The sequence below is a fragment of the Myiozetetes cayanensis genome, unplaced genomic scaffold (genome assembly GCF_022539395.1).
Source record: "Myiozetetes cayanensis isolate MyiCay16 unplaced genomic scaffold, myiCay2020 scf4, whole genome shotgun sequence".
NCBI classification, from domain to species: Eukaryota; Metazoa; Chordata; class Aves; order Passeriformes; family Tyrannidae; genus Myiozetetes; species Myiozetetes cayanensis.
In genome coordinates this window covers 11,291,567-11,435,745 of record NW_026087631.1, presented here as the reverse complement: position 1 = coordinate 11,435,745, position 144,179 = coordinate 11,291,567, and the positions used below count along the sequence as shown (strand labels likewise).

At 40.5% G+C, this 144,179-nt stretch overlaps 1 protein-coding gene and 1 long non-coding RNA gene across 14 annotated transcripts; both read right to left on the bottom strand.

Annotated features, from left to right (window-relative positions):
• Positions 1-2,053: 2,053 nt before the first annotated feature.
• On the bottom strand, positions 2,054-21,973 carry LOC126647299 (uncharacterized). The gene is made up of 3 exons (XR_007630553.1): positions 21,828-21,973; positions 2,879-2,947; positions 2,054-2,178 (listed from the first exon to the last, which is right to left on the bottom strand). It is a non-coding gene; the product is annotated as an uncharacterized LOC126647299 (long non-coding RNA).
• Positions 21,974-30,016: 8,043 nt separating this feature from the next.
• Positions 30,017-139,005, bottom strand: ELAVL2 (ELAV like RNA binding protein 2). 13 transcript variants are annotated; one of them, XM_050329390.1, is made up of 9 exons: positions 138,894-139,005; positions 138,351-138,390; positions 74,663-74,753; positions 70,682-70,922; positions 50,115-50,218; positions 39,201-39,354; positions 37,333-37,558; positions 33,232-33,270; positions 30,017-32,761 (listed from the first exon to the last, which is right to left on the bottom strand). In XM_050329390.1, exons 3-9 carry the CDS (start codon positions 74,732-74,734, stop codon positions 32,431-32,433), a joined length of 1,167 nt encoding a protein of 388 aa, XP_050185347.1. In that variant the 5' UTR covers positions 74,735-74,753; positions 138,351-138,390; positions 138,894-139,005; the 3' UTR covers positions 30,017-32,430. The 13 variants fall into 13 exon arrangements, with proteins under 13 accessions (XP_050185347.1, XP_050185345.1, XP_050185349.1 ...); XM_050329388.1 differs by lacking the exons at positions 138,351-138,390; positions 138,894-139,005 and adding exons at positions 88,825-88,974; positions 116,191-116,329; XM_050329392.1 differs by lacking the exons at positions 138,351-138,390; positions 138,894-139,005 and adding exons at positions 88,825-88,974; positions 116,191-116,329 and having other exon boundaries at positions 70,682-70,919.
• Between the last annotated feature and the right edge of the window lie 5,174 nt (positions 139,006-144,179).

Here is a 144,179-nt window from a genome sequence, read left to right as displayed (position 1 = left end):
GCTAGGCTGTCTTCTCTATCAGCTGGTATATTCCTCCTGTGAATGTGCTGATCCTTTCTATTCTGCATCCATAAATGAAGCATTTGAAAATATAAAGGCTAGTCAAACTTCTCTTCTAACTATACCTTGTGTATTTCTGGAGTACGGTATAAAAAAGTTGCAGCTGATAATTTCTGTAACCAGAACTGACTTATTTTCTACAACTTTTTTAAGATGAGAAGTACATATCACCATCTCTTAACAATATCCTACTAGTTTGGCAGCAGTGTAAATGTCTTTTATTCTGTGCCAGAAGCAGTCCCATGGAGATTAGATTGGTTACAGTAACATTGAACTCACTCAGTATAACAACAGGCCTTGACCATACAAAAATTACTAGAAGTAATCTAGTCTTTCAGTGGCATCTGATTTTATTTTAGTCTTTTTTAAGTCCAGTTCCATCTATAATGAAGAAATTAAATGTAATTTTCTCTGTTGCTTTCATAACAGGAATTTCTATCCTTTCCAGTTCTTTTCAGTTGCTTGAAATATTTTACCATCTGAAACTAGAGTGCTTTGGCAATAAGGAAGCCTCACAGCTAGAGTTGGAGGAAATAAGCAAGGTGTTCCTTATGAAAGAAATCTTTTAACAGCTTCCTTTGAATCCAGACCTTTCAAAAGCCTGCTCGGTGGCTTATAAGGAAGGTGGAATCTGAACACCAGTAAATTACTTTCCTTATAGAATATCAGTTCTCCCTTCTCTATCTCCCCTTACCCTAGCCCTAAAGAAACAAGAAACATGCTACTACTTTCCTCTACAGTGACTCATCTGCTGAAACTCTACTGTAACCTGATGTGTCCATTACTGACTGTGCACCAACCTCTTCCATAAAAGTTTTATGGAGGTATGGGAGAATGATGACATCAAGTAAAGGATTAGTTGTGTGGAGGATACCTGAGGTGCTGCAGAAGGGACTGCTGGAACACAAGTTAGGGCAAAGTTCAGAGCAAAACATCGTTTTGGGACTCATTTCCTACGAGGGCAGAACTACCAGGAAAAGTGTATCGAAACCTAGACTGGCATTAGCAAAACAACTAGGGTAAAACTGATTTAAATTAAATTATTGAAAGAGGTTTTTTAGTTGTTTGTAGAAGATGAATTAAGACGTTAAAATTATAATTCTGTAATTGACACGTGCATATTTTTAAAAATCTGACATTGATGTCAGATACACAGACTTGTGCTAAAAGAGTAGAGCTTAAAGAGCTTAAAATTAGCTCTTTTCCCACAATATTTTAATGGTAAGATTATATATACATGTTAAATTATCAGCAGCTTTCTGCAAGACAAAAGCCCTTTTTGCACAACTGTCCTTCTTCTCATGTAGTACCTAGACCTTTTCTCCATAACACATGATGAGAGCAGCGCAATACCCTTTCTGAGTGTGAAGATCACTTTCCTGTGCAAACCTAACAATATAGTGCACCACAGACCCTTTTTGAACACCTCACAGAGGAGATGGCACACTCACTAGGCTCACAGCTGATTTACTGCAGATCTTAAAGCACAAGACACATGAAAATCAGATGTCTGTAGGGAACACCAAATTTACTAAAATGATGCAAGGACAGTATGCATTCAGCAACACACAAGCACATACCTGAAAAAGGCACATGAGGGTCAAAGGAAAGACTACTGGAAGAAAACTATGAGTAGTTTCCTTGTCCAAATATAGTCCCTGTTACAAAGCATTCAAAAGTAAATGACACAATGGTCAGCAAAAGACTTTCGAGCAGCTGGTCTCATGTTTCCAGCTACAATCCATTGCTGTGGAAGTTACTGTAAGTCTAGAAGCAGTAGCATGTGGCATCAGAAACTGCATGGACACACCACTCATGTGTGTACAAGATGACAGTGAAGTGCTCAGCTTATCCAGGCAGACCAAAGCCAGTCTTGGGTGCTTCCAAACACCTTTGGCTTTGAAGTGAGGTCAAGGTAAAAAAGAGACACTTTTACTGGTACTTCATGGAAATCACCTGGTTCAACACCCCATTCAAAACAGATTCATCCAGATCAGGTTCACCTGGAACTCGTCTAGCTGAGGCTTCAGTATCTCCAACATGGCCTTCTCAATGGTGCAGAGGTGCTGACCAGCCTCTCATGACCTGGTATTCTCTCCCCTGATTCTGGAACCTAAGCTGGAAAAAGATGATTTAAACATCTCAAACAATATAAAAGATCATCCCATATTTTCCTCAATAACATGGTACAATTAACCTCAAGAGCACCAAAAGGACTGGGCGATTTCATAAATGTCAGTAACGGGAAATGATAAAATGACTAAATGTTACACTACTACAAGATCCACAATGATCTCCTTCCTATTCAGGAGAAAATCCACATCATCTACACTTGAATCCTCATAGTCTTTTAACCAATACTGAGTTGAGGTGTCCTCTCAGTATATTCAATTCAAATAAAGAATAAATATATCTTAGGCAAGAAGATGACATCTGTCTTCAAAGTCAGTTATTCTTCTCAAGCTGGGTAAAAATAACTTCAAGGAATTTTAAGGAATTAAACAAATTGGAATGCTATTTACTTATTCCGGAGTAAAGTAAATCCACACACATCCTTTTTAAAGGTGAATATTTTTATTTATCCCCAGGTACAGGAAAAAAGAGCATTAAATGTCTTGATGTATAAATAATTATAGTTATGGATAACACTAGAACTGCCTCTGCTATTATGAAGAACTTAAATGGAACCTGTGGGCTTCATGATTTATGACTAAAAAGCACCAAGCATTTAAAATCCATTTGGAAACAGAACTGGAATGGAGCTTTCAGACTCCCTGCATCTAATCCTACATCACTGTTAATGAAAAGCATTACTCACTCCCGAATCTGTATTTCCAGTATAGCTTCTTCATCAGCCTATGAATGTAGATACAAAGTTGTCCATCATCTGTATGGAAATGTTATACAGCAGCATCTTATTAAAAAAAAACAAACCCCAACACAAACAAACATACATATTTAAAGCAGGAGCTGAGACTTGATAAGCATTTAAGGAAAGAAATCGCAGACAAAAAAGCACAAACATTACCACTTTCCTGGAGATTAAAAGCAAAAATACCCTGAATTGTAATTTATCAGTTTACCTCACATATTTGCAGGGAACGTTTACAGATAAAATTATAAGGATGATCTTACATCAACAGAGCAATTCTCATGCCTCTGTGAAGAAATTTTCATCTGCAAACTTCCTTCCAATTTAGTTTCTTAGAGTGAAGAAATAATAATTAATCTGTAAACCAGATGGAAATGGTTTTAAAATGCCACCTTTAGCACCATTTCTCTTCTTGGAAGGTGCTCAAACCATTCCAGTGACTAAAGCATGGGAATTCTATATTTTCAGATGGGTTGATTCCCCGCATGACCTTGAAAAACTGTTTTCAACTCATCTATGCCTCAGTTTCCCAACACATAGAGAAGACAGAGTGAACAAAAAGTTAATCATGGGAGCTGAGTTGAGGCATTGAATGGAAAGTATTCCTTGAACAAAAATGACAGCAGTCACTCTGGTCTATGCATTTCCTCAGCGTAGTCCCTGCCACTTTTAATGTTTAAAAAAATTAATGGTGCAATATTCTGATTTTATTGATAAAATGAAGCCCCTTGCAAACACTGTTATACAAAGACATTTCTTATTTTCATCCTAAACCTGCTTCAGCAGTAACATCGATTTCCTCCTCAAAACCTCCCAAGCTTAAAGACAGATCTCAGCACAGAAGAGAGTCAGAGTTAATTCCTTCCTACATCTCCAATAGCACCTACTGCTGGTGATTCATTACATATTAACAACTGCAATATGCAATCTTTTCTGAAATAGCTTCTCTGGTCACCCAGATATATCATTTATTTGTTCTTGAGAGAGGCTTTAAGTCAGCACAAAATGAGCATTCACATGACCGGTGTCAGCATATGTCAGTAGCTACTGTAAACTGTATATACTATAATGCTTTAAAACATCTATTTGAGTTATTAACTTTGATCTTTAGCCCCTTAACCCCCTAAAGAGCGAGCTGGCTTGCACAAACAGCATAAGGGGAAAAAAATAAAAATAAAATCAGCAAAAGTTGGTCACATATGTTGTTTTAATTTTGTACTTAGGCTGAACAGATGCTTTTTATTTCCAGATACCATTAAGAGTCCAACACTGCTCAAACTTAGCTTTATATATACACCACATCTATATAATTTCAGTGAATTTTTATATACATTTTAGTTTAAAGAGCTTTAAATACTATATATGATTTTAGCTCATTTTAATTACTTTCTACTAATATAAAACGAAGTTTCTAACTTCACAAGAAGTTCTAATCCTATAGCTTGTGTATATATTCTTTAAGGAACCTTTCAATTTGCTTCGATATGGTTAGCTCATGTTGACAACAGGAAAAAGAACACAGAAACTATGCTAATCTCCTTATTTCATTTACCTTAAAGGCTGCAACACAGGAGCACACATGCAAACAAATCAGAGAATTCCACCTCAGACAAAAATAAGACCTTTTGATAGTTCTGTGCCCGAAATTCTACTTTAACATGAAGTGATCAAAAGGACCAAAAGTCATTTCACAAAATCCTGAAAAAAGACCTGATGCATCGCCTGTTCTCTTCCCTTTCCAATCTAAACATAAATACAATTTATCTTTTGTGTCACACATCCTCCTTGCTATACAGTGGAAATTAGCCTCCCTTGGAATTCATATTTGAGAGTCATCAGAAACCCAAATAGTTCAGAGACATCAGAGATTACATCTCAAAATGTACAGAGATTGACATGGGATGTAGGAAGACAAAACGGCTCAAGTTTCTTGACTAAGTTGCAAACTGATCATGACATTTCAAAAGGCATATTTCCCTAATGTGAGAAGTAATTTGTAGTAATGGTTTAATTCAGAAAAGTCAGCAACTGTTTCTGGCCTAAAACACTTTTCTCTCCTTCCCAACTCCAGGAATATTTTTGTGACTAAACTAAATGCTAAGAAGAGATGTGTGAAGCCCCTGAACTGTCAGCAGCTCCCCATGGATGGAGGTGCTCCCCACAAAGTCCTCAGGGGCCCTATCACACCTATCCTAGACCCTCAAAGAATGTCTTAAGACATCAATTATGGCACACCACAAAAATTTAACTTTTCCAGCTGACGGTTGACAAAAACACTCTGCCATTAACACTGGCATGTTTTCTTTGTTCACAAACAACCTGTCCAAAGAAGGAGTAAGAGCCATGCTACATCACCGCCTCTGGAGCAGAGCAGCTCCTGAAATAGCAGTCAACAATTCCCATCTTAATGTTAACAAGTTTTATTTACACAGGACTACTAGAGTAACAGCAAAAAGCCAATGCAGACAACTATTTAAGAGACACAGATCATAATCAGGGTTACAAGTCTCTAAATGGGTCATGGATTGCATCTCTAGGGTTCCAGCACTTCAGGTGGAAAATCTAAAAAAGTCAGATTCAGGGGTTTTTTTGGTGTTGGTTTCTTTTTCTCTCATCATCTTTTAAAGTCACTGTTTTTCAGAGGATTCCTACATTAACATGAACTTTAAACGGAGAAAGTCAGTAGGAGTATGAACTTGTCAAAGACATGAATTTGTACATTTTCTTCCCTCTGTTGCTCACTTTTTGCAGGTGAGTCTTTAATAAATGCTAGAAAAGTTTCTTGTTTTAACTACACAAGGGAAAACAAAGTCACTAGCAACAGAACACGAAACAGTCTGCAAATACTGTAGTAAGAAAACTGAAACATACCCCTATCTCACGACTTTCTAAACTCCTTGTATCTGGAGGGAACTGATCTTCAAAAGATAGTCCATTTTAAAAGATTCACGCACTTCCTACATAAAACCCCTAATGTATATTCAATTTCAGCCTCTTTATGGCTGAAACAAACCACAGCTTCAAAAAAGGTATTGTGTACAACAGTACGATATTCACCTATATTGAGTCTGGCTGAAATGGAGGTCATTACCCCCATAGCAGCCTTTTTACTGGCAGCTAGGAAGGTGTTGATAACAGAGCAGTGTTTTGGATACTGCTGAGCAGTCTGGCACAGCATCAAGGTTGTTCCTCAAACATTCCACTCCCACCAGTAGGATGGGATGGGCAAAATCTTGTGAGGCAAAACAACCAGGACAGCTGTCCCAAATTGACCAAAGAAATATTCCATACCATGTGACACCTGCTCAGATGTAAAACCTGAGGACGCAGGAGGAAGTGAAGGCATTTACTCTTTACAAGGTATGTCTTCCAGAGCAAACATTATCCATGTTGAAGCCCTGTTTCCAGGTGCAAGTGGTCAGACACCACCTGCTGATGGTAAGTAGGGAATAAAATATTCTTGGGGACTTTTTTTTCCTTTTTTTTTTGCTTGCATGCACAGGACTGTCCCTGGTGCTCTAATAAACTGTGTTTATAATGTTCTAAAAGAGTTTTTTCATCTTGTTTTGTCACCCATACTCCTGCTGAGGAGCTTGGTGGGCACCTGGTATGTAGCCAAGGTCAACCCACAACAGTTCTTCTTGGTGTCCAACTTGGAGCATGAGGAATCTGAGAAAGGGACAATAACTGGGAGGGGTAACTGGTAAAACAAAGGCTGAAAAAATGTTGGAGTGGAATGATCAAGGAGAATTTATGTTTTAAGTGTCGTGAAGGGACCCAATTTGACCCTGTGCAAATTGTCCACTTTTGTTTAGTGTTGTGATGATGTTATTTTGATTATGGTGCAGAGAATTCTTTTTGTGTTGATGTGAGTGAAGATTGTGTGATAAATGTGAATTTTAATGACATTTTTAAAATATGTGATTCACAGAGGCAAGGGACGGAATACATTGGTTTTGTGTGGCAAGGTTCTGTAGCGAGGGGGATACAGAGGCAGCTTCTGTGAGAAGCTGCCAGAAGCTTCCCCCATGTCTGATGAGGCCAATGTCCAATGTCTGCAAGATGGACATACCACCAGTCAAGTCTGAACCTACCAGTGATGGTACCAGCACCTCTGGGATAACACAGTTAAGATGAAAAAAAAAGGTTACTGCACAGAGGCCATTGCAGATAGAGAAGTGAGGTGTGAGAACACATGAGAGAAACAGCCCTGCAGACACCAAGGCCAGTGAAGAAGGACAGGGAGGAGCCCTGCAGGCTGTGGTGAAGACCATGGTGAAGCAGACTGTCCCCTCTGCAGCCCACGGAGGTCCACAGTGGAACAGATATCAACCTGCAGGCCATGGAAAATCTCACATGTAAAGGAGAGTGTGACCCTGGAGGAAGCCTGTGCTACAGCAGGCTCTTGGCAGGGACCTGTGGGCTCATGGAGAGAGAAGCCCACACTGGAACAGGTTTGGTGGCAGGACTTGTGACACTGTGGGGGACATATGCTCGAGCAGCCCTTTCCTGAAGGACTGTACCCTATGGAAGAGATTCACACTGCAGCAGTTCATGAAAAGCTGCAGCCCTTGGGAAGGACTCACAATGGAGAAGTTCATGGAGGACTGTATCCCACAGTAGGGACCCCACACTGAGCAGAATAATGTGAGGAGTCCTCCTGCTGTGGAGGACAGAGACAGAGACAATGTGATGAACTGACCACAAACCCCATAACTACCTCCCTGCACTGCTGAGAGAAGAAGGCAACAAACTGGGAATAAAGTTAAGCCTAGAAGGAAGGGAGGGATCAGGCAAAGGTGTTTTTGAGTTTATTTCTCATCATTTTACTCTGATGTGATTGATAATAAATTCAAATAATTCCCCGACTCCAGTCTGTCTTGCCTGTGATGGTAACTGATGAGTGATCTCTCCCTGTCCTTATCTCAGCCCATGAGCCTTTCATTATATTTTCTCTTCTTTGTTTAGCTGAGGAGGAGAGGGATGGTGTCAGTGGTGGGCACCTGACACCCAGCTAGGGTCAACCCACCATGTCACAAAAATGTCTTTTTTCTTTCAGCAGTAAGTGCAAAAACCAATTTGTTTTATTTCTAGCTGAATTGCTTTAAATGTATCGAAATTGCTTGGTTATGGAATTATTTCTTAATTTTAAGACACAGGTGCCAAATTTGCTCTTTTCATAAAATACTCAAAATAATTTCTCAAACCAAAAAAAGCTCTTGCTTTTGCATTATTTTTATATGCAATTCTTCAAACAGTATATCTTCAAATATTGAAATAAAGCAACATTTAATGTTTGAAAACATATTTCAATGAATCTAAGGGTTTGGGCATTGGCCTGTACAATCTAATCTACACAGACAACCATGGAAAATGCAGGAAGAGCATATACATGAAACCTCCAAAGTATTCCTATGGAAAGTAGCAAAAATATTTGGAGAACCCACACCAGAATACATAGGCATGTAAGATTCCCTTCAGCCTCATTTCTGTATAGAAAAACCTCTTCCTAGTGAATTTATGACTTCAGTTTAAAGGACTATTTCAGACACGATTTACTGGTCTCATTTACATGTAACTATAGGTGTAAGTACTCCTTTTCCCACTTCTCCACTCTCAACCATGCATTTTAACTAATTATGTGAGGAGTAGGTGCTCTCTTAGCAGCACACAAAGAAAGCACTTGCATTTCAACACAGTAGAAGAAAGCTATATTGGTAGATGATACCATGTTCCTGCATAAAAGTGGTCAGGTATGATCCCATATCAATAAAATTTCTCATCATTTACTCATAAAATTTTGCACAATGAATTATTCTGATGTTCATTTAAAAAACCCTTCGGTGTTACAGATTTAAAGAAGTATTCAGTACTATTACAAAAATTACTTTCAAATGATCATGCTAAGAAAAACTAGGATTCACCATCAGCCTAGATACATTGAAGAAGATCAGTTAGAGTTTGATTGTCCTTAAGAAAAGTGTGTGCTTGTGATCTGAGAAATGCAAGAGGTGCTCCAAATTTGCAAGTGTCAGTTGGTTACTTAGCTTTAACACAAGGTCAAAACACTCTGTGGCATTAAACTTCACAAACACACTTGTGCAGACATCAGCAAAGATATTTTGGTTAGCATGATTTCTACAAAAGCATGTGTGTGACATATTGGTTGTATTAAGAAACAGGCTTTTTTCCCCACTCCAGGAGTGAATCTGAATAATTTACATACTTTGCGCAGCTAGAAAAGTGTGTGGAAAGCCAGCACTTTGTAGAGCTTACGTGCATGACAATGAGCACACAGGCTGCTAGAGAAGTAAGTAGCTACAGGTTCTAGGATAACTGTTAAACAGAGATCATTACTTTACCAGATTACTTCCTTCAGGACTTCTCCCATTATATAGTGCCAGCTGGAAAAAATTGTAACAATCCATACCAGAGTAACTTTGAATTAAGTAAAAGATTGGAAATTCCTTTTAAGAAACAAACCAGAATCCTCCTTCCTCAAACTGAGCCACTGATAAAGCCGGGCTGCTCTGCTCCAGCTCACAGCCTGACCAGGGACACACCGAGAGGTGATGTCCTATGGGAGCTGCCTCCCCTCAGCCTCCTTCCCTGGTCAATCACCTGCATGGCAACCTCACAAGCCAGGGGAATTGCCCCAGCTTGTGTACAGCTGGAAAGTCTGAGACAATATCCATACAAGCATGGATGTTTTTAAGTATGTAAAGTGCCAGAACACCCAGATTATAAGGCATCCTAATAACACCTATCACTAAAGAGTACCCAGAATAACCCTCTCTGCATCTGCTCCATCGTAGCAGAATAAAGCCAGTCAGGGCCACAGATCTGTCCCTTAAAACATTCACAGTTTGTTCTCCTTGTTCAAAATGTGATTTTCTTTATGTGAGCAAAATTGACAGTCGCAGTAATGAATAATGACTGCTCCTGCTTAAATCTCTCCATTAAACATAGGCCCTCATAGGGAAAGAGGCTATAATATCAGTTTAACAAAAACTGACTGATGTATTAATGAGAGACACTTAATAGCAAAATTAGATCTGCTGTTCAGCAAGGGTTGGTGGTATTTCCCTATTTGTGTTAGACGTGCACTGACTGGAAACAAGGATGTTTGGCAGAAGACTACCGAGAATAAATGCTGACCCTTCCCTCCTTAACTCAGCAGTTCTGATTTAAAAGTGTTACAAAAAGTGAAACAACTCAGCCTTTGGCTGACAATTAGCAAATATTTTCGGCTGGTTGCCTCCTGCAATGCATATGTTTAAGAGGAAAGCTTTATGCATTAATGATAGAGTCTGTCTGACTGCGTGCCACTGCTACATCTGTTAACAGCACATTTGGCTGGTGTCCCCTTGTCACTTTTCTGAAATACCAACAAAGAAAATACAGATCCTTTGGGCAAATGAAGTAAAGGGGCAAGTTACAGTCACACCTCCCTGTCTCACTGCTGCATCACTTCTTGTCTCCAAAACCAACAGAGATTTGCTTGCGTACTCCTGGCAGGTAGCCACAGTTCAAACTTGAAATCAGGATCAGTCACAACATATTATCATTGTCACGCTATACTGCAAGAGACAAGATTCTACACAGGAAGAAAAAAAGGAAGGACCTCAGCTTTCTTACGGATCCCCTCCTCACTGTAGGGCCTGTGTGCAGGGAGGGAAGAGAGATTGTATTGCTACATGTGGTAGTCAAGTATCTTTGACAGCTTATTTGTAGGTTTTGCTCTAATCCAAGGACTGAAGCTGCTGTTTGCAGTTTACTGTTTATGAGGTGCAACTTCTGATTAACTGACTCTCCTGAGCACAGAAAATAAGAAAAATCACAGGAAAAAAATTGAGCACTTGGACATTAGAGATCAAGTCAAATTAACCTCTAGGTTCTCCCTGAAGGGTTCACAAAGCACTCAAAATATCTTTCCATACAGGATATACAGCTTAAGCAAAATATGGGAACAGGTATCCTGAAAGTCCAGGGACAGTTCCTGGAAAACCCTAATGGAAAATGAGATCAGCACCTTCAAGTGAGAGTTCACTTGCCAGCAGCAAAGACTACTACTAAACCAAATCTTTAACTTATGCCACTGTCTTGTCCAAAGTATGCTCACTAACAAAAAGATGAAGAAACTTCTTGGATTTTGGTTCTTAAAAGCAAATTTTTCTGCAATGTTAAACAACTCAGATGTTTACTTACTAGTCACCACTGAGTGCAGCTGTATAGAAGATGTCTTGAGTAACTAATTGTGCATGAAATAGGAAGCAGAACCCATACCCATGACTCATCAGGAGAGGACTTCCAGGCATTTAGTCTCCTGTGCTCATTAATTCCTACACACACTCTAGTCAAGTGATTGGGAAGGTAAACTGCTGTGATCAGAAGTGGAATGCAAACTCTAGAACCATGATCTTTCAGTGTTACTGATCATCAGCTTGTCTGATCAGTATGTATCTTGAAAAAAAAAGCCGCCAAAATTAAGATGCAATAATTTTGAAGTAATTAGCTATAGCACCTTTCTCTTGTGAACTGTGAAATACTTGCACAGACCTCAAACAAGTGACATTGTTTTTCTCATCTTGGTGAGAAAAAGTAACTCCCTCCAAAACCTGGAACTATATAAAATGCTCTATTTTACAGCACAGTAAACTTTGCTTTGTATTTTACAGATTTTACTCACATATGGTAATAACACCTTCAGGAATAATCCATATTTTAATTTACACTGTGCTCTCTGTAGATATATTTTTCATATAAAGCAAGCAGATACATATAAAGAAGTATATACTGAGTGAGTAGTTTCTATTTTTTATAAATCATATTCTAAATGTTTCATTAATGAAGATAAACTACTACTTGCTGAGACTTCAATCCTTTTTAAAGTATAAATAAATATTTTCAGAGCTTATTAAAACTACACCCTCTACATTTTTAAATGCTTAGCTATTACAACTGTTACAATGTCAATGCAAAAAGGAGGGATGAATTAGAACACTTTATTGGGCATGCAATGATTGAGCATACACATGGGTTTGTAACCAAGGCACCTTTAAAAAGTCACAAGAAAATCAGACACAAACCTCCAGTTTTTATATAAATTATTTTGAATTTTAATCCAGACATCAGAAGTTATTAGTTTTGAGAACTCCTCTGTATTTTCTCAGTGCTTTTCAGCCTCAAACAACCAGAGATATTTTCTCCAAGGTCATTCCACATACATTGCCTGTCTTTCCTTTTGAAATTATTTTAAGTGTTATATCAGTAGAAACACAAATGAAAGCTTAACTGGGAAAACACATCTCTCACAAAATTTAAAATGCTATGCTTTAAAGAACTTTCATGCTTAAAAGACAAATTTTCTGTCAAGAAAAGTACTGTAGAATTTTAAGTTCTTTGACCAGATGTCAGATTAGGAAGGCTACAGTAACTGCTCTATTAAAAAACAACAACAACAAACCAACAATAAAAACAAACAAACCCACTCCTCCCCCCCCTCAACTATCTATGTGTCAAACAAATGCTTGGATTTTGCAGAAGTGACTCAATGAATTAGAGTAATAGGAGTGGTAGGCACTGTGTGTCCCAGGTGTTGGCCAGGTAATTTCAAAGGGTTTAGAGTTGTGGTGTCTTACTACAGTTTAGTGGCTTGGGGGAAGGTGAGGGAAGAAATACACAGAGAAAGCTTACAGTCTGACGTGTCTGTGTATATTCTAAAAACACTTCATCCTGGAAAATCAGTCACAGAATATCCCGAGTTGGAAGGGACCCACAAGGATCACCGCATCCAACTTGTGGCCTTGCACAGGACAACCCCAAGAATCGCACCATGTGCCTGAGAGCATTGCCCAAATGCTTCTTGAACTCAGACAGTCTTGGTGCTGTGACCACTTCCCCAGAGAGCCTGTTGCAGTGCCCAACCACCCTCTGGGTGAAGAACCTCTTTCTAACATCCAACCCAAACCTCCCCTGATGCAGTTTCATGCCGTTTCCTCACGTCCTGTCACTAGACAGAAGAGATCAGTGTCTGCCCTTCCTCTTCCCTTCATAAGGAAGTTGTAGATTAATGTATACACGTCTGCCTATATATGCATTTGTCTGTACGTGTGTGTCTGTATGTATTCATGTGTCTGTCTGTATATGTATCGGTGTGTATCTGCAACGATGTCTGCCCTCAGTCTCCTCTTCTCCAGGTTGAACAGACCAAGTGCTCTCAGCTGCTCTTCATAAGGCTTCCCCTCAAGGTCCTTCACCATCTTCATTGCCCTCCTTTGGACACTCTCCAATAGCTTAATATCTTTCTTATATTGTGGTGCCCAAAACTGCCACAATATTCAAGGTGAGGCCGTCCCAGTGCAGAGCAGAGCAGGACAATCCCCTCCCTCGACCGGCTGGTGATGCTTTGCCTGATGCCCCCCAGGACAGCGTTGGCCCTCCTGGCTGCCAGGGCACTGCTGACTCCGATTAAACTTGCCATTGACCAGGACCCCCAGGTCCCTTTCCATAGTGCTGCTCTCATTCCCCAGTCTATATGTACATCCAGGGTTGCCCCATCCCAGGTACAGAATCTGGCACTTCCCCTTGTTGAATTTCATACAGCTGGTGATTGCCCAGTCCTCTATTTTTTTAAGGTCTCTCTACAGGGCTTCTTGGTCTTCAAGGGAGTCAACAGTTGCCCGCAATTTCGTGTCAGTGGCAAATTTACTTAGCATTCCTTTGGGTCCTGCATCTAAGTAATTCATAAAGATGTTGAAGAGAAACGGGCTTAAAATGGAGTCCTGCAGAACCCTGCTACTGACTGGTTGGCAGCCTGATGGCCTGAGGTTCCTTCCCACACAGGTATAAAAACGAAAGCAATAAAAGAACCAAAGGTGCAATGCTACCAGCACACTTGAGGAGCATGAGGACTTCTTGACTTGGGTGCTCTTTCACTTTTTGAAAGAAGCTGGCAGCTAAACTAAACCTGAATAGCTAAAGAAGTTATCATGGATTCACACAATGTATTTCTTCAGAGATAACTCAATACGAAACAAACTATAGAACTTCAAGGTAGAACTTGTACGTTGCTTGTGTGAATAACATCCAAGGGAAACCCAGTTTCATACGTGTATCTTGCTGCAGTTAGTTACCTGCATAGGTTCATGAACAGAAAATAAGTTCGCCTGTTTTCTGAATGCATATTAAAACCAGAGGTCATGAGACTAAAACTAAACAATGGCTTTCTATTAGCTCTGTTTTCAAACTCTGCAGGAAGCTAAGAAAACCATCAACTGCTGCTTATGTTTGCCTCTTTACAGGTGAGAAATAGCCATATCTATCACTCCAGAAAACATTTTCATATGCAAATGTCTTTCTGTACACCCAAGGGAAAAAGGAGATGTTACAAAAAAGCTGTTTACCTGGCCTGGTGGGTATTTACTTATTTATTTATTTATTTTTGTCAAAACTGGGCGTACTCCAGATGTTCAGATGATAAAACCTGGGAAATTCACACAAGTCAACCTGGTTGCCGTTTTTGTTTTCACACCAAATTAGATTGTGCAGTAAGACCCCATCTGCTCAACTAAAAATTAAAAGCATAAGTTTATCTCATTTCTTGGACCATCCAATTGCCAGAAGTACTCTCTCATGTAGGCTACTCTTGAGACTCAGTGGTTTCCAAACACAACCGTAATGCACACAAAGCCTTGATGATCTCTGCTGGAACTCAGAGTATCTAACAGCTGCAAGTGACTACCCTAGCCAATTACTCCCAGCAACAAAAAAAGGTAAACAATCACTACAGGAAGAAGACACTCTGCCAGTGAAATATTAATGCATTTTTAGGCAGCTGTTTGCCCTGAATCTTGGTTCAGGTTTTCTCAAAGGTAAAATTTGTTCTGTTAGTTGCTGTTCTACATGTTTCTAGAGATTAATAAAAAGGGTACCCTGGTCTGGAACAGATTTCAGAAAATCTTCTGCACTTATTTTACCAGTCAAAGTTAATTACAGAAAAGACCTTTATGGTTTTCCTGTTTCCGGACTATTGCTTACCTAAGAGTTTCTCCTCTTTTATAACACTGCCTCTCCTTGGAAATATTTTACAGCATACCATAAGTATGGTTAAAGTTTATATTCCCTTCTTTCCTATAGAGGTGTGATCACTACTGTAACTTCTTAGGAACTGCTCTTCACTGAGTTTGTGAGCACATTTTCCATAACACCCTAGTGTGCCGCATCCCAGATGAATGCAGCTGCTTTAGTGATTCTTCAGCACTCATCTCCTCTTTAGCAGTCATTGATTAGGCATTTCAAATCAGAGGCATCCAGCATCACACAAACTGGTACAGCAATCTGAAGGCACTAGCAAAGATGTTCCCTATTTCAGCAGCATAAGCCATAAAAAAATAGCACACAATAATGCACAAAATCATACAATATTGTGTGTCTCCAGCTAAGTGAGTACAGGGGTGTAGAGCAGTAGCAAAGCAAATATGAAATCACCATACACCTTGCTATAGGTCCTTGCTCATAGACTGGACAGAGTAACTGGAGCAAATTTAAAGTCTTATTTTTATATTTTTCATGACAGCTCAATTAATCAATTCTAGCACCAAAAGCTTTTAAAGTAGGAATTATTCTCATCCACGGAAAAAAGATCTTCAAAAGCATTTTCCTTTTGGTCAGTATTTCACAGAATCATAGAATGGCTTGGGTGTGATGGGACCTTAGAGATCATATAGCTCTAACCCCCCTGCCTTGGACAGGGACACCTTTCACTAGACCAGGTTGGTAAGAGCTCCATCCAAATTGACCTTGAATACTTCCAGGGATGGGGCATTCACGATTTCTCTGGAGAACATGTTCCAGTGCCTCACCATGCTCACAGTAAAGATTTTCTTCCTAATATCTAATCTATACCTATTAATGGGTAGGCCTCTAATTGCTTTTACCAATCTGTCTGTTTCATGTGATACACCAATTTTCCACTGAATCTCATGAAGAACAAATCTGTTTGGAATTGCATAAACCTGGATAAAAAATTAATTTTCTTAACCTCTTTGTCTCTTTTCCTCTACCTCCTATTGGTTTTACACGGAACATTTGCCTCAGTGTTCCCAGATGACAGAATGTAACATCAAACTCAACTGATTGCCTCAGCTGATTACCCAGTTTATCATATAACATCTCTGGATATGCACAAACACACTGTTTTGACAGCACAGAAGTGAAAGGCTCATTTTGTCTTTGATCTTGCAATTCCAACAAAACTGCATATAGATTCACTTGCCAGTGGTACAGCAGAAATCAGTGTGAAGTCTGGTTTCCTCTCCACAGTGACAATGTGCAATAAGGAAATTATTAGCAGTGGGATTTACATAACAGAGATCAAAATAAACAGTGGTTTATTTCTGCACAGTTTATTTTTCTGAAGTAGACAGGATCAAAATGTTTTCTCCGTTGACTGTGCTGGGAAATGGGGAATCTTCTTAGTGCTATTGAACAGAACAATTGATAACCATTCTTACTGAAAGGCAATGAATTATTAGTATTTCCAAATACCTAGTCTTAAATAGATGCATCTCCCCTTGATCCAACATCTCAGGGAAGGAGAAAGCAGCTTCATAGATACAGGCCTTTAATGACTAGTTTAACTGCAAGGATTTCGCTATATACCTTTTCTTTCATGAAAATCGGCTTCTTGATTTCACAATCGTCTCTGTGTTTCATTACCCTCTTAGAAAAATGTTGAACATCAAGAAGCTAGACCACCACACAGATTAGTAGTTCCATTAATCAAAGATTTAACCTTAACCCTTCAGATACAACTTGACCTTTAATGAAACACATTTAAGTGTCTTACCTTCAGGTAAAATAATAACCTAGCAGCTTTCAAAAATTTTAATATATTTACAAACTCAGTTTGAAGTGTAGAATGTATAAATAGCTACAGAAAAAAAGGGCTAATATCACATGGGAAAAAATTACCATTATTAGAATTATTTCAGTTCTAGAAAAAATGATACAATTCTAACTCAATGCCATTTTTCGCTTTTGAAGTTACAATTATCACTCAATTTTCTATTTTTTACAGTGAATTTCTGAATCTTCCTAGGGTAAAGGCTCCTAAAAAAAAAAAAAAGCCAGCTAAACAAAAAGACTATTCCAGTAAGTTGTATCAACTTTTATCATCTATTTAAACACTAGATTCCCAAAAAAACTTTAACAAATTTCTGACAGAGTAGTTGTCCATTACTATTTAAGGCTAGGCCTGCCTTACTGCCAGGATATGCACCAGTTAGTGAACTACATGTGCAATGGCTCTGTGGTTAAAGGGAAGCTGCACCAGGACTCACTATATCCTCCAACACCAGCTTGACCTTGTACAGAGAGTCCTTATACTGAAGAGACCAAGCAAACTCTGGACCATCAACCAGAGATGTCTGTGGTCCCATGCTACCTCTGGAGTTGGGTTTTGTCTTGTTTCCACTTTTTCTCCAAGGAAAGACAGGGACAAGGAGTGACAGGCTCCTTAAACCTGCCAGACCTGACACAGGAGATACCCAGCACAACATCCTAACTCTCACACAAAAAGCCCAAGAGCACTGTTTCACCCTTCCCATGTAGCTATTCTTGTATATCTTTAGCACTGTACAACAGTTTATCATTTTCTGATGTGTGCTTTTAGGGAGCTGTTGTAGATGTGAACAATTTAGAATGTTTGTAACCTACTGCTATTAAAAATCCACTATGTTATTTACAAAAGCACCCATACTAGAAATATACCATAAGGGAAGAGGGGCATGAAAAATGCCATGCTTAAGTGGGAATATAAGTACTGTTCACACACACAAAAGCACATGATGGATTTTCCTACCTCATGAGGGATCTCTGCCTTTGTAAGACAAACATGCAGCAGTATTAAGCATCAGAGCTTAAAGAGGAAGTGGAGAGGCTGAGGACTATCAGGGAATGTGAAAGACAAATTGAGTCCGAGAAAAATGCTGCGGATGGAACCTGGACAAGAATCAAAGCAGCTCTGACTGTCTTGCCATCAGGCAGGAGGGGATCTAAAAGACGGTGGGAACAGAAACAGATCCCTGCTCAGGGTGGCAGAAGAATCCCCTCCCTGCCTTCCTGGCCTTCCCACATGCCCTTCATGGAACAGATAGGAGGCTCTGGAACTCAAGGGTCAGGCAAGTGGTAGTGGTCTACCTGGGGAGTTGCCCACAGGAAGTCAGTCAACAGGACACATCACAACTACAGGTGTTAAGAAAGAAAGAGCAGTAATTGTAGCAGGCGACTCCCTCCTCAGGGGAATTGAGGGCACTGTATTGCTGACTGGACCAATCCCACAGGGAAATCTGCTGCCTCCCAGGGGCCTGTATAACAGATATTACTAGAAGACTCCCCGGATTAATTTGGCACTCTGATTATTACCCGCTTCTGGTTGTCCAGATGAGCAGCAACAAGGTTGATGAGAGAAGTCCTAGAGCAATAAGAAGGGACTTCAGGACAATGGAACGACTGGATGAATGGACAGGAGCACAGGTGGTGTTTTCCTCAATCAGAGAATCACAGAATCAGCCAGGTTGGAAAGGACCCCTGACATCATCAAGTCCAACCCTTGATCCACTACCACTGTGGTTACTAGACTATGGCACTAAGTGCCACATCCTGTCTCATCTTAAAAACCTCCAGGGATAGAGAATTCACCACTTCCCTGGGCAGCCCATTCAAATGCCTTATTACCCTCTCTGTAAAATCCCTACAGCAGAAGGGAAGAATGCTGAAAGAAGCAGGAGAACCTACTTGATCAACAGAAGACTGGTGCCATTGGTGAATTTTGGCTTTTTTGATCATGGGGTGGTTTATACAACACCAGGCCTGCTGGAGACAGCTGGAGTTTGCCTGTCTAAAAGCAGGGAAAGGATTCTAGCCTGTGAGTTGGCTGTGGGCTGATTGAGAGGGCTTTAAACTGTGTTTGAAGGAGGAAGGGGATAAGATCAGGCTCTCTAGAGATGAGCCTGGGGGCAGCATGCCTGAGTTAGGAGTTCAATTGACAGCCCAGCTGAAGTGCATCTACATCAATGGAAACTTTAAGGGTAACAAGAAGAAGGAGCTGTAAAGCACCGTGCAGTAGGAAAGCTATGAGGTATTTGTTGTTACAGAAATGAGATGGGATGACTCCCATGATTGGATGCTGAAATAATGGTTTATAAGCTCCTCAGAAGGAGAGGGAGGTGGCATAGCTCTGTACATTAGGGAATGTTTTGACTGTAGAGCTCAAGGACAATGATGGTAAGGTTTTGTGCCTATGGTTCCAATATCCTAGTTGGAATTGGCTATAGACCAACCAACCAGGATGAAGAGGCAGACGAGTTATTCTATAAGCAGCTGAGTGGCATTTCATGATCACTAGCCCTTGTTCTTGTGGGAGACTTTAACTTGCTGGATCTCTGCTGGAAACAACACAGTGTTGAGGAGGCAGCCTAGGAGGTTCCTGGATTGTGTGGAAGATGATAACTTCCTGGTAACTGAGCCTTCAGGACAGACCTATCAGGTCCTGCTGGACCTGCTGTTTACAAACAGAAAAGAGCTAGGGGGAGATGTGGTGGTCAGAGACTGTCTTGGGCACAGCGCCCATGGAGTGGTAGAGTTTTTGTTCTTGGAGAAGCCAGGAAGAGGGTCAGTCAAGAAAACCTCTACCCAAGGGTAGACTTAGGCCTGTTCAGGATACTGGTTCTGAGTTCCCTTAGGAAATAGTCCTTAATAACAAAGGGTCCAGGAAGGCTGGACACCCTCTAAGAAGGAAATTTTAAAGGCGCAGAAGTGGGCCATCCCTGTGTCAAAAGACAAGCCAGTGTGGAAGAATGGCCTGGCTGAACTTTCACTGGAATGCAGGGTCAAAAAGAGCGCTTATGAACTTTGGAAGAAGGGACAGGCAGCTAAGGAAGAGTACAAGGATATTGTTAGGTCATGTAGACAAAAAATTAAAAAGACAAAAGTTCAGCTAGAACTCAATATGATAAGTGCTGTGAAAGATCATAACAACAAAAGGAGGGCCAAGGAAAATCTCCATCCTTTATTGGACATAGGAGGGAACACTGTCACCAAGGATGAGGAAAAGGCTGAGGTGCTTAATGCCTTCTTTGCCTCAGCCTTTAACAGTAAGAATAGGAATTCCCAGGGCAACTAGACCCTGAGTTGGTAGACAGGGATGGTGAGCAGAAGAGACCCCCTGCAATCCAGGAGGAAGCAAGTCCTGCTGAGTCACTTAGATGACCACAAGTCTATGGGACCACATGGGACCATACTAGGGTGATGAAGGAGCTGGTGGAAGAGCTTGCCAAGCCACCCTCCATTATTTATAATCAGTCCTGGCTAACCACAGAGGTCCCAGATGACTGAAGATTGGCTAATGTGATGCCCATCCACAGGAAGGGCTGGAAGAAAGATCTGGAGACCTACAGGCCTGTCAGCTTGATCTCAGTGCTGGGAAAGGTTATGGAAAAGACCATCTTGAGTACCATTATGCAGCACATACAGGACAACCAAGGGATCAGGCCCAGCTAGTAAGGGTTTAGGAAAGGTGAATCCTTCCTGACTAACCGGATTTCCTCCTATGACCAGGTGAGACCAGGTGACCTGCCTAGAGGATGAGGAAAAGGCCGTGGAGGTAGTCTATCTGGACTTCAGGAAAGACTTTGATACTGTTTTCCACAGCATTCTCCTAGATAAACTGACTGCTCATGGCTTGGACAGGGGCACTCCATGCTGGGTCAGGAACCGGTTGGAGGGCCGGGCCCGGAGAGTGCTGGTGAACGGGGCTGCCTCCAGCTGGCGGCCGGTCACCAGTGGTGTCCCCCAGGGGTCAGTGCTGGGCCCAGTCCTGTTAGTACCTTTACTGATGGTATGGACAAGGGGATCAAATGCACCTACAGTGACTTTGCAGATGACACCAACTTAGTTGATCTGCTGGAGGGCAGAAAGGCTCTGGAGAGTAATCTGGGCCAAGAGAGGCCAGCTGTTTGAGGTTCAATAAGGAGAAGTGCTGGGTCCTGCCCTTGGGTCACAACAACCCCAAGCAGTACTACAGGCTGGGGAAGGGTGTCTGGAAATCTGCCCATCAGAAAATGACCTGGGGGGTGCTGGTCAACATCTGCTTCAGTATGAGCCAGCAGTGTGCCCAGGTGGCCAAGAAGGCCAATGGCACTGTGGCCTGTATCAGAAATAATGTGGCCAGCAGGACCAGGGCAGTGACTCCTCCCCACACTCAGCACTGGTGAGGCCACACCTGAAGCACTGTGTTGAGTTTTGGACCCCTCACAACAAAGACGACATTGAGGTGCTGGAGCACATCCAGAGAAGAGCACTGAAGGTGGTGAAGGGTCTGGAGTGCAAGTCTTATGAGAAGTGGCTGAAGGAGCTGGGGTTGTTTAGTCTGGAGGAGGCTCAAGGGAGACCTTATTGTTGAAAGGAGGTTGTAGTGAAGTGGGAGTTGGTTTCTTCTTCAAGGCAACCAGAGACAGGACAAGTGGAAACAATATCAAGTTGTGCCAGGGGAATTTCAGGTTGAGCAGCAGGATGAGTTTCTTCACTGAAAGGGTTGTCAAGCATTGGAAAGGTCTGCCCAGGGAGATGGTGGAGTCAACATCTATAGAAGTGCTCAAGAAATGACTGGACTAGTTGACAAGGTGGCATTCAATCAAAGGCTGTGACTTGATTATCTTGGAGGTCTTTTCCAATGTTAATGATTCTATGTTTGATATTTAAAACTGCTTAGTTTATTGGTGCTACACTCCCCCCAGATCTTCCATTCAACTCTGGAATAGTGAAAAGATTGTGACTAAATGCACAGAAGGAAAAAGATTACATTGAAGATGTGAACAGTGCAATCTTTTCTTACCTGTAAAGACCTCTGCTGGCAGCGAGTCCAGATGAGCTTCCAATTGCTTAAGAAGAGTCTTTCCACCCTCTTCAGTCAACGAAGTGGTTGGATATTCTTTCTTGGGGTCTTCTCCCTACTGGCACCTTCAACACATGCATCTTGTCAACTGCATCCATATATCTTGCAGCAATGGAAAAAGCATGTGCAACTTAAATTGAAGATTAAAAAGTTAGTATTTACACAACAAAGTAACTCTCATTCCCTCCTAAATCTTACCTCATTAACTGTTCCCTCATGTTTAGAGTTATCGTTTTATTCTGCAAATCTACAGAAGCTGCAGTAGTATCAGAGCACCTGATTTCTTTCATATCTTGAACTTACAGTCTTCCAATTGCATCAGTAATACATGCAGTAGGGCTCTTCTGTAACTTTAGGACAGAAACAAATTAAGAATACAGCCTTGTTGGAGCTGAACGCTGCATTTCAGTCCATACAGTACAAAAGAGCACAGCCTTGGTGAAACACTTGGCTTGCAAATTCATGTTAGTAGCTGAAAAGAGAGAGAAATATATACCAGTGTTCAAAGTGAAATGACACTCTCATATCCTTCTGCTCCCTTCTTCTCCAGGAAATGAAAACATTACACTGGTTCTACTGATAGTATACTAATATTTATATATCTCAACATGAGGTAATGCTCTTTTCCTCAAGCATAATGCACAAAATGCGAGGTCAAAGGGTGGAAGCAACAATACATAGGCAGCTGAGAGATAAACAAAAAATACCTGCCAAAAAATCTGATTCTTAAGAGGGCTGATAGAGCCCAGCTGAACAGCTGTCTAGATTAACAAAGAACAGTCCAGAATCTGTAGGGTCTGCCAATATTCAAAGACAAGTATCAACATGAAGAAAAATGTAGTATTCCCAAAACTCTGGTGAGCAAATAGGTCCATTTAGGTCAAGAAGAGCATATCAGCATGTCTGATGGAAGATTCACACTAAATGCCTCCAACACTCTGTCTCCTCTCCTCCACCACCAGGCTCAGCTGTTTAAGAAGCTGAAGTGCATGTCCTCTGGATCCTATACCAAGCACAGAGTTTCTCACTTCATTCCATTTTTTACTGCCAGTTTGGTGACTTCCACTATATTGTATATGAATTCTTGGACAAACACTAAAGAAGTTCAAAGCAACTTTCACCTCTCTTGGAGGCTAATAGAAACAAGATTCTATTAGGAATGAGGTCTGTCCCAGAGCCTGACACTTCTTACTGCCAGAGTGTGGACACTTGGAGAAGACTACTTTGCCCAAAATCATCCAATCTCAAATAAGCTTCCAGTCCAAAAACTTCCTGGTACCTGTTACTATGACTACTGCTGGATTCCATTTCTTCAAATAACTTTGATTTTGCAAGTTTATTCAACTCTTCAAAATCCCTTCTGCTGAGGGATCACTTGACAGAGGGCAGACTCACCCGATTCATGCAATTTCTAAACAGGGCATGTGGAAAAACTAACGATCAGAATTTGAGGAGGAATATTTTTGTGACATCTGCCACAACACTGCCATACTATTGAAAGACCTTTCATGGTCAGGAACCATCTACAGAGAAAATTCTGTCAAACAGCAGCAAACATGGTCATAATGCTTTGATAAGACTCTCTGAAATCATACCACATATTACCCAGTTAGACCTTTTAAGGCTTGTCTACTCTTCAAAGTTTATAGAAGCAAAAGAACCAGACAATGCTGTAAGATGTTCACAATTTCAGCACACTGAAGTAAAACAAAAACATTCCCAGGTGGCATATTTCACAAAATAGATCTTTATCAATGAAAGAAAGTACCTGTTAGTTCGGAGACAGGAGGTGAAAGAAATGGCTTACAGCAGCATCTTCAGGAATTTTACAAAGATTTTTTTTCACTTTCCAAGAAAACCAAGTTTGCCTTTAAGTACCAGGCATGGTCCAATTGTTTCACTGCACTATAAAAATTCTCATCTAGAGCCACTGCTAAGGCAAAATGTTTGTGTGGAGCAGAGTATAAAGTAAATTATTTCGATCCATTTAATAATTACTTCAAATTCCATCATGAGTAAGGAAATTTGATCATCACTTTCTTGCACCTCTTCATTTCCTTTTCTAGGTGAAAGCTACAGAATTTTACTCTGAATAGAAGCTTAGAACAGAGGCTCTCAAAATCTTCTCTAAGACTTAGGATGAAGTTCTCATAACATTTACAACACTTCACTGTGTTGACTGTGGAAACTCAGCCAACCCAAGGCAAAGATCACTTTTAATTAATTAGAATTTTTTAGTTCCAGGTTTTTTCCTGCTGTCCACGTTTTGCGTAAGTTTTAAAGAAGCACATCATCCACTAACAGAACTGCTGGAATTTTGGCATCACAATTTGAAAGCTCTTTTCCATGCTTCTGGCTGCCTCTGCTTAGAGTTTTTTCACATCCTTTTTAGCTTTGCTTCTGCTTTTCTGGAGAACCTATCTTGGATCAAGGAATTAAATACCCATTTTCCCACAGTAAGCTGGAACAAGCCCAAGGACCAAAGAGAGTAGTCTTTGAAACAAGGGAAATCTTGATGAGCTTCAGACATAACCTGAATTTTCAACAACTTTGCTAACTATCTTTTTTGGTCCAGAACTGACCCTTTTGGGATTCCGTCCTCTCTTTCCCTTGTTGTTCTGAGGGATGGCCACATAAGATCCTAAGGCATTAACTTAAGGGTTATGGTAAATATTGTTAAGCTATTTAGAATATGGAAGACCCTTTTCTCAATAAGGAAAGCATCCAGTAGCATCCCAGAATGAGTACACTTGAAAGTAAGTTGTTAATTAGCTGTGGATCAGTTTGTTTCAAGTCCTGGAAAGGCAACCTAATGGAACTAACTGAAGATTAGCTTTGACCTTTCTGGTCTTCCCCGAAGTCTGCAAAACACATAGACATTTACATTCCTTCTCCTCTGTCACTTGCACAAATCTATTTGCACGGCTTGGATGTGCATTGTATGGGTTGGTTAATAATAGACCAGAGAGGTGAGGCACAACATATAGCATTTGTGACTGTTGACTGTAAGCACAACAAACAGGAATCTGAGGAAGCCTAAATTCACTTTACTAAATGTTTTTCCTATTTACAAAAAAAAAAAAAGCCCATTAACAACAGACATAATTTATGGTAGGCATTACATTCACTTTAAAAATTCAGATTTATAACATATCTGAGTCTGTGGCAATAAAATTGGGTACTTCATCTATTGCCATGAATATGCAACAGCATACTTCAAGAAAAGAGTTATTCAACTAGAAAGTCTCTGGTGTCTTAACTCCTCAGAGAACACGAACTGTTGAACAGGGAAGACAGCTTGAAGTGAAGGTTACAACTGAACTGGTTTGGATCCATCAGATATATTCTAATATTAATCAAGGACAAAAAAATAAAGTCGGCACTCTTTAGCTTGTATTTTGAATGCTGGCAGAAAGCACAGTGGCAGGAAATAAGTGTTTCACTCTGACCCATCTTCCAGTTCCTCTTGACAGAACAGGTTGCTACAGAGTATCCTGTATTTCTAAAAGCTAACACCAAACTTTTGAGGCAGGTAGATATCCAGATGGGGTGGACTAGGTTTCAGGGCTATTTAATTTTTTTAGAGAATATTGCCCTTCATAAGTGCTGGCAATTAGACCTGTTGTACTAGGGCTTTTAACAGAAGCAGCTTTTAAGAGAAGTAGAAGCTGTTAAAATTCAAGTAAACACTTGCAACTAAGAACATTCTTGCTCTTACAGCAACAGAAAAACATGTTCTGTACTAGTGAAGTGTCGTATTGCATAAATGAGAATAATTTAGTAAGAACTGCTTCAAATTTAAGTTCAGCTCTTATGTTTTTGTAAAGTATGAAGTGCTTATAATCAATACTCTTACAGCACTCTTAGTGACTTTACTTGCAGCATTACAGGGTAACTAAAAAGGTCACACTGATACAAATTCACTTTAGAGGAATGACATGATTTAGTACACACAGTAAGAAATCACAATAACTTTCTGCACTTATGTTTGGTTTTTAGACTGATGTTACAAATACAAAAAAAAGGTAAAGTTTTCCTTTTTCCCATTTATGTCTCAGAGTAGAAAGTTCATTGAAAATAGGAGACTAATTACAATATAAGACAGTAATCCATCACACTTCACAGCATGAAGTTACAAAACCTCTTAATCCACAGAAGTTGTTCATGTTGTTTTAAAAGTACCTAGAAGTTTACATTGCCTCCTCAATTTTTGTTATGGTTACTAAAGGTGTGGGGAACAATTCAAGCTTTTCAGGTTAAAACTGCTCTTTGCCCTAAAAGCAGACTTTCCAAGACTATCACAGATTATCACCACATCCCACCAAAGAGACCATCTCTCCTCCAGCTTTAATTTGTTGACCTCCCATGTGCTAGCACATCTGCTGTCCCAAACCATTAGCAATCACAGGAGCAGCTTTGCAAACAGGTGCCTCTACAGTGAATTTTAATTAGGGAAATGTCAGTGTAAAAAAAAAAAAAAGGTACATTTTGAGATGTACACATTGAAATGTTGAAGTCTAAATGTCACAACAGGACAAAGCCCAACGCCTAAGAATGTGCAAGCACAGTTCGATCAACCATGTTGACACGGCTGAAATTGCACAATCCCAGGCTATTATTTTAACTATGATGGAGCACAGCCAAAATCGTGTTCATTTCTCAAACTGTTAAAAAATCAGAGATATAATCTCTAGTAATAAAATTAATCTATAACTCTTTTAATAGTCCTAATTAACTGCTGTTTTTCCAGACTTAACTGAAGTCCCCATTCCTATAGTCACCTTAATGTAGTGTCTGAAGTGATATACCAAAGGTTTTTTAACATTGGTCAGGCCTGCTCAGCAGTGCAGGTAGAGTATCGCAGACTTCTTAGTACCTGATGCCTCTGGGTGTTATGCAAAGAACACATGCCACGTACAAAACCAATGCACAGCCAGCCACTTCAAAAATGCAACTTTTTCATTCATGATGGGAAAATACTCTCTTGCCAAAGCAAAGTTCTTCGAGGTGCAGGTGGGAAGGTCTCCTGTCATGACCAATCTTGTTGCATACATCTTTTGCAGAAGTCTATACAAGCCTTGAGCATGTTTTGCAGTAAAAAAAACCTTGCACAAATGCCCCAGCAAACACTCATGATCCTCCGATTACAGCTCATCCTCTGTCATGATTGTGTTTCCAAGCTTATCTACCGCTATTGGTCCCTCACAGGCATTTACAGACTTTCCCAGAACTCTTTACTGTTTACATACAAAAGGAACCAGTCCTCCACCAAACTGCACAAGGTAGCTTCACATTTTCTTCTTTAGCTTTATCATGAAACTTTACTATAGTAAAAAAAGTACTATCTTTGTATAAATTTGTATCAGGTTTCCCTACTCGTGGTCAGCTACACATCATTAAACTGTATTTTTCAGTAATGACATTTCCTCTGGGTAACTCCATTTATAAATGATATGTTAGTGTTGCTCCTTGACTGCCAGCTTCTCTGCAGCTAAAGCAGTTATAATTTTAAACTGAAGAAATTTACATAAACATATTTTGTCCTCATTTCCATGTAACAAAATAATTCAACTGTGGCTAGTTATGCTGTACTCAAATTGGCGTAAGCTGAGAACTAAAAGCTATTTCTGTGAAAGTGTGCAAGCTGAACACACAGATGTCCCTCCTGGAATATGAATTCCAAATATAGCTCCTCATTTGCTGCCAAGTACAGTGTCTTGCATCCTCTCATTACTCCAGCCACCAAAGAACATAACCATATAAAAAGCCATCAGAACACACTGTTTCTGTAAGTAGACAGTTTATCAACACTGGCTATGACTGACCTCTTGAGGTGCTATTATCTATGTGTGCTGTTCACAGATCCCATCATCCAAGTAAACTCAGTTCCATCACACTGCAGTGTGATGCTCAACAACACACGCTACAAGGTTCTGATTGAAAAATCTCACAGCAGAGATATAAAAGGGAGGGTGAAAGAAAACAGTTAAAAATAAAAGCCATATTTCATAAGCCACTTTTGGAATCGTGTTTTCACTGGTGGAAGTTCACTCTCATTCAACTGAGCAAAGCATATGAATTAAAGCATGTATGTACTTTAAAAAGGCAACAGACAGCTGAAGTAAATCTTTTAAAGCTAGTCAACTCAAGTGTTGGGAAGGGAAAAAACCAGCAAGCTATAGTTAACTCAATGCAACTCAACTAATGCAGCAATTAAACAACACACAGACATCAAAATAAAGAGAAAATCCTCTCTCTCTGTCCTTCATAAAGTCACAGAAAGGTTAGTGTTGGAACCCTAAGATTATTAACTGTCATTCACCAAGGCAAACAGCCCTGGTATAGGCACATCTGCGGCAGTGCAGGTGACTGAAGCAAGCAGGGCACATTTCTAGAGTTGGGGGAACCACGTGTGGTGGAGCCAACAGTGATGGTGGCTGACCTAAATATGATCTACCTGACATGAATCACCACTCACCAAGGTGAAACAGCTCCCTGACTGTTCCAATCATCTCTCTGTATTCCTCCCAGGCTACCTGTCTCTGCTTCCACCCTCTGCAAGCTGTGTTTTAAGTTTGTCCAGGAGCTACTTGTTCATACATGCAGGCCCCCTGCCATTCTTGCCGAATTTCCTCTTCATAATTTCGTGCAGCTCTCTTGGGCCTCTTCCTTCCAGAGCTCTATCCCCTGACTCTACCAAGAAGAGACCAAAGTCCACTCTCCAGAAGTCCAGGGTAGTAAGCTTGCTCTTTGCTCTCCTCTGTGCCTCAAGGATCCCAAACTCCCCCATTTGATGGTCACTACAGCCCAGGCTGTCCTTGTGCTTCATGTTCCCCACTAGGCCCTCTCGGTTGGTGAGAACAAGATCCAGCATAGCACCTCTCCTTGTTGGCTCCTCCATCACTTGTAGAGGAAGTTATCCATCAGTGAATTAAAGGAAGCTCCTAATCCAAGAGCTTTGTGGCCTGCTGTGTTGTCCCTCCACAGATACTGGAGTAACTGAAGTCCCCCATGAGGACCAGGGTTTGTGAACGCTAGGCCACTCCTATCTGTGTGTGAAGAGCCTTGTCTGCTCAGTCTTCTTCCTTAGACAGCCTTTAGCTGACTCCCAGTGTAATGTCCACCTATCCCTGTCCTGCCTCTAATCCTGACCCACAGGTTCTCACTCAGCTCCTCATCCATCCCCTGGCAGAGCTCTAAGTATCAAAGCTGGTCATTGACATAGAGGGCAACACCACCTCCATGGTTCTGGGTCCCTCTCGCTGACTCTGGCATCTAGCTGATATGATTGGGATGGTGTGCCATTACACACCTTATCACCATTAAAACTGATTAAAAAATATTTCCCTCCCCCATCATATCCAGTTTAAAGCCTTATCAATAAGCCCCACTAGTCCTCTTTTGCTTTTGAGGCAAATCCCACCTGAATTCATCATGCCCTGGCTATGTGGACCATCCCATTATCAAAGAAAACACAAATCTGGCAGTGATATCAGCCACAGACTTGTGTTTTAATGGACTGGGTCAGTCTGTTTCTTTCAGTGTCACTACCTGTACCTGGAAAAGTAAGAGAAAAAAAAAAAAACCCAAAACAAAAAACCTTCATACCTGATTCCCTTACTAACTATACCAAGGCCTTGAATACTTTGGATGGCTTTTGGACTATGTGTTGTCACTTTGTCACCACTCACATAGAGGACCAGTAACAGGTAGAAGTCTCAAGGCTGAACTAGGCTAGGAAGTTTCATGGTGACATTGTTAACCCAGGCCCCAGGAATGCAGACTGCTCTGAGGTGAGGGTCCTTCCAGCATATCGGAATCTTTGTTCCCCTTAGAAGGGAATCATGTACCACTACAATCCCTCTTTTTTTTCCTCATGAAACTGGACTTGGCAGGATGTGTAGTCCTTTCTTGACTTGGCAACACCTCTGCTGGAGAAGGACCTTTGTCCTAATCATCAAGATTGCCTTACCACATCCAAAGCACCATACCTATTTACCTTGTTGGTAACTACAATCCTAAGCTAATTTACAAGTAGCTCAAGAGCTTTGCAAAAAGAAACATTTCACTCAGACTGCCTATTCCTCAAAGCAGTGGACAGTATTGTAAAAGACCTGCTCATGACACTGTTATCCCTTCAACTTTGTTTATTGATGTACTGAACATGAAAAAGTACAAAGAATTCAAACACAAAAGAAAACATGTACAACCTCTTAAATACTCAACAGAATATATTCTCTATTCCAACAAATGTGAATTAAGTCATACTATACAACTTCAAATAAATACCAGCCTTATATTTTACTAAGTGCTCTGATAAACACTGTAAAGTGAAGCCCAATTTACATGCCTTCTCATCAATGCCATTAGTTGCTACATTAGTATAGGAAAGAAGCATGTAGCTACTGTTTTTCCCCACATTGGAAAGTCTGTCATTTATATACTATATACAACTTTTAATGCAGAGGATTAGCTTTAACAATCTAAATGCACCTAAGAATGAGGAAGTGCTCAGGAAGCCAATTGATTTTTGAATAGCATTAAGTGGGTCAGCATGAAAACTCGCTTATTCACTTTAGCACGCGCTTCACAGTATATGTACTGTACTATACTGAAAATTTTATAACTACAATTTAAATGAATAAGAACCAAAACCAACTGCAAAGATAGTGTACAACTATGTTATGCATAGAACATTGCTTTTTCTAAGGGGAAGCGTATGAGCATCTCAGTTTATACAAAAGCAGGACGTAACTACATAGTTGTCAGTGCATCCTGGTGAAGGCATCAAAGCCTCAGCTTTCTTTTTTAAAAATTTTATTATAAGCTAGATGCTAATCAGAAAATATTCTGTATTTGTTTTCCTTAAATTTCTTCGATACATGGTAAAGATTTTTTTATATTTCCCCAAATAGTGATTTAAGCATCATACAAAGTTAAACTTCAACAGCATACAGGTATTTATGGTTTTCATATGAAAAATGTAAGGAAATTTGTTCAAAACATATGTTTATACTTGTTTTTTTCTTTTTACCACAAACATATTTATAAACAAAAATGTTGCATCACCATAAACAGCTGAAGCTAGACTATCTACAGACAAAAAGAGCAACAGATCTGATGCACTGTAAATTCAAGTCCTCAGGACAAAAAAAAAAAAAGGCAAAAAAAAAAAGCAGACCTCAAGTAACAATGTTAATGCCATTTACAAAGAAAAAACTCATACAAAAACATTCAAAATTGAACATCACTTGGCATGTAACTTAAAAAATAAACCAAAATCAAAATTGGCTGAAAGGTTCATAACTAAGGTCTTATTTACATTACACAAAGCTCAGGTGTTAGCCTTGAACTTAACCTTCAAAACACCTCCTAACATACCCAACTCAAGCCACTTCTGCTGATTTGCTACTGAGCAAACCATGCTCAATGTCTTTTAAGACAAAACAATTCTTCAAACAATAGCAAGTACATCACTAAACACCATGAGCTCTGTCTGAAGGGAATTCTTTAGGAAGAACAGATTTTTTTTTCCCCCATCTCTCAGTATTTTAAGTTTTCTGCTTGCTCTTATATTCTTTAAATTTTCACTTGTTTCAAAATCACAAATTAATGTGAGCCAGCTATCACTTAATAACCAGGATGATCAATGACTCCACTGATGATTACAAAAAATGAAACCAACAGTGCATCCCATTGACTTTACTTCTTAAAACAAAGGTCTCCAAAGTATTTCTACATCATAAATCTTTCTAAATTTTTCCCAACAACTGCAAATTTCCTGGTAAGTTTTAAAAGCTCACTAGGTGTCATATGAAGAGATTTCTCAAAGTATTCAAGTCAAAATATTTGTTCCAGGACCAGTAAAAAGTTTCTCCAAATTTTTTTTTTTTTTTTACAAAAATAGATGCTTTTTTTTCTAAACCCACATCAAAGAGGTTCTTATCTCTTTGGCAAGGTACTGCTTTACGAAAAGTTCTCCAGTATTCTTACAATAAGCTTTTATAATGTGTTCCCATTCCCCAACCCAAATGATAATTATAAAATAAATACTGCTTACAACTTTATAAATAAAATGTAAACTTCAGATACTTTTCTTGAACAACAAACCAAAACAACAAAGCATTACAATGTAAACTAAACAAAGCAAATCAAGAAATAAAAACAAAACCAACTTGAACTACTACACAAAGCCTCAGTATTTACTCATAGGTTCAAGGCAGTCATGTATAAAGAAAAAACTTTTTCCCTTAGCTGAAACATTTTAAAAGGTCCACCTTCTTCAAAGAAGGCAATAGAATATGCATTGTAACAGGTAAAAACCCTGTACCTCTTCTCAATATTCAAACACAAAAGATAGTTAAGAAGTTCTAATTCAAATATTAGCATTAAAAAAATCACATATATTCTTAGGATGCTAAGTAGTCATTTTATCCCCATTTCCACACTGACATACAACAAAGGCATTTACTAACGCCTAAAGCTTCCTGTAAATTGCCTTTGTTGTATAGTTTTCATGTATTAATGCACTGAGAATAACTTGTTAGGCTTTGTGCGTTTTGTTTGTTTTGAAGGAGACCTGCAACACTCTGTCACCAAGGCGGTATCCATTCAGGCTGGCTATTGCCATAGCTGCCTCGTCGTAGTTTGTCATAGTCACAAATCCAAAACCTTTGCACTTGTTGGTGTTAAAGTCACGGATGACCTTCACATTGGTTACTGCTCCGAAGGGTCCAAACATTTGCCAGAGGATACTCTCATCAGCATCAGGGGCCAAGTTGTACACAAAAATGCACCACCCAGTTCCTGCATGCCCAGGGATATTAATTCCAGCCAAACTGGTCATTCCATCAATGGTCATTGGAGGAAACCTACTGATGAATGAGGGAAAGCAAAACAGAATCATAAGGTGGCTGTTCACACAAAATCCCAGCAAAGAAATGTCAAAATAAAAAAGAAAATGATACAGAGCTTTTTCCACAAGGAATGTGTTGCTCAGGCTAATAAGGTAACATTACATACATTTTCTACCCCCCAACTGCACAAATACCAGGTAAAAAAAATATACTCAAGTAGGGAGAACAGTGCTAGGTATGTCTGAGATGATGTAATGTAGAAAATCAAAAGGAAAGCATGCTATAAACCCAGTAAGGATTAGTAATTTGAAACAGGAATTCCGTGAAACTGCTACAAAAGGTTTATTTATTTCATGCACAATGCAACAAAATGAACAATCTCAGCTGAAGTCTCAACATGCAAAAATCCAACGTAAGTCTTACTGAAAAGAATTTGCAAAATACTTCAAAATAATTTGGTTATTATGAACCAAATAGTTCTTTTTTACCTCTTTACTCCATAAGCTATGTTGAGCAGATTGTCCAACCTGCAAAACATTTAGCAACATGTTCAGTCTTCAGACTTTTCTATCCTTTAAGATTAAGGAAACTTAGTATATTATGGTCACATCCATTATACTCTACAGAACCTCTAGCAATGTTAATGTATCACCACTGAAAGAGCTGTCCCACCTTACTACACCTGATACAGTTAATGAATACAAAATAGTTCTTGGGTAGTAACCACAACCACAAAAAGTTCATTTCATAAAGTGTACCACCACCACAAGTGTAGCCTAAGTCAAACAGTGTTAGCATTAAGATACAGTCAGTGAGCACATTAGTTAAGTTTTCCACATTACTAACTTGGTTTAGATGAAGAGTTTTACTGAGGCTTCCGACTGCACGTATGACTACTGTGACAGACGCAGTACTCTGGAGCAGTAGCAAACGTCATAACGTAAGCTGCAAAAACGATTTTTTATTTTCTTACTCTTTTTGATAATTCCAAAAAGTCAAGCAGGTGAGTCAGAAGGCTAGCTAGGCTCAACAGGGTTTTTGGAGCTTACCTTTTTGCCAAAAAGCAAGCATATGGACAGTGGAAGCAAAGTTGGGTAATAATATCTGGGAGGAATACAAAGACACTACTTGCCAGTGAAGGGAGAAAATTTGTGCAGACAAAGCTTAATTGGAGTTGACACTGGCCAGAAATGTGGGGGACAATAAAAAGTGCTTTTCTAAATATGTCAGTCACAAAGACCAGACCAAAAATAACATCGGACCATTACAGGATGAAGATGTTCACCTCACTAACAGAGACAAAGAAAAGGCAGAGATGTTCAATGATTTCTTTGCCTGTCTTCAACAATGATAATGGGGCTAAAAAGGTCTCAGTGTCCTGAGCTGGAGGAACATGGTTGTGAGAATTATGAACTCTGAACTTGTGTGCGATGTGTTGCTCCAACTTGATCCCTGTAAGTCTATGGGGCCTGATGGGATTCATTCCAGAATACTCATTAAAAGAGCTGGCTGATGTCATTGTGAGGCCTCTCTCTCAATTTCTGAATGCTCTTGGGAATATGGAAAGGTCCCAGTTGACCTTTCTGGCTAACAGTGTCCCAGTTTTCAAGAAGGTTGACCCTGGAAATTACAGGCCTGTCAGTCTCGCTTCAGCGCCTTGTAATATTACAGAGAGGAATTATTCTGGAATGTATTGAAAAACACCTAAAAGATAACACATTGGTCACAGCTAGCACAACTTCATGAGAGGAAAGTCCTGCTTATCAAACTCACTTTTTGTTTGTAGTAAGGTAACCCACCCAGGTGGATTATATATACACACTCACACAGAGGTCAGACTGTAAGCTTTCTCCATGTATTTGTTACCTCACCTTACCCCAAGCTGCTAAACTGCTAAACCCTTTGAAATTAGCTGGCCACACAGTGCCTACCACTCCTATTACTCTTTTTCATGGAGTCCCTCAAAATGCTTCTTTAGGAAAATGTCTACCCTGAAGAAGCTCTTGTTTCTTGTTGGCAAATTTCCAGACACGGAAAGAGAAAGTCTTATTATAGATTTTCTTCAGGACTCCACAAAATATGAGCCTGGGTTAAAAAAAAAAGTACAGTTGACTCAGTTTTCTCAGACTATAGATTTGCATTAAGCCAGGTTTGTGTAATACACTGTCAAGAAAATAAGCCACCAAACCCCTGAAAGAGTAGAAAAGAGGAAATTAAAAAAATGCACGACTACCATCAGTACACTCAGTGTGGATGACAGAGATCTACTGTCATTGACATCCTACGGTGGAAGAGGAAGGTGAAGAGTTCTATAAACACCATCACTTACAGGTCCCTGGTATAGACCACTCAGCTGAGGACTTCATACAGTAATAGAATCACTTGTATGATTTTCTATCGGTTACCCTGAAGATTTGAAAATATTTTAAAAAAACTCTCAGAGACTTTTTAATGGAAACTTTTAAAGATGCTTTAAGCTATACACCCTATAGAACAATTACATAGAGCAGCTTCTGAAAGTCCCCAGGTAAGGTTTTCTCTCAATAAGAAAAAAAAGAAGCATTGATCCTGTTGGTTTTACTACTTAAGTTTATGCTGATTGTTTGCAGGCCTCTGTCAACTGTTAACAGAGAAGGGGCGACTCCTTCTGAAGTTGCCTGTCTGAAATATCAAGAATTAAGATTTCTCTCACATGTAACATATCTGAAGCACTGGTGCCAACTATCTAGTCAGCACCTGATCTGGAATGCTGCAGCAATGCAAAGCAAAGACCCAAAAACCAAGAAAAGATGATTTCCCTTTACAGTTAAAATAATTAAAAACTTGAAAAGAGTTTTAGTGAAGAAGGATAAGGCTTAAGGTTTTCACAAAAAAAGAAAAAAAATTTTGTCTGCAACTTCAGCTTACGTTTGGACCAGTCAGTTAAACCCTTTCCTTCCTTTGACACTGATAAAAGATTTTATTCTTTCTCTCCTATTTACTACAGACTTGGTACTTATTCAGTGTTTTTTGTTACCATTATACTTGTAATGTGGACCATATCACAGTATCTCTTAAGATGGTTTAAAGCATTACTTTACACTGAATATCTCAGAAGAAAAACCAACTTGCCAGTGACATTCATAAAAATACACTTCCTTTTAAACAAAAATAAGCCTCCACCAATCAACAAAAGCCTAAAGCTTAGGGGCAGAGGGAGTCTGTGGAAATTACTTAAAAAAAACCCCACAAAACTTCTGGAAGTTGGAGCACTTCTACTAACGGTGATAGATCCACTTGGAGTATCAGTTAAATACAGATGCTACCCCAGTCAGCACCCAAGTAAAACTGAACAAAGATGAGCATCCGTGAACACATGTGTTCAGCTGAACTCAAGGAGTCAGCAGGGCAAGACTTCCCAGAATATGATGTAACACACAGGCTGTACAACAGCTCCCCCACAATCCTACTTGACACAGTGCACTCGAGTCCATCCTGCAACTTCTGTCCCTATACTCTGCCTATGGAACAATGGCAAGATTACTTTTATGTAGTCTTCAGCACACTGTTCTAAAGTAACCCTTTTATTCCCTAAGAAATGGTATGGAAATACATCAAGTAGTAAAACTGGTTACTCCCTCCCTTACGATAGACAGCCTGCTCTTCACATCTGTGAGATGCAGCACATAAGGTTGAAAAACTGAAAAAGAGAATTCAGAAATTCTGACCGAAGTGCAGTCCATGAACTCTAAATATTCAGCCTATAAGTGAGGGAAGCCAACGCAGAGCTTTCAAAATTTGGTACATTCTCTTTGAAGAAAACTGCCAGTTGATTTTATTTCTTGAAAAAATAAAATATAAACTGCTTGAATGTATTATTGTTTAACACATTCCAGTCACATCCTTTAGGAGCAGAGGGAGGAAAGAAACAATCAAAATCACTGAAACAAAATCCAAGGTACTCATGAATGTAGATAATACAGTATTTGTTTTGCTTTTTTTTCTCACCATCTATCCTTCCTTTTCAACACAATAAGTATCACAGGGAACTATGTGGCTGTAGCTTCAATGTGATGGGAACACATATCTCCAAAAAACACAAGCAAAAAATATTTAAATAATCTTCATTATGAAAATTTGTAATAAGATAAAGTGTGGCATGGAGGGCTTAGACAACTGACAAGGAAAAAAACCAAAGCCTGAACGGGGAAGAAAAATAGAGGGTGGGGGAAAAAAGGCTAGCTGCAGTATGCTGTATGGCTTAGAAGAAAACTAAACTACCTAGGTCAATGTTAACTGAATCAACTTGTGCATTAGTCGAGAATGATCTAGAAAACGAAAAGTCATCTTTGAAAAAATTTTTAGTGTTCGAGTAGAAGAAAAAGATGTCACTTTAGCTAAGTAGGTTTATTAGACAGTGAAATGCTATCAGTAGAATGGCATGCATTTTTGGTTTTAGCTGTACTGTAGGAGCAGAGCTAAACTTCAGCATTCATGTGTTTCCCTCACACACAAGTCAGACAAGCGGGAAAGCGCCAAAGTGGAGGCAAACAAGCACGTCTGTGGGAACATGCGAGTTTCAGCACACTTGTACACATTATCTGACTTACCTAAAACGCTGAGCCTGCTGAGCCAGAGGTGCTGGATACCTTCTGTTTGGAGAATGGTACAGCTGGGAAAGAACAGCCTGATTGGTTTTTTGGCTTGGATTGTTAGCAAACTTTACAGTGATGGGCTCTGTGGCACCTGGAGGTTTCTGGCCATTCATGCCCTTGATAGCTTCTTCTGCTTCAATTCGCTTGTCAAACCGGATAAAACCCACGCCCCTTGATACCCCTGCACAATGTGAAGGAAGCATATTGTGGTTAATTCAGAGACACCAGAATATTAGTTGTTAACATTTTATATTCAAGGCCAATTGCTATGTTAATGGTCAATTGCTGTGAACACATGACAAATTTTGAGCTTAAAAGAACTAACTTTTGGCTCAGAATAAGAATTTTCTACTGTAATTTTTATTTTTGTTTTTAATTTAACCCATGCAAGACTCATTTGTGCAAAAAGCTTGGAGGGTTGAGGGAAAACAGGGGAAACAAACATAGTGAACCAAAGAGGAATGCTGAAACAAAGCAATTTTGGTGAGGATGGAGATGAACCCAGAACCAGCTGCACTGTAACCTCCGGTCAGTTTACACTACTCTGCCATACCTAAATTCACAGAAATAGCTTAGTTATCTGCCCGATGCAAGAATATACAGGAACATACTGTAAATGACTATTGCACAAAGACTGGAAATCTGACCCACAAATCTTCTACTTCTACTCATCAGTATTTCATCTTTAGTTTTCCTTTCCACGCCTCTCTACAATCTCAGTAATTCACAGTATTAAAACACTCTGTATAATGTGTCAATATCGAGGTTTCTTTTAACTTAGTGGAACTGCAAAGGAGTACATAGAAGTTCCTCTACAAGTCAGTCAAAAGTCAAACACCAGCATCTACAATCCTTTCAAAGTAAGACAGTTTGAAAAGTTTGACTTCCCAGAGCTGAAAGCTGTTTTTCACACACAAGGACATCTGACTTTGAAAAGGTACAACTATAGGAAAAAAAAAAAAAAGTCAAACCTAGCTTATTCAGGGAATAATGATGTGATTAAATGAATTTTTCCATCCCACATCCTTAATGTTCTGGAAAGAGAGAATTTGGACAGCCCTGTTTCTTTGCATGTTGCTTTGTACTCTGAATACTTCTGTCATGTACTTGGTATCGCACTTAGTTGTTTATTTCTGGAAAAGACCTCACAGCAGGTGACGCAGCAAATTATAAAGCTCCTAGGGAACAGCCATTTGAGACAGCAAAAACACATGCATTACTGTCCAGTAATTACTGAAGAGCAATGACAGTGTCACTGATAACCAGTCACTGATTGAGACACATACTGTAACAATGCAGATAAATTTGCTACATCTCAGTACTTTAAGGCCCAGCTAATCACAGAATTTATCTGCTCCTGAGGAACTCAAAGTTCACGCATATGCCCAAAGTTAATGAGTCAACCCTGAAAACAGTCTTAGCAGCAATTACAAGTGTGGGTCTTCCATAATCCTAGCCTCAGAGAACCAGCTGTGCATTTCTGCATAAAGTTTTCTTTTCAGAAAAATAAAGTTTAATAGCATTTTGTAAGGCGCTGAGAGACTATTTTCATGCAGCAGCTTGGAAAGGAAGATTATAGCAGCTGTAAATTTAGTACAAGTCATCGAACAGTCTTCAAACCTGCACCTTCAGGGTGGAAATGACTCAAGCTGGCTCAGTACACTTCACAGTCTATTTTTGCCCATGCATATTTATGAACAATTCCAGGAGAAAAACGCATTTTCTGGTCTACATTATAAAGACAAGACCATTGTACTGATAGATGAAATATTTTTTAAACTGCCAGTCCAAAAAGGAGAGGCCATGCAAAACTGCATACTTACCAGTGACTTGGTCAACCAGGATACGCGAAGTAATAATGCGTCCATACTGGGAAAAGATCTGTTCCAGTTCTTTCTGGGTCATTGTTTTTGGAAGTCCACTAACATACAAATTTGCATCTCTGATAGAGGCTGAACTTGGTCGCGCATAGGAAACCTTAGAGAAAAAACAAACAAAAAAACCCCTAGAAAACCAACACTTTAAAACCAGATGAAATAGGACAGTCATCTGTTCTGAACCTGGGACATTGGGCTTTTAGATTTATTTTTCTAGAGCTGGCTTCTGAAAATTCAGAAGGAATGCAACATAGACCATGTAGGAGAAGCTGACTACAATGGACTCCCTGTAATTGAAGAAGTACTTTTAAATAAATGAGAAAAACCTAGGTACATGCTCCAGCAAGACCTGGTGAAGAAAATGTTCTCATTTAGCTTACTGTAAGATTAAAAAGACAAATTTAAGAAGTTCCAAGAATGTCTTCTTTTTAATTTTCATTAAAAAGCATAAAACATACAAAAAATTTAAGATTTCAGTGTGGTATCTAGACCAAAAGCACAGAAAGGCAGTCCAAAGCACTCAAAGGTTTCCAAATGGTTTTCAAGTGCTGTGCCCTTTGTACGTGTGTTGAGCATCCTGTCAAATGACACAATCACTCATGAGGTCAAGATAAACTCTGCTATATCACTTTCACAGGTCTCAGAATGAATGGTAGAAGTAGGAATCCAACCTCTATTTTGACTGTTCATCAGCAGCTTGCCAGTTGCAGCAACATAGAAGTCTTATAACCAAATGTCAACAGTGAAATTCTCAGACCCTTTTGGTCAGAAATTTTATACTTGCTGCCTCCAAGTGTCAGTCAGAAATATTTTAAGATGATCAAGTATATCCTTCAACCTTTAGACACATGTTACAAAACGAGCATGTTCATTACTTTCTGCTGAAGTCTGTACAAGTGGTGCTATGCTTACTGCAGGAATGATTAAAAGAACATCTGTTCTTCTTGAACATAACAGAATAATTTTATCTGGGGTTCTCACTGTGCAAAACAAAAATAAAAAAGGACTAGTCAGATTTATCTCCTTTCCTTCCCTCCCCTGCAATTAGCCTGCACTATTACCTAACACTGGGCAGCTGAAATTTGATTCTGTCAATCTGTCTTTTGCCTGACTCTTTTTGACATTTCTTTGCAAATCCTTCCTGTCTCATTTTCATGCAGATCAGTAGACTCCTAAGACTCCTATGGAAGCAAAACAAAAGAGAGCACACTGGAGACTAAACAAGCACTACCCTGAACACTGCTGTGATCCTTTAAGTTTTACCCAGAGGCTTTATGCAAGGTACCTTTGTGCTGGCTCAACAGGGCTGACCTAAAAAACTTTTAGCTGTCCAACACAGAGCCTTGTGAGCCACGCTGCCTTGTTCTTTCCACATGACAGCCATGCAAGAGCTGAAGACCTGTGTTCAGAGTTAGAGCAAAACAGACAGTAAAGCTTGCCTGCATTCAGCCAAAGAAACAGCAGGGACAGTGATGGCTACCCATTTCTACCAGCTAGAGAAATATAACAGCTTAAGAATGAACAAACTTGCCCAACTTGCCCATTTGGCTTTGAGCTTCTTTAAGAAACAAAGTTCCATGCCTCAGAACTTGTCAGGATAACTTTCAGGAGACTGAAGGCCAAAGAATGCAGACAGACTGCCCTGGGAATGGGACTAGACACAGCAAATTCGTGTATTAGCAAAACCAAGGAGTTCTGAACAGCTAATTCTATGTTTGCTTTCAAAAGGAACCCTTCCACCAGCACCCCAGAATTTAACTGTATGTAGTAGGCAGGGATAGCAATAAAGTCCATTTATAACTGAATACAATGAACTGGTTTATGGTTTTAAATTATCTTTGGAATTGCGATACACTGAATAGTGTCCTAGCCAATCCTTTTTAAAGTCGTCAAGACATTTTTCTTCCCATATACATTTTGTCTGGTCCTCTGGAGAAAATTTCAAATTCCTGGGAGTAACCTTCAGCTAAGGAAGGAAGAAAAACATTAACAAAACAGCTCTGCAACTGCTGGTCAAACAACATTTCACTACTGAGAAACTAAACCCCTCAGGGTTTGCTGTAGATTAAGACAGTATTATGGACTTTACAATAGCTCTGAACTTAAATAAATACCTGTTACAAAGCCACTTTTCTACACATTCACTCTTGCAGGTACTCGCAACTGAGGTTATAGAGTATAAGCCTCACAGACTCTTTTCAAACAGGACAAAATAAGTCTGTATGAATATAATATACCAAAGGCATGCCAAAACCCTTAAGTCATACACAGCTTAGGGTGCCACTGTTTTCCCAGTATCCAAAGTATCTAAATTTCACTCTAGAAGTAGTTCCTACAGATGCTGATAGATCAAACAGCTCCACTTTCTAAGTAGTCCAATGCAGTAACTGGAAGTTTCCAAGCAGTTGCCCAATCCTAACTGTCAAAAATCATTCTAATTTGACACACGAGATAGAATAAAACTGAGGAAGTAAAAATAAGTAGAAAAAAACCAGCTGTGATCTGTACTAAGAGAGAGGCACATAAAAAGCAAAGAAAAGTAAAAGTAAATTGATCTGTGAGGTAATATGACTGCTTTGGTGAACAACGGTAGAACAGTGGATGTTGTTTATATCACCTGTACAGAGACCTGACACTCTCCTGAAATATGCTCACCAAGTGCACATTAAGTACATACCCAATGTCTGCATGGACAATTCTGTGATACTGTAAATACATACAAAGTTGAGCGGGGCAGTGATGAGACTGAAAAACAGCTGAGCTACCAGGCTCAATGGGCTGCAATCAGTGGCATGAAGTTCAGCTGGAGGCTCGTCACTGGCCTCCATCGATACTGGATACAGCACCGGATAACATCCTCTCTAGATGATGGGGCAGTGCACACTCAGAAACTTCTACAGATGTTACAAAACCTGGACAAGTGGCTGACAGACCAGACATCCTGAGGGACTTCAAGAGACTGGAGAATTGGGCAAGCAGGATACTCAAAGAAGTTCAAGAAAATCAGAGTCCTCCCACTGTAGAGAATAATCCCATGTACCACTATGTGCTGGGAGCTGACTGGCTGAAAAGCAGCTTGTCAGAGAACCCTGGAGAGCTGGCAGACATCAAACTGATCATAAGCCTTGTGTACCTTTGTGACCCAGATGGTCAACAGTCACATGGGCTGAATTAGCAAAAGCATTACAAGCAAGTCAAGGGAGGTCATTCTTCCTGTCTGCTCAGCATTGGTGAGACACTTGCAGGGGACTGTCTAGAGCTCCGGGCTCCCCACTGCAAGAGATATTTTTTACACCTAAGAATGTAACACTGATCACAGGTTACCCTTCATGGAAAGTACCCCAGTGACTATTCATGTATCCTAACTGACATATACTTGAATCTGGGCAGATTAGCCACAGGAATATCACACATTAAATCAACACCAGTGGTTCATCACCAATGTCCAAACACTGTACCTAGCCATCTTGCTAAGCACCAGAAGTTCTGGCCAGGCAAATCAAAGAAATCAAAGAAACATAACTTCAGAAACCCCATGTAATTTATGTTTGATTTTTTTTTTTTTTGGCAAACCATTACATGCCATCTTTGATTCTTGCAAGTCAGTACCACTAGAGAAAAACAAGGACACCATAAAATGTTACTGGAATAAGGGAATTAATTCCTATGCAGGAGAATGTTGCCTGGAGTATGGGATATACAGTTCCTTTTCACTATTGATGTAAGAGTCCAGTGATTTCATTTGTGATATAAACTTAAAGCAGAGACTCCCTAGATTCATATCTCTACGTGCATCCTGTCAGCTTGCTGATTCGGTAATTACTTGCTGATAGTTCTAGATTTAGTCTCTTCAAACAATTTACATATGGACTGAATTAACAGCTGTGCTAAGATTTTAATTCCACAGCTACTTCAACAAGTGAACAATTACAGTTATGCAATGTCAAAACCACTGAACAGAAAGCAAGTCAAGAAACAGACTGAAAGCCTACAGTTTTAAATATTTAATGATGATCACACTGTACAACACTGAACAGCACTACTCTGGAGATACCAATTTAAAAACAGTTTTACTGAAATTTTCCACTGCAGTTACTAGGAAAGACACTTGTTTCTAGAAATGCAAACATTACACCACCAAATTCAAGCATTTTCACCACTGCTTTAATATTTCATTTCTTAACATCACGATGAACTGATTTACAATTTTCAAGTGATAACTGTGAGAGCTGGTAGGTTAAGCAAAAAAGTTGCCAAAAATAAGAGACACAGTCCCTAAAAATGAATTTTTTAGTTTCTTACTAACTGCTACTATCTACACACTTCAGTACAATGCCTGGAGCTCTTTATCTTATAATTTATTATTAGTATAAAGGGCAAATAGTATTTGTATTCTCTCAAAGAACTTCAGAATTTACTATCACTTTCTCCTAAGCACCTCTACTTCACATATTCTCAAAAGTTTTAAAATCTGAAATCTTTAAATATTAAAATCAGGATTTCAGTCAATGTTTACATTCATTAGCTATCTGTGTAATCTTTCAGTTTAGAACACTGCTTTCCCTTCAGGATAGTATCCATTTCTCTTAAAATTCATGCTTCAGTGGAAAAAAAACAAATCCAGTAAAAAATTACCATCCAGTCTGTGCAGATGAAAATGGGTTAAACCTATCTGCAAAGCAGAGAAATTTATACTGAGAAGAGGAATACATTAGGAATATGTAAGCCCTCTTGGCAAGTACAATAAAAACGCAGACATTATTTTTGTTACAGCAATGTTCTCAGAGGCCTTTGTGCCAGGCACCGTGCACTTAAATTTGTATGAGACGCCATGACTCAAGACATCATAATTCGATTTCTAGTAGGAAGATGCTGCAGCACACCTCAGAGATGAGGTCTGAGCTGTCACTGGCCAGTAATACATTGTTGCCTGAAATAGGAGAGTACACTGCTGTATATTCATCAAGTTTACTTCCTGTATCCCCTCAAATGAAACATACAGACTTCCCTCTGCAAAGGTGACTTACACTCAACTCTGCAGAACTACAAATGGATCCTGCTCAACACAGCTTCACTTAGGTGTGTAGATTAATAAACATAACCATAACTGATAAAGCTGCTGCTTTCACAGTCTGTTGTGCAATGGGATACGCATTCAAAAAACAGACACTGAAGTAACAGCCCTTCAGCATTATTATCAGAAGAGGTTTCACTGCTTTAGTCCACATCTCAAAGTGCTACAGCTCTGACCACTACAACCCGTGCAAGCGCCACCGATCTGAGGTCGGTCCTGGGATCCACATCTGCTCTGTTCCCAGAGGGAACAGCTGAGGGCATGGATGGACCAACACAACAGGCTGCTCCTATAAAACCAGACTATCAGAATCAGCTTTGGCCAAGGAGTAGTAGCAGGCTTAGAATATGTTCAAAGTGATTACTGATGGGCATAGCAGTTCACATGAACATGACTAGACAACACAGAAGTACCTGTATTTTACAAAGCTCTTTCTTGGAACTAATTTTACCTAAATAACATGGTTTTGCCAAAGAGCTGTATCCTAACTATGTCATAACTATTAAGACTCACAAATATAAACCCAACACCAATTTTTGAGTAAGGGGAAAAAATAACCAAGGATGTATTTTACAAAACTGAGGAATGCGCAGTCTGAAGGTAACTTGCATTGAAATAAAGTCTCCTTACAGATAGTCCTTCGCAGCTTTTAGTAACTGTTTACAGCAAAGTCTTCTGATTTTACACATTTAGAACCTTTACTCTAAGCATGTTAGCACACAGTATAGACACTGGCTAAAAGGTCTCCAGCATCTGAGCTCTCCATCAAATTTCAGATTAGTTACTGGACAGAGAATAGCCCGCTGATACAATAATGAGTACTGAGCTCAGAAAGACTTTTTACTTTCATTCCTCTTTGACCATGTTCTGTATTTGACTCTCATCAGTCAGCAAACAACCACCACAGCCCCTCATGCTACTTGCCTGCAGCGTACCTGCACTGACCCCACTCTCCAGCACGCAGCAAGCTGAAAGCCCCATCACCACAACAAAGCCAAGAAACTGAGCCAGCTGCTCAAGTTCAGTTTCTACACTAAAATATGAGATGAGAATTATGCGCTACAACTACAGAATAGCAGTTCTGCTGTTTTGCCTTTAAAGGGACCAATGCAGAAGAATAGTTTAAAATCTGCAGTCTTTTTATAAATAAGCATTTTAAACTGGAATTTAAGTACTAATAAAAGATATGAAACCAAAGGAGATCCAGTCTCCAAACATTTTTATTTTCCTACTTCTCACATTCTTTTACTGTCAAAAGACTTTCCTCCATACTTTACATTCATGGTTCTGATCTGGTAACACCCCGTTTTCCCACTCATGCCCAAACAGTGAGAACAAGAATTTCAGAAACTTAGAAAGGAAGAAGCAGTCAGACTTCATAGAGAACAAGGGTATGCAGCATAATATTAAGCCCTCCACACAATACAACAGAACAAAGTCTCTGAACAACAGCCCCCAATTATCCTTACGCTTTTGGAGTTGAGGTAGATTTGTTCACACATTTTCCCTTCTTCTGAAGGAAATAATTAAACTTCAGTTTCTGTGCGTTTTGTTGAGGGAACTGCTACTACTGACAGAAACTGTGGCAAGCTCATCCCCTGGGTCTCTCGCCCTATTCTGTGGGCACATCTTCTAGGAAGGCACAGAACACATGTATTGCCACAGTTATCACTTCACTGGAGTACCTCACAACCTTTCAGGAGAAACTATTACCGCATAGATAGAAGTCACCTAGAGTCAATATTTAATATGTCAAAAAAAAAAAACCCCAACAAACAAAACACACCACAAAAAACCAACGAAAACAGAACACCAACTGGGAAGCTTCTAGCTTAACAGAGATCTGTTTATCTCAAGACTTGCATAATTTCAAAGGTAAGCAAAACTGTATTTTACAATATTAAAAGCATTCTTTCAGAGAGAACATCTGGACTCAAAAAAAACACCCCATACCTCGGAAAGTCATAGCCTACCTAAAGGATTTTGCCTAATTAGAAGACTTAGCGTAGCATGGGGAAAGTAGAGTTGCACAAAGATGCACCGTCAATCTCAGTAGGAACAAGCAGTTTCACTGGTATTTTTTTGCTTGCTTAAAGCTTGGCTTTTGAGCAAACTTGCTTAGCAACCTTAGGGTGAACTGCACTGGTCCAAGGATTCTCTCTGCCTCAGAGAAAGCAGGGATGGACTCTTTTAAGAAATCTGAATCTGCCGCAAAATAGTCCTTGGGGTTCAAACAGAAAACTATGTCATTGGTGAAGGTGAGATTAGCACATTTTATGGTTTGGCCTGACATGCTGCATTACTTTCCTCAGAGTAGTGAGACAAACAACTCTGTGGCCATAATGTAGTTTACAGGAAGTGACAGCAATATGCTTTTAGAAGTGAATCCTCCTCTCAATATTATTCAGCTATAGGAAAAACAAGCAGCTAGTTGAAGCTGGCTAAGTAACATTCAAAGTCAGAGGAGATTTGAATTTCAGTGAAGAACATATTTTACCTGGAGGTGAAAAGGTGTGCGTGTATATCTGCAGTATTAAAATGAAAATGCTGTCAAAGCTTTAATTGTTAACATAGCTAAAAAATTGCATAATTACAATTTACAGAACTCCTGCAGAAATATAAGAAAAAAACCCATCACCTTTGTTTCCAGACAAATTATTCTTCTGCCTCAGATCTCCTAGAACTGTTAATATTTTACCTCAAGAATACAGTCCTGAGTACATAATTACCCTGTCAAGACCACTGCACATTCTGGTACACTAGCCCCTCTCTCAATCTTTGCTGATTGATAACATCAGTAAAACTCACTGGCTTTAATTAACCTCCACAGAGGATTTCCTTTTTCCCCTCTCACTAGAATGTTCTTTAATGCTGGGGAAGTGGGGGTGAGAAATAAGGTAAGGAGGGTTTCTCTCACCTTCACAGCTCACTTGCCTCTGGCATTTTAATAGATTTTTTACACAACTCATTGTATTTCATTGCTACCCAGGGACATAATGAAAAAATTACTACAAAGTGACACTATCATATTTTTTCTCTACCAGTATCAGTGGCAAAGACATGAACACTCTCAATCTTTGACATGCTGCACTAAACTCAGAAATCAAACCATCATGTTTATTTTTAGTATTTTGTTATTTTCCATTAAGTGTAAAAAGCATTTTCAAGAGTAGTACCATAGATTAAATTTAAAGGTGGAGTTGTTGACCAGTTAAATTGGAGCATAATTCCTTTAAAACGGATCTTCTTGTAAATCTAAGTAATGGTTCAGGGCACCAAGTGAAACTGCATTGCATTATGCCAAGTTTTAAGGACACTCTGACTCAAAGGACACTAATGAAGTTGCAGCACATCCTGCGTTTCAAAAGTCTTCCTGTGCTGTACTGCACTTCTCTGGGCATTCAAAAAGCTGACATTTTAGTATTCACTCTTGTACTCAAGTTCTAACTAGCTCTTCTCATTACTGAGTTTTCTACAGGAGGGCAGTCAGTTAGGTGATGATGGTAAAGTAGGACATCTTGAGCTTATAGCCAAAGAATTTGTCAAACCATTCCAGCACAAAGTTGGCAGAATGGTAACATGTTAAGCCTGTTTTTATTTTAAATATATGCAAAGTTATAAAGGAGTGGGAAGAAAACCTACAGATTTAATACTTTAGATAATTTTTTTCTTAAAACTCTATTCCCCTGACAGGTAATAATTACCCCTGTAAATATCCCAATAATCCAAAGAGCTTCAGAGGCAGAAAACTTTATTCAATCTGACTTCTAATCAGCACTAGGCTAGGTAAAATACAGCTAGATAATCAATGCTATTTTATAATAAAAGGACCACTCCCCAGGCCTCTAGTTGGACAGACTATTTTTTACTGCTTTCGAACACGTATTTGCATACATGTCTAAACATCTCACTGGCATTCTCGATTAACACAACTGCCAGTTCTCACACACAGGGGCTCTGCCATGTCAGGCCCTCTCACACCAGTGAGCTGGGGATAGAACAGTGGAAACTCCTCAGCTCTAGTTCACCTCAAAAGGGAGGAACGAGCACCACATTACCATCATCTTCAGTGTTCCCTTGGTAGTTACAGTCCACAAAGGACTGTGCCCAGCTTTAAAGCAGCCTAGCATTCATGAAGAGAAGCCAGATATTTTCCTGTGTCTTTCTGCTACCCCTAACAGTGCAGGTAAAAAGCTGCCTCCTATTCACCATCTTGCACAGCCCTAAGCCAGTTTAAAGACAGGCCACATGTTTGCCCACTCCTTTTCAGATCAAGGACCTGACTACACTTGTTAATGCAGGAGTCTTTTACTCCACACTGAAAGATATTCCTATGGATATAATCTCACAATAAATTCACTTTTTTTTTTAAGAGTTTTTCGAAGAACATGGTGAGTGGAAGCCACCAAGGATTTCTCCTCTCCCAAGCAAAAGCCAAGCCAAGCCAAAAACGTGCACTGAATTTTCTTATCACTATGTGTAAATCAGTGACTCTCATAACCTTCTTGCTTCTCTGGTTCTCCACATTTGGGAAGAACTGATCTTTCCAGGACAACCCAAATGAAAAAAGGAGTCATGGAAAAACAAGCAGGTAACCAGAAAAATCACCCCAGGCACAGAAATAAGCATTTTCACTGTCTCAAACGGAGCAAAGAGCCTGTCAGCAGCATCATCTTCCAAACGAGAAAAATCCACAGAAAACACTTCACCTTTTATAAGATACAACTCATTTTCACACTGAAGTCGCACAATTAAATGAAGCCCAAACTTCACAGCATACATGACATAAGCATGTTTACATTGCAAAAAACCACGAATCATGCCACAGAGGGTACCATATAGTATGAGGATGCATACTTGTCTAGCAGAGCAGGGTTCAGGTATCTAACATACCTGTAAAGTGCCTTCAACATTAATGTATACTTACTCTGATGTTTTAATATTCAGGTGAAATCAGAAGACAACACAACTGGTACCAGGTACAAGACTAAGACTGCTATGACTTGTTTTGGAGGTATGGATCTGAAGGTTTAAGATACTTTAAGAATTATTCAATGGAAGTGTTCCATAGCATGTTCTTTTTAAAAGAGGTAACAAATAATAGGTTTTTGTGTCACTACCCTTACAAAAAAGTTTAACCCAGAATTTTGCAAATTCACCTTTTCAATGTATTTTATTTCAAGAAAATAGTAAGTGACATCCTCTTTTACGGATCATAAAATGAGTATCCTCAATCTTCTGTTAATGGATTAAAACAGTATTAAGAAAAGCAACTGTCAAGATGTCTGTTTCTAGAAATAAGAGACACTGAATTTAAGCGCAGGAAGAGTTACAACACAACAGAAAAAGAGAGGAATATCAAACATTAGAGATCTAGAAACTAGGGCCCTAGAAATCCAGTAATTCATAGATAAATGAAATAGTTATTTCAGCATTTTATTTTAAGTGTTTGCAAGAGAAACAAGACAACTAGCAACCTTAAGAAAGGAAATATTAATAAGGAATTTATACCATCTGTGAGAAGGTAAGGAAGACATTTCTTCACCTAAAGCATGAAATACAATTTGCCAGTTAAAAAACCTCAAACATACATCTAGAATGCCAAGAAAAAGAAATTGTAATTTAACTCTCTAAACCTAAGCAGACTAGAAAGGACTAACATTTGCTTCATGAGGTTCTAACCTATTCTACTGACATTAGCAGAATTCTTATTACATTTGGAAAAGTAAATCAAATCAGGAATTCAAAACAATTCCGTTTTTTTAAATCATATTAACACTACATACTTTTATTGTTTTAGTTTGAAGTCTCAATCCATTCAGAGTGTTGATAGCTTTTTCGGCATCCTTGGTGTCAACGTAGTTCACAAAACCATAACCCAAGCTTTGTCCTGATTAAAAAGAAGGAATAAAAGTGATCATTAGTACTGCAGTGTCACACAATAGATAGCTAACTGTTTTAAAGCTACAGAGACACACCAGGCAAACATTGCTTATACTGAAGAATAGTATCTGCTCCAGATAAAATATGAAATGGTCATGACATTTCCAGGAAGGTTAGTAGATTTTAAGTAGCTTCCTCTGTTCCTGTGTACTGCAGAACTTTTGTTCAACACAGAAATGGTTATATTCAGTTTAATGAAAGGCTTAAAGATGAGTGAGTTTAAAATGTTCCTCACCGTCAGAATCTGAGCCAAATCTGAAGCCAAACATTTTTACAGGTGTCATTCATATACCACACACAGCCTCTCAGTAAAGAGTTTAAAGGCTTCTTTTATTCTGATATTCAAAACAACTGGTAAAAGTAACTGACCATGAGCTAAATATCAGTCGAAGATGCTTTATTTTCAGGTTGTTTTAGTGATGGAAATTCAGATGATAGATGTACATAAAGCATTTTAAATTAGCTCTTAATCTCTCAACAACAGCCCATTTCTAACCGTGCATTCTGTCTAAGCACTTATTAAACACTTCAGTTCAGCCGTAAGAGTCCTTTCAACAACCTCAAAACCTACAGTATGCCACCCCTAACTAGCACTCCCCTTCAGAAGTACTTTTAGTGAATAAGAATGCGATTAGGTGTAAAATTTTAACACAGTGATAGTATACCATTCAGTAAGGACATTATCTTTTATTAGCACAAACCTTTTCAGAAACACTCCCATACTCTTGACCATTAAAAAAAAAAAAAAAAAAGCTATAGGGAAGCATCCAACATATCTAATTCACAAAATTCTAGTTAAAAATATTAATTTGGATATAGGAGAATATAAAAGAATACACAACATTATATAAACCAAAAATGGCAATTTCATTTATTGCCAAAAAAAGATAAAAAGAACTTATGCTGTATCAAGTTCTTGTATCTACACAGTATGTATTATACAGTACATAATGTAAAAACATGGGAAGTTTGCCCTTGATTCAATATGACAAGAGAGGGTTTAATAACATGCCCATCACCACTGGCATCCACAGTTTTGTACCAATTATGCCTACCATGACACCAAAGGAACAAGGACACCATGACCACTCCACTCCCCAAAGCTTCCTCCATCCTCTTCTGTCTCCTCCTCAAAACACCACACACAAGCACTGTTTGTCTAGATGGAGCCAGGAACAGGTTAACATAGGCATCAACAGAGAACCTAAACCCCAAGTGGATACAGTAGTGAGCAACTCACTCTAGAGAACCCTGTTCTCAGCAGGAGGTTAGACTACAGCATCTTCAGAAGTGCCTTCAACCTCAACAGTTTCAGGCTCCTGTAACAAACCATATGGAAATACACAGAAGCATTTCTGTATTCATTTACAGCTCTAACTAGATATATCTAAGCTTCTTGTCTTGGAAGTGCCTTTTTCCTTATTACACTGATGACAGTAGAGCACTTTCTATACCTGTCACCTCCATCACTCCCACCGTCTGCAGAAACTCTTCCCAACAGTGTCTCCAAAAAAGAGGAATGACTTATTTCAGTCTTATTCCTAATATAGAAATGCTGATTTTAGGTGTTGTTATTAATCTCCTAAGGAAGCCATTTAAACCACAACCTTAAAATATGTTAAATTCCAAGAGAGAAAGCTATTTCAGATAAGATGTTCTAACTACTCATTAATTCCAGACTGAAGTGAAAGTTGTGCACAAGTTATTTTTACTACCCCTCTGTTGATGTGATCTACTTTTCACATTAAAAACACCCAGACCACTGCAGACAAAGAGTATGCCCTGCTGTTATAAAGGATTTAATTAATGACCATTTTTCTGGAGACACTCCACAATTAAGCTGAACAGTGACAGAAAATAGCTCTGGACTCTTCCATCTGTGCCTCTTCTGCACCGAATCCACTCACCAAGACAGAAATCCCCTGCACAGCACACACTTGTTTCCAAGTGCTATTACGAGTTTAGGTGTTCTAAATATCCAGTTTAGCCTTTTGTAGATCTTCAAAATTACAGCCTATTCAACCTTAACACAGACAAGAGACTAACTATCTGAGCACATCAGCTCTTTATTATGAACTCAGATCTATAAGCAGTATTAAATGTAGTATCCTAAACTAAGGAGTGGCAAGAGTTTCTTGGTTTTTTTGTGAATTTGTACTTGTGCTGTTAAGAAAACACATTCACCATCTTCAAGGCAAATGCTCTGTTCATTTGCAGATAAGCAACATTTCAGAAGTTATACTCAAACTGAGTTGAGCTTATTCTTCTTGACAATTCTTGTGGCTACTTCACAGACCTGTTTAAAGCCCTTTCCGTAGACTTTCTACTACGTTTTAGGCTTGGAACACTATAAATATTAGACAATATGGTGCAGAAAAGTGTAACAATTAACTAAATGATTGTTAAAACAGTCACCTAAAGTAGGAAAAAGAAAAATGAAAAAATGCACAGGGTAATTCACAATACTTATCAGAGAAGAATCACAAATAAATTCATTTTATTCTGCCCAAGTTGTTTCACATTTACTGTAAATAATGTACACAGCTGTAAAAGCTCAAAGGAAATTGCTATACAATATCCAGAGAAAGTCACAAATAAGTGCTGTCTACAGAAAAAGAAGTCAAGCCAAGTAGTCGTGATAGAAGTGACACTTGTCCATTTTCAAAGTTTTGCTTTTTAAAGTAGCAGCAATTTCCTTAAAGCAGGATACAGCCCTTTCAGTGGAATTTCTAAACCAGTATTCTCCTTCTGACAAAACAAAAATTCAACTTCCTGAATGGGAAAAATTTCACTCTAGAACTCAACTTATGTGAAAGGACTCCTTGGTTATTTCCAGCAACTGCTTCAACATTTTTAGCACAAGTTCATAGCGCATTCCTGCTGCAAGAATAGAATTTTAGAAATAAAAATCATGATGAAGACTTAGGTTGGATTACTGTAGATGCAACTCAAATGAATAAATCACAAAGAGATCAAGAAACTTAACTGATTGTTTAGCAAAATCCAAGCCAAGTCCAGTTTTACTTTAAGGTCACTCAGAAGAATGCGGGATTAAAAAAAAAAAAAAGGCATCAAACTGTCCTGTACATTTCCATGAGGCACAGCTATTTACACCACCTAAAAGAAGCACTGAATTACTGAATGCTCAAAGGCATAAGACAGCTGACTTCATCACTGTTAACTATCTATGCAAAACCTTCTCATGAACTTGCAAGGAATAAGACCTAGAGACAAGGTAATTTTTCCTATTGCCCTGTTACCATCCAATTATTCATAAAAGAGAGCTGGTGACATGAAAGGAAGAAAAACTAAGACCTGGAGCTTTTGGAATACTGATGTATCCTGATACCTAGAGAAGTCCCCTGTTGAAAAAGCATTCATGCATAAAGCATTTGGTTGCACAAAACAGCACAGGTGTCCTGAGGCATCCCCCACTTCAGTGTTAGGAGTTCAACCAGTGAATCTGTCATGTAAGACTACAGATGGTTCTAGATATCACAATTAATAGGATACTATTGTTTATGAGTGTGAAGCAACACGCCTGGTGTGTTTCTTCTGCTGGTTACTGTAGTCTAAACATTTCCTCTGAAGTCCACTTCCACAGTGAACACAGTTCTTCATCACTGTTTCTTGCAGGGTCTGCTGCTGTTCTCAGCATACACAGCCCTCTCTACTTCATTATCAGTTTAAAGATCATGTATTCTGATTAAAATACGAGGTAAAATTATTTTTCTAGATTCAAATGAAGTGAGTTCTAAGAGCTGGTGGTGTCTCCTTGCTACTGCCTGTCTACTGGGGCTGGGCTGCTAATGGTGATCACCCGTCCAAGGTAGTAATTTATGCCTCAACTGGACTGAGGGCAGCACTTGTAAATAGAAATGAACGGTTGAAGATATAAATGCATGGTAAGATAACAGAGGCTTTACTCTCCCTAGATAATCCATACACAATTACCATATCTTAGCAGTTTATTCTTCTCTAATAATTCTTACTGTGTCTAAGCTTCTGTTTCTCTGGGAAATCCAGAATCTATGTTGCCATGTATTTGAGTCCCTGTTTGAAAATAAAAAAACCTGTAAGACACTCCAACTTCATTATCTACCCCCACTAAACACATTTTGTTCTTTCCAACAAACCTCTAATAACATTCTACTTTTATGTTGGAGTTACACAGACCAGGCCATTTAGCCCAACCACACCAGGCCAACAATTCAAATGTTTTCTGAATATCTGCCTCTTCTCTCAACCTCCCTGGGAAGCAGTCTGCCTGACAACTTTTCTTCCAAGAGAAAAGTACACTTGCCAACAATAATTTCCTTCCTTTTCTCTTTGGAAGTAGCTACAACAGTCACAGCTTATTAAAGCTTTAATATACCATAACAGCTTAATTCTTCCGTTACTTCACTGCCAAAAAAAAAAAAAAAAAAAAAAGAAGGAAAAAGGAGACAGAAAGGACAAGACCCTTTGAATCAGACAGCTCCTGTGATGGTAAAGTTATAGAGATCCCCTCCCTTTGACTACTATACCCATAAAACAGGAAAACAGGTGGAAGTAAATAAAGTGTGAATACAGCATCGGAAAGAGAAAACTTCTCTAACTAGACTGATACAGAGGATTGTCTTTGTAGCTACTCCCTTCTGCACTGGCCCAAGAATGGCAGTCCATATGTTATAGCAGACAATGGAGTGCTGGAATGCTGCAAAATGTTTGTCTTAGACACTTTCCACCTATGAGCTATCACTCAGTTTCAGGAATAATACTCTCTAAAGCCTGTGGGCACCTCAGAACCAAGAAAAGAAAAAATGCTGGTTTTGTCTGAAACAGTATTAAGGCAGCATCTTCAAGAGCTCTTTTACCCAATGCTACTGGGCAGGGTGCATAATAAGGCCAGAAAGACTGAGCTGATGAGGCCCTCTACAGACAGATCAGAGCAACTCTACATTCACAAGCCCTGGTTCTCCTGTGGGGACTTAACCAACCCAGTCCCTTAGGAAGGAACAACACAGAGCAACCCAGAAGGTCTCAGAATGCACTGAAGATAACTTCTTTCTCTGAATGACGGAAGAGCCAACAAGGAGACGTGATATGCTGGATTTTGTTCTACCAACAAGGAGGGGCTGGTGGGGAATGTGAAGCTCAAGGGCAGATTGGGCTGCAGAGACCATGAAATGGTGGAGTTTGAGATCCGTGGAGTTGAAGATCCTTTGGGCAGAGGGGAAGGTGCACAGCAAGCTCACTACCCTGGACAGGAGAACAAATTTAGGCCTCTTCTGGGATCAGCAAGAGAGTACCCTGGTTGATATTCAAAGATCACCTCCTTAAGCCCAGGAGTGATGCATCCCAACAAAGTGGAAGTCAGGTAAAAATGTCAGGAGGTGTGTATTGATGAACAAGGAGCAAACATGAACACAGAAGGAAAGCCTGCAGAGAGTCAAAGCAAGAACAGGTTGCCTAGGAGGAACACAGAATATTGTCCCAGCAGTCGGATTCTATAAAAGTTAAAACCCTTGGGGAATTAAATCTGACCAGGGACGTCAAGGAGAACAAGAAAAGCTTCTACAGGTATACTGCTGACAAAAAGAAGGCTAGGGAAAATGAGGGTCCTCTCTGGCACAGAAGACCTGGTTATCAGGGATATGGGAAAGTCTGACATACTGAAAACTTTTTTGCCCCAGCCTTCACTGGCAAGTGCTTCAGCCACACAACCCAACCTGCAGATGACAAACAGAGGGACTGGGACAATGAAGAATCACCCACTGTAGGAAAGCAAGTTCAAGACCATGTAAGGAACCTCACAGTGCACAAGTCCACGGGACGTGGTAGGGGTCCTAAGGGAACTGGTGGAAGAAGTGGCTAAGCTACATTCCATAATATTTGACAATATTATGGTGGCAGTCTGAAGAAGTTCCCACTGACTGGAAAAGTGGAAACATAAGCTCCATTTTCAAAAAGGGAAATGGTATGATAAAGGAGGAGAACTACAGACTGGTCAATCTTATCTCTGTGCCTTAGAAGACCACAAAGCAGATCCTTCTGGAAACTACGCTAAACCAACAGGGCTTCTCTAAGGGTAAATCATGCCTAACAAATCAGGTAGCCTTCTGCAACAGGGTTAAAGTGTTGTTGGATGAGGGAAGAGTGACTGACCTCGCATATCTGCAGTTACGCAAAGTATTGTCCCACATAACACCCTTCTCTGTAAGCTGGAGAGACATAGATTTGATGGATGGACCACTTGGTGGATAAGGAATTGGCCACACTCAAAGACTCAATGGCTTAATGTCCAAATAGAGGCCTATGACAAGTGACAAGTAATGCTCCTAAGGAGTCAGTATCGGGACCAGCATCACTTAACTCTGTCAGCAATGCAGACAGTGGGATCAACTGTCTGCCCACAACACCAAGCTCTGTGATACCATCAACATGCTGGAGGCAAGGGATGCCATCCAGAGAAATTTGGACAGGCTTGAAAGGTGTGTGTCGCAGTCGAGGTGGGGGGTGACATGGGTTTCAGGATACCAGCAACTTTTATTATTGCAACAGTGCAGCTACGTTTATACAGTTCTGGGGTGACACATGTACACACAGCATTGGTTTAGCACTTCATAACAACTTATGATTGGACACACAGCCCCATGCCCTAACACCATAGGTTGACATTCTAACAGGAAACCCACTCTGTGTTAGAGTTCTACTGTCCGTGGTTAACCCTCTGCCAGGTGTAAGAACTTCCATCTGCAATATTTCAGCTTACTGAGAGCCCAGAACCAGCTGGGCTCCCCAACAGGTGTGTCTGTGCAAACCTCATGAAATTCGACAAGTCCAAGTGCAAGGTCCTGCACCTGGATTGGGGTACTCCCAAGCACAAGTACAGGCTGTGCAGAGAATGGATTAAGCCCTGCCAAGAAGGATTTGGGGGTGCTGGTGGAGGTGAGGTTGGACATGACCCAGCAGTGTGCACCTGCAGCCCAGAAAGCCAATGGTATACTGGACTACATCAAAAGAGGTCATTCTGTAGCACCTCTCCCACGAGGACAGGTTGAAAAAGCTGTGTTTGTTCAGCCTGGAGAAGAGAAGGCTCTTGGGAGATCTGACAGTACCTTCGAGTACCTAAAGGGGGCCCTAAAAGAAGGCTGTAGAGTGAACATTTTCATAGAATTACATAGAATCAGCCGGGTTGGAAAGAACCTTGAGATCATCAAGTCCAACCCTTGATCCACTATCACCATGGTTACCAGACCATGGCACTCAGTGCCACATCTAACCTCACCTTAAAAACCTCCAGGGACGGAGAATCCACCACTTCCCTGGGAAGCCCATTCCAATGCCTGATTACCCTCTCTGTAAAGAATTTCTTCCTAATATCCAACCTAAACCTCCCCTGGCAGAGCTTAAGACTGTGCCCTCCTGTCTTGCTGATAGCTGCCTGGGAGAAGAGACCGACCCCCACCTGGTTACAACCTCCTGTCAGGGAGTTGTAGAGAGTGATGAGGTCTTCCCTGAGACTTCTCCAGCCTAAACAACCCCAGTTCTCTCAGCCTCTCTCCTCATGAAACTTACGCTCGAGACCCTTCACCAGCCTGGTTGCTCTTCTCTGGACCTGCTCCAGCACCTCAATATCCTTCCTGAACTGAGGGGCCCAGAGCTGAACACAATGCTCAAGGTGTGGCCTCACCAGCACTGAGTTCAGGGGAAGGATCACTTCCCTGCTCCTGCTGGTCACACTGTTCTTCATGCAGGCCAGGATGCCCCTGGCCTTCTTGGCCACCTGGGCACACTGCTGGTTCGTGTTCAGCCTCCTGTCGATCAGCACCCCCAGGTCCCTTTCTGCCTGCCTGCTCTCCAGCCACTCTGTGCCCAGCCTGTAGCGCTGCAGGGGGTTGTTGTGGCCAAAGTGCAGAACCCGGCACTTGGTCTTGTTGATCTTCATTCCATCGAAGTCAGCCCATCTCTCCAGTCTATCCAGGTCCCTCTGCAGAGCCCTCCTGCCTTCCGGCAGGTCGACACTCCCCCCCAACTTGGTGTCATCTGCAAATTTGCTGATGATGGTCTCAATCCCCTCATCTAAATCATCGATAAAGATGTTAAAAAGGACTGGGCCCAGCACTGACCCCTGGGGGACACCACTGGTGACCGGCCGCCAGCTGGAGGCAGCCCCGTTCACCAGCACTCTCCGGGCCCAGCCCTCCAGCCGGTTCCTGACCCAGCACAGAGTGCCCCTGTCCAAGCCGTGGGTTGCCAGCTTTTCCAGGAGTATGTTATGGGAGACAGTGTCAAAGGGGTATGTAGTGATAAGACAAGGGGAAAAACCTTTAAACTGAAAGAGGCTGGGATTACATCACATGACAGGAAGAAATTCTTTACTGTGAGGGTGGTGAAGCGCTGGAACAGGTTACCCCATCCTGGAGATGTTCAAGGCCAGGCTGGATGGGGTTTTTAATAACCTGGTCTAATGGAAGGTTTCCTTGTCTGTGGAGGGGGGATTGGAACCAGATGATCTTCAAGGTCCCTTCCAACCCAAACCATTCTGTTCCTAAGAGAGTTTGGATATCTGAACTACTGAGTTTGCCTGAAAGTGCTCAGGAGTCATTTACTATCTGTTATATCTTAAAAATAAGGCTTGAGAGGTAGACGAACATGACCTTTAACCTAATAGTTGCTAAAAAAGTCCTTTTGAGAGTAGACAAAATCCCTCACAAATGCACAGTGAATTTAAGTGTCACATTTCCAGTAATCCTGCAATATTTTATAGCTCCTAAAAAGGACGGATATTGCTTTCTGCTTAACACCATGACTGGAGAGCAGTTGATCAGCATAGTAGTTTTATTTCATTATTGATTATAGCATCTTGGTATTCTAGATCCTCTCTGAATGATTTTTGGGCAGAAGCATCACATTTGGCAGCAGAAATTTCTGGCTAATATTATATCTCCTCCTGATGTCTCCTGCTGTCCAGCTGGCTACTAAATATGTGTCTTCATGATTTCCCTCTCTAAATAGCTACTGATGAAGATAATTTTCCTGCATGCGTGACTAAGAGGCTTGTCTTCCCTGACAAAACCCAGAGCAAATACTGTAGAACTTTATCTGTGCTTGAATATTCAGCTGGTACTTTCCCCCCACTCCCCAATACTGCTACACTGGTATGCAATGGTATTACCAGACGACTAACAGGTGTTAAAAAACCCAGCAACTTCGTACTAGAAGAGTTTCCATTGCTGCATTTCTTCCCACAGTCAACCACTTGGGTTATTTCAACACTCTCTGCTCGTGTGAACCAGAACAGTCGCCTTTTGACAGTGCAGCACGATGCCTTTGGAAGCTTGGGACACCCACCACACGAGGGAGTCCTTGGCTGCCGTTTCCCATCAGAGCTATCAAATACCCAATGCAAGGGCTGAGCAAGCTAACTTCTGGAAGCAACTGATTACATTACCCAAGTACACAGGTAATCCTGCATCTTGTCTGGAATTCCTAAACATTTCTTTGAGGTCTGCAGGTCATACAGAATAGATAATTAACAATATCAGGTAATTACCTTTTCCACAAAAAAAAAAAAAAAAACAGCAAGCCAGGAGAGACATTAACTGAAGGTTACTAACAGAGATACACCATGTCCAAATAGGAAATCTCAACTCCAAAAAGCAGAGCTGAAAGCAGGGACTGCATGAAAAGGGGTATGCTGTTGCACAAGGAGAAGAAACAGCATTTGCTTATGGACACTATAGGAGGTTGAACACTAGCAATCTTGCCCATTACTGTCTCTTGTTAATAATAACTGACCTAGACATGCATGCTTTCTTACAAATTAATTTGTCATATTACAAGTAGAAGCTCCTTACCACCACAAGGTGAAAAAATACCATGGAAATTGCCAAATCAAGTACTTTTTTTAAAGCTAGGTTTACTCTCTAATTTTTACCCCATCTAGTAGCAACACGTTCTAGGCACCTAAGTTTTGCCTTTGCAGTCAATTTGTTCCTTGTTGGGAATACAGCCATCAGTGTTAAATACTCTGCCCTACTGTAATACCCAGTCACCTTAAATAGGCACGTGGATATAAAGGACTTTGTTCTACTGCTGAGGTGTTTCAAAACGTGCAGTAATTTGTTCATCCAGGTATAAAACTGGCATAACACCTTGCTGCAGTTTAAACCCACCTGGCAACTAAACAACAAGCTGCCACTCACTCACCCCCACATGGGGAGGAGAATGGGGAATGGGGAGGAGAATAAAAAACACAAGCAAAAGTGAAGAACAGTTTAATAACTGAAAGTAAAACATAATACCAATATTAACAGCAGTAAATAATAAAGGAGATAAACCCCAAGAAAAATAAGTGATGGATAACACAACTGCTCACCACCTGCTGGCTGACGCCAAATCCTGTCCCCTAAACGTGATCGGCCCCCATCCCTGTGCATGAGGTTCTACAGTGTGGAATATACCTCTGGCCAGTTCAGGTCCCCTGCCCCAGTTATGCTCCCAACACCTGCTCACTGGCAGAGCATAAGGCTGAACAGTCCTTCACTCAGGATAAGCACTACTCTGCAACAACCAAAACATCAGTATGCTATCAACATTATTCTCATACTGATTCCAAAACACAGCAGTGTACCACCCAGTGAGAAAAATGAACTCTATCCCTGCTGAAACCAGAACATATTTGAACATAAATTCTTTTCCCAAACTTCACAGTAACACATACTATTGTGGGGAGTTGTTTTGTTTCTTGCAGCCTCTATCTGCTACTTAATCTGAGAGCTTTGAATGATTTCCTGAAACATGCTATGACCCACGTTTGAAAAATATTTCCCCCTTCTAGAGAAACATTTTCCAGAAATTAACTTCCAGTGTTGTTTTCAATTGTGGGGTTTTTTTGGGGTCTTTACTGGTGATTGAAAAACAGTAACAAAATGATATATTGTGCTCAAAACATCCTTTCTTTCCCTTACATAAGTCTTAAACTGTCAACTCAAAATATAAGTCCTTGCGCGTAAGTCAGAAGGGACTACCCTTCTTTCAGTTTTAACAGCTGTAATTAAGAAACAAGAACAACTACTGATCTGCAAGACTGAGTAGCAAGAAAAAAACATTTCTTGTTGTAATTGGTAAATACACACAAGCAAAGAATAGGCCGAGAAAAGCTGAAGTTTTTATTACTTGAAACTAAACTATGTCTCCACAAATTAATTCTTACACAAACACAGCAATTTTTTATTTTTTTTAATTTAAAAGGGGGAGGGGGAAGTGGGATAATCACTGCATCTTGATATAGATGCAAAACTTCATTATCATTGTGCAGCATTATCAGGCTTCAAGTGCATTTCAAAAAGGGCTTTGGCTTAACCTGTATGAAGCCACAGGTATTCGAAAGACCAGGAGAAAGCTAGCAACTTTTACATTCAATAGCTCCAGAAAGTCAGAAGACAGGAAAGAATTCAGATTACAAATCTCTTTGCTTTATTCAGTTCTACCAAACGTCCCAAGTAGGAAAAGGTAACAACACAGTAACTGAAACAGTTGGTCACCAGTGTAGACATCTTGAACCTAACACACCTGGGCCTTTGATAACTGTGGGAGCTGTACATTTATAGAAACTGTTAAAGGCATAAAATGAAATGCAGGATCTGAGCCCTATCAGGTATTTTCTCTTTATTGTGGATTAAAGCACTAGGTCACTGAAACCAGAGGTTTGCATATTCTTCTTTCTTCTATTGCATTCTACAGCCTTCTAGCTACTTCTGCTCTGACTTGGTATACTCCAGGAAGACAAAAATTCCATAGAGAATAATATAATAAATTCTATTCTGCAGCTGTGCCTGGAAAACCATAATGGCAATCTGGTAAATTTTCATTGTAAGAGACAGTTGAAGTGTACTGTGATAAAATAAAATATAGATATGCCTGTATTTTATAGAAAAATTAATATATGAGGCTAAAGAATTATTGTGTATATGCTGTGTATATATATGAGGCTCAGGAGCCCCTGGTGGTCTAGCGGTAAGGGCGCGGCGCTGTCATCCCCAAGGCCCGGGTTCGATTCCTGGTCAGGGCCACTCCCGGGCAGATGGAGCTCGTTAGCCCTTAAAAAGGCAATCCATCTACGTCCTAAGGACCTCGCTGCCACCGTCCAAGCTCGCTTGGCCCCGGCAGATGAACCTTAGGATTAAAGGGTGGGCTCAGTTCCGCGCACACTGTGTCTCACCTAAAAAATCCAATGCGCAGGCTGGAAGGTGTAAAGACCTTCCCTGAATCTTCGCTCACGAAGACTGGCCATTATTATTATTATATGAGGCTAAAGAATTGTGTATATTAAGGTCTTGCTTCTATAACACAATATACTAGCTGCATCAACACATAATGGAACAACAGTGAACCTGTTGAAATTATCTACACCTTGAAGTCTTACCACTTACCACTCAGCTCGTAGAGGCTGAGAGGAAGTATCTACTTTCTGTCCAGTCCTTATACTTCACATACATCCTTGGAGTGAAAGGGCTTCAGGGTGTGCAGGTGTATCCAAATTGAGGTAGACTTCACTGACTCATGTCTTCATTATTATAAATATTTTGCTCTAATCTCAGAGCACAGTTACCCTGAAAGGCACTTACACTGCAAAAACTTCAAATCACTGAAGGTCTCTAACACACCAGCTTCCACTAGAATTAACATTTTTTCAAACAGCTGGCCTAAAATCACTAAGACATCACAGCAATACATACCTACAAAAGCATGAAAGGACGAGCAGTGATAAGACATGCCAGACAGGTAGCCAGGTGACTCCCAATGTGGAAGCAAAGAGCACTATCTTTGCTAAAAACACAGAAGATATTCCCCATCACTACAGGACTAATTCCAGTTTTCAAGAAGCCAATGCTTTCATGGTTTCTTGGAAGTTACGGAAACCACTGACAGGAGTGAATCTGTTGGCAGGAAAGTGCAAGGGAATGTATACCACAATAATCCCCATCAAAAAGTGGTGATTGCTGTAAAGTAGAGTGATTTAATGATGTTCTGATTTACTACATTCAGAAAGTACCTAACCATATTCAATCACACAAAAAGAGTTCAATTTTTAAAACACTGTCCCTGCTTATGCTGTACATTGAGATCAGCCCATTAACTCAGCTTAATATACAGATGGACAACCATTTTACAAATAGCTTGTTTCCACAGTGTTGGCAGTAAGAGTGAATCCCTGAAAGCAAGTATGCAGGTTTAGTCAAACTGGACTTTTCTACCTTTTCCACTTGTAAAAACAAAACCTATAAACTTCTGAAAGGTCAAAACACTGTTGTGCCTGCAGAACAGTGAAAAGCATGTGGAAATGCAAAGACAATCAGGTGTTATCTTGCGTAACACAAGATGAAACAGTTTCCTAAATCTTCACCTGTTTACATGACTCATTTCCAGAAGACATGCAAAGTGCAAATAAATCATGCAGTTTGCTATGAAAAGGCACAGTAAATGCTGCTCAATCCTCTTCAATAACATTAAATAGCAATATGTAGAATCACAGAAAGTAACTATAGGATACATTCGCATAGGCTCTTCACAGAATCACAGAATGCCCTGAGTTGGAAGGGACCTTTAAAACCATTTAATTCCAATCCCCCTTATTAGAATTAAGACTATTAGTAGTGCTCTGGATCTACACATAAGGCTTGTTTGAAACCTAACTCCTTCAGGGCTGTTCCTGAAATAGGACAGTACTTTTAACCACCCAAGATTCTTGCTGGACTTTTCTCCAACAAGCACACAAAATTCAAAAATATTTATTAACTTTGTACTACAACACACCAAGTCCCTAAGCCACATCAGAGACTGTATTTTAACATCTGCAGAGTTGAAAACATATACAATTTTGAAAATTAAATAGGTGATGTTAAAAATGGGTGAGGAATGATGTTTCATGCCCCCCCCCCAAAAAAAACCCCATGCTTCAAAGTCTTAAAGCAAGTTGCTCCAGAGAAGAGATCAAACAGTCACCATATGTAAATACAAGTCTGCCTCCAATGCCACTTGATTTCAGTCAAGTTCTGCACAAGGTATTCTGCTGGCAAGACAGTTTGCCAGGCAACACTTTCTGTCCACATCCCTGCCCTACTGTCAGGGTGACAAAATTCATTCCTTATCTCAGCACACCACTTAGCAGTAGCTAGCAAGTACCCCTGCATCTCACAGACTCAGCACACCAAAAGGAGCAGGCAGCTTCAACTAGCTCCTCCTTTAGCTGCCAAATTGCTCTATTCTCCCACCCAAGTGCATTCAAAACCTTACAAACACACCTGATGAATTAGAGTGCTAGAGGACTGAAAACAAACACATTGGGAGTAATGGCTGGGGAGTTTCACAAGAAAAGCAAACCTCTTTTGCCAAGTGACAGAGTTGCAGCACTCTGTTCATTCATGTGGTCCTCCCTGTATTAGGCACTTGTACTATTACAAGTAAATACCTGAAATTCTAGCTACTCACTGTCCTACCATCCTCAACATTTTCTTTTTTCTTTCCTTGTCAGGGGAATGCTTAGAACTCTCTACATTCCAAATAAAGTAACTTGGAAGACTAAGCCACCCCACAGATATGTCATGTTTTTTTTCTCCTCTTGCTTCCTCTGGGACATGAAAAAGGAAAACAGCCTGCCAAGTTTGCCTCCTTCCTTAGGGCAGCAACAACTCTCAGATTAAGAGTCCTAGCCTAAGGTGTAAGTATACGACCGTACTTTTTGCCCATATTCCTGAAAGGCTAGTTTAAATACCCTAGAACTAGTCTTGCAGTAAAGGTAAGTAAAATATTTAGTGTTGAAGAGAAGGCTAACACTGCTCAAAGTAACAGTGACAAGAGACTTGAAAGCAATTGCCAGCCTAGACTCAACCCCACAATCAGATCACTTTCAGAGTCAGGAGTTTTAGCAATGCAGTAGCACTTCCAGCAGCTCTGCTCTTGCCAGACACTAACATTTACACTGGTATGATAGAGGCAGAGAACACTACAAAGGTTAACAAGTTTCACACATTCTAGATTCAAGCAGCCAGTCAAACACCATTTGTATTGCTTCCACTCAGGACACAAACAGCTCTCCCTTGATTACCAAGACATTGCTGTAAAAGTCACAGCAAGCTGAAGAGCCATCAGTGTTTCACCCATGCTCTGCTGAAACAGGGCACCTAATCCATTGGAAGAAAAATCCTTTTCCCACTCATGGTCTCAGCTGTTTGGGCAGACTGTAATTCAGTACTGTCACAAGTGTTGCCTCAGTTTCTCTGCACTGCAGGGGAGTGCTCCATAACCAAGTACCTGACAGCACAGTCTCTCCTAACACCACAGCGACTATATGCATACACATGGTACACAATAAATTACAACCAATGTTACTGTGGTGAACAACATAAGCACACTTTGATGACACCATGTCCAACTCCATACATTCTTTTTCTATTTTTGGGACCAACCCAGAATCCTTCAGATTTATTACCACGGTACGTCAATGAAAACAGAATATGCATGAGAAATTTCCACGTTAACAACTGAAACTCCCTGTACAAAACTTCTGCTAACATACATACATCAACAATTTTCTGGAATTGCTCAGCTTCCAAGTAGTTCTTCTAAACTACAGTTCTAGACACCTGTTCAATTGTGTGTTGCATTTTACATCTGCAATATATGCAAAACAGGTATGAGACAACACTTCAAAGTATCTGAAAAATAATTTTCAGAGGATAAGAAGAAATTTTGCAAAATGAAATAAGGTACACCTGTTGCCATAAGACTAAAGCTGACAGGACAAGATACAGAAACACAAACCTTCCTCTACACAACTGTCCCTCACAGTGTACTGTAGACTACAGTACTTTAGACTGTAAAAGTCTATGAAGTTTTTTTAAGGGTCACATAGTAAGATATGAAATCTTGTACTCTGTGAGGCTGTAACATTGACCATAAAGAAACTCTACCATGTGACATGCAGTTGCCAGTCACAGGCCAAGAAGGAACATAGATTTTTGGGGAAAAGATGTGTAAGAGGATCAGGCTTTCAACCAACATGTTAGCTTCACAGTAAGGCAGTTGGATCAAGTTTGAAAAAAATGCCCATATAACAGTGATCAACAAGAATGTCCTGAAGTGGATTTACTCTATCTTCACTTAGAGACAGTAGAAATTTTGGCAGCAGAAGTGATACTAAAAGAAGCCTTCAGGTGTGAAGTACCTGTATCCTTGTACTAAATGGCACAGTCTAGTACCACAGCTTCTCAACTACACATGTCTACAGATGTGATACACTGTTCTTGGTTAGGTCTCTAAACACACCCTGGCTCATTTTCTAGATAGAGAATAAGCCAGCATGCTGAAATACACATACAAGCATTATTACTAGTTCAAACACAGTCAAAGAGAAAAGAAAACCAAACCTCTTAATAGAAAGGTTCTCTTTTAGATCAAATAAGTTGCTAATTTTATGAGCATATGATTATTTTGAGAACAGTACAGGTCTTCTGTTCTATGCCAAGAAAACAAAGACACTTCCCCAAATTTAAGTCACCAGCTGCTTTCTGAAATTAAGAGTCTGAATTCCACAAGTTTCAGTTTAGTTAACAACTCCACAAACACTACTGGGTAAATGACAAAGAAGCAAATGCCTGAAAACACGGAGACTGTTCCACAGTGTGAAAAGCATGCCTTTATATTCCACATGTACAATTGAACTTTCACTAAAGGCAGTGAGATTTAAACCCTGTGTTCTTTTATAAGGATACTACATTCATCACATTTTTACTATATTCAAGTTTCAGAAAAGTAGGCCTAGAAAATGCAGTTTGTAGTACTAAGGTAACTATTAAGTGCTAATTATTACTGTCTTATATTTTGTCAAAAGTTACTAAATCCATCTGTCTCATGGTAGTGGAAAGCCTCTGCTTTCAGGTGCTTGCACAAGGGCAGCTCAGATAACTGAATTTCACCTACTTTATACCCTCTTTCCCAACTAAATTTAGAGTCTTTTTAGCTTGTTTTTTTTTTAATTATACATGCTTAACACTGGATTATGCAAACTGTTATATGATAAATGTTGCCTATGCTGCCTTTAAATATGTAAAAGCTTTTAAACCAAATTAAACAGCTATCTACAGTGGCTGATTAGAATTCAGTTATGACACTGCTGAGATCAAGGGCTCCCACTTATTGTACAACTAAAATCACTTCATTTGCTAGTTTTGTAGTTTGTATTTACATATACCTGCATTAGTCAAAAGCACGTAAGAGTTAACACAGATATCTAAAATATCTATGCACAATGACTCATTCCAAACAGATTCTCCGGTTAGCAAGTGAAGATAAGTGACATTCATGACCTACTTATCACTTATGTTGTCAATGGGATTATCAGGTGAAGAAATTCTAGTTCAGCACCCTTTAAAATCTTCATTAGTATAAATGTTTTGTTTACCTTCAGTGAAACAAACCAGCTATTTAATTCTTAATGATAGCACTTTCAGTGTTTTTCTTTTAATAGAGAAAGCAAATTACACCTCAGCTACTAGTATTGGCCCAACAGCAAGCTGTGCACATGAAGTGCATGCTTGGAGATGACCAGCAGGAACCTTCTACAGGTTAGCTTTCTCTCTTAACCCCTTCACAAGTAAACCCTTAGCTACCAACCAACAAGGGACACAAACTTTATGTTGGCAGTATGGCTCAAGGAACTATAACCACTGGTTGACACAATCAAGATGTTCTAACAAATTGTACTCCATGGAAAAAGTATCACTGAAACTACTCGAACTGACTTCAGACTGCTCCCATGAAATTAGTAATTGAACTCTAGGGTGCCTCCTTTGCCTCAACTAGGTTTTCCAGAGGCAGGAAGGCCTTCAAGCTCAACTCATCTCAATCCTAAAGTGTGCAGACAGCTTTAAGTAACTGGGGCACTTCCATCTCTAATGAGAGCTGCTCCTACCCATGGTCAGGGGGTTGGAATCAGATGCTCATTAAGATCCCTTCCAACACAAAACATTCTGTGATTCTGTGACAATGCAACCTTAAATGCACTCCAGTGTTGCAGATGTGACCACAGAGTGCATATTCAATAACTGGGTGGGAGTAAGTTTTGTTCAAATTCACAGGATGCTCTAATGAGTACTAGTCAAGATGACAGTAACCTGCCTTGACCCCTCTGAACTTCACCACATAGCACTGGTGATCCAGTTAACCATGTCAGGAATAACTGACTCTTAAGACAGGACTGTGGCTGCTAACTGGGCATAGCTGCAGAGATCACATCTCCATGTAGTTCCACTGGATGCCCTTCTGGGTAACCAAGTTGATCTCTGCCCCATTGATCAGTGGGCTCTACTTTCTTCCTCCCTCCTGTTGGCTTTGCCCACCAGTGACAGTCCCCAGAAAGTGAAACAGTCTCTGACAACAAGCCTGCAGGATGATACCACTCTACAACAAGGTCAAGATTGGATTGGCTGCTGTGTGCTGCCACCAGCAAACTCCACTCTCTCTGCAAATTAGCAGGCCTGGAGTGGTGGAGACAAACCATACCAGACCTTGGTGATGCTGCCAGCAAAAAAGTGTGTATCATCAACTTCTATGCGCCCCTAAATTTCTCAAAATTTAAAGGTACTCACAAAGTATCTAGTACTCATGGCAGTTCATGTAAGGAGGAAAAAAACTACTGCTTTAACACAGGAATCAAACCAATAAAATTCTGAAATTCATGCCAAATCTTTCTTCACAGAAACCTGGTTACAGTCTCTGAACTTATAAGTAAAAAAATCTGCTTTTCAAGAACTCTGTAGAAAACTTGAAAATGAGTAAGAACAGGACTGAAGCTAGAGAGTTTTCTCCTCAGCATTCACAAACAAAAGGTAATCTTGCTCCAGGCTACTTAAATCAGAACTATTGCTCCCAATGCAGTTATAAGGCAAGACACCACATTTCTCAATCTCACTTATAATTAAAACCTTTTGGAACAAGACTGATGCAGTATTTTTCCTGGCAGCTAAAAGTATGGCTCAAAGCTGAGAAGCTGCTTTCTGATAAAATAATAAAACCAGCTATATCTCCAGTAGTTCCAGCTCTGGAGTTCTCAGCTACTGAGAATATTATTTCAGTGAAGTTTTCCTGTGAACGCAGGATCCTTTTCAGCCATCACTTCATGCTATACAGAAAATATCCCACCTAGAAACAAGAGGTCTACAACTACGTCTTGCTCCATTCCCAGGTAAGGATTCTTTTGAAATGATGCACCAGTAGTGGGGACTTCTAGCATACCAAACATCAAAACCATAATGTAAGGACATGGTAATTTGGACATTGATCATTAAGACCTTGAGGCTCAGCTCTGCAACAGCCTCTTAGTTGGGGGAAGCATGTCATTCTTAAATTTAGTAAGGAATGCTAAATATGTGAACTCATATCTGCAAGACAGACAAACACTTCGAACAGCCATCTCACCAGCTGATGAAGTACCAGTTTCATCCTTCTGCTCCCATGACAAAAGGTCAGGAAATACTTAAGTAAAGGACCTTTTGTTTCAAAGCACTGGAGTCATGACCTATAAAGAAAACAGGCTTGTTTTCTGCATCAACCAGCCCCCACCTGAAGACAGGAGGCTGCAGCATTCAACCAAATCTAGTTTCTTTGGCATCCCCAAAAACATTCAGTACTTTTCACACTGAAGAGCAGAGACTTGGTCAACCCAGAGGGACTAACAAGCAGTGACTTCAGTATCCCAGACTACCATGCTGAAGCAGGATATTTTACAGATTTACCCATTCCGCTACCTAACATCTTAAGGACAAATCATCTGCTACAGTAAGAAGCACTGGTTATGCAGAACCAAAGGGGAGGTAAAGCCACCTTCATCCAACAGCACAGAAGTCAGACTGTCACAGAAGACTATTCAATAAGAAGGAAGCCAAAGAGCACATATTGATTCAAGTGCACATTCTAAAGAAATTGCTGAAGTGCTGCAATGCAAAATCAGCTTTACCTGCAAAGTAAGGTAATCTGCTCTTTTTCCAAGGTACAAGTTTCATTACCTGCATCCCTGAAAAAGGAAGCTTTTCATCAACTAGAGCTAAAATCTAACTCCAATGAAGTTGAATTAAAACTCAAGGAAACCTTGTGTAAGTATCTGCTTTTCCACATCCAAGTCATCTTTCCAAAGAACCCAAACCTCAGGTTTAAATGTCGTGTTGGCAGTTATAACACTCACGCAAACCTGGATGAAATTTTGGTGTATGTAATTAAAAAATTAATCTAAAGTCCTTCTGACTAGCAGTAGCAGCACTGGTTTCTTCCATCTGTATTCCATGACTTAAAAGAATTATAAAACACCATCTGACAGTTCACTGCCTGGAAAAATGAAAAGCTGCTGAAAACTCCAAAATCAACATACCTGTTATTTTGTCCCTGACAAGCTTGCAGGATTCTATCTCCCCAATGCTGCCAAATAGACTCTTCAGTTCCTCTTGAGTCATGTTTTGTGGAAGGTAGTTGACTATTAAATTGGTCTTGCTGTCTTCTGTGTTCCCAGAATCAACTGGTGACGAGCAATTGTTTATGGTGGTTGAACCATGGGCTGTGTTATTACAAGTTGGTCCGTTAGACAGCTGTGTTTCCATGGCAGCAATTACCTGCTGAAAAACAGAAAACAAGAAGCATCAAACCTCCTATTTCACTATCTAGTAGGAGAGTCTAGACAATAATGTAAGAGCTATCACTATGCAGAAACGGTACTGCCAAGGCCATATACTGCCTCTACACGCAAAAAAACCCCTCCCCACCAATACAGAAGGAGCTTAAGTGTTAGTCAAGGCAATACTTTTAAAACTTGCAGGAAAATGAAGTGTATCTTCAAGAAGCTCACTCAATGACATCAACACACAAAGCTTAGTTTTCATCCTCTGCCACTTCCTGTATTTAGGGGCATTACAGCCTTTCTATTATAGAAGTTACCAAGTAGAATTGGTCTGTTGCAAGGGTAATCATTTCTATAAACTTACAGTTGGTTACTGGAACATGAAATGCAGCTTTTAAGGTGGTAGTATCTGATTATTTTCAGAAAGGTGAAGATTAACTGTATCCTGAGTATATTTCTCATAAGCAGCAGCAGCAACCAAGATTAGTATTTTAAAGAGATACTTAGAGGATATATAAATGTGCTGGGATGAAAAACATACTCTTACTTGACAACTTCTATGTTAAGCTTTTGTCACGACATGTTGGAATTAGGTTTCTAAATGTTTTCATTTGACTAAACTGACAATTCCTGGGTCTCAGGTCTTCCCTCGCCTGAACTCTGAAAACATACAAATTTGAATCTTTTACTTTTAGACATCAAAATAAGGGAGTGACCACCACTCCAAGAATTGCTCCGTGCCTTGGAAGATCACAGAACAAAAATTTCTAGAAGCTATGCTAAGACACAGGGAAAATGAGGAAGTAACTGAAGACAGCCAGCACAGTTTTACCAAGGGCAAGTCCTGCCTGACCAACCAAGAGGCATTTTATGATGGAATGACTGCATCAGGGGACAAGGGAAGGGATACAGATGTCAGTCATCTACATGGACTTCTGTAAAGCCTTTGACACAGGCTTTGCACCCCACAACATCCTCTTCTCTAAAGTGAAGATAAAAGATGGGTAGATGGAGAACAAAGTGGCCAGATAGCTGCATCCAGAGGATACTGGTAAATGGCTCAGTCTCAGTGGGCATCAGTGACAAGTGGTGTCATACCAGGACCAGTATAATTCAATGTCTTCACCAGTAACACAGACAAAGGGATCAAGGGCACCCACATCAAGCTTACAGATTACATCAGGCTAGAGTGGTGCAGCTGCCACACTCGAAGGATGGGATGCCATCCAGAGGGACCTGGTCAAGCTGGAAAACTGGGCCCATGGCAGTGTCAGGTTCAACAAGGCCAAGTGCAAGGTCATGGCAACTTGGCACCAGGGTCATTCATGGCAATTCCCATATCAATACACGCTGGGGGATAAACAGATTGAGCGCAGCCCTGCCAAGAAGGACTCCAGGGTGTTGGTGGATGAAGTCAGATATGATCCAACAATGTGTATTGCAGCTCAGAAAGTGTGTTCTTGGTTCCACCAAAAGAATCATGGCCAGCAGGTCAAGTGAGGGGATTCTGCTCTTCTACTCCACTCTGGTGAGACTCCACCTTGAGTGCTGCATGCAGCTCTGGGGTCCTGAGTCAACAGCACAGGAAGGACATTGACCTGTTGGAGCAAATCCAGATTAGGCCACCAAGGTGACTAGAAGGATGGAGTACCTCTCCTACAAGGAAAGGTTGAGAGAACAAGAACTGTTCAGCCTTGTAAAGAGGAGGTTTCCAGATGACCTTACTGTGGTCTTCCAGTACCTGAAGGGAGCCTGAAAGAAACATGGAGAGGAACTTTTACAAGGTCCTGTAGTGGCAAGACAAGGGGAAGAAGCTTCAAGCTGAAACAGAGTAGGTTTAGATTAGATATTAGGAAGAAATTCTTTACTATGATAGCAGTGAGGCACTGGTACAGGCTGCCCAGAGAGGCTGTGGATGCCCCATCCCTGCAAATGTTTACAGTCAGGTCAGATGGGACTTTGATCAACCTGGTCTAGTCGAAGGTCACAGCAAAGTGTATTAGGGCTAGATGATCTTTAAGATACCTTTCAACTCAAACCATTCTATGATTCTTTGCCTCACCCTAAAGTAACTGACTGCATGATTTTAAGATGCAGTAGAAGTAATTTGGAGGACTGTAATTCTACACAAATACTTGTCACAAGCTGCACATATACAAAAGGCTCTCTGACATCTCAGTCAGTGACTGAACGGCAACAGTTGGTAATCACAGTGGATTTTTAAAGCCAGCCTAATATCCAAGACTTGGGCATCCTACCCTCTTTGAAACCAACTATTCAAGGACAACATTCAAGAGGAAATTACCTAAGTTAATTCTCCAGTGATACGCATTTCAACACAGAAGACGACTAAGCAAGAGGTTTACTGAAGAAATTGATCAGTCACTGAAATCCAACCTCATAATTAACTGCTAAGAGGAGCTCTCAAAAGAAAGCCTCTTGTAAAATCAACAGTGTAGCATCAGGACCTCTGAAGGTTCTGCACTAACAGTCCAGATTAAAGCACAATATGCAATCAATGTATACCCAAACAGCTGATTAGGTCAACTACACTCAGGGAGTGCATAACTGAACTTCCTAAAAATATGAGGGGGTAAAAGCTGAATTTCTAAAAGTACATTTCAGACATTCCTGGGAACATATTTCTATGTTCCACATACAGAAGAATTTTACAAGAGGTTACTTCAGCACAATGTAAAAAAGGGATGCATCTGCTAAGAACATTTATTACAAATGCATAATCTAATTTTCTTAAAGAGCTGCAAATGGAACAACATTTTCTTCTCTTGTGACAAACTCCAAGGGATAACCTGCTCCTGCTACTGACAAAACAAGTCCACTGAAAAGATGATAAAGGAGATGATCCCAACTAAGATAAACTACTTCTCAAAAGATGAGTATATCTGGTAGAGGTGGTAGTCACAAATGCTGTGCTCCAACTGAGGCTCTCTAGGATTGTTTTTTCCCCTTTTTGTCTTCTACTTTCAAATTTGAAGTGTTCACTGATCAAAATTCGCAGGATTTAGCAAGGACAGCAAACGATTCACTTAATTACACATTTATTTTCATGTTCAGGTGGCAAGAACAGGATCCTAAGCCAGCATTCAAGTGAACAGCTGAAGTAGCCTGTGTGCACTGAAAATTACAGCATTTCTCAGCTCTAGAACCACCTGCTCTGAATAAAGTGATATTAATATGTTTTACAAATAATGCATATCCCATTGATAGGTTGAATAGAACTGTTCATAAAAGACAACGCACAAAGCACTAAATATTTTTCACTCAGAAAAATAGATTGAGATACATTTACAGTTTTCTAACAATTTCTTAGAATAAGACTGGTAAATATACTTTTAAGATAGTAATCATAAACACACAGTATACAGGTTTTCAAGGTTACTGCAACTTAGTATTCAGACCATACCAAAACCATTTTAGTACAATACTCCTCTTCAATTACTCACCAGGTATTTTGAATTAGTACTAAAATCTAATTGACATTAGAAGAAAGGCAAGCCACTGCAGTGTAATTTCTACAGGAGATCACCATATTATAGAAAAACTTGTCTTGGTATGTCAGTGTGCTCTAGGCTCTCACAAATAAGAACACAACCTACAGCCTATAATGGAACAGGTAAGTTGGCATTCCAAATGGGAGATTTAAAGACTTTGGTATGGCCTCAGCACTATTAACATGTAAAAAAGCAGCCTACAGAATTTAAGAAAAGTCCCACAGACCCCAGTCCAAGGCTCTGCTGCCCACGAACCACTTCTAAGCAGAGAAGCCACATCACACAGTCTGACTGCCATGTTAGTTTGGAGTTGCCGTCTGCAATATGGACACAAAAAGTACCGTATGTTAGATTAGCAAGATAATGCAACAAATCAGTTTGTACAAATTTACAGTAATCGCATTTATATATTCCCAGCACGTCCATGCAGTGTGGTTTAATTGGATTTGAGGCAATTCCAATCTAATCTTTCCAAATTCAGTTCTAAAATTATTTTTCTTATGTGAAATAAGATGCTTATTTTTAAGAAGATTTAAAAGATAATGCAGTCTGGTTACCCTTGCGTCTACCCTGGAAACTACCTCCAGAACCACACCATGCCTAAAAGAAACTGTATCACAAAGGAAATTTTAAATCTTCAAGACTGAATAGAAAAGAAAGAAAACACAGTAAGTTGATTTTCCATCAGCACATAAGATGACCATGCACCCCTGAAAGACAGCTCCCCTTACATGCAAGTCTTTCCCAGCCCACAGAAAAAAACTACACCCAACTACCTTGTTAGAATCCAGTCTGTTCTTAAAATTCTAGGTTTTAAAAATTAATTAGAATCTTGCACAGAAGATATTCACTATGTTGCCTTGCAATAGCCATTTAAAAGTGCCACTGGATATACAACTGGCAATAGAGTCAAGGATTTCTCAAGTGAAATAACTGGGGCAAAATACAGAAGTGTTTTTCCTAAGGGTGTTTTTGTCCCCAAGAACATTCTTTGTTTTAACTAAAGACCTGCTGCAAATCCAATTGGATTTACACTGAACAGTGCTAGGAGGATACCACAAAAGCTAAAAGGCCATTTGCAGATAATTACAAGTAGTCCGGATGTGAAATATAACCACAACAGGAACAAACAGGAAGACTCCTGATTCTTGCCACAGTTTGAGACTACTTCCTTGCCCTTGGTTAAAAGATAAGGCAAGTCTAAATTTGATTTAAAAAGACAGGTTTCAGAGGGCTGGTGCATCCAGGGTTTATAAAGATATACTTCAAAACTTTTTCTGTTTCTGTTTTAAAATGGTGAAAATTACTATTCATTTCAGTTTGCTACTAAGTTCATATGGTTAGCTGACTTCATATCTGTTCTTTCTTTCTAAGTTAAGTTGATAAGGACCATCAGTTGTCTCTTTACACAAAATACTGATGCTTTGGTATCAACTGCAAGCTTGCATGCCATTCTCTCTGATGTCAACCCAAAGCCAAGAGTGACAACTGCATTACTGAAGCTCTCTGTTGTTTACAACCAAGTATGTTTCATTAACTGCTTACTACCTGAAGAAAATCTGAAAGTCTCAACCAACTTCTTTCAAGTCCAGACAAGCTTTATTACAGAGAATGCAATAAAGTAGCACCCTCCAAAATTTTCTGTCCTACAGGGACTGTACTGATGTGTGTAAGAGGTATTTGGATCTCTATGGCTCTCAAAGCAGTGTAACCCCATGGATTATTTGCTTCCCATGAACTACAGACTATAGAGACAAAACTTAAATAGGACTGCTTACTTGTACGTACAGGCCTTCTGTGTACTCACAAAAGACTTCACCATTCTCGAGCACTGCAGCACTTCTCAGAGAAAGTAAAGAGCACCTCTCATTTGAGGTACTTTCAGTTTGTGTAACACATCTATCTTCACTAAAGAATTCTCTAACATAGTTACAATGTGCAATTCAATTCTCTACCACACCGCTATGTCTCCAAACCATATTTTGCTTTAATTCTTTGACCAGTTTTGTTATTTTCAAAGCTGCAGACTGCTCTTTTATATCTAGTTTGGAAAACTGGAGGATTTGTTATTTTATTTACATTTCTACCTGACCTAAAAAAAAAAAAAATCAACCAAAAATCAAAAAACGAACAAGACAACATGGCTAATTATACCATAGAAAAAATAAATTAGGTTTTCTGAAAGTCAGTTTTCAGCCTAAACAGCGTACTAAAACAGCACATTACCATACAATTGGAGTTGTGAGTAGTCTGCAACATAAGTTTTAAAGTTCTGAACTACTGAAGAAACTTTAGTACCATTAAAAAAAACTAATTCAGTTTTTGACTATTAGCCTCAGAAACAGTATTACACTTTAGGTTATTAAACTATTTCAGCAGTTACTCCATTCAAAACCTATGAAACCATTAAGTTCAGTAAACAGGGTTCTATGCCTACTGAGTAAATGTAAGCTTGTTTTAAAATACATTAAAATTACGAGGGAAACAAAGTCAAGGTGACCAAGTAAATCTGTTCTTTCTTTACAATGATGAAAGGAAACAGAGCTAAAGACAAAGTTGTTCAGTTCAGCAAACTGAGTGGTTCCTTTTGTTAACTTACAGTGCATGGGAGTCATTTATTTCTCAAGCTCACTTTTAGTTCACCAGGCACAGTTAAAATTTTAAACCCAAACACTCTTAAACACTATTTATAGCATTAACTGAATCCCAGTTTCTAATTAGCTGCAGTCATGAGTAAGGTAAAAAAAAAAAAAAAAAAAAAGGTAGGCTTTTTGTTTTTCAAGAGCAAAGACATCAGGAGTTCAAAAGCCTTATGATTTATGCAATTAGTTCTGGTTGCCATAGAATAGTTCCAATTGTAACAGTAGATTTTTATGTGAGAGCTTCAGAAAACAAAGCAGAGGTAGCAAGATGAAGATGGGGAAAACAGTAGTCACAGTGGGCTATCAATTTTCCTGCAACACATGTATTTTGTTGTGTAACATGCTGAATTGTTCATGTTTAGCTAAAAATGCAAGTTGAGGCGGGATCCTGGCAGTGTTGTGACAGAACCAAGGAGGTGACAAAACAAGACAAGCCTTCAACGACCATCACTACCTCACGTGCATATACACATATACACACACACACATAGATGTAAATGCGCTAGGGAGAAACCTTTAGTGCCTCACACTTCTGACCAAAATCTTCCTACTACCTGTTTGATTCATACCTTTGTGCAGCCCTGCCACTAGGGGGGCAAAAAGCAATTTCACATAGGTTTTATACACAGAATTTATTTCTATTTCTATTACAGATACCACAAAGAAAAAAAAATCACTGCACAGATGCCTGCCCTGGTTAAGCTACATACTTCTGTGAGAGGCTGAAACGTTAATGTTTAATTATCAAAACAATGGGCCATTTGCAAATGAAACAGGGTGCTTTGCTGGATCCAGGTTTGTACCCCTTGGCCAAGGGAGATGAGGAGGGTTTTGGGTGTGGTGGCAAAACCTTTGATCTGCATAAGACAGAGGGGGTGAGCACCCAGCAGGAAAGGCTACAATCTGGGTGAAGGGAGAAGGCCAATAAGCAGCAGACCCTGTGGAGGTGGGATAGTGCTTTTTATCAAGCCAGTGTCCTTACATAACTGGTTCAGGCATAAAACTCCCCCCCACCTTCCCACCCCAAACACCTTAAAAAAAAAAACCAACTTCATTATTTGATGATTCATGAAATGCATGAAAGCACAGCATTAATTCATGCATACTCAAAAAAGCAATAAGGTTTTGCTTGCTAAAAAAAACCAGAAGGGATAACAGCAGCTGTTCAATCTGGCATATGCAAAACCCATTACACAGGTTACCAGAATATCCCACACTTCTTTATGATTAAAGGCACATATAGGCCAGAGGGCATCTCTTCAGTCCAGAACTTTGCCTGTCAGAACAAAACACTATTCATTCTTTCAGTTTCCCTGTAGGAAAGATAGCTGTCAAGAAAAGCATGATGGTTACTCTTACTGTCCACACACTAACCGGACAACTTGCTGAGTCTGTACAAACAGGTTAAATGATGCTTATTTCTTCATCTGTGTTTTCACCTTGTCTTTAATAGTATAAACCAGCATTTCTCCATTCTCAGCCCTTCCCACTTGCTTGTCCATTCATTTGTTGTTCCCTTTATTGCACTATTTAAAAATCTGCAGCACAAACTAGATCAGGGTATTGCTTGAGGACAAAACTCATACAGCTCAAGAGAACCTACCAAAAGAGTACCTCTTGATTTATACAAAGTTATACGGAAGAACTCTGATAAGACACAGATCAAAGACCAAAAAGCCTCACAGAAAATTCAGAATTCCTCTGATAATAAGGTGGTTTCAAAATTTTCAATTAACTGAAAGCTACTGTTGTAAACGCAGGCAACTAAGACCAGAAAGCAGGAGTCCCATACAACAGAAAAAAGCAATATATGATCTCAAAAGTAGGAGATTAGAAGAGGAAACTTTTCACACTGATTCTTGAACATTAAAAGCATATACACACAGATTAAAAAGTCTCCACTCCATATGAAATGCTTTTGGAAACTCTTAACATTCTTGTAAAATACTTAAGAGTATTCTAATACTGCTCTAAAACAATGCCCCACTGAAACTACTATTAGGAATAAAGCCAACAAATATTTTCAAGCAGTTCTGAAAAAAAAAAAATCACGCACAACAAGGCAAGGACATCGACTGCCAGTGGAACAGTCTAGAGACAACACAGGAACTCTTCTAACCACAATTACTGATTATTGCATCAGCTGGGGTAAAGGGAGAGAAACATACAGGCTAATTTATCTTAGAAACCATACTAGAAAGAACTCTAACTCTCCTGTAAAAAAAGAAATAGCTTATTAAGTAGTAAGTTCAAGTGAGACTCCAATTGTAACCCTTTTTGTGTTCCTAATTATTCAGGTCGATTTAGACACACAACCACTTCTACCAAGATAACTCGTTCCCTAAGCAAGATAGCATCAACATGCACTATTAATTAGCACAAAGTTATCCTCTCTCTTCATTGCCCCTTTCATATAAAAAAACCTTCAAAGCCAGCAGAGGGAAAATGATTTCTTTTGTTATATTTGAAATTTAACTAAGTGTCAAGTCAGGCTTGCTTGAACACAGCCAATACTTAATCAGTTCAGCCAGAGTTCCACCAAAACTATCACACAAACAGTTGTTCCAGCTTCAAATGAGCAATCCATGAAATATTCTAGACTTGATAAATACTCTAAATAACACTGTTTTTTAAGAGGAAAGACTTTTCAACTGCACCCTACCAGTCACAGAATCTTGCAAACTACGTTTTTCGCTCTTATTTGCTATCCCACTCTCCTTTGTTAGCACTAAGCCTTCTAGCAAAGTGCTCTCCAAGGAAATACAACTCTGTCAAAATGCATATATAGTCTTCAAGAGGTAACAACAGCATCTTATTGCAGACATTTCCCTTCAGCCTTTTACACCTGCAGAAGTCTTGAGCCCACTAACAGAAGAAAACAGATTCAATGGAGTGAAAGAAGATAACTAATGACTCTTCAAATACAGTATCTTGATAGGTTGAAGGGTTTCAAACTCAACATCCACTTCAACTGGCTAGGATACTTACTTTGACTTTTCAGCATTTACCTCAGTATTCCAGTTAGGCTGTGTAAAACTTTCACCCCTTTCACACTGCAATTATATCCTCCTGCCCCAATGGCATTTTCAAAATCTGTCCTTTTACTAACACAGGAAGAAGCAAACCAGGTTTGTATGACTGAAGAGATCCACAAATTTAAAAACAAAAAAGTTAGAAAAACAGACTCTTCCTTATTAAGGGGAAGAAGAGATCATTAAAACAAGAGCTCAACTAGCAACACGGGGCAAGAGGTACTGGGGTTTGCCATGTATTCAGAGCACTAAAGGAGATATGATAGCAAACAAGCTACCTCAACAGCCTTCAATATGACGTCCAAAATTGCTTCCATGGCTTCGGATCACATCTTGCAGAGGTTAAACACTATTTGAATACTCAATACTTACTTTCGCTCTTCAGTGAAGGGCCTCATTTTTTGCACGAAAGGCAAAAAACAGGACTTTGTGGCAACAACTGACTTGAGCTGCCATTTTTTTTTTCACAGGTGGGTATGAAGGGTTGGAAGAACACAAAGAGCAGTGTTCAAAACACTTCCAGTCTGCATATTCTGCCCTCTTCAGTCAAGAAAAGCTCTGACTTCACTTATAGTTACAAGGCTTCCATTTTAATTGCTTCTTTAAATAAGATTTCAGATCAACCATAAAGAGTGAAGATATCAGCAAGCCATTCTTGTTAACAACTCATAGTGACCTAATATAAAAAACATACAGCCAAGGCCAATTAACTCTGAAAATCTATTCCAAATAAAGACTGACTATTCGGTCTCCAAGAAGCATTCTTAAGATCTGAAGTTAATAATCACATCTTTTAGAAAAAAACAAGCCTAAGGACAGCCATGACTTCTCCCTTCCTGCCTCACCTGGAGCAGGAAGTCAGTGTGGTTCCATGAAAGCAGTACAAAGGCTTCCCACAGCAGATGAAGAGAACTTTTATTTCTTTATCCTGATATACATGAGTAATGAATAATGCAACACAGATATAACAAGACAGATCCATATTCTGTGTTGACTTATGTGCAGAAATCTTTATTTCTATAATCCAGCTAAAAATGTAGAGCAATGAATACTTTAAAGCTTTCTGACTTTATTTTTAAAATAATTTCTCTCTTGCTTTCAGTCAGCACTAAAATCTTGCCTAAGTCTTAAGGTTTCTGACCTCTGGGGATGGGAATCTTTGCACAAATATGAATTCAAGGACAGAGAAACACAGCAGTCAAGATGACAGAACCCTTTGTTAAAACTTTCAGGAATTTAATACATCATCACTAATACTGCTAGTCAGTTTCCTATCATTCTGTCCATAAATATGAAGTTTCTGGGACCATTTGGCTTCCATATGTTCTACCTCTTCTATTTTTTTCTTCATGGAAAGCCGTATCTAGTTTGTCTCTCACTTTTAGTTTTTTCAACTGACTTAATATACCCTTGTTTTTTACATGGGCTAATCCACATGTTTTAATTTGACTCTCATGCTTTATTATTTCATGTATTATCCTCCACTAAGTATTATAACCAAACCTATTAAAACTTCAACTCTTATGTAGTAGACATTTCTATGTCTTAACACTGTGCGTATGTATTACAGAAATCCAAATTTTTTAACAAACTCTAGATGAGGTAATTTTCTTTCAAATTGGTTTTCAAAAGCTGATTTCACTGTCTTATGAAATTTACCATTGCATCAAAAAACTGAACACTGCACTTCACAGTAAAATTAATTATATGCCTAATTCAGTAGGAAGAGAAAGAGAAGTCACAAAAACACATCACTGTAGCAGAGCTCCCAAATACTTCTGAGTCGTATGTTTGCCAGTTTATTCTATTCAGAGTACATTTTCAAGCTTTAATATCAAAGGAAAATCAAGTGAATTGTTTGCAAAGGAGTTGGTGAGAAGTTTCAAGATCGCACGATAGCAAGGATAAATTCACACCAACAGCACACAGCTCTGAATAAACTTACACTTTTCTATCCTCTATCAACGCATATGAAGCTCTTCGAAATCACCAATGCCCCAAAAATCTCCCTGTAATACCTGGTAGAGGACAAAAGAAGAGCTTGGAAAGACAAACCACACACAGGACTACAAAAATTACTTTGAGAACATGAACAGGTGAAAGATATGATGCTGATGATACTTGACTTAGGATATCCTTTCTATATGGTTGAAATTTTTTTGCATATTTTTATTACCATTTCACTACAGAAATGCACCAAATCTGAAGCATGACAGAAGGGTATCTCCTTTGACACACCACAAAAGTTTGAGGTCAGAAAGTTAAGTCTTTGTTTATCTCTGGCACCCTTTGTAGCAGATGTGTCAGATCATATTATTTGCCACGGCACCCACAGCTGACCCCTCAAGTGTTGAAGAATACCTCAAAAATAGACAGAGGAATGTTGCAGCATAAAAACTGAAAAGAGAGGAACCCAAGATTTTACACTGGTTCATCCTGAATTACTTCCAAAAAAGCAGCAACTGTCACCCTTGCTCAGATATGAGCTCTCACTGTCCTATGTCACATATTCCCATTAAAGGAAGGGCCAAAACAGTTAAAGAGGTAGAAGTTACATTATTTACACTGTTTGCTTTTGTTTGTATGACTTGAATTTTCATAGAGGCCATTGCCAAAAAAGTGCCATCCATTTTACACTGGAACACATTCTTCTAATTATAATAGAAGCAGATGAGTTTGAAAAGTATGTTTCCCTGTGTGTCAGCCCAGTCTAGCTCTAAAAGAAGGCCTATCAGGAAGAAAAGTAGATCCCACTATTCAGATGGATAGGTTTTTAATTTAAACTTTTCTGCCCACATTTTAAATGTAGGTATTTAAAAGAACAGTGTAACTAAGGACATCGGCATAAGAATCACCCATTTCTGGAAATGAACTCTTGGGATGGGCAAAATCTAAGAGAAGTACTATATTGTCCCACAGCCACGAAGCCGGGATTTTTCCTCTTTGCACCACAGGTAACTACTTTCAGCCCATTTTCTAAAACAAAGACCAGCACCTTTAATGCTTGGAACCCTGATATCAGTGAGCCATCTCTGCCTCAAAGATCAAAATTGAATTTCATTGTCCCATTATACAGATACAACACTAAAGAACACAGGGTCATTAGGTTATTTTTAAACCAACAAGTCAAACAGGATTTTCATCTACTTGTTTCAGTCTGCAGACATTTTATACCTTTTATACCTTTCAGTCAATGCTCGACTTTTAACCTTCAAAAGTTTATTCCTTGCTTTGATTTTGGGCAAAGGAGAAGAAAAGTATGTTCAAGTATGCCTCCTCAGAGCACAAATAAGGAAAAAGGAATTTAAGCTTTTCTTACTGTATAAATACTGTACAAAATGCACTGTCAAAAGTTACACACAGGTCAGTTCTGCAAGACACTGCCATTACCTAAAAGTCCACAGACCTTCTAGCTTCACAGCTCTTCTACTCTGGGAAGACAGAGCACACCAGTTGCCCAGCAGCAGCTGCATCTGCAGCAAAATTTGTCATTTCCACCCAGAGAAGCTGTCAGCCCATAGCTTGGACAGATGCAGCCTGTGCTGGGTTAAAAACTGGCTGGATGCTGGCACTGTGCAGTGCCACACCCAACTCACAGCCCACCAGCACTGACACTTCTGTAGGGCCCACTACTGGTACCAGTCATGCTTAGTGTCTTTACTGATGATCTCAATGAGGGGATCAAGTGCCCCTCCCAGTTAAGTTCTCAGACAACACTAACCTGAGTGAGAATGTTGATCTGCTGAAGGGTAAGAAGGCTCTGCAGAGGGATTTGGACAGGCTGGATCGATGGGCTGAGGCCAATGGCCCGAGGTTCAATAGGGCCAAGTGCTGGGTCCTGTCCTTGGGCCACAACAAGCCCAAGGCAGCACTACGGGCTGGGGGAAGAGTGGCTGGAAAGCTGCCCAGTAGGAAGCTAAACATGAGCCAAGAGTGTGCCCAGGTGTCCATAAGAGCCAGTGGCATCCTGGCCTGGATCAGAGATGGTATGTCCAACAGTGCTTGCCCCCCTGTACTCAGGGCTGGTGAAGCCCCATCTCGAGTACAGCGTCCAGTTCTGGGCCCCTCACTGTAAGGAGGACATTGAAATGCTGGAGTGTGTCCAGAGAAGGGCAACAGAGCTAGTAAAGAGTCTAGAGACTAATTCTATGAGGAGCAGCCGAGGGAGTTGAAGAAAGGGAAGCTCAGTAGAGACCTTATCACTCACTACAACTCCATGAAAGAAGGACTGTAACCAGGAAGGGGTTGGTCTCTTCTTCCAGGCAACTAGTGACAGGACAAGGGGAAACAGCCTTAAGCGAGGCCAGGAAGGTGGTTCAGCTTGGACATGAAGAGGAATTTCTTCACTGAAAAGCACTGTTATACATTGGAATGGGCTACTCAAGGAGGCGGAATCACCATCCCTGGAAGTGTTCAAGAAATCACTGGACGTGGCACGTCATGCTATGGTTTAGTTCATATGGTGGTCTGGTCTAAGTCTGGACTTGCTGATCTTGGAGGTCTCTTCCAACCTTAATGATTCAACCAATTTATAGAAAAAATATTAAAAGAACACTAGCTTGAAACTTGTGGCTGCAAAAGTTCATTTACCCACACCAAAGCTCTGGAGCCTGATATTGAGAAGACTTGTAAAAAGTTAACGTATGGAAAGGCTGAAAAAATGTAAGTCAAAGGTAAAGTCACAAACCTACAAGTCACTTTATCACATTGGGAAAGACAGGAACAAAGAGGATGAGATCAGGAATGTCAGCATTCTGACACTGACGACCTGCCAGCAAGCATCATTTGACTGATTATGAAAAGAGCTTGTAATACAGTAATTTTTCCCCTTGCAAAAAAGTAGACTATTAGTAACTTATCTTCCAAACTCACCACAATCTCCTGGCAGAAAGATATCAGAGATTACATATACTAATTATAACCTATTACAAGTTTGATTTTGCTTTCTTTTCTGCACATCTTGAAAGGACTTCCAACTGCACTGTAAGAATTACCTGGTTTGCATTCAACAGCTTACTGGAATGGACTCAGCACAACCAAATATCAAGTATTCTCTCACTTTTCTCAGCAGTTTCTGAACTCCCTACAGGAGGAAAAACAACTACTGAAGTAGGGTCTGGCCGGTATATCTCTGAATAACACCCACTGGACCTACAGAGGCTCAGTAGGTTGCTAGAAGGTTTAAAAATTGTAACAGAAAGGCTTGAAACAAACAAGCCAGGTGTTAGTCTTAATTTACAGCATTTTTCACGGGTGTAACATCAGCTTGTTTTTGACTGAGATCTGAAACACCCAGTAGAGAAACAATCCAAGACATAATGGTGCCATAACCACCCCTATTAAATTCAGAGAAAATAACTCCCTTTCCTTCTAGATCTGTGGACAATGACAGCGGCTCTGATTTAAAACCATATGACAACTTCACTTAGAAAAGAAATAGCTAAAAATGTTTAGGCACAGAAAGTGCTTAAACACAGAACGGTTCTCAACTAGCAGAGGCTGTCCTCACAATAAAGACATCCCATATGGCAACTATTTTTAGATTGTTAAGTATCAGAGGTTAGAGAAATCACATGGATGTCTCCAAACTACCAGTTCGTCAGCTGATTTTTATCCTCTGCATAAAGAAAAAGCAAGTTGGGATAATTTTTAGAACTAACATAGTTCAAACTCAGAAACTCTATCTTCTTTAAAGTATGTTTAGCTTCCATAACTATCCACTCTTTGCAGTAAGGACCTGAAAAGAAAGCAAGCCTGTAACTTTTGACAAAAATACCTAGAGCATTCAAAGCAGATTAGTTTACTTAAACTGGTTCTAATTCACTGCTGCATCTGATGAACCAAAAAGAAAAGCCTATTACCAAAATACAAGTGCCAGAGCTCTGTGGCTGAACACCCTTCCAAGTTTCCAGCATCCTTCAGTTGGTTGTACTCAGCATCAGCTACTGAATCATCTCTGTACTGTAGCTAAGCATGCAAAACCACCACAGACAAACTGCCCCTCCCCAGACTGTAGTGTCTTGGAAATATTATCAAGAGGGTATTAGGCAGGGTATGCTACCAGGTATGTTCAGACAGCTGGTTGCTGGCAGAGAATGTCTGCATTCCTTGATCCTTGAAGTACTCACCAGCTTTAAACACTGAACAAGAGTTCACAGGTTCTTGTAAAGGTAACTCAGACTTCAGTCAGCTACACTGAAGTCAGACGAGCATCCTGAGCTGCCTCTGCAAGACTTCCAAGCTCATCTTTACAACTGGTGACTATGGGTGATCTAAAACCACCAGGTCTTCATGCAACTTGGTTAAATATTGGTTAAGACCAGAACCTTCACAGACAAAAAGAGTCATTTAGGGATTCCCACATAGAGTTGTGTAAAACTTTTATTTAGGTTGAATAGATGTGTATAGTGTATGCTAAGTTTGAGTGATAGATTATTAAACTCAAGGCTAAGACTCTGGAATATTATCAGTTCTTCTCACCAGGAATTTTTCAGTCCTGAGATTGAGTAGTTTGTTATTAATAATTGGAAGTCATCAACTGGCCTTTAATATACTAGTATGTTTTTATGGAAGTGATTAAGACCAGGGTTACATCAGGAACTTCATTCATATCCTCCTCCAAAATTTTATGTGCATTTTTACAGTCTAACAGAACACTTTGTCACCAGAGTGTCTCCCAAGTATCTGACTGCAAGTTATCCAGTCCCAAACAGAACAGTACATCAAATACATAAATCCAAAAGCACAGTGAGTAAACCTAGGTATTAAAAATTAAGTTAGATGCATTAGCTTCACCTTCCTCCTCCTATGTCAGAAGGGAAAGAGGGAAAGGACATGGTGCAGGAGAAGTATCAGAAGCTACTCAATGTCTTCAGCTTTGACAATACCCGATTCATACAAGGTGCTCCAAAAAGCACTGTCTAAAGAAAAATCAGTAAGATGTAAGATCTCCCATCCAATCCTGGTAAAAAGGGAAGTGACACACTGAAAACAAGAAACTTCACCAATTAACTCAACAGCTGTACTCTTGTTTCATAGCAGTATTTAACACATGCAGATTCACAAATCCACTAGGGAAAAAAATATTAGGAAGGACAAAAAAGCATTTTCTCTCAGGAAGTTTCACAATAAGCTACCTTTTTTTGTTGTTGTTTGTGCTAAAGGACAGAGTGTTGAACTTTCTACTTCACTAGTCAAAGAAAATGTACAACTAAGTCAGCATCCTTAAATAAACTCTTCAGAAGAAGACAAGTAAACGTCAAGGAAAAGAGGTGAATCAACCACACATCAAATAGTAGCACACAGCACTCCAAACAGTCTTCCAGCTGAGGAGACTCTAATAGATATTTTGGAAATTTCTCAGTATGTGCTCAAGCACTACAAGGCTAAAATTAGATTTTTTTCCCCCAGAATTGCTCTCTTTTCTGCCCCTCTTTAGTTTTTCACACAGTACCAAAACCACTTTATGCTCTATTCATCCAGAATTAAAAAAACAAAAAAAAAACAAAAAAAAACAAAAAAAACCAAACAAACAAAAAAAAACAAAACAAAAAAAAAAACAAAACAAAACAAACAAAAAAAAAAAACCAACCAAAACCAAACCAGCTGTTTAGTGAAGCCCTTCCCACAGCCGATTTACAACACAAAGGTAGCAAGTATTTCTTCCCCTACCACCTCCCACAGGTTCCCAAAACCAACAAAAAAAGTGTCAGATGATAAACAGTCTTTGAACACTCAAAAACTTACATAAAATGGGGGAGAGGAAAAAAGAAATAACAAAAATTACTCTTATTTCCAATATTTTAAAAAACAGTAAGTGGTGGAGGTCTCCCAACTGTCCCACCAGTCTGTTACATTCTAATTTACTTACATAACATACAGATTGTTATATTTCTCTACAGAAACCATTACAGTAAGTGGATTAGCTATACAAACTAACATTACTAGCAAGAATCTTCTCTGAAGCACTACAAAGAGGTATGATTCTGAGGGTTGATTTCTGCATTTATTGAGAAAGAGCACAGAAAAGCAGTAGCAGGAATCTTTCAACAGAACTAAGAAAGCAGTAAGTAGTATAAGTGATTCAGCTCCCAGAGAGAGATCACTTGAAAAGCAAGGAGGAGAAAAGAGACATCAATTATTTTGCAAGCCTACCACAGTTGGATTACCTGATCCAGAATAAACTGAACTGGTGTAAACTGACCCAGGAGATTCTGTTCACCTCAAGGAGCAATCTGCTTCTGGGACTGCTTGTTCCTTCTGGTTTTCAGCCAAGTATTCCTGATTCAGTGATTCAACTGCATATAATCATGAGATCTTGGGAGTCATTATGGAGGTAAATGCTCTTACTACCTACCACCTCTATAAAACAAACTCCTTCACCTCCTGAAGCTGTGTCCCCCAAACACAAGACTACAAATAGAAAGAATGTTCGTCACATTTTTCTAGCTAAAAGACAAGTGCTCCTGAAAGTTTTAAAAGAAAAAAAAATCAACTGAAGCTTCAACAACTTAGCATTATTAATATTTACAAGAAGCATAGAGAAGGATATTCCAAGTCAGAACTGACATCCAATGTTAAACCATATAAATACAATGTAAATCATAACTGAGAAATCCACAAAATCTTCATCAGGTGAGCTCTAGGATGCTGGGTGCCCTCCAATACACAGAATCCTGGTTTCCAACCCTTATATATTTGAAAGTTTCATTTACCTCTTTAAAAATCAGTTGTCAACCTTTACAGCCTGCCTAGTCAGAAGTGTCTCAGCAGCTGTAGAGTGTCCAGCGGAGCACAACAAGATGATCAGGGGTCTGGACCACCTCTATTATTAACAGAAACTGCAGGACCCGGGTCTGTTCAGTCTAGAGAAGACAGAGAGGATCTCCTTAATGCATATAAATATTTCAAAGGCATGTGACAGGAAAATGGTGCCATACTCTTTCCAGTGGTGTCCAGCAGTAGAACGAAGAGCAATGGCCATAAACTAAAACACAAGAAGTTCCACCTCAACATGCGAAAGAAATTCTTCACATTGAGGGTGGCAGAGTGCTGGAACAAGCTGCCTAGGGAGATCATGGAGTCTCCCTCTCTGGAGACATTCAAAACCCACCTGGATGCGTTCCTGTGCCACCTGCTCAAGGTGACCCTGCATTGGCAGGGGTGTTGGACTAGATGATCTCTAGAGGTCCCTTCCAATCCTAACAATTCTGTAAGATACCACCGGCCACTAACTTAGCACTTTAGTAAAATTTATACCGTTTAAAAAGTGTAATACAACAGACTCAACCCTCCAGTGTCACTCGCCAACTACTTCACCATCAGAGACTTTTGGTCAAGTTTTGAAGAGTTAATAACTTCAGGACAATGTTCCCCTTCTTAAGTGATAACTTATTTTCTAACTTCCCACTGTGGGCAAAAGTCATTTGAGACCTCTCCTTGCTGTGACAGCTAGAATATTTCTCATTTCAGTGGCTTGTCAAGGAACCAGAATCCAGAAGACCTGAACAGCAATCCCCAGGACCTACTTGCAAGGAGTTTCCCTGAAAGGTGGGCAGAACACAGACTATCTGATTTCAGTTGTTAACAATGCAAATCCAACATACTATTACCGAGGATGTTATATTTGGCTTTGCTAAGACATTCATCAAAAATCTTTTTTCTCCCCATTCTAGGTGCTTTAAAAGCACTTCTTTCACTGCTGACACAGAAGAGAACCTCAGGGCACCGTACTAAGTGTAGGAGCTTGACAGTGACCCCTTGCACCTCTACAAGCAGTACACATACACCAAAAGATAGAAATTGGAACAAAACCCCCATAACTCTGGGTTAACTACCAAGGGCATTATCATGTGAAACCCCAAACAGCCTTACAGTTCTTTTGTCTTTTCATACCAATAACCCCTGACATTTCACCTGCAACTCTAAACATGACCAAAAGGTAACTTTCTTTACACTTGAAATTTCAGAAGTCCAACTTTATAGTGTTTGCAAAAACATGAGGCATCTCAAATTTGGCAGTGGTAAGCAGTAGCCATTTACAGGCATCAAGAGTTATTGAAAATTACCAGCATCACCAGTTTATGTCTCAAATCTACAGCAAACCATTTGCTTCCTGGTACTGCTCTGGCACCTCCAGCACCAGAAATGCTGCAACAGACAAGCTTTTTCATCGAGTAGGTTTCCTTTCACCTTTCATGTATCAGTACTAACAATCTCATCCATTTCTAAGCAGATAAACTGTCACAAAAGAGACTTCTAAAAAGTTCCTAATTTTATTCTCTGCAAAAAAAAAAAAAAAAGAAATCTCACTTTAAGAACACTTGCTTTGATCAGGAGACAACTGGAGTTCAAAAATAAGCAAGTCCAGATCCATCATTTATTCTAGCTTTGAAAATATTTAGACTACCTGCTCTTCACAGAAATTGTATGCATTCAATATCAAGTTTTGACACACCAGATACCCAGCACCCTGTGTACCATACCACCTGGTTTCTGCAAAGAAATTTGACCTCAAAAAAAAAAAAAAGTAGCAAACAAAAGAAAACCATATCAAGCTATGTCAACATGCTACATCAACTTCACTTTTCCCGAATTACCACCCTATCCAATCCCTTTGTTAAATCAGTTTTTAGAGTCATTTTCATGCATCAAGTGTTCTACTGCCATTCAAATTCATTTATCCTGAATTTCTTTCATCCATTACCTCGTGAGTTAAACTCTTACCTTCCTTCTTCACACAATCTGTCATACAGGGGGTAACACTGTCTCACAACCAGGAAATCTCACATAATGAATGCTTCAAGCTTACTGGAAGTGTTAGTGGGCATGAGGCACAGAATAGTAACATTAGCTTATAACACTTCATTTTTGTACAGACTGCCAAAGTACTTTTTAATTCTGTTTTCTATTCTTTGCATCAGCTCAGCTCAACTGGTACATAGGATGCAAAATTTTGGCATGGAATCAAGTTATTTAAATGTTGACTATTATAAACAACCTAAAACAGATGGCCAGTTCTCCTCTGAGCTTAAGACTTAAGAGAGTGTCATGCAAGCCTGGTTCACTGGGCTTATTTTTCTGAAGCTGCAGGACAAGAAGACTTACTCTGACTGTCATACACAGGTTGAACTCATCTTCTACCTTTTCATCACCATCTTTTACTACAGAAATAGATACCAGACCTTTGCTATTTCTTGTACTCAAAAAAACACAACTTCAGTCAAAATCTGTTAAAGCACAGGAGTTCCTATTTGTGCCACAGACGCTAAGCTGGCCAACATCCACTGAGTCAGCTAACACAAGAATTTCTGTCAGAAGTATTTCAGTCCTGCTCAACTGATGCAAACAGTAGCTCCAGTTCAAACTCTGGATGACTAAGAACAAAGACAACTGAAGGATGGGTTTAGCTTTTCATATTTTTTCTCTCTGTTGTGCTATAACCCCAGGCCTCTCACTCTCTTCCCCACTAGCAGGACCAGGGAGTAAACTGGAAAAGTAGAAGGTACAAAACTTATGAGTTGAACAGAAACAGTTTAACAGGGAAAGCAAAAGCCACACATGCAAAGTAAGGAATTAATTCACCCCTTCCACTAGGCAAGCAGGTGTTTAGCCACCTTCAGGGGAGCAGGGCTCTACCACGCATAGTGGTTACTTGGTAAGACAAGAACTTCACTCCAAACATCCTCCCCCTTCTTCTCCCAGCTTTATGTACTGAGCATGGCACTATTGGTCTGGAATATCCCCTTGGTCAGTTGGGGTCACCTGTCCCAGCTGTGTTTCCCCACAACTTCCCATGCAGTCCCCAACCCGCTCCCAGCATGGCAGTATGGAAAGCAGAAAACGCCTTGGCTCTGTGCAAGCACTGCTTAGTAATAAAAACATCCTAAAAATACTGTCAACATTTCTGTTCAAAAGAAATCTGAAACACAGCCCCATACCAGCCACTATGAAGAAAATTAGCTATCCAGCCAATTCCAGTACTCTCTCACAGAGTAACAGTCTAGAATCTATGTTTTTTTCTATAAAGTTTTCCCAGAGATACAAAGAGATACTTCTAACCATCATACCTTATGTTGTACCATTTTCTCCCACACATATCCTCATTAGCTAAACTTGTCAAAATAGACCTGGGATGCCATCTAGAGGGACCTGGACAAGCTCAAGAAGTGGGCCCATGGGAATCTCATGAAGTTTAACAAGATCAAGTCCAAGGTGCTGCACCTGGGTCAGGGCAACCCCAGGTATCAATACAGGCTGGGAGATAAACAGATTGAGAGCAGCCCTGCCAAGAAGGACTTGGGCTTCTGCTGCTGGACATGCTTCAGCAATGTGCCCTTGCAGCTCAGAAAGCCAACTGTATCCTGGGCTGCATCAAAAGCAGAGTGGCCAGAAGGCTAATGGAGAGGATTCGGCCCCTCTACTCCACCTTGGGGACACCCCACCTTGAGTGCTGCATCCAACTCTGGGGTCTTCAGTCAACAGCACAGGAAGAACACTGACCTGATGCAGCAAGGCCAGAGGAGGGCCACCAAAATGATTAGAGCGATGGAGCACCTCTCCTATGAGGAAAGCCTGAGAGAATTGCATTTATTCAGCCTGAAGAAAAGGCTTCAGGATGACCTAACTGCAGCCTTCCAGCACCTGAAGGGAGCCTGCAAGAAACATGAGAGGGACTTTTACAAGGTCTTGTAGTGACAAGACTAGGAGGAATGGCTTCAAACTAAAAGAGAGTAGGTCTAGATTAGGTAGCAGGAAGAAATTCTTTACTGTGAGAATGGTGAGGCACTGGCACAGGCTGTCCAGAGAAGCTGTGGATGTCCCATTTCTGGAAGTGTTCAAGATGAGGCTGGATGGAATTCTAAGCAACCTGATCTAATGGAAGGTTGCAACAAGGCTGCTGCAACCCCTCAGAGCAGAGGGACTGGAACTTCATGATCTTTAAGGCACCTTCCAACCCCAGCCATAATCTGGTTCCATAATTCTTACAGAGGTGACATTGAGAAGTACTACAAAACCTTCTGGCTGAGGTCAAAAACTTCTGAAAGTTTACTTCTGGTCTCATCATTAGTATTTTTTCCCTTTATTTAGAATTTATCTACTTTAAGATGATAAAATGCTTGAGTTCATAAAAAATAGGAGTCATACTAGAAAACTGGCTCAGAAAAGGTATCTGGCTATTTCTGTAACAAGAAAATTTTTTGTGCCTTTAGTATTATCTGTAGTTTTTACTGGCTATCAGTTCACAGACAGAAAGCCATCATGTGGCATCCCTGATGCAAAACATAACCAGAAAGAGCAAACACTACAAATGGAAAAGGTGAATGCCAACACACAAATGAGATTTTCAAGGAACATTACAAATAAGGGCTTCTTCTATTAAGCTCTTAACAAAAACACAAATTTATGAAAAGAAACAGCCATCTTTCTAAGTAAGAACCACCTACTATAATTTCAGGCTCTGCTAAAATTCAAGTAGTCCTACAGGCAGATTAGAACTCTGATGATTACATATTAGCAGTTAAAGCCTTAACATAGTGGAACCAATTTCTCTAAAAAGTCTGTGAAGTACTACACAGACAGAAGACCTCTTATTCCCAAAGCACTTTTAGTCAAAGGTTGCAAAAAGTCATGAAGAGACAGCTGTGGTCTAAGTCTACCTTCAGATTTAGCAATAGCTTCTACTATCAAAGACAACAAGCCTAGTGCACATTTACTCAGCCATTAATTGTCTTGAGTCTTCACCATTTTATTAGACAATGCTGCTGATGAAAAATAATGCACTAACTCCTTCTCTGCAGCACCAGAGTTATTCCTCCCCCCCTCAAGTAAACAACCATTTAGATAGTGCAAGGTTTTTCCACTAAAGGTTTGAGAAGAAAAGTAAACTCCAGATACCCTTGATTGTTACTGGCATTCTGACAGGGTCAAGAAGACCTTACTTTATAGCTCCTACCAGATACATTCTTTTAGACAAGTCCTCGAAACAAGAACTTAGCTGGTACTGCACATCTAGAGCTTTCCCAAAACCAGATCTCTACTAATTACTGTAACCTTTTCATGGAACTCACAATACAGAAAGTAGATTATAAATAAAACACCAACTTAAAGAATACTCAACCAGGTACTCTATAACCACAGTAAGTCTCCAACTACAACCCAACAACCTGCAGAGGAAACAAAAAGGAGTAAATATTCATGGTGTAACAGGATTCTGAACTACTGCCCAAGTTGCACCTTGAAATACAAGGATATTAACTGCTCTCCAATAAGTTGGAAAGCACATTAACTTTTCAGTACATCAGAAAAATTTAGTTTGTAGCTCTGTATTTCATAGCTCTTCTTGTTCATAAGAGTGTAAAAAGCAGAATTAAAACCAACCAGTCAAATAAACTCCCATAAATCAAGCACCTATATCTTAATATAGAGGGAGGAAAAAAAAACATTCTGTGTATTTGTTAAACTGCTAGCAAGTTGGCTGATTACACAATCTGTACTTTTAAACTTCTGAAGTTAACTCAACTTCTCAGCACCGCTAGAGACTTATGTCAGCTTAAGAAAGATGTTTGGAAAAAGCAAGGCAAAACTACAAAACATATGGGCCTGATGCTGAACAGGGCAGGGAGGAAGCTGAGATAGTCTATCTTTACTGGTAAGACCAGTATAAATACCAGATAAAGAGGAGTAAATAAGATTGAGACACATTTTTTAGAGATATCCAGTATCAGGACAACATATTATGTTTTAACATATCAGAAAATATTTAGGTATTTCCACAGTGAATACTGACAAGCACGAACAACTTGCCGACAGAGAGCTGAGACTCCCTGGGCAGAGCAGAAGACATCCAAAATCCAACTGTGCACTGACCAGGGCAGCCTGCTCTCCACTGACCCTGCTTTAAACTGGGAGCTGAACCAGAATACATCTCCTGAGGTGCCTGCCAATCTCTGCAAATCTAAATCATTTCAGTCACTAATATAACTCAAGTATCTCTGATAGTTTTTAAGACTAAAAAAGCTAATGCAGTAGAGGGTTTGTTAATCACTATTATCAGCTCTAGTCATTAAAACAGCACTGAACACAACAAGAACACATCACATCTGTGCCCTTCTGTTTTCCTGCAAGTAGAAAAAGAGCTACTGAGAGGTTTCTACGCCATTCTATTATTCTATCTGCACTGACAAATAGAATTCATTTGTACTGTATTTAATTAACATTCAAATACATCTGCAGGTACCGGAATACATTATGGCAAACCTACAGATCAACTTTTACCTTTCCCAATTTTGTCAACAGCAACAATACTTAATAGGAAATGAGAAAGAGGAAAAGAGAACTTTAAGGGATACCAAAGACCTTATTTCCCAGACCAAAGTCATGCTTTTAGTACTTTTTGGTTTAGCATTTTTTTTATTTATTTTTTAATGGTGTCCAACTAGCATAGGGATATAATTCACATGAATTCTGGCATAGAAAGATGGTATATCACCCATACATTCATCATGGGTGATACTTTTACAGTGACTCAGAGAAAGCACCAATAATAAACCAAAGGATTTAGTTGTGTGACACCATTAACTAGCATAAATGGATGAAGACCTCATACACACAAGACACCACAAAAAACTACCTTGCAAACCAACATTCAACATTTAAAATGAGCTCAATGTTGATGATTATGAACTGATTAGATTACAGTTCTTTGCACAGTTTTACATTTACCATGCAATTCCATTTTTCAATTTATCACATAAAATACATTCTAGAACACAGACAAGGACAACTGTATTCTCAAGAGTACATCAAAGCATTGCATCTATACTCAGGAGAATAGCCCATTTTTAACTTATAAGCCCCACTTTTCCCCCCAAGCTTATAGACTTGCCACTGTTACCAGAAAAAACAGGTAAGTGAATCCCAAGACCTGTGTCAAGACGACACTTCATTTTCAAAAGAGTCCTGTCAACACTACCCTTACTTTCTAAGGAAGTCAATGCAAATCATGAATTAACGGATTCAGCAAAGAAGTTTGAAAAATAAGGCTTTATGCTTCAAAATTTTTTTATAAGGATACACCAATCTGATATACAAGGAACTGCATCTCCCCAGTTTGTACATTTCTACTGCACAGTCTACCTTCTCAAGGCTGTTTGTGACAATGCCTTTATGAACCAGAGACAGACAAGATGTGACAGGCCTTTACAGAGGCTTCAGAACTGAATTCTTCAATGCTAAGGAACAGCTGTATGCAAGCTATAAGAAGAAAGGGAAAAACACACTTAGGAATGAATTGCGAATGAAATTGCCCCAAACAGTAACTGTTGTTTTATCCATTGTCCAAGTTCATCGTTACTGTTCTGACTTTATGGGATTTTTCCCATACACATATCAAATCTTGCCTATGTAATTCTTCATAGAGCCTAGTCTCCACTAACATCTCATGAAAGCAATGTTACACCGAAACAATTCCACTGCCACCATCCACATCTGCTTCTGGCCTGGAGCACTTAGTGTTAGACTGAGTGCACCTGTGTTCTTCTCTTACAAACACATACATCTGCAGTGTTGTAGCTACCAAGCACCTCCAACTTCAGTTACCTACTGACAACGCGTTTGCTTCGACCCTCCATCCTGATGGATGCAACAATGAGAAATTTTAAAACACTGTTTCAAAGAGCTGACAGACAAATTGACTGGACGACAGTGCAGTGATACCATTCAAATCAGACATCTCTTAATTACTTCTACCTTTACATCTACAACCTGACTTTCAGCACATACCTATGCCAAAACACAAATATGGGGTTTTATATATACAGGTATATAAATTTAGGTATGATTTAACAAAATAATACCTAAAAACGAATAACTCTGCTGGTAATTCAGTGCACTCACATTTTTTACACAGAATACAGTTTTGAAATGTCATATACATTATGCACAAGAAGACATTAAGAACAGAGTAGAAACAATCCTGGAACATAACCAGTGGTCCTGGCTTTCTCAGCCTTACCAGTGTCTTGCTAGCTTGGCTCTTGTCAATGCAAAGAGCTGTCATGAGGAACAACACATATCAGAACCAACTACAGCAATTCACAAGAGGTCACCTCTGCTTCCAGGACCTCCACACAGCATATGAGGCAGGTGAGAGAATGCCACCATAACTGTGTATTTCACTTCTCAATTCATCCTGCATTAATTCAGCAGAAGATTTACATGAAAAAATAAAGACAGTTGACACCATAATATCAAAAATGACAGCTTATTGCTCCTGGACTGAGGAGTACACAACTGCAATATCAATAGTTCAATAACTGGTTGGAGGTCCCATAGCAAACACAGCTACTTGAAGTCCTCACAGGTTTCACTTATCTCCAAAGTGGACACCATTACATTCTGCTTCTCAGAAAGAACGTGCACAATGTGCAAATGCCAGGTCACTTACAATCTATATACTAATACAATTCCCTACCCAAGTATTTGTGATATGGAGAAATTAGGGAAGAAAAGAAGCACAGGTCTGGGTTCTTGTACCATTTCCAATGATGTTTTACTGATACACAGCAGTAGGACTGCAGGTTTCAAGGGTGGATAGGCTTTGCCTGTGCAAGATGAGTTTCATAACAACAAAAGGGCAGGAAAATATTGATTAGACAGCAAAACGCTGTGCTCTGGCTACACCCACACAGTACAGTAAGTCGTAAGCACTTCCTAATTAAGTGACAGTACAGTAGTTCCAGGAAAGTATATTGTAGGTACCTATCGGGAAGTGTGCTTTTAGAGAAGGAGCCACGGAGATTGCCAGTTGCTCACAGCTAAGAATATTCCAAGTGCCACGCTCCTTAAAACACAGATATTAGCCTCGTTCACTACAGAAAGTGACCTTGAGAAGAGGCTATTTTTAACTCAGTTGAAAAGTTTTTACAATTCACTGGACTGAAAAGACTTATAAAATTCAGGTGCGCTTTTCAGAAGATGGTGATCAAGAACTGCTTTTATATGATTCCTTTTCGACATCTCTTGGAACGGGTGAGATTGATGATCTCTCCTATATATTAGCAAGCAGCCTCTGTGGCAGAACCCACCTCTGAACATCTAGTCACAGAACAAGCATGAACTATGGACATGGAAGAATTTCATCTGACTGGACAGCTCTGGAGGTTTATTCTCCCTTACAATACAAGTCTCTTTACAAGCCTCTGAAGTTTCCTTTGTACTTGCTCACATGAATGGATTCAGTGGCTTGGATACACAGAGCAAGCTTCTCCACATCATCACTCCCACATTCTGGTTGCACAGCTGGATGTTTGCTAGCCCCACCACCATCTGCTGGGTCTGCTTCACTCCAATGCATGAAAATTACCCTCGGGATTAAATCCTGAGCAATAGGTTTCTCCTCAGAAAAATGGAATCAGAAAGGTAGAGAAAACAAGGCTTTACCACTAATTCTGTTAGACTAAAAGGTTAACTGAAGTTAATGTTTTAATTCTTTAAAGGCCAAGACAGAAAGTGCCACATGTCAACACAGAATCATAGAATGGGTGAGACCGAAAGGACCAGAGTGGGTCATCCTACACTACAGTCATTTTCTATCTTCTGAGTCATTTGCCAAATCTTCCCATTTTTCAGTTCCTTTTAAGCTACATTCCCTCTCCTACTACACCAAATGCTGTTTTAAAAAGCAAAGACAGACATAACCCACACCACGTTACCCTGATCCATAGGACACAAAACCTGCCTCTGAAAAAGCCTGAACCCAGCCAAAGCTCAGGCATGTTCTCCCAGAGGTGCATCCAAAACATGCTTTGCCATCTGAACCAATATTCTCCAAAATAAAATTTAAAAAATGCAGCAAACCTCTCACTTATACCAATACACAAGGAACACCTGTGAATATCTTCTACTTTACACAGACTGGGCCAGTGTTGGCCAGTAGCTCTCATTACAGCTCACACTCACCTGTTATAGAGAGGCAATCACAAACACTGTTACCCTGTCATTCCAGCTGTCAAAGGATTGCCATTTGGCCTACAACTGCCCTTAAGGATTTTCAGAAAACCTCCTGACAACCCCTGCTCTCAAGTGGTTCATGCAGAGGTGCATACTTTTAACTTCAAGAGGGCTCTTAAGACTACTTAAATTCTAAATATGGAGCCTGTTTGCCTCTAGGCTGATCCCCATCAGGAAAATAACTCAAACAGATCACTGATTATTCTTTTAATAAGCCAACTTTACCTAGGTAAAGAGACTACTAAATTCTTGTCTTTCAAAAGAATAGTAGCATTCAGCCCCTCAGAATAGTGAACATTTAGCTCTACTCACCATTGATGAAACAGCTTGTGGAAAAACTGTTAACTGATGATATGCATTATGTGTAGACTCCTAGGGCAGTAACAGGACTAACTACCCCAAATGTCTACATCCTGAAGGACCGAAAGAGTGTCCAAGCAGTATTACAGCTGTTAAGCAGCACAAAAAGAATGAATTTCACCTTGAAAGGCACTGTGCTAGCACTTCTGGTTCAATGTTTCTTTCTTCTGTAAGCCTCAAACACTGCCATGCCTCAGTTCGATTAAGTGCATTTTCTAGGCAAAAGTGGCAGAGAGATGAATTTGGGCCAGTAGGAACTTCATGAGGTTTCCAGACTAACACTCTACCCACAGCAAGATAAGCCACATTTCAGGGTTAAAAGCCCTCCAAGAAGGGAGATACTGCCATCTCCATGGAAGCCAGACCACTGCCCAGCTGTTCTTGTGAGAGGAAAAGCATTCCCTTTTCTCCTGCCTCACTGGCCCAGCTCAGCTTGCTGCCTACCAGGCTCAGGGCCTCTTGTTCCTAATCCTCCCAGCATCACTGCCAGGTCTCTGCCTGCCCAAGACAGGACTTTACACAGCTCCTGCCAAAACTACATAGGGTCCCCAGCAGCCCCTTCCTCTCACTTGTCCCTAGTCCTTCTAGACAGCAGCTCTGACCTTGAGAACATCAACCTCATCTCTCAGTTGCCTTCTGCAAACTTGATGAACACCAACTTTCTCCCTTTACCCACATCACTTAATAGTAAATCCAATAGGAAACAGTAATCCAATAATAGTAAATCCAACAGGTGGCACAGACTCCACAAGATTCAACTGCAACAATCCTACCAGTCTTCCAGCTATCCAATTGTCCACATAAACCTTATCTCAAAGATTCTGCTACTAAGTACTGTGGGTAACCACATGAAGAGTTATGCTCAACTTGTCAGTGCAGATGACATTTATCACTTCTCATCCACAGACCTAATAATTTCCAAGATAGTCCTGGTAAATCAACGCTAGCTGCTTTTGTTTTTATTTGCACAGAAATTACTTCAATGATGACTCTCTCAATGATTTCCTCAGGGACAACAGTGTGGCTTCCCCACATAATCCTTACTGAACTCACTTCTAATAGCAGCAACACTTGTTCTCCTCCAGTCACAGGAAACCTTCTTGATTGTCTTACAAAAATACTGGACAGTATTCATGGCCTCACCATGACAGCAGACAATTCTCTCAACACCCTTAGATCCATGGATCTAGAGCAGTTGAGATTTCTCAAGAGATCACAGACCTGATCCTCTTCCTACTCCCAGCATCTTGCTCACCCTCACAACCTCTGCCTACGCAAAATGATCTCAGGAGAGCCTGCCAATGAAGACTGAGGCAAAGAAGAGGCAGGCATATCACAGTCTACCTGCTGCCAGCAATTCATCTGCTCCATTCAGTCGGAAGCACAGTGTACTCTTTTAATTGTACTGCTGCTACATTACTGGTAGAAACCCATGTTGTTGCCTTTTATCAACTGCAGGTGACCTCTAGCTTGTCTACACCTTCCAACACTACTGTCTTTATTCACTGCCTATGCTTCTCTATGTCTTGCTCTCACCTCCTGCTCATGTACGCCTCTTTTTTTCACGGTAACTCAGCCACGAGTGGTTTTTACCACGAAGCCTGCATATGACTACTCATTTTCCTAAGAGCTAAAACCACAGAATCATTTACTTCGGAAAAGATGTCCAAGATAGAGTCCAAACTCTGACTGATCACTGCCATGTCAACTAGACCATGGCACTAAGTGTCATGTCCAATTGTTTCTTTTCCAGGGATGGTGACTCCACTACCTCCCTGGGAAGTCTATTCCAATCTATAACAACCCCTTCTGTGAACAAATTCCTCCTGATGTCCAGCCTGAGCCTCCCCTGGGCCCAGCTTCAGACCATGTCCTTGAGACTAGCTCCCAGGGGAGAAGAGGCCAACACCCACCTTTCTTCAATCTCTTTTCAGGTAATTGTAGAGGGTGATAAGGTCCCCCCTGAGCCTCCTCTTCTCCACACTGCACAACCCCAGGTCCCTCAGCCACTCCTCATAGGACTTGACACTCTAGACACAACAGCTCTGTTGTTCTTCTCTGGACAAGCTCCAGCACCTCAATGTTCTTCCTGCAGTGAGGGGCCCAGAACTGGATGAGCACTCAAGGTGGGGTCTCAACAGTGCCAAGTACAAAGGACAATTACTGCCCTGGTCTTGCTGGACACACCATTTCTGACACAAACTCTATTTACTTCCACCAAAACTCTCACCCTTCAACTGTAGAATTTTAAAGACCTCCTCCAGAACTCCTAAGTCCTTTGCTTGCACTCCCAGAGCTCAGTTGTCCACTTGTTTTATTTCAGTCTTCCCTTGACTACCACTATGGCCCAAAGGCATAAGCAGCAAGTAGTGGGAAATTGTCCAGGAGCTGAATGAATTTCACCAAGACCCCTAGAGCATCTTGAATCACCCACCTGATAGCCATGACACTTGCACAGCAGCATGTCTGTGAGGCTTATGCCTCTGCTATATGTCTACTTCTATACACTCCTGGTTATTATGGCTCTGCACTGACACTGTAGATTCAGATGGACATTCATTTACTGCAGATACTGAAAAACAAGATATCAGCAGGAATGGGGCCTTACCATCAGTATATCACTGGCTAAAAAGAAAAGACATCTGAGTAGGCAAGTTTTAACATCCAGTCATTTGTTAACAGAGACTGACTTGCAAACTTCAGTAGCAAATCTTGAGTATACCACATCACATGAACCACAACTCTTTCACTGCTCAAAACACAGGACAAAGACAGACAAATTTAAAGACTGTCACTGCTGGCGAAGGACGACTGCCTATCTTTAATCATGGCAGTGAACACAAGATAGTAACAACAGTTGCCTAGGCCATAAACTGTGGGTAAGACAAACCTCAACAGTTGATTTTTTTGCTGAGCAAATCAAACAAAAACAGAGCAAGTAATATGCCATGGAACTATTTCCTACCTAAAAATTAAGAAACTTCTAAGTCCAACTTCTGACTCCCTCTTGGGAAGGAAAGGATCTGTGACTGTCAGAAGTACCTGCTCCACAAACACTTAAAAGCTTATCAAATGGCAGTATGAAGGAAGACAAACCTGTTCTCAGGTACTCATATAGAAATGCCAACTTACACACAGCAACCATCCCTTCTTGCAAGCAAACAAGTTACAGATGAAAATACAAAGTCTTTCACTAATAACACCCTGTATGTACATTGCTGGTCCAGTTTAAAGCCTAGTTGTTCCCTTTCCATTAGGTGACAGAATTTGAAGAAGCCGCATCTCACAGGCGGGCAAACATTACAACACACACCCCTAAAACTCACAAGCATTTTAACACACAGCATAGCCATCTCCACCCTTATTTATCATTCTGCTTAGCCAACTATGTCCAGTCATCAGTACACACCTGGTTTTTCAGAGATTCAATGCCCTCTGACACAGACTAAGACACTAACCTACCTGGTGCCTTGCCAGACACCCAGTCTACAACTGGACCAGCCAAGAGAGGAAAGAGGATGACAAAGTTCTTGGGTCAAAAAAAAGACAAGTAAACCATTTAACAATTAAATTAATGGGTAAAATCAGCTCAACTTGAGAGAAATCAGTGCACTGCAAATTAAAATGGAATTAGCTAGAAAGAACAAAAGCAAAATTAAAGGACCTTCCACTCCCGTCATTTCCATCTTCCCTTAATCAACTTCCATCCTTCATTCCCAACTCTTCTACCTCCCACCCACCACAACCCAGTGGGGTAAGGAGGACAGAAGCTTAGACACTTTTACCCCATGCTCCAGCAAGGGCCCTCAACACCCAGCAGCAGGAAACATTCCCCTGCTACGGCACAGAGTCCTCCACAGGCTGCAGTGCACGTATCTGCTCCAGCACAGTCCTCTCCACGGGCTGCAGGCAACAGCCTGTTCCTCCATGCCCACCTCCCCCAGGCTGCAGAACTACACCTGCCCCAGCCCAGAAGATTCTTCGTTTTCCTCTCCTCTTCTGAACCTAGTGCTTGCAGGGCTGCTTCCTCATGCTTTCCCTCCCCCATCAGTCTTCTCCACCCATTCTCCACATTTTGTCCTTTCCTAAATCAGATGTTTGCAGAGGGATAACAGACTTCCACAACAGGTTTGGCTGGGTTCTGTAGCAGTGAGAGCATCATGGATCTGGCTGGCACTGACCATGTCCAGTAGGGACAGCCCTGGGCCTCTTCCCAGAGAACTCATGCTGTCTAAAAATCCTGCCTCAGACGAAACAGTGCGCTACAACTCCACAGAGGTGAAGTTACAGAGCCAGTCTCACCCAAGTCCAGACACAGACTGTCACCAGCCAACTAAAAAGTTCCCAGGTCCTCCTCAAAGTCTTCAAGGCTCCTTGGTTGCTGCTTTCCTGGAAAACTCTGCAGTGTTCAGGAGAACCTCAGCTATTTATGAAGTTTGCTAAGACTCTGGACAAAGCTCCTGTTTCTCAGCCGGCACAGAGCAACACAAGCAGTAACACAAGTACCCCACCTGGATGTCTACCACTGTGTGACGTCCTTCACTGACATGAAGTAGGTGAAACAACCGGACAAAGATCCTCTTCCCTACATTACTTTGGCTCCGAACTTCAAACTAATTCAGAGACTAAAATAGGTCATTTTGCCTCTGCTCCCTCAGGGAAGCAAGATGGTATAGTGGTACGCATGGTATTCTCTCCTTCTTGCCTCCTCAGGCCCAGAATTCCTCCGGGTGGCTTTGTCACTTCTTCAGTATATCCCACACCACCACAGTAGGTCCAGGGGGCACTGGGGAAAGGGGAGGCACCTCCACTCCTTGCCAGACACCAGCTGTACCCCCCAGTCTCTATGGAAACCAACACAAGCTTGTTAAAAACAAGGCATGTCCAAGCTCACTTACATCAATCTCAACCCTCAATCTTCAGATGATGACTTATTTTGCTGGAGAGCCGCAAGTGTAAGGGAGAAGAAAATCTACTTTTAGAAACCCCCATGGAAAAATAAGCAAGGAAGTAGCCTAGTTCAAAAACTGTCTACACTAGAAGCTGGGCATAGAGGTCACTCTGCTATAGGAATAGCTTCTCTCTATTATTTAGTCCCATCTAGCTTTGTGCTACACAAAGCATCCATTTCTGAACAGGAGCTGCAAGAAAGGCTTAGACTCTCAACTAAAACCGGTTGATATAGAGGAGCCCCCTGTGGGAAACTGCTCAGGCAACATTTTTTCTTGACCCAGTAGCTCAAAACCTGGTCTGATACTTTTTTTGTTCAAGAACGTATAGAAAATAATTCTTCAGGTTAGGAGATAGAGTGCATTACATCCCTGGCCAAAACTGAAGGCTTATGAGAAACATTATCACCTAGGACTTGGAAAGAATCTTCAGTGTTTGTCCACCCATCCATCTCCAAGTCAAAGGAGGGCAAAACCTCTGTAGTGAATAGACTATCACGTAGCATAAGCTTTAAAGCAAATCTTTTTAAATGTTTCACAAAGTGAGCATGATGATGCTAGCAACTGGAGGTTGTCACTGACTCAATACTCTAGTGTCATAAGACTGCATGTAAGCTCATCATTCCCCTCAGATCAGGAGAGAAAAAACACAACTAACCTATCTGAAAGAAAGGGTCACCCGGAACCTAAGACCTCATGAGTTATAGCCAATGCCTGCTGAGTTTTCAGAGAGCATTAAAAGTTACATGTAGTCAAGCATACCTTAAACAGATGTCTCAGGAGGCTGATTAGCTTTTCAAGTTCACGAATTTGGGTCACAGGCACTGCTCAAACTATTCATCTTGCATTCAAAATATGAAAAGTATCTTCATCTCTCTGCTACATCAACAATACTTCTATGTTTCAAGAAAGTGATGCTCCTATTCCCATTTATTAATCCTGTTGTATAACTTCCATATTTTTCAATATTAATTAACTCTTCAGTCCATACACATTGCACAGCAAACATATACCATTCACTTTTAAGGGTTCAAAGCTGCCCAGGCACTATCATGTTGTACATGAGTGTACCATCTCACATCCATTTGTGTAGGTCAGTGTGAAGTCCTGCATACATGTACTGCATTTGATAGCAGCTTACTGTTTTCTTAATTTGGACTAAACATACGATTAAAATCACATGTCTACAGCTCTTCCAAATAGCCTAACAGCCAGATCTTTTAAAATGTATGCAGATAAAAACAGCGTAGCCTTCTTAGGTCAAGCAAGTCATGAAAAGATTCATAAATCAGTTTTTAAAAGGGCAAGTCAATCCAATTTATCAAACAGGAGGACAGTTACAATTAGATGGTCATTAATTTTCAGTGCTTGAATACTTGAGCAAGTAGTAGCAACAGCCACAAAAATTAGGTCCCTGACCTTGGTCACTCTCTCAGGACACACAAGGATTACGGAAAATTGGTATGCACAATTGTAAGCTAAATCCACTACTGCATAGTTAATTTAAGTTTAAAAAAAAAAAAAAAGGAAAACTGTTCCTACAGAAACTCTTTTTCTGTTCTCATGCACTGTTTCAAACAGGAAACCTGATGCATCTGATCATTTTATGCAATTCACACCAAAGACAGGCAATTTCCTTTAGCATTTCTTCAGGAACACTGACATCCCTCACCTAAACATGTTTCAAAACAAGTAATGCTTACTCCATTTGCTTACACAGAATGCAATGTTCAAAAAGATTCAAAAGGCCATATCCACAAAAGAAAAACAAGGTTGTATTTTTGCCACAGCAGAAGTCTGCAGTACCTACTTCTTTTCTAACAGCTACTTTTGAAAGACTAGATTATCAAACCTAACAATTAATACTGAAATCTACATTTCTTCTAATGCTAACAAACTTGCACAGAAGTTACCCCTCAGAGACACAGTCCTCCTAGATTCACAGAATGGTCTGGGTTGGAAGTGATATTTAAATCACAGATTCAACACCTGTGCCATAAGGAGGGACATCTTCCACTGGATGAGGTTGTCTAAACCTTTAAATCTGTCATCTGTGTTACACTGCTCAAGGTGGAAGCAGTCACCATCTCAGACACCGAACTGCACACAAAACCTTTCACATAAAAAAAGAAACCCTACAGCCCAACTATAATTTCAGCAGAGAAGAAATCTCTAATCAGAGGTATAGCAGAAAAAAAAGAGCCTTGGTTGCCACCGCGATGGCTAGTTTTACATCCTTCAGCTGCATTGGTTCAGCGGAATTTCACTACAAGAACCACTCTCCTTATAAAAATAGCCTCCATCAAAAGACAAGCATGATTCCATTAAATTTTCTTTCAGTTTGCTCAACTGTTACACAAAAATTTCAGCTACTCAGTTGGTTAATGAGGCTGTAATTCTCATCTTGCCTACCAACATCTCAATCATGGATGCAGTCCAAGGCAAGTGCTATTGCTATGCCAAGTTTCACAGTTTAGCTATCTGAATGTAAAAGCAGCTTCTAAAGTCTTCTTCACTTTATGCAGTTCACTTTGTCAGCAGTTTTCCAGTTCCCTTCAGAATGGGTGCTCTGGTCAGATTAGCAATAGCAGTTTTAGGTCAGGACCTCAATTTGGGCTTGTAGTTCAAGGTAAAAGCACATCAAAATTAAAAAGTTCCACTCATTAATAAACTAATTTCTTCTCTACTGTGTGCAAGCAGTACATACATAGTCTGTTACAAGCAGCATATGGTGTTTTAGAGTTATGACTTTAGTTGCCCCTCTTTTGGAAACAGAAAGCAGCTTCTAATGCTTATTTGGGCAGAAATGAACCACAACAGGATGTCTGATGAGATTTCTACATGTTACTAGAGATAAAAATAATACCTTAATTGCAATTATAGCAGGTATTAGAATTCTAAGATTTAAATTTAAAAGATTTAAAAGCTCTTCTTAAATCAACTGTGACACACAACCAGTAAGTGTTCACCTCTAGTTATGCTTTCTGCTTTCAAGATTGGATATGAGCAATAGATACACAGAAATTAAATAAATCCCAAGATCGTGCTCTGCCTTTAAACTGAGTTGATGCATATTTAATGTTAATGGATAAATAAAAATAGAGGTCAGAGCAATAGCTTTCTGGCATTTCAAGAAGACAAACAAAATGGACGGCATGAAACAAAGAGTCCATTACAAAACTAAAATGGGAACAAAAAGAAGGTATGTATGCTACCAGCGTTCCTGCAATGGCTATGCACGTATATACTCAAGAAAATTCAGAAATCCAAACACCCCACTCACAATCTCTTCCTCTGCTATGATGGATGGCCTCAGTGCCTACTCCCTCCTGCACCCATCTTCCTTACCAGAAACACTCTTTACAGTACACCAAAGATTCAAGGGACCACCTTCTCCTCCTCACCACTTGCACACAGTTGTCACAGGGTCACCTGAGCAGTGTTGCAGGAACCTTAACTACTTCTGCAGCTAAACTAGTACATTTGTGCCCCACTGGTTCCACGATTATAAAAAGCTTATATAAGGCCATTCAGCACACACTTCTCCATAAAAACTGCTTAAGTCCAGACATAGCTGTGCCTACAGCATGTAAGGGAGAAGACTAACTTCAAAAATGCATTCAGAGGTACCCTAAAAATAAGTTAATAACAAATAAGAACCTAAGGAGTGCTCCACTTTTGTACTGAAGCTCAAAATCACATGCCACAAACACTGAACAAACCAGAACTAGCAAGCTTACAAAGTCAAGTTTGAACAGTAGGCATACAAAGCCTTGCCCTTTTTCTGATGTTTAGGTACTTATTTTCTTGGTTTTGGTATCCATTGCACCAAATCTAAAACAGGGAACTTAATTTCCTGAAGGTACTTGACAGTTCTATTCTATTGTTAACAAGAGACATTACCATGATATCCTTACCCGATTTTGTCTACATGAAGATATGTTAACAGTAAGCTTTACCTAACAACATAAAAACAAAACCCTGCAAGCTCCTACAGAAAAAGGTTGACTGCCCAAATTTCACTGTACAGAGAGAGATAGGTCTAAGTTCAATACTGACAAAAACATTTTTTGGCCTGCAAAACTCTGGTTAGATACCACGAATGTTAATGTTTGGAACGTATCCACTATTCACCTTGAAATTAAAGGCAAAGCCAGCCTAAGAAGTCCGCTTTCAAAAGTTCATGTCCCACAGCATGTAGGTACAGTCCAAGTATCTGAAAAACCCACTGGAATCCTCGCAATTCCTGGCAATAGCTCATCATGGCAATTCAGCAAGGCGGAAATGGTACAGACTATCCAAGTACCCTCAATCAGGCCTCCTCCTCTACCTCACTCCAGGTAACATGGCAAAAATTTTTATCAATACATATAATAAACAATAAGCAATTAAACAAAAAAAAACCACAGGAAAGATGACTCCAACTACCCCCTTCTGAACACAATTCTACTCCTGAAAAAAACGTATAAGAACAGTATTGGAAAATACAATCAGCAAAGACACTACTGGTAGAAAAGCTGAACTTACATTACTTTTCCCTTTCCATGGCTAAATCTCCTCCTCTCCAACCTTACAAGGTAAAATGACTAAGGCGTTTGTCTACAAATTTGGCATTTCCAAGAAATCAACTCTCTTCATCCATTCTGTAAAATAAATCCTACTAATTTCACTTCTGACATCAAGATTTGAAGTACAGAAGAACATCAATAGTCCTGCAATCATTCAATGGTAATTTCATTCCACAAAAATACATAATGCTTATTCAGATAAATCTGAGTAAGTACCTAGATAAACTTATCCTGATGAGTCTGAAAGCAAATGCAGCTAGCATAGACCTACCAGAAAGGCTCGTTAACACAGTGAATATTCTAGTACACCTTGAAGACCCTTTCCTATCTCTGTGTAGACTGTTTTGTAACCAATCTGAATGTTAAAGTATTGCCTGTTTCACCAGTACTCAGGCAGTAAACATTCACAAAACTGCATATACACACTTCACAGTATGTTACAGCAATTTAGTTGAACTCCACGGTATAACACTTTATACTTGTACTCCATGATCAGCTGAAGAAGTCAGGAAAGTGTCTTAAGACCATCATACAACATCTCAGCACTTTAGTATTTTCTAGCTTCTGAGTCATAGTCAGCTGTTGCAGGTTTACCGGGATGTACCTATTTCTTTGCTAAATGCACAATCCAAACTGCTTGGTCTTGCGATATCTGACAGTCTCATCTAGTCCAAGAATCTCTTAGTTGTTTCTAATCAGCAGCTGGACTACTTGAGCCATGAGCAATATCAGGACTGTGTGAGGGAACTGAGAATCCATATCACCAATGTTTTACAAAGTGAAATCTAGAAGTCTAGAACCTCCTAAAATGGGAATCATTCTGATCCTAGGCTGACACACTCACTGCCAGTGCATTTAAACACCTAACTCTCATCCCAAGTTTCATTAAGAAAATATAGGTTTTTTTCAGACCCCTGATTACATCCAGGCTTACTACGACTACCAAAACAAAGTAAAACCCCTGTTGCTTAAGTATAGGAGGACAACAGGGAACAGTAGCTCAGACAGAACGGGAAACAGTGTGATACTAGTTTAATCTCCATCTGGAAAATTTCAGCTTGTTCCCAACCTGAGTTTTTCAAATTTATGCAAGTAAGACCTTCCCATTACAGTTTTTCACATTATATAATTACTGCTCTTAAAACTCCACATATTTTGCCAGCCAAGTCAGATCTAGACTGTGAGCTACTTCAAAAACTTAATGTGGGGTTAGCATCCTTAAACTAGCTTCTGAGAAAGCATGCTTAAGATTTTTGCCATGAGCTGTTTCAGTTTCACTTTGTTTTAAATCTCAAAAACTGCACTCCACACAAAAACACTAACTATGAAAGTGTTTCATTGAGGTCATCTTTTCAAGGTGTACTTACGGTATGCCAAAAAAGCTATATGAAACACATGCACTTCCAAGCACAATGAAAACCAACAATTAGCTGTTCTCTGATCAAAGACTGACAAATATAGCATTGCAATTACTTGTTCAGTGGCAAAGTTATTAGATGCAAAGAGTCCCTCCAAATCAACAATAATGCTTACTGGGCAAAAGCAGCTTGCTCAATATTGGTAGTTTCTCTGAGCTTCAGTGGGAATCAATAAGGAAGCCTATCTGTGTTATTTAGCCACAAGAAACTCAAGATAGCTTTCAAAATTTCACCAAGGATTAGGGCACAAGACATCTTGATCTGGCCCACCAGCTGTAGTAGCTAAAACTTACAAATTCTCTTACCCCAGTTTCTCCAGAACTAATCCTACTAGGTAAATCAAATTAGGTAGATTTACACAGGCAACAGATAAAAAAAACCCCATGTTGCATCTTCCTTCACAAGGGGAACTACAGATGTCAAAACCCAAAAAACCATCATCTCATCCTGCTGGATAGTGTTGTGATTTTTTAAATGATTTGAGGGCTGTCAAGAAAAGAAATCTCTGTGCACTAAGGCAACATTCTCTCACTTTTCAGATGCTAGCAACAGCTGATAACACTCCCTTGCCCTCCGTAGATACTACCATCTATTAGAAAAGCATTTCAGTAAAAGCAAAGATGGCAATAAAGCAATACTGAAATGTATTCATCACAAATTCAGTTTATCCATTAGCTTACAATTGGTTTTGTGGCTATGAAGAACATCAGTGGCCACAAATATAATCAAAAGCCATTACACTGTAAGACAGCAAGTTTTACGTATAAAAGCAGCATTTCAGAATCACTGTTACTAGAAAGGAGCTTGTGCTTGCATCCTTGTACTATTTTTAACTGCAAAGTCCACCTCTGCAGTGGCATTGACTTATTTTAAGAAGCACAGGAAAGCTGAACTATTCCTTGTGCTTTTAGAACACTAGATCACATGTCATCTAGTTCTAACTTAGTCTCCAAATAAAGAAAGCTTAGCTTTGTCCCCCCAAAATTCTGGCTTATTATTACAAGGACTTTAACAGAATTCAGCCTAGGCCTCCACTGTAGTTTCAAAATTGCCATTCAGAAACCTGGAACATAATTTGAAAGTGTTTTATCTTTGGTTTTTGGGTTTTTTTTTAACAGATACTCCCAATCTAGTGGCTATTTAGAACAATTTCAACTCAGGACACCTGGATCAATCTGAAATATGATAGACCCCAATTTCTGAAGAGGCAGTAAGTAAATCAATGACGATAAAAGGATCTTTACCTCTCACTTAAGAAACAGCATTTAGAAGGAGCCCAGAAAAGAATGAAACTCGATGTTCACATTAGTATGATACTGTCACAATAAACTTACATGCAAAAAAAAAAAAAATCATACTAGCATGATTACACTAAGAGATTTATGCAAATAGGAATATATTGAAGAAGTATCCATTGCAAAGACTAAAGCCATTAAAAATCTCCACTGCATATGTAAAGGATCAACCACTCCACGAGAATAAAACCACAAAATTAAGACATCTGTTGCTAAAACAGAAATATCTGCGTAGGTATATCCAGAAGACATTTGGAAAAGGGCATTAAAAATGCACTTTGTCAGATTTTAACATGTGTGATAAAATTCCTTAGCAGCTTCAAGATCATTTGTATGTGTCCATAGTTACAAATGGTCCATATATCATGGTAAAACTTCAATTATCTGCATCTCCCTCTGATTAATATCCCATTTTAAACAGCACATATAGAATTACTAATTCTGTATTAGCAAAGAGAATTATTTATGTAAAACAACTATAAACCAGGTTCGAAGTCCACTCCTAGAGCTATCAGCTCTCATACAACATTTCTGAAAGGTCAGGTGAAAGGGGATGAAAAAAACTAATGTAACTTCAGGATTCAAAATGCACGGACTTAAAGGAATATGTCTGTTTACTCAACCAAACATATGCCCACTTACTGGAACACTTTCTGGGCTCCTCTGGTTTAATTTAAAACTGGCCATCAAAACAGACACAAATCAGGTCTACTGGCATGGAGTTTTTCAGCACAAAAAAATCGGGAACCTGATGGCTTTCAAGAAAATACTCACACCTCCTGAAATATCAGACTCATCAGGTGTTGCCACTTCACCAAATACAGCTTTTAAGAAAACCAGCAACCGAGGTCCTTACTGTGCAGCTACTAAACCAAATTACCAAAGCTGTCTTCAAAACTTCATAAATATAACAAATGTCCTTTAGCCTCACAGACTTCAATCAAATCAACTACAAGAAGACTACTTCATTAAAAAAAAATAACTGTTGCCTATTGTTTTGTGTGGTTTCTGGATAGCCTTTTTTTTTTTTTAATATTTATCAGCTTTCCTTTCCTAACAAGTTACACGTGTATTTAAAAAGGCGCACATGGGGGTTGCAGAGGTGAAAGGGGTAACGAGCTGCCCGACTGCTCGAGTTCTCACCATCAGAGCTATGCCGATTAAACAAAGTCAACTCATTCCCCACGCACACAACGGGATTTTTTTTTTTCCCTGTGGCAAGACAAGTGGGCAATAAAGACCCCTGCAAAGAGCAGCGATGACGAGGCGACGGTCGCTCAGTCAGACCTAGGGTGGCCGCGCCTCCTCAAGCACAAAGTACCCTCGACATGAAATAAAAGCAGATGGACCGTGCACCCTGCCGCCCCCATCCCCCTCCACCCCGGCTCTCCTCTCCAGCGCGGGAATTTTCAGACGCTGCAGGGCCGACTCCCAGGGCGGGACCCTCCGCACCTCCCCCCCGGCGGGGTGCGGGATCAGACCGCACCGCGTGCTCCGCCGGGGCCGCCGCCACAGCCCCGCAGCGCACCCGGCCCCGCCTGCCGACCCCGCTCCCCCCGAGCCCCGGCGGCAGCGCCTCTGCGGCCCCTCCACCGCACCCTTCCCCTGCTCCGCCAGGCCCGAGGGCGCGGTCAGAGCGTGGTACAGACATTAGGGTGGACATGAGCGCCGCGGTTAGTGCAAGCTCAAGCATGGACAAGGGGGAAATGGGGATGCAGCCTGCGGGAAGAACGGGAAAGACACTCCGGTGGCATGGCTACGCTAAGGGCAGCGTGGGGTGCAAGTCAATCAACAGATGCCGCAGACTAAACAAAGGGTTTACTGAACAATGTTTTGTCTGGGGAACAGGTGCTTGACTCGCCCAATAAGGAACACACTTAAAAAGAGAAAGGAGGGGAGCGGAGCAGAGCAAACAGTCACAAAATCCTAAAGGGTAAAGCAAAAAACGACTAAACCCATATACTATGACACAATAGGAAAGAGATGCAAGAACCGCTCGCAGAGGAAAAGCCCCACTGCCAGCAATAAGAAGCCCCTCTTGGTCTAACCCCACCAGTATCCCGGAGTTTGCAACCGGGACCGCACCAAGCCGGTCCTGGCGGAAAGCCCCCAGCCACTTAGAGCAGCAGGAGAGGGTGAAAGTCTCCGCTCACGCCATGTTTTATTCCTGTTCCAGGGGGACCCTGGCCATGCGCCCGCAGCCCCCCGCCCAGGCTGCCTCCCTTCCCGCCGCACTCCCCGGGTGCTCCACTCCCCTCCGGCTCCACTCCTCTCCCGCCCCGTGGCCAGGACCGCACGGCTCCCCGTAAGCCCCGGATCCATCTCCAGCCCCTCGACCCGCCCTTCCTTCAGCAGCCCAGGACCTGGGGTGCATGTGCTCGCTGTCCCGGGGGAGCGCGGTTACCGCCGCTGCCGCCCGATGCTGGGAGCACAGTGGGGGAAGGTATTTGCTGCTCCGAGAGAGCCGCGAAGCGCCCCGCAGCCACCTCACCTGATAGCTCTGGTGATGCCGGTGCGGCCACTGCCCCACCGACGGCAAACACCCTATAAGCACCAGGAGGCAAATCGCCCAATGCCTGGCTTATAAAGGCCCCCACGGCCCGCCCCCGTGGCCACCGCCTGAGTGACGCTGCCGGCGGCCACTCAAGAAGCCCCGTGCCCTCGGGGCCGCGCCCCCGGGTAATGCGAGCACCCCTCGGCGGCCGACCCGCTACCCGCTGCGGAGCCACGGCCGGGCGGGTCCCACGCCACCACTGTCTCCGAGCACCTGCGGGCGGCACGGAGAGCGAGGAGCGGAGTCCGCTGAGCAGGATGGGGCGGGAGCTTGCCTTTCCACTCCCCAGTGGGGTCAGCGGCAGGACCCCCATAATGCTTGCTCGTCTCCCCAAGATTACCGACTAGCCGCCTTTCTCTGCAAAATGCCGAACCCCGGAGGTCTGACGCTGCGGCCTCTCCAAAAATGGCTCGGCGGGGCGAACGAACCCGCAACTCGCCCGCCCGACGGTGGGGGGGAGGGAGGTTGGGAAGCAGCGGGACCGGGAGCGAGCGCTCGGCGACGGGCAGCCGTGCTGGCTCAGAGCCCCCCGTCAAGGGCATCAGCCGCTCCGAAAGCACTGTCCCGCTTTCCCTGGCGGCGTCCGGTAGCGAGGGGAATCCCCCTCCGCCCCCCGCAAGGTTCGGCTGCCGAGCCCCGCGGCCGCACTCGGGGGCTACGCTCCTTCGGGCCGCTCGTCCCGCGCGGGTAGCGCTCCAGCGAGTGCCCGAGGGGTTGTCGGTGGGAAAAAAAGGGGGAGTCCCGTCCCCGCCCTCCTGGTGCTCCAAGGACTAGTCAAAATAAATCTTCTGACCGCCGGTCCCTGGAAACGACGGAACACGTTCAGCTACCAATTTGCCTCGCTTATATAGCTCTCACATAAGTTATTTTCGTACGTGAAATCGGTGGGTAGGGTGCAACGTGTTGGGCATAAATTAAACAACGGCAATGCTCGGAGCTGGTCTTTGCCGGCAGCACATGCCGCAGCGCCGGCGTTTAACATCGCTGCCTCCTCCTTCTGCCCAGACTCTCCCACTGCCCCGGGGAAGGAGGACGAGAGGACGGGAGACACGCCCGAGGACGGGACGCCCCATCCCTCCCTTTACCCGGAGCCCCGCTGGGACACCCACCCGGTTGCAAACTTCTCCCGCGCACGCCGGTGACCGCTGTCGGCGTCCCCGCCACCCTGGTAGGACCACGGACAGAGATCGGGGCCGCCCCGCCCACGCCGCCCGGGCACCGCCACGCAGCGCTCCGACGCCCCGAACAAAGGGACGCGCCCCCTTCCCCGGAGGGTTATTCATCCCCGCGAATAGACACGGCCCCCCTTCAAAGACGGTCATCGACTTCTCTCAGGGAGAGCTCAGCGGCTCTCCTCACCCTGTCGCCCGCCCTCCGCGCCCGCTGACAATACGGCCGGCCGCGTCTTTGTGCACCGTGGCCCGCAGCCGCCTCCCAGCCCCGCAGGAAGCCGCGAAATGCCGTGCGGCTCTAATGCAATTAGGCGCGGGGAGCCTTATCCCGGCTAATCTGCAAATGCGGGTTTATCTCTTCAAAGTGATACCGTCTCCCTTCACCCGCGCGGTGCGGGTCCGTCCCCTCGGATGCTCCCCGCAAAGAGACGTATCTAGAGCCCGCCGGGCGCTGGAACTTTACAGCTGGCCCAGCCCAGGTGGGGATGCGCTCGCCGTCCTGCGTTGCCGCGATGCGGTCCCCCAGTTTCAGCGGCTGCCCTCCCCACGCTGCAAATACTTCCAGCAACTCAGCTCCGCGGGCACGCTGCCAAACCCACGAACTGCCTCCTTCAGCGCCGTAGGCACGAACGGTGTCAATACGGAGCAAACACAGGTGATCAGTGTAATTCTACACGGCATGCACCTCTGGAATGGGAAGCGTGAACCCTATCGCACACGTACTATAAATGAAAGAATGAAGCCACAACTTACCTTCCTCTCCTCGGCTTAAAAAAAAAAAAAAGAAACGGTGCAGTTCTCCCAATAAGGAGTAAGAGGCAGATGGATAGTTGTCTCAAGACAAGAGCTAAATTGGGGACAGTTCTAAAAAGCAGCAAATAAAAACCAAACCAAACCAAAACAGAAAAAACCTTTCCCTCCCCCACCCCCAACAGTCCAATACTGGCGGAAAAAAAAATCAAAAATAATAATAATAAAAAAAAAGAAAATAAAAAATGAAAAAGGGAGAACTCAAAAGAGAGAGTGACAGGACGACTCTCCTTTCGCAACCCAATAGAACAAAAAGAGGGGAGGGAGGAACGAAGGAACAAAGAAAAGAGGGATGGAAAGGCGATTTTAAAGACGCTCGCTCGCTCTCTCTCTCTCTCCCTCGCTCCCTGCCGGTCACTTCCTAGCGGCTCGCCACCCAAGCCAACTGCAGCATCGCGGGGAGCACGGGGGGCCGCGGGGGAGGACGCCGTGCGGTGCGCTGCCGCGCCGTGCCTCGCCGGGAGGCGGACCGCTCCGCAGATTTATAGCAGCCCCGCCGCCCGGCTCCTGCCCGCCGCCGCGCCGCGCCGGGCTGCGTGCGTGTCGTGCCGCGCCCGGCTGCGGGGCCGCGGGGGCGCGGCGGGGGCGTGTCCGTCCCGGGGCGGCCGCGCCCCGTCCCGAGCTCCGCCCGGCCGCTCCCGCCCCCTCCCCGCGCCGCGGCCGCCGCCGCCCTGCGCCTACCCCGGCGCCACGCAGGCGGCAGCGGCCCCGCACCCGGCGCAACGCAGCTCTGCTGGCGGCGCCGCGCGCCCCCATTGGCCCGGCCGCGCCCACCCGGCCCGCCCCCCGGCGAGGCGGCGGCCGCCCATTGGCCGCGCGGGCCGCCACTCGGGCGCGCTCATGGCGCCGCCGCTCAGCCTGCGTTGCGCCGTGCGGAGCTGCGCACGGGCGGGCCCGGCGGCCCCTCTGCCCCCAGCGCGGCCCGCAGTGCCGGCAGTGCCCGCAGTGCCCGCAGTGCCCGCAGTGCCCACGGGGCCCGCAGTGCCCACGGGGCCCGCAGTGCCGGCAGTGCCCGCAGTGCCTGGTAGTGCCTGCAGCAAGCCGGCAGTGCCCACGGGGCCTGCAGTGCCCACGGGGCCCGCAGTGCCTGCAAAGCGCCGGCAGTGCCCGCAGTGCCCACGGGGCCCGCAGTGCCCACAGTGCCCACGGGGCCCGCAGTGCCCGCAGTGCCCACGGGGCCCGCAGTGCCCGCAGTGCCCACGGGGCCCGCAGTGCCCACGGGGCCGGGCGGGCGCCGCTCCCGCAGCGCCGACACTGCGCGGGGCTGCGGTCTCCCCCGTCCTGCCGGTCGGCCACGTGGGAGCGGGGCGGCGCGTCACGGCACGCCCGCGGCGGCCGGCTCTGGGTGCCGCCACCATTCCTTCGCCTGACGAGATGCCGCGAAAGCAGCCTCTTTTTTTTTTTAATGTGTGTGGAGTGGGGGTTTTTTTTTGTGGTTTGGGTTTTTTTTATGTGGTTTGGTTGGGTTTTGTTGGCTTCCCCGCCCTCCCCACCCTTTCCGTTTCATACCCGGCTCTCGCAGCTCGGCCCGTGCGTGTCCCCGCACCGCCCGGGTCAAGCTTGAACCACCGCCCAGGCACCGCTCTGGGAGCTGGTGTATTCCTTGTAACAAACGTTCTGGGTGAAAAGAAGGAAAGTGAAGAAGGGAGTGGACAGAGAGAGGGAAGGAAGCAAATGAAGGAGGGAAGGAAAAGAAGGAAGGAAGAGAAAATGGAAGGGAAGGAGGGAGAGGCAAGGGAAGTAGGTTGAAAGGAGTTTGTGTTCATTATGCAGCCAATTTCTATGTCTTGCACAGATAAGTGTTTGCAGAGAAAGAGGTTGTGTGGTATGGAAGTAACAATTCTGCATGGTATTCTTAAGCATGCCTTTTACTCCTTAAATTGTTTGACCTTCACCACACTTTGTCATTTCTTTCTAGAATCGAAGTTCTTTCTCGACATGGCTTTTCTTCTGTGTCTTTTCTGACACAGAACACAAGTGTGTTATCACGTATTTCCAATAGCAAAGCAGAAAGGAAATGCTTATTTAGAATAGAATTCTAAATTAGAATTCTGGCATTTGTGTGTAACAAGGTGCAAAAATAAAGAGGCATGCGATTTCCAATAGAGACATAGTGTTTCAATGAGAGTGCTCTTGCGTGTTTATAAATGATTAATACAGTGAACCATGTATCATCTCTTTATTCTAATCTCCCTATCCTACCACTGTGACAACAACTCAGAGTTATACAGGGACTGATTTTACATTTTATATAATTAGTTTTATGCTTAATGCATCTGATGTTTTTCGAGAACACACAGTCTGATCATTTACAATGTATCACCAACGTTTTGAATCAGCAGCATTCCGAAGAGGGGAATAATTCCTTGGTGGAACAACTGCCAAGCTACTGGCTCTAAGTACTGAATAAAGAACGGGGTGGGGGTGGCTACTTCCTCAAAGCTGTTATACAAAGTCCTACATGAAGTGATGTCTATTCACACACAGTTTGTGGAATTGCATGTGTAAATTGTGCTCTCAGCAGTGTCTGTTGGTATTCAAGAAGGTCCTCTGAGTTTACACTGTTGTTCTGCTTATGTCTGATGTTCAGTCTTGTTTAATTACAGCAACTTTTGCCCTTTGATACAACAAAACTGCTTCTGACAGTCTCCTAATGACATTAGACTCTCAACTTGCTCAGGTTCTTTATGCTGTGGTTGCATGCATCAAAACGTTTCATATACATATATCTTAATAAAAATGTTATTTGTTATACCAAGTAGGAAACATCTGCAAAACCTCTGTCCTGTGTTGCGGTCTGCGGAATTACTAGATTTTGTTGTTGGTTACTTTCTTGCTTCGTCCAGTTTGTGTAGAATGTGTTTAAGCAAACAACAGTGTTCCTTAGCAGAACATCAGCAGTGTATGATAAGAGGGAAAAAAAAAAAAAAAGAAGAAAATAAAGTTCTTTAAAATTCTTATCTATGCATTGAAACCTCACTCCCCTCACCCCACTTCTCCCCCCCCCAAACCACACACCGCTGTTCTTAGAACCAAAAAAAACTCAGTTTAAAGGGAAAGCCAAAATGTATGCTATTAGAAACCAGAAGTATGTCTTTCTGAACCTTCACGAAATCAAAGGATTCTGCTTTCAGCAGATTCCCTGTCAGGTCTGATACTCAGAAATCTGACTTCATCTTCTCCCCTGCTCCCCCATTCAAAAGGAACAATCTCCATCTATAATTAGTGACCAGTTCTTAGAGACAAAACCCAAACTTTGTGCATTTTCTTTAGAGGCTTAATATCTCTACCAATAATGTACTTGCATCTGGTATGTTTGTCAATACACGGTGTTAAAGTGAAATTAGGCAGAAAATAGCCGTTAAATCAAATTGCCTTGTCATCAGCCTTTCTCATCTCTGTTCAGAGGCCCTTGATTCCAGCAGTGGCAGAAGAACGAAAGCTAAATTCTCCCTTTTCCCAAGAAAAAACACGTTTTCTTGTTAAGTTCCTCTTTGCTTAGCTAATATATCTGTAAAGAAGTCTTTATGATTAGCGGTAGCTGGCTGTCTGGACATAGCCTTTAGCTAAAACGTGTATGGGTTATTAAACAGGCGTTGGACATGGGAGAGCTACAGCAGGTTGGAAGGATGGTGCTTGTTCAGGTATGCTGAATCTTCTTGAACCCTCTGGCGGGGACTGAGTGGTCAGGAAACGGCAGTAAAAGCAGAAAAAAAAAAAAGAGGGGGGCAAAGGCACCACTTAAAAATAAGAAATCAAAAAAGCAAAGCAGCGCTGGCTGCCGCGGGAGGGAATAGGCCGAGAGGGGACCCCGCGGCCGCCCCGTCAGCACCAGGGACAGCGGCGCGGCCCGACGGCACCACCGGGGTGTCCCCTGCCGTGCCCTCGGGGAACGGCCCGGCAACGCGTGTGATGTCGATTTGGGCTTATCTCTCTCGAGGTCACTCCAGATAAATGGTTCTTGACTCGTGGTGTTCGTGTAGTGTCACTCGGATGTGTCTGAATGTGTGTCCGTGGATGTGCATGTGTATCTGTGGGCGCGTGTGTTACTGCACCCGGGGAACTCCGTCCCGTGCCAACTTGTTAGTTCTCATTACTTTGACAAATAAATGGCAATAGGCACGAAGGTTTCAGACCAAGTCTTCAGACACACAACTCCTGGGTAAAGGCATACCCGGCACGGACTCTGCCCTTCAGTATAGGGCGTGGTTCTCTTACCTAGTTCTTCTCTGAGCCTATCTGTGGTGCTAAGATATGGATATTATACAAAACTACAGCAGTATGAATACTGCAGCTAAGGCTGCTGTATCATTCTCTATTACACAGCAGTGTCTGAATATTAATAAAAACTACTTTTCAAAAAGAGATTAACATTTGGATGGGGAAAGGGCAGGTGGGTGTTTCACCTTTTTTTTTTGAGACTTAAAAGGTATCCTAAGTTCTGTTCCACACAAGGTAACCACAACTGCTTAGATTTTCTATAGACAACTCCATCTGGAAAAATACAATACTTGAAAGAAGCTGTCTGTTTATCCAAATTATTGTATCTTTCCTTACTTCCTACTGTGACCAGGGAAAGGCAGATTGCTGCTGCACCACTGCTTATATAGCTTCTTTATTGAGGATTTGTATTTCCAGAGATGTGAAATGCACATTTAATTGTATAATAAGACTGTGTCACCTGCCAGTCTGTTGCTGCCATCAACCTCTTTTGTGCTTGGATCAAATTATTGCACAACAGAGAAAGTGACAGCATCAGGGCACAGTGACAAAGCTGTAGTTTGCACGGAAAGAAGTCCAAGGCCCAGAGAGACACTGCAGCTACAGAAACAGCTGTCTTATCAGCACACTGCAGAGATAGAGATGGCTCAAGAGGTCCTCAACAGATAATGACTTGAATAGCTTTGCAATGCGCCAAACTTCACGCTTGATAAGACCAGCCCAGTGTAGAGAGCAGTAGAGATCGAGCTCTATTCTATTTCATCAGTGCTGTAAATTAAGAAATTGAAATTCAGGTGGCACAGCAGCCAGTATGTTGCTGATAATCCAGTGAAGTAAACTGTCATTATGATCTTTTCAGCAAAGAGAAATAGGTTTCTCTTACTTGATGATGCTTTAAAAAAAACACCTTAACATCCCTGTCCCAAATCACTGTCCCAGCAGTACCTGAACTGGGGTGGGGGTTCCTCATCTGTTTCGCTGTTGTGACATGTCTGAGCTCCAGAACAAACCATCCATTTGGCTGTCAGTTTCCTTACAAAGGACAAAACACTTCCACTTTGAAACTGCAGTAGCTTATTTTCAATTCCCCATTTCCTCTGCAGGAGAAGAAACTGCACTGTGATTTTTAATAAACAACAGTCAAACTCACATTAAAGCACAAGCTCAATTCTGTAGCAGACAATATAAGCATGTGTTTTTGTGACCACAGCTAAACAAAAATTAATTGCTGCTGTGAAAAGAATCTATAATGACCTTTGAAATTATTCACTTGACAAAACAAAAGCCATGGTACACACACTAATACATTTTATAACAGAAAAAAAAAAGAATCCTGTTTTCAAGCTGTGTTTTCAGTTTGACTAATGGCATCAGATTAGAATACCGGAGCTCCATCTTTTACCAGCAGAAATACTTTGTTTAGACTCAGTTTGATCTGTGTTTTTTTTAAGAAAGCTTTATAGAAGACACAGTTAAAAGGAATATAGTTGGAGCATATAACCCGAGATCACAGAGCATTATTTTCTAAAGAAGGGTTCACTACATTCACTTAATTCCTTGAGACTGATTCTTGAAGAGCCAGAGTAACTGTACAGGCTTGTAAGCCATTATGTTATCTAATTTTGGCCACTAAGGCTAACTTTCAATCTTCTTTGAATAATAAATTAAGACAAGACTAACCTTATTTCTTAACAAAAGACAAGGCACTAAAATCAAGAGGAACCTGAAACCTGAAGAGAAACCTAAAGGCTTACTGCTGAGACTTGTTAAATGGAGGGCGGAGAAGGAAGACTAATTCTGTTCTCTGACAATTTAACCACATATATTTGGCCTCAGCTTGTCACTTAGACATATCTGACAGCAGAAGCTAGCAAGAAGAAAGAGGAAGAGAAGTAACAAGGACCAAGAAGATGAGTCATTTATTTCATGTGTTACAGCAGAGCCAAGAGGAAAGGCAGAATCAGGTGGGGAGGAGAAGGGATGCATCTTTGGCACAGGCACTTTGTTAAATACACCTTTTTGCTTGTCCTTGAAATCTGGGGGCTTTTCTAATGATGTGGGAGACAGTAAAAATACAGGGTGAGTGTGACAGAGCAGAAGGCGGATGTGGATAACTTAGGTCCACTGTGCAGTCTTAACACACATAAATTAGTGCCAAGTGGGTATCCCAAAATTAGAAAAACACTTGGTTTTTAACACGCATTCACAAGTAGGTAGGTAGTTTGATGAAATTCACAAGTCAGAGAACTCAATTATAACAATCTGCCCTTGGCCCTCTTAATTTGTGGGGAACACATAACCAGAGCCTGAAGTGATTGATACCCCTGCCAGTGAACAACTATGTGATTTTGAGGAGAAATAACCTTGTGTACAAGAGACAATGAAAAGCAAGAATGTAATCAATATTTTTAATGCTGGTTTTTATCCAAAAATAACAAGTCCTTTTAAGTTCTCCAGTGAATCATCCCAAATACTGTCAATTCAGTTAGATTAGACTTCCACCATAACAATAAGTTTCCCCAGGAAAAAATATGTATGGTTATAAAGTAACTGTAATTAGTATATCTTCTCATGATATTAAAGCTACCGGGAATATTGACTTAAAAGATGGATTTTACTTTTTTTTCTAAAAGCCTGTGTCTCTTTTCATTTGTTGAGGTGGAAAGCACATCTTACTCAAAGATAGCTTTTTTAGCATGCCAGCATATTTCCTGCTGACAGCACAGTGAAGCAACATAGTAGCTGTTGCTACCATTATTTTATAGCAAAAGTCCTTGTAAATTCCAAACTGTTTGTATAAGATGTAATTAGATCATTTTCAGATAATCAGACCACATAAGTAGTAGATGGAATTTTTCTGACCTTAAAAGTCCTTAAATACGTTTCACATAATTTTAAGTATCAACTTGAATCTTTTGTTTTATTCAATTAAGATAATATGACTCCAGCTGGCAATCATGATTCAGCAGAGGTACACATGGTGTTCTGCACTCACACCAGCAGGATTTCAGAAGGTGCATGAAACTAGTATACCCTTCTCCTTCTCCATATGAAGTTCAATGCGCACCTGCTCAAGCATGGAGACTGAACAAGTGTCTACCCTACTCTTGAGAAGGGATACTAAAAATGATTTTTTCATAACACTATGTTAAAAGGCAGTTACCTCCTTTTTGATGAGCACTCCATGCTTGCCACATAACTTCAGACAGTTCTTAATTCTTGTCTCTTACTTTTATATGTTACAACTTGTTTATAAGGAAGTGACTTAATACTCAAAAGATGAGGAATTAGACTTTGCCAACTATTTCTTGCAATTACTAGATATGAAAAACAAATCTCACCTCCAAGAAGCACTTCCCTTATCTTACTTACATTGATCAAGATTTTTTCTCTGAACCATCAACCTAAAAAGTATCTAAATAACTATTTTTTATTCTTGTTAATGTCAAAATTACTCATTTGTAGATGACTTAATGGTCTTTCACTGGTGCTGGCCTCATTTTCTTGTCTTTAAATACTGGAGGTTTTGATTCTTCTGCTTATACAACTCAGTTTTTGCATTACAAGTACTATGCATAGTTCTGTACTACTTTGATTGTGCTGGATATTAGTCATCAGCAAAATCCAAATCGTAAATGATCATGTAGTTGCAATATCTAAAAGGTTATTCAAACTAAAAGTAGTGTACTCCACTGTAATAGTGTTTAGTGGAACAAAATAAGTTATAAAATTAAGGTGAATTATTCTGATTAATGTCATGGACATTTACTCTGCTAAAAGTTCTTTTGTGTATCTGGTCATTAGACAATAAAGTAATAAATATACACAATGCAAGGTATGAAGCTACTGCTATGTTCTTCCTTTTTTTTTTTTTCTTGTAAGATATATTCAGGATAAAGGGACACTAGCCAGTCTTATTTCTGCTTCTTAGTTCAAAAGAAGCCCCCAAAATTACAGCACTGAGAAACAAGATCTTCCAAGAAAAAACTTTTGGGCAAACCCTATTTCATTCTACCATCATAGCATGTTGCATAAAGTGGAGAAGTAGTATACGTTGATTTTTAAATGTTTGTTGCCAACCTGCACTGCATCTCATGGGATAAAAAAGAATAGTGTTAATTAAATCACTGTAAAAAGGTTATACAGAAATATATCTTGAGAATACTTAGAGATAATTCCTCACCAAATGAATGATTGTATCAAATAAGGACCTACTGGAGTATAACTTTTAGGGTCAAGATATTATTTCTGTCCCTATTTTGGAAGATGGAACATAGTGACTGGTTATGAAAACTGTGAACTGCACATTTGTTTAAGTGCTGAATAAAATATGGTCTTCTCAAAACAGAGAGACCTACCATCAAGATAAAGCCCAATAAGGACAAGTGGCAAATGAATGTGATTTTTAGAAAAGATCATAAACAAACATGCAAATAAAAACTAGAAAGTAACACCAGTGCTGAAGAAAAGGTTGCAGGATACTATTAAGAGTCACGGGAATATGATGTTGCAAGAAAGAGAGATTTCACTCTGAGATGTATAAACAAGAGTGTAATTTGAAAAGACATGAATATATTTCTTATTTGACACTGATGAGCGGAAAATAGAAGACTTTATTATTATGATCAAGTAGTATTCATACGTATTGTAAGTTAAAACAAAAAAGTAAATGGTTTAATTCACAACACATAAAATCTAGTTTAACAACTGCAAAAGATTCTCTAAAAGTAGTTAAGTATTGGATCACATTACTTAAGAAGCTGTTGAAGTTCAAAGTTAGATACACAGTTTATTTTTCCTTGGAGAATGAGATCTTTATATCAATCAGGTATCATTTCACACCATGAAAATGACTAAAGTTCTAAATAGTGCTTTTTCCTTTTTGTCTTTTAAAATAAACTGTACGTCTGAAAAAAAAAAATCACAAAAAAACCTCCCAAACCAAGCTACCAAAAAACAGAAGTGCACCACCCAAAAAAAAGCCCACCAATAAAAAACAAACAAACAAACAAACAAACAAAAAAACACCCCAAGAAAGAAACAGATCTGAAAGACTAGGAAATGAAGCGGTGAAGTACTAACAACTTCTCTATATTTTTCTGCTTTTGTCAATAAGCATTGAAACCAAGCAAATAAGAATCTGATGAACAAAGCTATTTGCATTCTAGCACTTTTTTTCCAGGTAAATTCAATGACTTTTTTTTTGTTTTTCTTTTTCTTTTTTTTTAACTTCCAGACCTCTATCTTAAAAGTGCCTTTCAGCATTTGGCTGTTGACTTCCAATTTGCTTTTTTTTGGTCCACATGAAACTTGGGAATCCACAATTAAGCTAGCTGCAGACAATCTGCATTCTGAAAAATCATGCATCCTTTCAGAATTCCTATTTGGACACTTAAAATGGTGATATATTAACTTATTAATGAGAACTTCAGGCTAAAAAAAAATGCATCAGAAGCATAAATGCACATACTTACCAATTCCTTCTCTATGAGAAGGAAAAAGTACATTTTAGACATCATTATCAGACATGATCAACAATGCCAGAGATTTACCTGTAATCTGCAGAAAGTGAAAGTACCGCATTTTACCTTCAAATAGCAAAATCCTGGAATATATTTGATTAAGGGCCAGGATTCAATTTTCATGGTCTAGAAATAGCTCCTAATGATGGGAACTGGTTTTGAACAGTGCTTTCACTGTAATGCAGAATTCTACTAGATTTCCACAATGTTCCCCCAATCATGCTCATAGTCTTGTAATGTATCTTCAATGACGAAGACACATTATGAGACTTAAAGCTGATTTAAACCATGTGATACTTAACACAAAACAGAAAACAAAGTCATGTCATGGTTCAAAAAGCTGTAAAATATCTCTCTTGCTACTCAAATTTGCATTGCAAACCTAAGACTAGCCTTCCTCCTTCAACTCACCTTTAACCGTATAGAATTTAACTTTTTTCTTTGATTTTCTTTTTTTTTCCCTTTTTAACTTTTTTTATTATTAATTTTTTTAATGTGCTGACAGTGAGAAAAAGGAAAATTAGCATTACAGGATGACTGGATATTGCTTTTTGATTCTGGAAACATACTGCTTTTCTGAAAGACATAAGATCCACATTTCCAATGTGCATGAAAGAGGATGTAAGGAACAAAAGCAATTAAGCCACAATTAATAAAAGTCCTGTAAAAAGGCCTACTTAGCCTTTCCATCCACAGCCTTTTTCCTCTTTTTCCCTGCATAGAAAATCTTGAAATTTACAAGATTCATACCAGATATATTTATTTTATTTACCACTTCATCAGTGTTCCTATGTGCTACAGTAAGACAAAGGGTAAATATCAGGTTACATTCCAATCATTTAATATTTTTTCGTACAATTCCTCCTTAATCCATGTAAAACATCCCTCTAACTGTCGTTGAGCACTCAGAACAAGTGTAAGATTAACTGAACTGTGAAACTTATAGCCATCTTCTCACTTTGTGACAGTCTGATATGTGATATTTGCCCTCAAATGGGATCTTATTATTTCTCCCAGTCTTTGTTTCATGGATTCAGATCCCAGATTTTTTTTTAGCCTGTTCAAACAGGCTAATACTTTTTTGTGTTTTTCTATCTTACTTGGGTGTTTGAGGCCTGAAAAAACTACTCTGCAATAACTATGCAAATGAGCATTTTATGCCATGCAAATGTATTGTGTAATGCAATGTTCAGACAGTCACTTACTCTGCAGCCTTTTCCGCTTGGAAAAATTGCATTTTCCATGAAAGACTAAGACAGAGGACCGAACTATCTATAACTTGTGCCTGTGTGGAATCACCACAGTTTCAATATAGTTAAGAAATATACATAAGATATATAAGATATATACAGCTTAAGTGAATCAATATTTAATTGCATACCCTGATGAAGATGGTTTATTGAAGTACTTTCCTGTGGGGGAGCCCAGGTGGTTCTGGGCTCGCTGTAAACTGAGATACCGAAGATGGAACTTCTTACACCTGGCAGAGGGTTAACCATGGACAGTAGGACTGTGACACAGAGTGGGTTTCCTGTTAGGAGTGTTCACCTATTGTGTTAAGACATGTGGCTGTGTGTCCAATCATGAGTTGTTATGATAGTGGTAAGCCAATGCTGTGTGTACATGTGTCACCCAGAACTGTATAAAGGCAGATACACTGTTGCAATAAAGCAAGCTGGTATCCTGAAACCGTGTCGCCATCCCGCCTCGACCGCGACACTTTCCACTACCACAATGTGGGATAAAAAGACTGTTAAAAGTCACAAGCAAAAAAGTTTCTCATTAGAACCAGTTCTTCAGCATTACTGCCTAGTTTGCCATAAATTATTGCTAACTTGTGGCAATACTGCATTAACCCCTGTCTGGAAGGTGTGGGTAGAAAACAAGTGACAGTAGTGCGGTTGTGAGTGTGAGGTCATTCAATGTCTTCTCTATTGAGAGAAAAATGAGGGATTAAAGAACAGGAAAAGAAGCAAGTAAAAAAAGTATTTCAGGCTGTAGGTATCTGAGTTGGAAAAGACTACCTTTTTTAGTAGTAAGTTAAGAAAAGCAAGAAACTGAGACTCTGGACATGTAAGGAGACACATAACAAGATAAAAAAAGAGAGATGCTACCCCCAGTAAAGCTTAGGAGGGGAAGTGGGGAATTACAGACTAAATTCAGAACCGATATTTTCCACTGGAACTTCATACTCAAGCTAATGCAAGAGAGTGATGACCTTCTTGCATCTCCACAACAGATAATAACTGATCAGGTTCTGCTGTTTGGAGACATCTTCCCTAACATCTCCCATCAGTCCATGAGACTATGTCTTTCTGATTCTTGATAATCCTGAGACAAGGAGAAACAAGGTTACTCAACAGAGCTGGGGTTAGTCTTTATATAATTGCTGCTTCTCCCAGCTCTGACTGTAAAGTGCTGATTCAGTCACACCCAAGTATTGTCTGGATAAGTCAAAATGCTCTGCACAGAAAGAAGAGTAAACTACAGAATTTTATGCTTTTTTCTTTTCCCTTAAAAACAAAGTTACTAATACAGAAACTGTTTGCATAGACCCAGTGAGTGGACAGCATGTCTTCTTTCTTGCCTTTAAGTTTTGCCGCTGTTGTGGAAAATGGCTTTCGTCATTTCCATTTGGGTAAGGCTTAGGAATATTGATACAGAGCTGTAACACTGTGGCAGCTTTAACATATAGTTTCCTCTCCTTGTTACGGTAATCTTGCCTACATGAATGGAAATATTTATAGCATGTGAAGTCAAATCTGTAGAACAATTCTCATCTATTTAATATCCAAGAACTTTTACTGTTTAACACATGTATCTTATACATGTATCATTTTGCCTGAGATAATTTTTGTACTCTCTGTAAGACCTGTTCTTAAAAGGAATAGGAATGTACATCAAATGTACCACCTACTTAACTTTGTAGTTTCACATGAGAAATAAGTATTATTGTTGCTTTAGGAACCTCTTTAATAATCATAAGTCAATTGCCTTAATGTAAAATGTAATGAAGATGTTTTAAAATTGTTTGAGTAGCAACAGATATATTCATTAATTATTCTGACATTATGTACCGTGGAATATCTCTTTCATTCTTACTATGCTGCCCTTAGGTTACAGAGCAAAGAATAATCCTTTCTACTCTTACATCATTTAACTCCTATTATGCCAAGAATTTTCAGTTAAGCCTTTTCTTTTTTTTTTGCCTTGGTTTCACTGCTATTATCTAAAGTAGACTTTCATTTTCTCTGATTTTTGTTTTTTTTCAATTCATAGAACTCTGAAAAAAAGCCTTACAAATAAAAATACTGTATTTTTAAAATAAATCTTCCTCGTAAACATACCTAGTCAATTTATATTCATAATTGTCAAGTACTGAGGCATCATCTTCATTAATTTCTTTATAATATCACAACTAATTTATTAGTGTTTCCTGATTCTGTAAGAATGGTTTCTAACTCTTCAAGTTTTGGTTCTAAATTAAACAAGGAAATCACAACAGAAGCAGACTACGTGGGGATAAGACCACGTATCTAGCACAAAAAAAGCAAAAATCTGAAAACTAATAGAAAGAAAGCCAAACTGCATTTATTTCCATTTTATTGAGGTACTCCTAATGTGGAAAATTATATTTTCTGATTAATTATAAAATATTCTACTTTTGCACAGTTTTCTTTCAATGCTTATTCTGCATATATTTTCAATACCTTGCATGTTAATTTGGCTCAAGATGCTAATTCTGAATGATAATGCAATAAAAAGGAAATATAAGCAAGTATTAACAGAAGCTGCCTAAATACTTCTCCAGCTGCAGAATCTAAGAACATTGTTAGTGTAAGTATGTAGGGTGGCTAGTTTGCAATGAGGACTATGACGCACCATTTGCCATTGTGAAAATGCACCATCTGCAAAGAGTTTGGTCTGAGAATGAAATGCACGTTGTTATGCTATAAACTCACTAGCGCAGAAACGCATCTTGAATAGTTCAGGAAGCAGATATGTCATTAAGCTACCTTAGACAAGGTAATAAATTTAGAACCTAGATATAGCGGTTTGTTTAATAAACCATTTATAAGAAGAATTAATACAAAATTCTCTTTCCACCATCTGCTTTCCTAAAGCTACTTCCTGCTCCCTTCCTCGTTAAGTGCATGACATTTTGCAAATGCAAATCTGAATTACCAGCAGTGGGAAAACTAAGTCTAAAATACACTTAAGAGTTTGAAGCAATATACATTCATATTAGGCAAGAGAGGACGAAAAGCAAAACAAAGGAATTAAAACACGGAGACAAGATTCACAGCTCAGGATTTCCTGACCCCCAACTGTTCTGGGCTGAGCTCCGATTTTTAGACAGTGGTGACATGATCAATCACGCCTTGATAATGAATGAAAAGTAGGCAATAGCTCTGATAAACTCCTGTATTAGCTGCTTTTGTGGTAAGTCACCTATTCTTTACTTGCTTTACAGATAAGACTGACCTCTGTGTCACCATTCCTCTTCTGGCAACCCACTTCACTTCCCCGAGCAGCTGCGCAAGGAAGTGCGCTGCTGCAGCGCTTGGAATCCTCCTGCCCCAGTGGGCAAGGCAGGGAGGAAAACACAGCTCAGTTCAGACAAAACTTGTGCTGAAACGAGGGAAATGGAGATGAATGTAGATGCAGTATCAAACCTCTAAAGCAGTAAAAAAGGTTTACATCTGAAAGCAGTTTTCAAAAGGAAAAACACCTCTGCTATCACTCAGACACACTTCTGTAAAACCTAAGCCAGGCCTCCATGTGACAGGGGTACGATGCTCCTTCTGGAGCAGACTTTGCTGCTGTGGCTCCTGGATTACACAGGAAGCTCAACCTTCTATGAGACACTCCAGATAGAAATGAAACTGATCCAAAAGTGAATAAAGCTGCTTGGGAACTGAGAAAGAAAGCCACGTTCCCGGCAGTCTGCTGCCTGTGCTCTGGGATTGCATCCTCTGCCTTTTGGTCTCAAGGAGATGTGGAGCATACTGCTGATGCTTACAAGGCATTGTTAGTTTACAGGAGTGACTGCCTGAATCCCCAGGCTGTACAAACAAAACTGCACTCAGTGGATGTTTCAGCTCTTTTCTATTGGAAAGACCTTTTTTTTTTCCCCTCCAGTCTCTAGGCCACACAATTTTTCTCTCAGCTTACACTACTACAGCCAAAGCTCAGGAACATTCTGGGTAAAATAGAAAGAAGTTTTGCTTCTCTAATTGTTGGAATTTCTGATGGCTGTCCGAGTTTAACCTCTGCTCTCATAGAGGCATTTAAGTCTAAGAAATAAAAACCAAATTCATCCCTTTGTGAATTCTTTCTTTTTTTCCCGGTCATCTCCTTCACCTAAACGAGTCATATGGGAGACTAAAATTGTAAAAGATTGTTGCTTTCTTTGATGAAAGAACCACGTTTTAAGACAGCTGCTGCAGTCTGTCTTTGAAAAAAAAAAACTGTTGATGGAACTGTTTTTTTACAGGTCCTCTTGAGTGGTAAGCTGTGATTTATACAGCGATACTGCCACTGATTGCCTTCATAGAGAAAGCAGCAGAGGACAAATGGCAACACATATGGTCAGACTTCTTTCTGTAAATTGCAGGAGTCAGACTTCAGAGAGCAGGTAGAAAAAAAAACCAGCAGCACTGTTTACACTTGTAAGAAAAGGAAAACATCAGAAGATACTTGCAAAAATTTAAATGTGTCATAATCTAATCTAAAATAAAATAATCTAAAATGTAATCTAATCAATTATGCGACTAAAGAACTCTTTACATATTTTTAAGTCTTAAGAAATCTCTGTCTTTTTACTCCTGTTTAGGCCACTGTTCATGGGCTGACAGATATTGCAGAATCAAATTCACAGGGATTTGTTCCTCTCCAGCATTGATCTTCACAGCAAAATTTCTCTGTGAATGTTTTTAATATGGAAATGAACTAAAATTTATTGCTGAAACAAGTTCTAGAGAAACCTTCTGGTCTAGCCTGGCTCATTCCAAACATCACTAGGGCTAACAGATATCAAAAGTGAACTTATGACCATTGATCACGATGTATGATCATTTCCCTATGTATTATTTATCTATTTATTATCTTCTTTAGCCTCTATGCTTGTGCCTGCTTTAAACTTCTTTCTCCTCTCCCGTATTTCTGATTACTCTTCATTTCTCATTTCTTCCAGAGCAGTCAGACCTGGCAAAATCACTGTCAATTTACATTTTATCCTCCAGAAGTGGTCCCAGCCACAGCAGAGACCACAGTAACTTCTGCCGAATCTAGCCTCTAGCACTGCATTTCAAACTGACATGAAGGGTCTCATCTCCCAGTTGGCAACCCTGTAGTAACTGGCTACATCTTGGCATTTGAAAAACCTCTCCGCTTTAACACCTCCTGTTATCGCAGTAAAGTGATGTTTAAATAACTGAACTGGCTTCAATGAACTGTAGTTGCCATTTTCCTCCTTCTTACTGAGAAAAAATGGAGATAATTAGGAAGTGGATGAGCAGGTTTAATGAAAGCCGGTTTCTTTTGGTATATTCCTGAAGCGGCAATCATCATCTGTTTGGCTTTTGAAGAGCAACAATTATAATCACTTAAAATCCCAAGGGGAACAAAAATAGAACTTAAATTAGCATATAAAATATACAGCTGGATTGGGCAAGCCTATAAAAATCTGGGAAAATCATTCTAATTTGAAAGCTATTCAAAATCACAAGCAAAATGAGTACAAGAGTATTTCATGTTTCTTCCTTTTTTCCCCTTCTGAAGTAGTAATATAAAAACATTTATAGGATTTTCCTAAAACATGGAAATGAAAACCCATTGTCAAGAAAGAGACTAAGTAAAAATAGGCTAAAGGTGCAATTTCAAAATAGCAGGTAAGTATTAAACCATCGTTTTAGCAGGTATTAATCTCCCAAAGCTCTGACTTAACTGTATTGCTAAGTCATGTGCTATATTCCAGAGCTGAAAAATAAAAATACAGCTGAGACACAGTTACACATTTCAGCTTTATCAGACAACTGAGCAATGATAATATGTAAAAGAAACTAAAGACAGACAAGAAAATAAGCTGCAAAAAATGACAACAGCTGGGAAACTTCCAGTGTTTCAGATGATCATCTTTACAGTTAACAGAAATTCAGCAATGAGTAAAGAAAATTGTTTTCCTTATGCTGCAATGTCCACATTCTGAACTGTAACCTCATAATATTATCTTCTGGAAATAAATCTTCATTTCAGTAAGCTGTGAACTCAAAGATGGAATTCTTTTTTAATACCACTGAATATGTATTACTTTTGGTAATTTTGACTTGAAATACTAGGTCTAGCTATTCTAACTGAAGGTTAAGTAAGACAGTATGCAGCTGCAGCAATGAGATTCAAAAAAAAAAAACCAGCTTCTTCTAAAAATTTATTGTGGACAAGAAGAGGAGGAATTTGGGTTGCTTATATTTATAAAATTATCAGGACATTAGATATCTCCTGAAAAGACACTGTCTTACAGACCCACATTTATACAGTAGGGCCTAATTTTCATGCCTCTAATATAAAATACATTTTTTGCCTTTGGTTAGAAGATTCCACATACTTAAGAGATTTTGAAACTAAAACCAAGCAGGTCTTGAAGACACAACTGTTATTTCCATAATTTAAAAAAAACTAATTAAAGATTGCAGGGTTTACCTTCCACTATATCATACACAAAAAATATCTAAAGATGACCCGTGAATACTCCTGAATAAATTTATTTGTCTGCATTGCTCAGCCATGTGATGAGCACCTTGAAGCAAATGTCTGCCCTCCTCCCCCACTGCTATTTTCCATTCCTTCATCCTCACAATTGCAAATAACCTTCATTGCTCCATCATCCTCAAACAGATATCTGTTTTTATACATGTTACTGTGATTGAAAAAGCATGTCTTCGGAAGCCCGAGCTTCCTGAATGCTGTGTTAAGGCCAAAAATTACAGCACACTTACTCATCCTCTCTCTTGCTTTAAGGTAATACCAGAGAAGGCCCAGCAGGTTTTTTTTGACAGTCTTCCCAAGCCATCTGTTTCATATTCTGCATGTTTTGAACAACATAGTGTGCCATGGGATGTAAAAACCCATCACCGCACATTCAGTTTAATGTGGAATCCAGTGGTCACTCACTTTTAAAGAAATCACAACTGAAGGACACTAATCAGGGAACTTATTTTACTTATTTCCCCCTCTCCCCTCCCAAATTTGCCTTGTCATTTTTTTAATTTAAATTTTACGTCATCTGGGTTGAGTATCCCAGCCCGCTTTAGTAAACAAAAGACAAAGTGAACTCAATAGGCATTCAGATCTTCATACAGCTCAGAACCAAAACCTTGATTGACTGGTAAATATTGGCTAAAAATAAGAATGCTCTACTCCCTGGGTCTCAATGCCCACTCCTGCCACTCTGTTTATAAATTATCACTTCTGCGAATTGTCTGAATGGTCAATAGGGCTACAGGAACAAGAAAGTGTGAAATCATGCCTAGAAGGAATAACCAGCTTTACTTCAAACCATGCTGATCCCAGCAGCTAAGACACATTGTAGAAAAAGTAGTCACTGAAGCATCAAATACTTTACACACATTAAATTGTGCTGTTGGGTACAGGGCGAGGGAAAGTGTCTGAAATTGGAATATTTGTAGATTTGCCCCTATGCATAGGCCGTATGTGGCCATACCCCTTGACATTGCCGATGACATTAAGTATTTAGACCTTGTATTTTTTAAAAAAGATAGTTCTCAGAAACGTGCTGATTTTGCACGTTTGTGGCCATAAATATAGATGACTGTGAGAATTTAATTTCTGGAAGAGAAGTAACTCTTAACTCTCAGACTAACATAAGGATCAGGTGATAGGAGAAGGGAGTCTTCTGCTCACAACTCTGAGAAAAGCACAGCATCACAATACTTGCAAGAGAACTTCTGCATTTCACAGAAAGAACTTGTCTAGCTGTAAAAACTAATTGCTGACTACTCAGTGGAATAACACACTGACCACGTTAACCCTATCCTTATACCTGCAATTTCTAACAAATACTCTATTTCTGCTAAACTAGAGTAGGCCGACATTTTTGTTGCCCTGTCACCAAATGGCACCCAGGGCAAGCAACACAACTTGTGAACTTTCAAGAAAAACACAGCTCTCATGAATGCCACTCTACACCACCTAAATGGTTTCATTTCAATACAGATTCCTCTTCACAGACAATTAAGTACATTTTCATCTAATGTCATAGGTCTCTGAATGCCTGAAATTTGAAGTACTGATCTTGGCATCACCAATATACATAAAAAAGCAAGAAGTTTCAAGCATTGAGGTTTTAAGACACTTGGTGAGTTAAAGGATAGTTTCTTAAGTATTTATAATATTGTGTTTTGCACTTCTATGATGCTTAAAGATTTAATTTCAAGGACTAGGCAAAATTACAAATGCTTAGTTCTCTGTAATAAATATGAGGCACGTATCTACGCAAATGTCTCCATCAATATCCTATTATTAATATAGAATGGAATCAGATTCATGACACCTACAAGTATTGTTGGGAAAATCAAAGATTTCTCTAAGAGCATTTCTAAAGTGGTTTGTTTTGTGGTAGTGGTTTTTTTTTTTTTTTTTAAACTTTATAGGTGTGCCAAATTACTTGCAGGATTTGAGTCAACAGCTTCCCTCACATGAATCACCAAACATTCTGATTAGGAAAATTAACTGTTGTGAATAGTATCTGTCCAAAAAGAACCAAGATACCTCCTAAACACAGCAGTGTGATTTTTTTTTAAATGTTTTTTTATTTTCCTGCATTTGAAATCTTAAAAGGTGTAAGACTTAAGCAAGCAATTAATTAAGTTTAAAATTTATAAGGTGCTGCCCTGGCTTCCTGAGTGAAACTGAGAGCAATTCTTAAATGATTCTTACACTTCTGACTAATAAACATCTGCACTATTCAAATATGGAAACCCTGCAATAACTGCAATCTTATTTTTCCATTACTTCCAATCTGTTCTTTAGAAATAGGAAAAGCAGTGCCATTTAGAATTTTGATTCCTGAAATTTCAAACTCTTTTCTCAGGAGGAGAATCATTACTGAAAATTAGTAATTGAACCAGTAAGTAGTTCAATATGAAATCATGCTTTGATTATATATAGTCTTCTAAACAGAAACTTGGAAAATATCACAAATCAAGATCTAATGAAGTCATACAAATACTCTGGCAGAAAGGAAATAATTTCAACTGTGCTTATTTTTAATTTTTAATTATATTAAGGTCCTAAAACAAGAGATGGTTGTTACTTTGTTTTGTTAAGTGGCCTAAGTACAAAACAATTGCTGCAATTAACTCTTCTAACGGAATAAACATTGCATGCCTTCTGTGCATTTTTGGCACTTGGCATCTAGCAATTCCCAGGGATTTTCACAGATTTTAAGAGATTTGGTAAGGAAATAATCCCAACGCATTATTTAGAAACTCAGGGGGAAGCAGAAGAGGGTGACCAGGAAGCCCCAGACCCTTAAATTTTCAAGAAAATCTTTCCTATTTGATGCAGTTCTGGTACTTTTACTGTTGCCCTTCAATGTCATCTCTCATTTTTCACACTCAGGCTGGACTTTGAAGTTAGGAGGTACAATATCAGCAGAATTTAAATTAATTTCCTACCTGTCTGCTGTGTACATGGGCTCTCATACAGAAGTCCCTGTGTAGATTTTGCTCACTGTCACTGCTCTAATTTTCAGTCACATTTTCATCAGATCATCCATCCACATATTCTTCAGGAAGGTAGTATACACTATGTGTTTGCACAAGCAAACAGACTTTTGCCCCCAGGTATTTCTAATCACTGAGGAAAATAAAGCCTTTCTTCTACAATAATCTACACAATCAAGTTCTTAGCCATTGTCAAGCAAGATAATTCTGTCAAATCTTGCATCCCCAAGTCTTCCAGTTTTCTTGGCTGCCAAAGTATTTTATCAGCAATTTGGATTAAATTTGGTCTGCAGTTTTCTTAGTTTTGTTGCAGTATTTTTGGTTGGTTGGTTGGTTTTGGTTCGGTTTATTTGGTGGTGGTGATGTGTTGTTTTTTTGTGGTTTTTTTTTTGTTTGTTTTGGTTTTTTTGGTTTGTTTTTTTTTTTTAATGTCCAGAGTCACTAATGCATAACCTGTGATATCTCCACAACCAGATACAGGTGCGGGTAAATGAAGGTACTGCCTGCGCCACCACACCACAGCACGGGTGGGGTCAGGGCAGAGAGCACCAAAAGGGGGTTGCTGCCACTGAGTCTAAGTGCTTCTGTTTGAGAGGGGATACAAAACCAGACTAAGCATGAGCACAGCTAAATCCATCTATTCCCTCCCATGAACTTAATGGCATTTGGGGAGACTATATGCAAGGAAAGTGAGTTCCCTTTTAGTTAGCGGAGTTTCCTGATAAATTCAACATATTTTCCTCTCCATGTTCACCACTTTTCTCCTGCATAGAGCTTAAAATATGATGAAAATAAAAGGCAAGTGAGCCATTAGTGAAGACATCAAAATTATAAATACTTTATAGCACTTAAATTCTGTGTGGTTGCTATAAAAGGAAAATATTAATACATGTGGGGGATTCAGTTTCCTTGAAGAGACAGCCTTTCTAATATAAATTTTAAAAAGCCTGGCTACAGAAATATATGTACAGAAACATGTGTACAGCTTACCACCTGCAGTCTATCCGAATGGTTTAGCTAACTGCCACCAGTGCAGGGTCAAACTCTCCAGAAGTTAGCATTCCTGAATATGCTCATATACGTATATTTCACAGGTTACTGCCTTTGCATCACCTGCATATTCACCTAACTGTAATTGTGGAAAATATTAACCTAAACATTACTGCCTTTGTATAGACATTAAAATAAAGTAACCAAAACCTTGCTTATTAAAGATAAAATTATCACAGGAAAAAACAATCATGACTGTAGCTACTGCTAAAAGTCTATCCTTTTCAGTCTCCTCACCCATGTCAGACTTACTTTGGAGTAGCTCACTTTAGACTACAGGCAAGTTCTGGTCCTTTCAATAACACTCAATATCCTAAAAGTGTCATCAGAACACTGACTACTTTATAACTGCTGAAAATTATCTGTACTGCTTTAAGTAATGGTGAAGTAATACTAACTTACTGCTACTTTCCATTCAGAAATAATGTTATTATTCTGATATTCACAGAATGAGGCCGGTGCAAGTTAGCTATTTCTGCCTATCATCCGACATATATGATAACCGATTGCTAAATGTTGCAATGACCAAAGTTACCTATGGTAATCGTGAAGCGAGAAAACTTACTATTCCTTTAGCTGGCTCAAGCGGCTCTAAGTACCCATCCCTTAAAAAAAAAATAAAATCAATTTGAAGGATTAAATAAATTAATTAATCACTCCTCACACTGCACCGCACCGCCCGGCTCGTTTCGTGGGCTGGTGCTCCCCCGGAGGGAGCCGCGGTGCTATTTTCGCAGAGGTCTGCAGAGGACAGCGGGCACTGTGAAGGTCGCCTGCAGGCGGCACCCGCCCGGACCGCCCCCCCGGGCCGCGCCGACACTCCGGGCGTGTCCCGGCTCCCGCCGCATCCCCGCCGTCCCAGCTCCACACCTCCTGCCGCCTGCCCCCGGCTCCGCGGACCCCCGGCCCGCCGCCCACGGCTCGGCGGAGCAGCGCGGAGCATCCCCGCCTGCGCCTCGCCTATACACGAGGCTTATGCTACGTGCGAGGATTTTCCCCTCCACCCGCCCCACCACCGACAGTGCTCGCTGCAGCTTTTTTTTTTTTTTTCCTTTTTAACCCCCGATTCCAGAAGAAATTGCAATAATTAAAAAAAAAATACACTTACCATTTTGACCTCATAGTGCTTTGTCATGGGCTTAAGAAAAAAGCCCACAGACACATCTACACACACACACACATACACACGCGTATTTATGCGTCCTCAAAACAGCTGTCGCAAAGGGGCTGGGGGGAACTGCTGCGCTGCGGAGGACACCCAGAAATCAGCGCACAAAAGGAGGGCGAGCCACGCGGCCCGGACTGAACGCTCCCCCACGCCCCTAACAGACCACGCTGGGAAAGCGAGGAAGGTGGGTGGAGAGGCATGGGTAGAGGGGAGGGACCCACGCTCCCATTCCGCTAAAGGAAACACCCGCCTTATCAAAAAAAAAAAAAAAAAAAAAGAGAGAGAGACAGAAAAGAAAAGGAAAGCCACTGGCGTGCGGAGCGAGGCCGGGCAGCGGTCCAGCCCTGGGGATGATGCTGGCGGAGCCCGCACCGCCGTCGGGGCGCACCGTCCTCCGCGCAGCCAGCGGGCTGCGGCTCACCTCGGCGCATCTGAACATCCCCACTTACTTCGAGTGCCTCTAGAGTTACTCCCCCCGGTCCCCTCATGTTCCCCCATGCAGCCGGTGTGGTGCAACAGCATCACCAGCGACACGCCGTTTTGCACCGCTGACGCGGCGGGACTGCCGTCCCCTGCCCTGGGCGACCTGTGCTGGCAGTCTTCCGGCCTTTACTCGAAACTCTTCTCCTGCGCCTGTCCCTGCCGCTGGAGATGGGGAGGTGTGACACCAACAGTGCAATGAATCTCGTCCAGGATGTCTCTCCGGGAAGATGCTGCTTGTCTGTGTATTGCAGGAGGGGCTTAGCATTGTCAAATGCCATGGTGGAATATTGATGGTCAACGCGCACATCCACACATAAACTCTTACCTCTGCAAAACACCCTCCTTTGACACTCCTACCCCTCACACACTGTTTGTCCTTTACTTCCCAGAGACTGGCAGCACTCCTCTGTTACAACCAGTCTGTTGGCTCATGGAGCTATGGAGCCCTTGGCTGTAGACACCTTTAGCTGGAAAATACTACCTCCTCCTCCTCTCTCTTCCCCACACATCATAAACTCATGCTGCTGCCTCCTCCTCCTTCACTCAATAACTCCCCTTCATGCCCCTGGGCTCTCCCCTGAAGAGCCAAGCTCCTCTGTAGACAGTCCCTGTCCTGGCACGAGGGCGCACTTCATTCCCTTGCTTCATGGTGGGAGTTTGGATGAGCCAGTTTGGATAAATCAAATCAAAAGGAGTTGAAATTCTTGAAAGACCTTTATTTACCTTAGCTCACCTTCTCTCCATTGTTTTCCCACCTGTGACAGGCACCACAAATACTCTGTTATTAACCTTGCTGTGATCCTTGAATCTAGGGAAGAATAACAAAGGACAGTCTGTGTATATTAGCTGCATTTTTGTATGCCTGGCTGGAGCACAGAATAAAACAAGCAAAGAAACAAACAAGCAGACTCAAACATTTTTCTTCCAAAAATCATATACACAGAATGCTTACTTAAAAAATAGCATTATTCTCATGCATAAAAATATATAATGTGCATAGGTTGTATGACAACTATGCCTGAGAGAGAACTAGGGTTGTGGACCCCAGTTTTACCAGAGAAACTGGGAGATGAGAGTAAAGTTCAATGTTTTCCCAGTAAGTCATTGTGCTGGTCTTTACAGGAACCCACACCCGTGGACAGAGAGGTGGAGGTTTGTGTTTGGAAGAAGGCTCATTCCACCCACAGCCCACATGGAAATGCTGCTCTGCTCCTGCACAGAGGCTCATTTTGAGGCCTGGTACACACTGAAAGGGGATGATAACTTGTTATGGAATGTTAGGAGGAACAAAGCCCTCATCAAAGTCTCTAAACATTTAGCAGCCACAAAGTTGTGTTCAGTGTTTGTACAGAGATGTGGCAAAGGAGAGAAGAATTCATGATGGAAGAAATTCTGAAAGTACAAAAAAAATGGAAGTTATGTTGAGCAATACTTCCCTTTTTATTTTTATTTAGAACGCATGTATTGGTTATGTTGGCTCCAAAAGACCATTTAGGCAAGAGCCCTGCAGTATTTGCCAGGACAACTGATTTTTGAAAGCCATGTCCTTCTCTGCCTATTTCATAATGTCCCTAATTTCTCTGCAGCTTTTACAAGCACTCTGCTTCATTGATGGTGTGTCCTGGTAGCTGTTGAAGTCAAAGGAGAGATTGCTGTACTCTGAAACTGGTGTTAAATTGAACATAACGTTTCTTTAGTTTGTTCTATCCTACTTCTATGTTCACTCAGTTTTAAGTTACTGAAAAAAGTTGGAAAATTAGTGCATTTCCTCAATATTTTCAGGAATTCATGGAGATCAGGATGATTGCATCTTTGGAAAAAAGGAATCCTTTACACTTACAATATTTCTCTGCCTCTAAAAATGTAATGAATAAAAAAATATAAAAAGTCATTAATGTAGAACATTATAGTAGGTGGTAAAGATTTCTCTTTATTTAGCCTACCAATGTATTAATAAATGTGTTTGAGAATAAAAATTAAAACAGTATACCACCATGTTGATTACTATGGATCACCTAGAATTCTGACTGGAGGTTGTTCTTGCTTGCCTCTTTTTCTGAATTTTATACCAGATTACAGGTAGCTGAACCTGAGTGAAGTAGGGATATAAGGTTTCAGCTCTTGGGTCATTCCAGTCTTTGATTATGAGACATCTCAAAGCCAAAATCTCCCATTTGGATATCTGTCTTCCTTGTTTCAACAGATTTTATGCTCTCAAAATCTGTAGTTTTAGGTTGATGTTACTTACGGAACATATGACAAACAAAAAAACAATTAGTTTTTCATTAGGTACTAGGTAAATGTCATGCCCTCAGATTTTAATCACCCAATGGATATATTATCAGAATATAATCCATTTGCTATGTTTTTCTCATTATAGCCTCTAGGAAAATGGCAAATGCTTTTCATTTCAGTTCATGTGTATGAACTTATTTTTAGATCTAACTTGCTGAATATCTCTTAGTTCCATAAACAAGTGTTTTATTAATAGCATTATAAAATATATATATATATAAGCCTTACAATGTTCATTGTGGATTATGGTGGAAATATGTCTTCATTCTGGACTCTAGAAAGTGAATATTAATATATTATAAATGTTTAGTCTTGGTTTTCTGCCAAGATAAGATGACTTAGACTTTTTGCTTTATGTATCTCTTGGTACCTGAGGTGACTTTGGTTTATCATCCCTAGTGTAGGTGAACTGCCCACTTAAGTTATAGACACGCCGGTAGCAGAAAAGAATGTGAGCCTCCTAACTGAATGACAGAGGTTATCTTATTTCTTTCTGTCTTTCATTTTGGGATTCTGTGTAAGCAGTTTCAAATTTTCTCTTCTGCTCTGAGGCCCTGGCCATATTAGGTACCATCTGGAAAGCAGAGTCATAATAAACTATGTAAATTTTGTTTATTAGAAGTGTAATTTCTTATTCTAAACAGAGAGGTACTCAATCTTTAGCAGTAGGAGTTCTGTCATCATGTCATCAAACATTACTACAAAGAGCCACAAAACCATTAAACCATTCCATTTGTGCCAATAGCTGATGATGCATCAGCATTTTTAGATGTTGCTGTAATATAGTTACTCAGCTTAATGATAGAGATGCAACATTATTTAGTTTCCACTCCTTTCACTCCAAGTCCAGTGGTTAAAATGCAGTGAGAGATTCACCACACTTCATCTCCTTATAATGGTCAGAGAGATGCCATTTTTCCTCTCTCTCCTCTTGGCAAAAGTAATTGATGTCTCTGTGTTGTGATGCTACAACAGCTACTGTTGCAAATGGTCCACCCTGAAAAGTTAGTATTTAAGGAAATGGGGGTGGAAATGCCAACAACTCTTTTACAGAAAGTTGTACCTAATTTCATTAGGGAGCACCTCAGTAGGAAGTGTGTTAACCTTCATTTTGGTCCTTCCAGGTGCTGTTCTGTGTCAGTCCATGAAAGCCATCCTTGCAGGTTTTGGATTCAGCTAAGAAATGGTAAGAACCCCACTAAATGAGAAAACAAAAAAAAATGTAGTTTAAAAATCAATGGAATAGAAAATATAAATTTTCACTGAGAAAGTGAATAGACAAGAGTTGTGATAAGAGATCATGTAGCTGATGGCTAAAATGTCTGCACATCCAAACTGTGAATACTTTGAAGGGTTGCATTATTTATCCATTGTAACAATGACCAAGAAGCATGTGGATCACACCAATACATTGGAGAAATCACTTTGCTTTTATTTCTCCTCTAGTTTTACTCTCCCTCCATTAGATTAAAAAAAGACCTTAAGGGAATGCTTTTCATTGTAATGAATGTATGTGGTTCACTCCTTTTTATCTAGTTGCATGGCAAAGAACTTTTTCTCTCTTTTAGGAATTGCTTAAGCCACTCTGGGGACTGGTCACTGAACAGAAGAGGAAGCAGGCTTATTAGAACTGCAGTTAGATATGTGCATTAGTACATGTACAGTTATCACCATGAGACTCTGTGGTGCTGGAGGAAATTTACCCTGTTTTTCACACTAACCTATAATCTTAAGGGGAATGTGGGCATCCATTATTTCCTTTAGAAGGAGGTAAACTTACAAACATTTTGATGAAAGATAGATTTTTGGAAGACAAGTCCTTGCCTTTAGGCAAAGAAAGATTCAAAGACAAATAAGTACACTGACATTTTTATTTTGGTTAAACAGTTCAAGTGATTTGTTTCTAATGTAAAACTATTTTTTGCCTTCAAAGTACTTTTCACTCAAACATCTTAGAATTAATTTAATTGAGTGTCTTCTTGGTCTTGTGAGATAAGTGCATTTTTATAATCCATTTTGTAAATGTGTAAACCTAGTCAAAATCCATGAGAAAGTCTACTTCCCTCATCACTAGAATTCCTATAATGAAACATGAAAATCTGAAAAAATGATTTTTATTATATACTCAAAAATGTGACAAAAAAGAAGAGGTCTTTGAAGCTGTACTTCATTTCAAACACAAATTCTCTCTTCCCTCCATGCCAGTTCCCATCACTAATTTAAACAGGTGTTGGACATACTTAAAGACTTCATCAATATGCACAGAAAATGAAGAAAAAGAAAGAAACAGAATATATACAAACTCTACTATTGATACATTTGTTAATTTGGCTAATGAACTGAGTGACAGAAGTTCCTAGCAAAGGTGAGTACCAGGACATAAATGCAAAATTTTATGTGTCCAAGCATTTCTATCTCATACATCCTATTTCTACAGCTAATAGCAAT

Bases quoted from the DNA above. Each gene is read 5' to 3' on its own strand.
- ELAVL2 (XM_050329390.1), bottom strand. From the start codon at position 74,734: ATGGCAGTCAGACTGTGTGATGTGGCTTCTCTGCTTAGAAGTGGTTCG. The intron at 50,219-70,681 runs GTATGTTGATTT...CTTTTTAATCAG, and splicing joins TGTCAGGGACAAAATAACAG to GACAAAGCTTGGGTTATGGT. The intron at 32,762-33,231 runs GTAAAAAAGAAC...CTCATTCATCAG, and splicing joins ATAGCTTATGGAGTAAAGAG to TAGGTTTCCTCCAATGACCA.